Source organism: Mangifera indica, unplaced genomic scaffold, assembly GCF_011075055.1.
Source record: "Mangifera indica cultivar Alphonso unplaced genomic scaffold, CATAS_Mindica_2.1 Un_0003, whole genome shotgun sequence".
Lineage (NCBI taxonomy): Eukaryota > Viridiplantae > Streptophyta > Magnoliopsida > Sapindales > Anacardiaceae > Mangifera > Mangifera indica.
Window position 1 is genome coordinate 246,081 of NW_025401095.1, and position 141,351 is coordinate 387,431.

At 32.6% G+C, this 141,351-nt stretch overlaps 15 protein-coding genes, 2 long non-coding RNA genes and 3 pseudogenes across 28 annotated transcripts in view; 8 read left to right on the forward strand and 12 right to left on the reverse strand.

Annotated features, from left to right (window-relative positions):
- Positions 1–3,147: 3,147 nt before the first annotated feature.
- On the reverse strand, positions 3,148–7,742 carry LOC123205315 (histidinol dehydrogenase, chloroplastic-like). Its single transcript, XM_044622259.1, has 14 exons — positions 7,489–7,742; positions 7,266–7,387; positions 7,127–7,179; positions 6,922–6,994; positions 6,693–6,794; positions 6,520–6,621; positions 6,327–6,398; positions 6,162–6,224; positions 5,995–6,036; positions 5,593–5,652; positions 5,349–5,459; positions 4,544–4,714; positions 3,986–4,076; positions 3,148–3,597 (listed from the first exon to the last, which is right to left on the reverse strand). The coding sequence occupies exons 1-14, from the start codon at positions 7,601–7,603 to the stop codon at positions 3,314–3,316; spliced, it is 1,461 nt and encodes a 486-aa protein (XP_044478194.1). The 5' UTR covers positions 7,604–7,742; the 3' UTR covers positions 3,148–3,313.
- Positions 7,743–22,298: 14,556 nt separating this feature from the next.
- Positions 22,299–23,942, forward strand: LOC123205336 (WAT1-related protein At2g39510-like). Its single transcript, XM_044622288.1, has 7 exons — positions 22,299–22,480; positions 22,560–22,622; positions 22,717–22,833; positions 22,906–23,149; positions 23,230–23,394; positions 23,487–23,635; positions 23,720–23,942. The coding sequence occupies exons 1-7, from the start codon at positions 22,299–22,301 to the stop codon at positions 23,940–23,942; spliced, it is 1,143 nt and encodes a 380-aa protein (XP_044478223.1).
- A 3,162-nt stretch (positions 23,943–27,104) lies between these two features.
- On the reverse strand, positions 27,105–32,282 carry LOC123205337 (annotated as a pseudogene).
- Positions 32,283–34,838: 2,556 nt separating this feature from the next.
- Positions 34,839–36,459, forward strand: LOC123205338 (WAT1-related protein At5g13670-like). Its single transcript, XM_044622289.1, has 6 exons — positions 34,839–35,020; positions 35,252–35,368; positions 35,438–35,681; positions 35,778–35,942; positions 36,035–36,183; positions 36,264–36,459. The coding sequence occupies exons 1-6, from the start codon at positions 34,839–34,841 to the stop codon at positions 36,457–36,459; spliced, it is 1,053 nt and encodes a 350-aa protein (XP_044478224.1).
- A 1,591-nt stretch (positions 36,460–38,050) lies between these two features.
- Positions 38,051–40,127, reverse strand: LOC123205339 (histidinol dehydrogenase, chloroplastic-like). The gene is made up of 6 exons (XM_044622290.1): positions 40,090–40,127; positions 39,917–39,957; positions 39,518–39,546; positions 39,272–39,385; positions 38,176–38,331; positions 38,051–38,059 (listed from the first exon to the last, which is right to left on the reverse strand). The coding sequence occupies exons 1-6, from the start codon at positions 40,125–40,127 to the stop codon at positions 38,051–38,053; spliced, it is 387 nt and encodes a 128-aa protein (XP_044478225.1).
- A 2,930-nt stretch (positions 40,128–43,057) lies between these two features.
- LOC123205340 lies at positions 43,058–45,191 on the forward strand (annotated as a pseudogene).
- A 5,486-nt stretch (positions 45,192–50,677) lies between these two features.
- LOC123205300 lies at positions 50,678–52,497 on the reverse strand. 2 transcript variants are annotated; one of them, XR_006499833.1, is made up of 3 exons: positions 52,280–52,497; positions 51,405–51,563; positions 50,678–50,989 (listed from the first exon to the last, which is right to left on the reverse strand). It is a non-coding gene; the product is annotated as an uncharacterized LOC123205300 (long non-coding RNA). The 2 variants fall into 2 exon arrangements; XR_006499834.1 differs by having other exon boundaries at positions 50,678–51,302.
- A 3,592-nt stretch (positions 52,498–56,089) lies between these two features.
- Positions 56,090–56,951, forward strand: LOC123205298 (WAT1-related protein At2g39510-like). Its single transcript, XM_044622227.1, has 4 exons — positions 56,090–56,172; positions 56,253–56,417; positions 56,510–56,658; positions 56,741–56,951. Exons 1-4 carry the CDS (start codon positions 56,110–56,112, stop codon positions 56,943–56,945), a joined length of 582 nt encoding a protein of 193 aa, XP_044478162.1. The 5' UTR covers positions 56,090–56,109; the 3' UTR covers positions 56,946–56,951.
- A 1,595-nt stretch (positions 56,952–58,546) lies between these two features.
- On the reverse strand, positions 58,547–61,661 carry LOC123205341 (histidinol dehydrogenase, chloroplastic-like). Its single transcript, XM_044622292.1, has 7 exons — positions 61,593–61,661; positions 61,044–61,154; positions 60,263–60,355; positions 60,142–60,146; positions 59,660–59,748; positions 59,013–59,259; positions 58,547–58,658 (listed from the first exon to the last, which is right to left on the reverse strand). The coding sequence occupies exons 1-7, from the start codon at positions 61,659–61,661 to the stop codon at positions 58,547–58,549; spliced, it is 726 nt and encodes a 241-aa protein (XP_044478227.1).
- LOC123205297 (histidinol dehydrogenase, chloroplastic-like) lies at positions 58,822–64,019 on the reverse strand. 5 transcript variants are annotated; one of them, XM_044622226.1, is made up of 16 exons: positions 63,968–64,019; positions 63,766–63,820; positions 63,543–63,664; positions 63,404–63,456; positions 63,199–63,271; positions 62,968–63,069; positions 62,795–62,896; positions 62,602–62,673; positions 62,437–62,499; positions 62,270–62,311; positions 61,869–62,010; positions 61,244–61,779; positions 61,044–61,154; positions 60,249–60,419; positions 59,660–59,748; positions 58,822–59,259 (listed from the first exon to the last, which is right to left on the reverse strand). In XM_044622226.1, the coding sequence occupies exons 3-11, from the start codon at positions 63,633–63,635 to the stop codon at positions 61,924–61,926; spliced, it is 687 nt and encodes a 228-aa protein (XP_044478161.1). In that variant the 5' UTR covers positions 63,636–63,664; positions 63,766–63,820; positions 63,968–64,019; the 3' UTR covers positions 58,822–59,259; positions 59,660–59,748; positions 60,249–60,419; positions 61,044–61,154; positions 61,244–61,779; positions 61,869–61,923. The 5 variants fall into 5 exon arrangements, with proteins under 5 accessions (XP_044478161.1, XP_044478159.1, XP_044478156.1 ...); XM_044622224.1 differs by having other exon boundaries at positions 61,869–61,919; positions 63,766–64,003; XM_044622221.1 differs by having other exon boundaries at positions 63,766–64,003.
- A 2,513-nt stretch (positions 64,020–66,532) lies between these two features.
- On the forward strand, positions 66,533–68,153 carry LOC123205342 (WAT1-related protein At5g13670-like). The gene is made up of 6 exons (XM_044622293.1): positions 66,533–66,714; positions 66,946–67,062; positions 67,132–67,375; positions 67,472–67,636; positions 67,729–67,877; positions 67,958–68,153. Exons 1-6 carry the CDS (start codon positions 66,533–66,535, stop codon positions 68,151–68,153), a joined length of 1,053 nt encoding a protein of 350 aa, XP_044478228.1.
- Positions 68,154–69,744: 1,591 nt separating this feature from the next.
- LOC123205343 (histidinol dehydrogenase, chloroplastic-like) lies at positions 69,745–71,846 on the reverse strand. Its single transcript, XM_044622295.1, has 6 exons — positions 71,809–71,846; positions 71,636–71,676; positions 71,237–71,265; positions 70,991–71,104; positions 69,870–70,025; positions 69,745–69,753 (listed from the first exon to the last, which is right to left on the reverse strand). The coding sequence occupies exons 1-6, from the start codon at positions 71,844–71,846 to the stop codon at positions 69,745–69,747; spliced, it is 387 nt and encodes a 128-aa protein (XP_044478230.1).
- Positions 71,847–74,786: 2,940 nt separating this feature from the next.
- LOC123205344 lies at positions 74,787–76,919 on the forward strand (annotated as a pseudogene).
- A 5,486-nt stretch (positions 76,920–82,405) lies between these two features.
- LOC123205301 lies at positions 82,406–84,225 on the reverse strand. Of its 2 annotated transcripts, none has more exons than XR_006499835.1 (3): positions 84,008–84,225; positions 83,133–83,291; positions 82,406–82,717 (listed from the first exon to the last, which is right to left on the reverse strand). It is a non-coding gene; the product is annotated as an uncharacterized LOC123205301 (long non-coding RNA). The 2 variants fall into 2 exon arrangements; XR_006499836.1 differs by having other exon boundaries at positions 82,406–83,030.
- A 2,881-nt stretch (positions 84,226–87,106) lies between these two features.
- On the forward strand, positions 87,107–88,382 carry LOC123205296 (WAT1-related protein At2g39510-like). Its single transcript, XM_044622220.1, has 5 exons — positions 87,107–87,210; positions 87,282–87,525; positions 87,606–87,770; positions 87,863–88,011; positions 88,094–88,382. Exons 1-5 carry the CDS (start codon positions 87,128–87,130, stop codon positions 88,299–88,301), a joined length of 849 nt encoding a protein of 282 aa, XP_044478155.1. The 5' UTR covers positions 87,107–87,127; the 3' UTR covers positions 88,302–88,382.
- Positions 88,383–89,808: 1,426 nt separating this feature from the next.
- LOC123205299 (histidinol dehydrogenase, chloroplastic-like) lies at positions 89,809–91,603 on the reverse strand. 2 transcript variants are annotated; one of them, XM_044622229.1, is made up of 4 exons: positions 91,361–91,603; positions 90,769–90,859; positions 90,169–90,267; positions 89,809–90,078 (listed from the first exon to the last, which is right to left on the reverse strand). In XM_044622229.1, the coding sequence occupies exons 2-4, from the start codon at positions 90,839–90,841 to the stop codon at positions 89,984–89,986; spliced, it is 267 nt and encodes an 88-aa protein (XP_044478164.1). In that variant the 5' UTR covers positions 90,842–90,859; positions 91,361–91,603; the 3' UTR covers positions 89,809–89,983. The 2 variants fall into 2 exon arrangements, with proteins under 2 accessions (XP_044478164.1, XP_044478163.1); XM_044622228.1 differs by having other exon boundaries at positions 89,809–90,267; positions 91,361–91,598.
- A 4,941-nt stretch (positions 91,604–96,544) lies between these two features.
- LOC123205345 (WAT1-related protein At2g39510-like) lies at positions 96,545–98,122 on the forward strand. The gene is made up of 5 exons (XM_044622296.1): positions 96,545–96,660; positions 97,086–97,329; positions 97,410–97,574; positions 97,667–97,815; positions 97,900–98,122. The coding sequence occupies exons 1-5, from the start codon at positions 96,545–96,547 to the stop codon at positions 98,120–98,122; spliced, it is 897 nt and encodes a 298-aa protein (XP_044478231.1).
- Positions 98,123–101,441: 3,319 nt separating this feature from the next.
- On the reverse strand, positions 101,442–106,083 carry LOC123205295 (histidinol dehydrogenase, chloroplastic-like). The gene is made up of 15 exons (XM_044622219.1): positions 105,973–106,083; positions 105,771–105,825; positions 105,564–105,685; positions 105,425–105,477; positions 105,220–105,292; positions 104,989–105,090; positions 104,816–104,917; positions 104,623–104,694; positions 104,458–104,520; positions 104,291–104,332; positions 103,890–103,949; positions 103,646–103,756; positions 102,839–103,009; positions 102,281–102,371; positions 101,442–101,890 (listed from the first exon to the last, which is right to left on the reverse strand). The coding sequence occupies exons 1-15, from the start codon at positions 106,066–106,068 to the stop codon at positions 101,607–101,609; spliced, it is 1,497 nt and encodes a 498-aa protein (XP_044478154.1). The 5' UTR covers positions 106,069–106,083; the 3' UTR covers positions 101,442–101,606.
- Positions 106,084–129,952: 23,869 nt separating this feature from the next.
- On the reverse strand, positions 129,953–137,496 carry LOC123205321 (probable 3-hydroxyisobutyrate dehydrogenase, mitochondrial). 5 transcript variants are annotated; one of them, XM_044622269.1, is made up of 11 exons: positions 137,289–137,495; positions 135,685–135,773; positions 135,212–135,326; positions 134,517–134,667; positions 133,747–133,829; positions 132,985–133,080; positions 132,197–132,339; positions 131,605–131,689; positions 131,233–131,312; positions 130,790–130,837; positions 129,953–130,233 (listed from the first exon to the last, which is right to left on the reverse strand). In XM_044622269.1, the coding sequence occupies exons 1-11, from the start codon at positions 137,400–137,402 to the stop codon at positions 130,146–130,148; spliced, it is 1,092 nt and encodes a 363-aa protein (XP_044478204.1). In that variant the 5' UTR covers positions 137,403–137,495; the 3' UTR covers positions 129,953–130,145. The 5 variants fall into 5 exon arrangements, with proteins under 5 accessions (XP_044478204.1, XP_044478206.1, XP_044478205.1 ...); XM_044622271.1 differs by lacking the exon at positions 135,685–135,773 and having other exon boundaries at positions 135,212–135,307; positions 137,289–137,496; XM_044622270.1 differs by lacking the exon at positions 130,790–130,837 and having other exon boundaries at positions 137,289–137,494.
- Positions 137,497–139,718: 2,222 nt separating this feature from the next.
- LOC123205282 (LRR receptor-like serine/threonine-protein kinase GHR1) overlaps positions 139,719–141,351 on the reverse strand; it is a 4,250-nt gene continuing 2,617 nt past the window's right edge. Inside the window, exons 2-3 of the mRNA XM_044622206.1 lie at positions 141,136–141,351; positions 139,719–140,477 (exon numbers count right to left, since the gene is read on the reverse strand). The exon at positions 141,136–141,351 is cut by the window's right edge and continues 1,326 nt beyond it. Of these exons, the coding sequence (XP_044478141.1) occupies positions 139,894–140,477; positions 141,136–141,351 (800 nt within the window). The 3' untranslated portion in view covers positions 139,719–139,893. The remainder of the gene's footprint in view (positions 140,478–141,135) is intronic.

The following is a 141,351-nucleotide window of genomic DNA, read 5'->3' on the forward strand; positions in this document are numbered from 1 at the left end:
AAAACAAATCAAACCATTGATGAACAGTATCAGGTATACAGACGTAGAACAAAAATCAAAATCGAACGGACAGGCAACATATAATTGGGCAACCATAGATGACAATGTGTTAAGCAAGATTTTATATCACTGCCAAACTCTTAAGGTCATGGTGAACTTAAGAATAATCAAAATCAATTTGACTGCATTTTTAAAAACTGAATATAACACAATAAATTAGGAATATAAATGCTATATTAAAAATTATTGGGGTTAATATATTTTCAAATATACGAACATGAATATGATAATGTTCGAAACAAGATAAGGGAAAAATATTCACTTACTTTTATTAAGTTTTAAAAGAAATAATATTTACACTTCTTGTTTTACAACCTTATTTATACCCTGCACTTCAATTGAATGATCATTCTTGGGTCAGTTCACTGTAATCTGGAAAATGGAGTGAAAAGGTTCATTAATGGGGTTTCCTAAATAGTCAAAGTCGCTGTACAAAATGCCGAGATTGATTATTCAGATTGAGCTATCATTGTTAATGAGCTATCAGATTGGCTATTATATTTGTAATGACCGTTTAATTAATGAGCTATCATTATTAATAGCAATGACTATTATATTAGCAAATGACCGTTCAATTAATGAGCTATTATTATTAATAGCAATGACAATTAATATAAAATATATTAGCAATGATCGTTCAATTGAAGTAGAGACTATAAATAAGGTTGTAAAACTCCAACCCTATTTTAATTTTATCTCGCCGTCAATAGAATAATAATAATAATATGTATACTTATTTTATATTCATTTTTTTTTTTTAAGCTTTTATAAATATCATGTTAATTTTATCTCGCCGTCAATAGAATAATAATAATAATAATAATAATAATATGTATATTTATTTTATATTCATATTATTTTTTTTAAGCTTTTATAAATATCATGTTAATATATTGATGATACTGGTAACAAAACCTATTTATTTCTATTGGATCCGGGTCTACCCATGACGGGTCGACCTAACCCAATTTGATTAACTGTCAAAAGGCAGTTATTAGCGGTTGTTGATGGTTATTATTGGCTGTTAGACTTTTATATAAAGTTCTAACTGCCTTCCAAAGTAGAAGTGATGAGAAGATGAGAAATGATGAAAGAATGCCATTTTTACAGATAACTCTTCTCTTCTGCCAAAACCAATGCACAGTAAATTAGTCTCCCAAATGAAAATTAGTACGTGGATAAATGGCGTCGTGGAAACAAACTAACGTCAACACCTCACGTAGAATTCGAAGACTCTTCATCCAAAACAGAAACGGGTACGTGAAACTTGTATTTACAATTTTCACAGAATTCGGATCCTGACATGTTTAATTATTTTCTAACAATTTCAAATTAAGAAAAACATAAATATCCACATGCAAAAATATTATTAATTAATTAATTAATTAATTTGATGTGGGAGTGAAAAGCTTTCTCAGATGCGTCAACATGAATGTGCAATTTTGCTATGTAAAATTAATAGTGATGCAAAAATCTATTTTCAAATTGAGAATACAATATAAAATATAAAATACTATTTTAAAATGAGCGACAATATAATAAAATATGTTTGAGGTATTAAGAAATTAATTAAAATTTCAAAATACATGACATTCAAGGATGTTAATTGAAGAGATTTCTCAAGGAGAAGTGTTGATGATATATTTAATAAAATTATTTATTAGATAATATTTTATAAAAAATTTATTTATTTATTAAATCATATTTAATAATTAATATTTTCAACTCACTAATATCTCTGTCTTTCCAAATGCAAAACTCAAGTTCTAATCCTCTCACACTATTGGGTTTAACCCTATTGTTCAGTTTGACATAGCAATTGAGTCATGCTAAAACCGTTGTAATCAAATTATGTATAGTATTATATATCAAAAATTAAATTTTTTGTATTGCATCTCGAATATCGTATTGTATTATATAATAAATTCTAATTTACATATCATCATTTTTAAAAAAAATATTAAACACCCTTAAAAATTTAAAATTTATCATATATATCCCTACGACAACTTTATTTTTTCTATAAAAAAATATATCGATTCATATCAATAATATTTATCATATCATAAGATATATATTATATCATATGATATATTCATTGTATCATATTAATTTAACACATATTATATTATGAGCAATACTATGTGTACCCACTTTAGGTACACAAATGTATACACACTCATATGTGTCATCATATGATTGGTTATTGTTTTATTTTTAATTCAAAATCATCCAATCACATGATGACATATATAAATGTGTACACATTTGTGTACCCAAAGTGGGAACACATAGTTTTATTGTTATATTATATATCATTTTTTTATTTATAACATATCATATTATAAGATATGTAATATATATTATAAGATACTGTAATATATATCATAAGATACTGATATCATGGTTTAACCAATTTAACCGATTCAACTTATTATCAAATTATGATGAATAAATTTTGCTTAAAAATTTATAAAAAATAAAATCAATCAAAATACCCACACCTATAGAGATTAGAACTTTTTTTTTTTTTAAAGAATAACAATTATTCATTTGATTTCAATGAAATGATTAAAATAAAAAAAGTCTCAATCCCATAATACAAAAAAAAAACATAATTTTATAAATTATCGTCTATATAACACATTTCAATAGATATGAGGTACTTTTTTTTCTTTTTATTTTATTCTTGAACTTATTTTTTCTTATAAACTTTTGGAAATTTATCCAATCTAATAAAAAATAATCATATTACTCAAAAACAATTAAAATTTAAAAAATTCAAAAGTCAAACTCAATCAAACCCGATTTTGACCCGTTCATCCAATCAAACCCGATCAAGTCAATAACAAAATCATTTTTTTATATTAATCGGATCAGATTTGAAATCGATTCTTGATTCAACCGATTGAACCGACTAGTCTAATCCAATTTTCAAATCATTGGTTAAAGCCTTTAACCCAATCCGATTTAATCGGTGTGGATTTTAATGCAATGTTTCAAACAGATAAATCTTAAAAAGTAATTTTTTTATGTTTCTTAAAACATTCATAGATAAAAGTAGCTAGAAAATCATGCAAATAAGAGTGGGCTAAATCGGCTCTAAAAGATTTTATTGATCAGACATTGAGATTTTGAGATCTATATCATGTTACAATGTACAAAATTCCAAACATAAATTTTGCATACAAGTGACAAAACATGAGAGGCTGTTTTGGAAAAAAATCAGAAAACAGACACAAACAAAAGGAGCCTAACTTACACTGGCAACTTGCCTGGCTTCAATGTCTTGTAATCTAAGAGTTACCGCTCTCTTGTGGGCTTCCAAGCCTTCCACTTCTGCCATGGTTGCAACGTATGGACCAAGCTTTTTCAGACCTTCCTCTGTCAAGGATTGTACTGTCATGTACTTAAGGAAGGAATCAAGAGACACCCCACCATACATTCGTGCATATCCATAAGTTGGAAGTACATGGTTTGTCCCGCTTGCATAATCTCCCACACTTTCAGGTGTCCATGGCCCTAAGAACACAGAACCTGCAATAACAATCAAATACAGTTTCAATCCATCTTGCCTTGAGACAAAATGGTCATCAAACTAAGCATTTCTTGTTAACCCCTCAAGTAATCACAAATTTAGTTAAGCTAGATATGTATTTAATTGTCAACCTATTTCGGGTACTTTTCCCATCAATGGTGTACTTTCGCTTTAATTGGCCTTTATGGTAACCAATCACAAAGCAATACGAAGTTTACCTATGGATCAACCAGAATAAAACATACCAAGAATTCAATTTATTTACTAAATTGATAGGCTATGACTTGCACCTCTAAAGCCAGGGGATATCAAAATACACAAACATAAAGAAAATTATCAAGGTAGAACACTTCAGAGAACAAGAAGAGAAACATTCTAGAATAATACCTGCATTCTCAATGAAGCATTCCCATTGTTCGGCATCTTTAACATTAACTATCAGATGCTCAGGTGCATACATATTTGAAAAAGAGACTGCCTAAATCAACCAATAATGAAATTAGTTTCACAAAGCAATAGTCAAGACTTCTAATACAATGAAATGTAAACTTGAAGACAAAAAGTAATACAAGAGACATGCATATATACCAAAAAGATGAAGAAAAAATAAAATCGATATCACATCTTTCATTTAAATTCTGAAAGTCATTATGATTTCAAGATTTTCCAAGCACAAATTTAAAACAGTTTTTATTATTGTAACTAAGGCTTCCATCACAGATCCTCAAAAACACTGCATGAGTATAACTGAAAAGCCCAAAAATTTGTGGACTTGCTAAGAAATTAAAATTGGAGAGGCTAGCTAGAGTGAAAATCTGGAAAGGTAAATATTAGGTGCATGACCTGTAATCATATCATAGAAGTTAAAAGTACTAACAAAACAGTAAAAATAAATTCATTCAGGTTTGGAATTAAGAAAGCCAAGAAAGAAATAAGAGAGTTAACCTCCATCATATCACGAGCAAACACTGTGTAACTGTGGCTGAGAGCTTTTGAAGCAAACTCTCCTCTTGGAAGGTCTTGACACTGCTTTCTGATTTCCTCTTCGATAGCTTTTAGATCAACTGCATCCCCAGCAATTACAAGAACAACTTGACTGTCTGGCCCATGCTCAGCCTAATCACAAATTGAAGGCAGTAGGTTTGATTAAGCAGAAAAAACTAGCATGAATCGTACCAAATTCATTCATTCATTCACGTGAAAGAAATTGATTTTCTGTTTCAGGACATCAAATGTAAACAAAGCAAGAAATATACTGAGTTCAAATAATGACAAAAGATTGTTTGAGATTGGCCTCTGATGCAAGATGTACTTTAACAGGAAACTTATCAGTTAATCCAGACACTCTATTACTTGATAATTGAAAAAAAAAATCATAACTATGGGTTATTGAAGTGGTTCATTTCTGCTCATACTGATACATAAGATCTAAAATCGAACACATACTTGGTAAATGTCCAAACAAAGGACAACTCATCCAATTAAAATTTCATATAACTCAAATAATACCATGTTAACAATTAACAGAATAATAGAAGCAAAACTATAGTCACGTGGTAAAGTTCAACCTCTCAATATACAACAGGAATATCTAAAATCACAAAAAGTAGTTTTTGTCACACCCCACCCAAAAGGAAACAGGATATGAATGAAAAATCCCAGTTGTGGGCAACTTTATATTTAAAGTAGGAATACCAACTTCAAAAAACATAATTCTTTATTTTGGATGTTACAATTTGCAATCAACTACCTGAGAAAGCAAATCTGCAGCTATATGAACAGGATTAGCATATTTGTCTGCAATGACTAAAACTTCTGAAGGACCAGCAGGCATGTCAATTGAAATCATTGCTTCACTGTTCTGTTGAGCAGATGCAAACATGAATAAACCAAATCAAAATGACCAGAGAGACAAATCTGCACATTTATCTCTCATTTTACCTTTATAAGAATGGAAAATAAGCTAATCTTAAGTCAAGGAAAAGAATACATACTTGGAGAATCATTTTTGCTGCTGTGACATACTGATTTCCAGGCCCAAAAATCTTCTCAACCTGCAAATTGATGAAGAGGAACATTTTTTGTATCAAAAATAACACAATTTTCAATAACTATTTTTTTTAAATCTGTATTTGAACTACAAAAACTTAAAGCAGTGAATTTTATGTTAAACATCTCTTTAACAAAGAAATTCATACATTCAGAATAATGAAAATGCAAAAAACATGGATTGTATTATCTATCAATGTCTTGCATTCATAAACTATCAATCAATTCACCTAAAAAACACAAGTATACTCAAATTGAGATAAATATTTTAAGCAACTGACAAAAGAAATGAGAATACATATCAGAATTAAATTACACAAAGAAATAAATTTTCAGAAAATTCATACCTTTGGGCAAGATTGTGTCCCCCAAGCCATAGCAGATATGGCCTGTTAAGCAAAAATTGTTAAATTATATAAAGCATATATTTTAAACCTAAATAGGAAGCTGACATTGAAAAGAAAATACTCCTTACTACACAACGACATATGAGGATTGCTTTATGCATACAAACCTGTGCTCCTCCAGCTTTAAGGATGTGAGTCACACCAGCTTTCTTGGCACAGTATAGTACCTCCTGCAATAAAACATTGAATAGCTCACAGTAAGTGATCTCTCCATAGAAATCTAACAGGAAAAAGAGCAATCTTTCCAAATCATTATTCAACCAGTGAAATACCTTACAAATGCTGCCATCCTGACTTGGTGGAGTCGCCAGAACAATAGTTTTACACCCAGCAATTTGAGCAGGCTGGCAAACATAATAAGTCCAATGTTAATTAAATCCAGCCAACTTCAACGAACAATTAAAGTTGATAATGTAGTCAGTAAACTAGGACAATTAATTCATACTATACACTAGAATAACTTACCACTGAAAGCATCAAAGCAGTTGATGGTAAAACAGCAGTTCCTCCTGGTACATAAAGACCAACGGAACCAATGCTCCTTGCCACCCTTTTGCATTTAACACCCTGACAAATTTGGAATACTTCAACGTTCATGTATAAAGCAGAAAAAGAAGCAGGCAATAATGTTGACTTACTTTCATATTCTCCACACTTTGCTCAGCTGATTTCTGAGCAAGATGAAAAGCATATATGTTGTCGTATGCCACATCAAATGCTTCTTGAATAGCAGGGTCAAGCTATAAGACAACAGTGGTTTGGGTAAGAGTAGTACTAAAAGTTTTTTTTAAAAAAATCATAGTTAAGATATCAACAAGAAGCTTAAAATAACTATTTCTCTTGAATAAACACAATTAAATAGAGTACCTTTGGGTCAGGAAGCTCAGAGACATTTTCAACAATTTTGTCAAGTTTCACTTTGTCAAACCTCTCAGTGTAACTGCAATAAGAATATATAAGCAGAGATTCCTAATTATAACAATACAGATCTAATTCCACAAGCCTTCAGGAAAAACAACTCAAAACAAGGAATAAAACAGAAGATTATGAAAGGAATAAAAGAAGCACTGACTCTTTCACTGAAGCGTCTCCTCTATTCCGAACATCAGAAACAATCGGTTGGACCTAATACAAAATAAATATATCATTTTTCAAATACTTGATGCACAGACTCTTTAGAAAAGGCCTTGAGAAACAAAATGAAAACTAACCGTGCTGAAAATAGACAAGAAATCAATACGAGGTCGAGCCTTCAAATTTTCCACGTCGGCATTAGTAAGCTCTGACAATCTATAAGACTTCATCGAACACCTTATTCTAGTACAATTTAACCCTGTGGCAACAATACAGAGCAACAACAATATTGATTGGAGTTCATAGTGAAGCAGTTCACAATTGGTTCACACAAAAGCACTTCCGAATAAAATGAAGTACCTGAAGGAGAGAATAGTGAGTTTCTACGCGCAACGAAGAATGGAAGACGAGATTTCCGCAAAGGTTTAAGAAAAATGGTGGTGCGGTTAAAGCAGAGAAGCTGAGTGTCCATCATCAGTCACAGTCAACCTTCAACTCAAATTATTTAAATAATTAAATGATTTTTTATCTTATTATGCGAGAAGAGGAAGACGAAGCTTACGCTCTCAACTGACGGCTCTGATTTTGAAGGGGAGGGAAAAGGAAGAAGAAGACTTTGTTTTGTTTTTAGCTGTATGTCAAATACACAACAGCACATTTTTAAGTACCCCACGGCCCATCTGTTTCAATAATGGGCCCGGATGTGGTATTCTGTCTCATGTAAAAGATGTCAGTGAGTTTTTTAGACTGTAGGAGTGGTCCATGGGAGGGGTTGGGTCGCGTTGCTATTTGGTGTGGTCCGTCACCGCTTACCTAGCCAACGAATCCTAGTACGACCCGAATAATTACGGGTTGTACTAGTATGGATCGTGCTATTCTATGAAAGGTTAGGTCAGTTTGATTATTTCACACCTCCATGTGTGATGGCTTTTAAAAATTAAAGAGATTATAATAGAAAAAATTATCTTATTAGATCCCTTCTATTATTTTTATTATAGTTATAATTTTATCCATAATAAAAATTAGTAAAGAGGACATTATAGAAGTTATTTTTACAGGATAAATCTTTTTTATTATTATTATAAAAATCATATTTCTTTGTATGAAAATTCAGTATGAAAAATTAGAACTTTAGTTTGTTCCTCCTAAAATAAAAAGAGAGAGTTTGGTTTGGATAATATTTTATTATCAAAATAGAAAGATTACCTTGAAGATAAAGTACTTAGAAGATTGTTGAGTATAAATGATTATTATGTTTGATAAATTTTGATAGGTATAAATAATTATTGTGTTTGGTTAAAGATAATAAAAGATTACTAATAAATTATTTTACATAAATGTCATTAAATATAATTATTTTTAAATATTTTTATATTATTTGTCATATTAATTAAAAATAAATTTATTTTTGTCTCAAAAAATTAATAAATAATAATATAATTATAATAAAATCAAGATTACGTTACCTACCACATCAGCATTGGTAATAGAAAACTACTATAATTTTTTATTACTAACAAACCAAATAAGGAAATAAAAGATAGATTATCAAGATAATCTTCAAAAACTATAACCAAACGACCCCGAAGAGGTTTCTCATATAAAAACAAAGTTGGGGATAGGGATAGAGATAGGAATAAATAAAATCCCGATAATTGTTGACAGGAATTATCCTCAACCTACACCCTTTCTTGCCCATTTTTTCCAAGTTTTGTCTTTTCTTCTACATATTTCTTAAATTCTTATATATCAAAATTACTTTTAAAGATATCTTAATATCTAACAAGTATTTCATTTTTTTTTTAATGGGGATAAGAAAGAAAAAATATAACGAATTTTTGCGATAGAGAAGATAGAATAAAGATAAATAAAGGTTTTCTCTATAGGAACAAAAATTAAGATATTCGATGTTTATCCACTCTGATGTTATCTCGATTATTTCCCTCATTTATTATAATTATATTTGAATTTTTAATTTAAATTTATAGGCACATTTATTATATATATAATTATATTTGAAGAGGTTTTCTCATTTCTTCAAAAGATTATATGTTTGTCCTTTCATTTTTTGTTCAATGTTATTTCATCCTTTTGCAACATCTAAGTTGTTCAGTTGCGAGCCGTTGAAATTTTTTATGAGCAAAATATTTTGTGTAAAAACAATTTATACTAATGAATACAAATAGATCGAGGTATATATTAAATTAAAAATAAAATAAATAACCAAATTATTTAATCATAACATAACATATCAATTTATTTATCTATTATTTATACATATATTATTACTCTTTATTTTTGTTAATGATATTTATTAATTTGTTATCTTTTGTAACATTTTTTATATATGTAAAACTTTCAAATAAATTATTATATTTTAGTGAAAAAAATGTTATTTAATATCTTCAATTTTAATGAACAATAATGTATTAATGGTAACATAGGATTAGATTTAATCAAGACTGAAGCCGGATGATGCTAAATCAAAATTGAATCTAAAAGTTTAACTCAAGATAGGCAAACTAAAGCTTACACCTGACTAAAAGATAGTTTAAGTTAAAATTCACTTTAAGCTGACTCAAATATTTAAATTGATTCAAATTTTATTTGTTTATAAAAAATGAGGCCAAAGGACTATTTTTCACTTAAGTTTTAATACAAAGACAAATAAACACCTATAGAATTTCAAAAACCTAAATACTTACAATAAAATTTCTGTTAAAAATCTCAATTAAAATTAGAAGTAAAATCGTTAAAAAATTTAAAAAATTAAAGTTTTATCACATTTTATTTTTTAGATTTAAAAAACTCACAATTCTTCCACCCGAAGTCTTCAAGTTTTGAAAAGTTACTATTTCACCCCTAAATCCCTAGGTTTTCTTTCTCCTTTCACCAGTGACTATCTCCGATGACGATGACCTCTAAAAACTCAATAGAAGAGCCAGAGCCATCTTCGACAAAGTTTCTTTGTCTCTGTTGATAAAGAGACAAAAAGGTGTCGTCTCTTTGTCGACATCCAAGAAAAGACAGAGATCTCGTTATGCCAGCTATAGACATTCAACCTCCTCTTCAACAGTATACAATGCATCATTAGAAAAATCTATAAGGTCTTCTCCATTGGATTCCTCTTTTAATTCACCATTATCATTGCCACTTCTTTCTCCTTCTCGTTCTACTTCAATGGGAGTACATATAACAAAAATTGGAATACATTCCTCAAAGTATTTAAACATGTCAATAAGAGTCTTGATATCTTCATCATTTTTTATTTGTATTGGGTAGTCTATCTCAATACCTTTTGGTTTTATGCATAACTAAATATTGTTTCAGATCGAATCGATACCACACTTTTCACTTAACAATTGAAAAAATCCTTCAAGTGTTGTTTCACATCAAATTTTAACCACTTTTTATGATCTTCTCTATATTTTGTTATAATTTGATCACTTTAAATCCATTCTCCATCAAAATAAATAGCAACATAACTTGTCATTTAAATAATTAATCCTATAATAATCAATATTGGTAAAAAAAAATTCAATAGAAAAATCCACATCAATATCCTATAAAATTCATATTGAAATGCCCATTAAATTTTGACATATTTTTTTAACACCCACATACATTATTTGTTATTAAAATGCTCTTTATATTTTTAAATATTTTATTTAAACCCTTATATATTGCAACTATGAAAATGCCCCTATATTTTTCTGTAATTCCTTTTATGACACAATTATATGTAAGTATGTAAAATATAGGAACTTTATATTGGCATACAATCAAAATGCCCCCTAAATTTTGTTGATCTCTTTAACACCTTCATATTTTATCTATTTTTAAATGACCCCTATATTTTTTAACATTTCATTTAACACCCTTATTCATTATCCTATATCGATATACCTTTATAGTTTCTTAGCATCGCATGTAACATCCTCATACATTGTCTAATAGCACCATGCCCCCTACATTTTTCTATCATTTCATTTAACCTCCTCATAAATTATTGAATATCAAAATACCCGTATATTTTCCTAATATTTATTTTATGACACAATTCTATGTAAGTATATAAAATATACAAACTTGATTTAACATATAAATTAAATTTTTGGTTAAAATTTGTATAAATATATAGTCATTATGAACCTTTTTTTTTTTACTCAAACTCAAAAACAGGAATTTTTTTCCTTCCAAACAAACCCACAATGTTAAATATTGAGTGAAACTAAAAATTTGAATGGTGTAAAAAAGGTATGAGGGTGAAGATTTATGTAAAAGTGATAAAAGATATTTTTAATATTTTAAAATAAAAATTGGGTATTTTTGCTTATGCCCTTGAGAGGGGCATTTAATTTAACATCCCTAAAATGAATAATACTTTAGTAATGATATATTAATTAATGCTATTTTAGAAATAAATAGGATTTGCTTAGACATCTATGTAACTCTGGAACTCTAAATGAGGTTCAATAAGATTAAAAAAAACGCTTAATATTATTATCTTTTAAGTAAGGTCTAATATTTTTAATGCCAAAACAAAATAGCATAAGAATAAAAAGACTTTCAAAAAGCAAAAGACAATTTATTTAGATCGAGAGAAATAGAGGTTCTTGGCCAAACAAAAAAATATTCAATAAGGAAGATCAATTGAACTAGTTATCAGTTCAAATTTGAGCAATGTTCTGATTCCCTGTCTCTACCTAAGGCCACAATTGAGTTGAGGCAATCACAAGTTATTTGCAACTCAGCATGTGTCAAGTTAGGCTTAGTTGATTATTGTCAAACTGAGCTCAAATTTATGTTAAGATTTTTCTCTTATGTGAGAGAATGTTTTATGTTACCCACTTATGACCTTTTAGTTAAATGTGAATAGAAGTTATTTTACTCGTTTCATCAAGTTTAATAAAGACCTATAAATATCCATTCAGATGAGAATTAATGCAATTGAAAAACCATATTAAAATAGAGAGAAATAGAGCAGAACAACCACTTTTTTGTTTTTTTTATACTCTGGTAGTTTTTGTAAATTTGAGTTTCCAAAATTGTTCACTGTTAGATTGAGTTTAAATTTTATGAAGGTGTTCATGACAAAAGGTTCTACATTCTAAATAGCGGAGACTTGATTTTCAAATGTCTAGATCCAAATCTGGACATGCAAACAAAAACCCTATTTTGGTCATTTCTTTTCATTAAACTTGTGTTAATTGATTCTTTATAGCTAAAAATAGTTATTCTTGATGTATTATTAATTATATACCTCTAATTTTACTAAGAAAAACTCTGTTTGTACCCATTATTATTATTGATAGTAGAAGATTTATCTAGAGTAAGTCCTATAGTTTTTCCTCTCCACATTGGAGAGGTTTTTCATGTTAAAAATCTGATACCCATTGATTTATTTAATTTTGCTCCATTTGCTTTGTTTGTGGGTTTTTTAATAGGTTTGCACAGAAGATTGGAAAGTATGTTTTATCCGACGCTATTATTTTATTCTATTTGATTATTAAGCTATCAGATTTTATTACTCAACGGTTTACTATTCTCAATTCGATGAGCTTGAGAGCTTATTGTTTGAATAGTATAATATCAATAAACTCTTAAAAATTTAAATTTTTTTATTTACACACTTAACATTTTTCAAACCCAAACACAAATGGACGCACATTTGTGAAGGTATGAAAAACTTCTCACCACCCTCTTAGAAACTAATATTTGGAGAATATCTTCCAAATGAAGCTCAAAATCTTCCAACATTTTACACTGAAAGAAAGATCCTTGAAGGGTGAAGTTAAACCTCATCCTTGCCGGAATAATAATGGCGAAAAACACAGGAGAAGTCCTCAGATTCATGGCCGTCTTCACAAAGTTCTGTGTATCTACACAAAGAAAAACTGTCATTAGTACAAGAAAGTATAAAATATGAAAGAGTTCCATCAAGAAGTAAAAATGGTTAAAACAGTAGGCTGTCTCAGGCTCTCTGCAAAATATAAGGCAGTCGCATATACTGGAAACTGACATTCAAAGTTTGCCACTACGCGTTGTCGCAATTGATTTTACATGGAATTTATCAGCTAGGCAAAGAATCACAGACGATACAAACAATGAAACAAATCTAGAAATATTTAGGCAACATGTCAAGGTTATCATATTTTTTCTTTTTTCAAGTACAGTCTGCCCCTTCGGTTCTCCACATACTAGTTAAATCAGTATCTTGTCTGCTATTCAAATTAGCTTCATCCATCAACTAAGAGAAATGAAATTATTAGATTTTATGTTTTTGTTTAGTTTGAAATGACCCACCAAATGTTGACGCTTCTATAAGCACAAACTATTTAGAATAGCACAAATTAGGGGTGTAATCAAGCCAAGTTGAAGTTGAATAATCCTTGACTTGAATTTGGCTCAATTACTTTAAAACAAAACTCAAACTCAAGCTCGCCGAATTGAGAAAGTCTTGACTCTAGACAGAAACGGCTGATCCGAGCAGCGGTTGAAAAGTTACATTTAAATTCCATAATTTTCAAAAAATTATATATGAACTTCATAGTTTATCTATTTATCAATTACTCAAATCTTCAAATCAGGATATAAGATTCTAGGAGTGAAAAAGCAAGATCTAAAACTTTTAAAGGTTATTTATATTTTACTCAAGTCAAACCATGAGCTTACGAGCTCACTAAACCTACCAATAGCAAGCTTGAGCTCGGCTCGACAATAATTGAGTTGAACCTAGCTAATTTACACCCCTAGTATACATGCACCAGTATTCCAACACTTGTTTGCTTGTGATGTAGCTTTTCCATACCATTTTCATTGTTCAAGAAAATGCAATTCAGAATTAAATAGGTACATACATCTCTTGAGCTTTGGATGTTAATGGACATTCACGGCCAATATCTTTTGCTGATGCAGCAGCAAGGTTTAAGTCCTTGGCCTGCATCAAACAGAAAAGTAGATTTAATTATTCTCATGATTGCGCCACAATATTAAAATCTAAAGACTAAAGAAGAGAAAATTAATGAGTGATATGAGCAATCTAGTTCAGTATGGGGTAAAGGATGCACTAAACAGAGGCTATATGTTAATTGCAGAAAACAATCTGTTAACAGAGACATTGTTCAAACTCAAGATACAATTGCTATCCGATAGTAATAAATCAAGCAACATGGTGAAGTATTTATTATGAACAAACATTATTTAAGAAAAAATAAAGCGTGCCTGAGTACCATTAACTTAGTTGCAAATCCACCACCATAATTCCTTGACGAGGGCACCCCTTCCATCACTCCCGGAACTGGATTATAAGTATCACTGCCATTATAAGGATGTTGATAAAATTAGTAAACCTTTAAACAGATACTTCCTCCAAATATATGCTAGTTTTTTATACAAAAAAATGACTCCATTTGCCTTCAATATCATTGTACGCAGCTCTTGGCATACTAGTTCATGTGTTTTGTGTAAATAAGATGTCATATATCATTGCTTTGCCATGTTAACAGAAAAAATGGCTTCTTGTTATCACTGGAAAATGAAGCAAGAGTACCATTTACATGAATTACTAACCAACTGACAAGGAAACACTGACCAATTAGGCTTCCCTGAACATGATTAATAAAAATGTGACAAGCATTGACCAGTATTATACGGGGTTTAACAATGTTCATGATATTTTAAGACAATTACTGCAATCAATCTTTTAAGATTTCAAAACTTTGCAGGAAGAGTTCTTCATATTATATTTTTTTCAGCCAGAACTTGAATTGTTTCAGCTTTCCAGGGCTAGCAGTTGTATCGTTGCTTCAATTAGGAGAACAAAGTTACCAGATCTCAACAACAAACGATAACATGGAGAAGCCCAGTTTACCTACTCCAACAGCGAGCACTAGAAGAATTAAATATCTTTGTCAATGTACTGGCCATTATTCCAAGTGACTGGCCAAGAGCAAGGGCTTCTGATACCCCAAGCATGCTCACGACCATTGCCAAATTGTTGCAAAGCTTGGCTGCCTAATAAAAAAGTCATGTCAAAGATGATAGTTGCTTAAAAATAAATACAGATTGAAGAAGCAAAAATTTCTGCAAAAATCCTCATTACTATATTATGCATTCTTCTTATATAGACAAGACAAGCATCTGTGATTGTTGAATTAAACTGAATTTTCTATAAAAACTTTTGGTTTTTTTTTAATTCAAAGTTCAATATTCATAGCATAAGTTCATGCTCATATATGATTCATGTACAAGTTCAAGTTCATGTTCATACACAAGTTCAATGTTAGTAGCACAAGTTCAATGTTAGGGTGTTAATGACTAATGTACAAGTTTAATGTTAGGTTCATGTATTTAAGATTTTAAAAGTCATCCTTGTACCTATAAATACTCTAGTTGTTTTGTATTTGTAGTGAAAAATAAAAAATATAAGTCTTTCTTTTATATAAAGTTACCTCTCTTCTCCAACAAAGTGGTATCAGAGCTATGGCGAGCTCCGGCGTGACATCATTTGGATAGGTTCCGTTGCCACGTCTTGCAAAGAACAACTATGATAAATGGAGTATACAAATGAAGGCCTTGCTCGGTGCACAAGACGTGTGGGAAGTAGTTGAAATCGGCTATGAAGAGACGGAAGTAACAGGTACTATGACAGCAAATCAATTGAGGACATTGAAAGAAACTCGTATGAAAGATAAAACTGCTCTTTACCTCCTTTTTCAAGTAGTTGATGAATCTGGTTTTGAGAAGATCGCCGGCGTGACAAGATCAAAGGAGGCATGGGACATTTTAGAAAAGGTGTACAAAGGTGCCGACCGAGTAAAACAAGTTCGATTACAAACTCTACGCGACGAGCTTGAGGCGATGAAAATGAAGGAGTCCAAAGGCGTGTCCGACTACATAATGAGGGTGCAAACTGTTGTCAATCAACTTAAAAGAAATGGCGAGACTCTAACCGATGCAAAAGTGGTAGAGAAAATACTACGATCTATGACCGATGATTTTGAGAATGTAGTATGCGCAATCGAAGAGTCAAAAGACTTAGAGGGGATGACCATCGACTATCTCACAAGTTCTTTAGAGGCTCACGAGCAAAGGAAAAAGAAAAAAAAAGCAAGAATTGTTAGAAGAAGCGCTGCAAGCGAAAACCATGCTAAAAGAAGAGAAACCAAGCAATGTTGATAGAGGTAGAGGTCGTAGTTTCAATCGCGGTAGAGGTCGTGGTCATGGACAAAGTGAAAACGAAGAAAGAAACTTCAATAATTCACGTGGTGGAAGATGCGGTCGTGGAAGAGGCGACCGATTAAGTAAGTATAATGTTAAATGTTACAATTGTGGCAAATATGGTAACTATGCAAATGAGTGCTGGTCCGGAAAAAAGGTAGAGGAAAATGCTAATTTTGTTGCTAAGGAAGAAACTGAAAATAATAATGTTGTTTTGTTGGCGAGTAAGGAGAACGGTCTCGAAAAGGAGAAGGTGTGGTATCTTGATACGGGTGCAAGCAACCACATGTGTGGATACAAGCATTTGTTCACTAAATTGGAGGAGATTTCAAATGGTCATGTCTCTTTTGGTGATGCTTCCAGAGTGCATGTAAAAGGGCAAGGTAATATTTTGACTAAATTGAAAGATGGGACACAAAAGTTTATTTCAAATGTTTATTATGTCTGAGAAATGAAGACTAATATTTTGAGTTTGAGACAACTGTTGGAATGGGGTCACACGGTGTCCATGAAAAATCGATCTCTTTGTTTGCGAGACAAAAATAATCGGATAATAGCCCAAGTTGAGATGAACGAAAATCAGATGTTTAAATTGGATTTGGTAAACATTCAAGCACAGTGTTTGAAGGCTTGCGTAGAAGACAAAATTTGGTTGTGGCATTTGAGGTTTGGACATGTTAATTTTGGAAGCCTAAAAGAAATGGCTAACAAGAACATGGTGTATGGACTGTCATCGATTGATTTTCTCAACAAATGTTGCGAAGGGTGTGTGATTGGCAAACATCCGAGGAGTAGCTTTCCAAAAATGGCAAACTATCTAGCAAAGAAGCCTCTTGAATTAGTGCATACCAATATTTGTGGGTTGATCATGCCGAGCTCAATTGGTGGGAACAGGTATTTCAAAACTTTTATTGATGATTTTTCACGCAAAACTTGGGTTCATTTCATAAAAGAAAAATCGGAAGCTTTTGTAATTTTTAAGAAGTTTAAAATTTTTGTTGAGAAATAAAGTGTTTATTACATCAAGGTTTTGAGATCAGATCGAGGCGGTGAATTTATTTTGACCGCATTTAATCTTTTTTGTGAAGAACATGGTATTCGACGCACTTGACAGCATCATATTTGCCACAACAAAATGGAGTCACGGACCGCAAGAATCGGACTATTCTCGACATGGTCTGAAGCATGCTCAAGAGTAAAAACATGCCAAAAGAGTTTTGGGCAGAGGCAGTGAATTGTGTCGTCTATTTGTTAAATCGTTGCAAAACATCGAGCTTGGAATATATAACTCCACAAAAGGCATGGAGTGGTTTAAAACCAATGGTGGCACATTTAAAAGTATTTGGCAGTGTGGCGTATGCACACATACCGGATCAAAAGCGCATGAAGTTAGATGACAAGAGCTTGCAGTTGATTTTTGTTAGGTATGATGAGAAATCTAAAGCTTATAAACTCTTTGATCCTATTAACAAAAGGATGCATATTAGTCGTGATGTGCAGGTAAATGAAGAAGCCATATGGGATTGGAATTCAATGTTAGAAATCATACATGAGAAGGGAAAAGATAAGATACTCAGATCGATGAATATATCAAAGCTGACATCCAGCAACCATGAGGAGGCACCAACGATTGTGACATCCGAGTTGATTTCTTCGGATGACGAGGTAAGAACCCAAAAAACTAGGAGTATTTGTGACTTGTATGAGGCGACAAGTGAGTTACACCTAGTGTGTCTCTTTGCTCAAGGCGAAAATATCTCTTTTGAAGAAGCAATTGTAGATGGCAAATGGCGAGTTGCTATGAATGATGAGATGCATGCAATTGAAAAAAATGGCACATAGGAGTCACTTCTCTTCTTGAAGGTCATAAGGCTATTGGTGTCAAGTGGGTGTACAAGAAGAAAATGAATCCACAAGGCGAAATCGAGAAATACAAAGCTAGATTGGTCGCAAAAGGTTACAAGCAACAAGTCGGCATCGATTATGAAGAGGTGTTTGCACCGGTGGCTCGAATGGAGACTATTCGACTTTTGATTTCTTTTGCGGCTCAATTTAAATGGTGCATTTATCAAATGGATGTCAAGTCAATCTTTCTTAACGGGATTTTGGAAGAAGAAGTATACATTGAGCAACCCCTCGGGTATGAGAAAAAAGGTAATGAAGATAAAGTTTTAAAATTAAAGAAGGTTTTATATGGCTTGAAGCAAGCCCCTAGGGCTTGGAACACCCGGATTGACCAGTATTTTAAGTCGCATGGTTTTGTGCAATGCCCGTATGAACATGCACTGTATGTGAAGGTTAAAAATGGAGACATGCTAATTGTGGCTTTGTACGTTGATGATTTAATTTTGATGAGCAATAATGGAGAAATGATTTATGACTTCAAAAGGGCCATGAAGAGTGAATTTGAAATGATTGATTTGGGACTTATGTCCTATTTTCTGGGTCTTGAAATAAAGCAGGTTAGTAATGGCATTTTTGTTTCACAAGAAGTCTATGCTAAGGAATTTTGAAACGTTTCAGAATGGTAGATTGCAAGCCGATCAATACACCGGTTGACTGTGGCGTAAAGTTATCTCGTCATGACAAAGGGAAGGTGATTGATGCAACATTGTACAAAAGCCTAGTTGGAAGCTTGAGATATTTGATATGCACAAGGTCGGATATTTTGTATGGAGTCGGCCTTGTGAGTCAGTACATAGAGGAGCCAAGATCGATACATTGGAAGGCTATCAAACGGATTCTCCGTTACATTCAAGGTACTCTATCACTTGGGTTGTTTTATAGTTCATCCGCTGACAAATTAGCAATTTTTGGTTATTCAGATAGTGATTGGGGCGGAGACGCAGATGATAGAAAGAGCACCTCGGGGTTTGTATTCTACATGGGCGATACGGCTTTCACGTGGCTTTCAAAGAAACAACCAATAGTATCGCTTTCAACATGTGAAACAGAGTATGTGGCTGCGACAAGCTGTGTGTGTCATGCAATTTGGCTAAGGAGGTTGCTTGGAGAAATAAATTTTCCACAAGGGGCAGCTATCGAAATTTATTTGGATAGCAAGTCGGCAATCGAATTGGCTAAAAATCCAGTACATCATGAGAGAAGCAAACATATCGACGTGCGATTTCATTTCATTCGAGAGCATATAAAGGAGAAAAGTATCGAATTGGTTTATGTGAAGAGTGAAGATCAAGTGGCCGACATTTTTACAAAGCCATTGCCTGTCAAGTTGTTTGAAAAATTTAAGAATCTTCTTGGCATGAAGGATGGAGACAGAATTAAGTTTAAGGGGGGTGTTGAATTAAACTGAATTTTCTATAAAAACTTTTGGTTTTTTTTTTTATTCAAAGTTCAATATTCATAGCATAAGTTCATGTTCATATATGATTCATGTACAAGTTTAAGTTCATGTTCATACACAAGTTCAATGTTAGTAGCATAAATTCAATGTTAGGGTGTTAATGACTAATGTACAAGCTCAATGTTAGGTTCATGTATTTAGGAGTTTAAAAGTTATCCTTGTACCTATAAATACTCTAGTTGTTTTGTATTTGTAATGAAAAATAAAAAATATAACTTTTTCCTTTATATAAAGTTACCTCTCTTCTCCAACAGTGATGGCCAGTGCTCAAGGAACCCAATAAATAGTTTTTTAGTACATATTGCTTTTCCATATTGCACAATCTGCATTATCTCAAGCAATAATACACAATTACCAACCCAAAAGATGAATAAGTATCCATTAGCATTAGCAGGATTAGAACATAGATCAAGGTTTTAGTTAGATCCGAAACTAGAAGATCTAAGAACCTTAAGATGCAAACAAATAAATTAATTAAAACAATAGTTTACAAAGAGGTGGACCAGCAATCCACTAAATAGAAGACAAAACAAGAAGAAAATGATTCCATAGTGTTGGACTCATTTGACTTTGATGATGTCTAGCTTGTTACAAGTAGTACGAATATCTTCAATCAATTACAAGTTCTGTTTCAATCAATCAAAGCTGCTTCCCCTATTTGATATTTTTTATTCACTGCCTACAATAAGTTCTATGCCATGACTGAAAAAATAATATAGAAAAGGTAAGAAAAAAAAATATATATATATATATATGCCTACAGGCCTGTGTTTAGCCAAAATTTGTACTATACTGGAATGAAATACACTGCTGCAACATTCACTGTTGCCATGAGCAATCTTCTTCCAGCCATGGCATTTATAATGGCTTGGATTTTCAGGTAATTGACTATTCTCAATCCTTGTGAATGTTTGCGATGATTTCTCAATCCTTGTGAATGTTTTTGCGGGCTTGAGATTGTTAAACTTAGGAAGCTCCATAGCCAGGCAAAGATAGCGGGAACCCTAGTGGCAGTTGGGGGAGGAATTATAATGACATTTGTAAAAGGAACTCTCCTGGACTTGCCATGGACGAATGGAAGAAGCATAATTTTTAAGGAATCAGCAACTGATGTAGAACATACAGATCTAATGAAGGGTGCTGTAATAATCATAGTTAGTTTGTTTTGCCGGTCTTGTTTCAACATTTTGCAAGTAAGAAAATGTTCCAATCTACATACTTTTCATAGTCGATTTCAGCTAAAAATAAATTCCAATCTGCGCAGGCACATATATTAAGATCCTACCCTTCAGTGCTGGGTCTGGCAGCTTTGGTATGCATGTTAAGTTCCGTGGAAAGCATCATACTAGCCTTCCCAGTTGAAAGAGGAAACACAAAAATCTGGTCAATCTTCAACCCAGATGCCAAACTTTTAGCCGTGATTTATGGTGTAAGAATAAACACTCAACTCCTCAACAAAATCAAATATCAAAATATTTTACTTAATTATCATTGCTATTATAATTTTATGACATATGCAGCGAATAATGTCCTGCTCAACCTATATCATAATGGCCTGGGTAATAAAGAAAAATGGACCAGTTTTTGTAAGTTCTTTTAATCCTCTGGGCATGGTTCTCGTCGCAATTTTCAGCTCATTTTTTAGAAAAAATTAAGTTAAAAGAAAATTAAGGGGAAAAAAAAAGTAAAAACAAAAAAAAACAAACCCATGGTTTAGAACTAAAATCATAATTGATGGGATAGGCGACATATAATAGGGCAACGAAAGATGAAGATGTGCCAAGTTTGATTATGCAGTTAATGTCTAATAAAGAGGCTGTAGATTGTGTCAGGGATTTGGATGAGGCTCAAGAAAAATCGGAGAAGTCAATTGAAGAGGCTTTGTCAAGGAGAAGTCATGTGTAGTTATTATGTTTACATGAACCTTGAGAAGCAATGAGAGATTAGAGATTCATCCTAGAAGGTTCTTCAACCCATATATTAGCTTTACTTTTGAATGACAAAACTCTATAGACCATTTGGATGCTTTCAGTCTGGTCATCTTTTAATAGTTTTGAAAACATGCCAGTTATATCAACTACTTTCTTCTTCAATTAGGAAGGTCTTGGATAATTGATTATTTTTCTTTTGTTAATTTGTAAAGAGAAAGAAATTTTGGCATGTGGGAAAATTTTGTTTACTTTTGAATCAACAACATCAATGCCCACCAGCTTCTTGCTTTTGAAAATTTAGACTACCTGGCTACCTAACACGAAAAAGAGGCCATAAAAGAGGACAGTTTGAAGTTTGAAATTGGCTGAAGGGGCCAGTCACCAATCTAATCTACAGTCGCTCAATTCAACATCAATGCCCAACAGGTCGCCTTCTCCGCTTCAAATTCGATTTTGCTGACGGGATTAGTGTTTTGACTTATTTTTTGGCTGCTGAAGATGCGACCATGGTGGAAAATAGAAATTTGTGAAAAAATTTGTAATAATACGTGACATCAGACAATTGTCGTGTGAACACAATTTTTCTACTCTATAAATGAACACCCCAAACCACTATAATATCATTGTAGCAAAACTGAAAGATTTATATAGAGATGAATTTTTTCAAGAAATCACTGCCATACTTGGCTATGATTTTTCAGCAATTTAACCTTGCATCCATGGCGATCATTGTAAAGCATGCTCTGGACAATGGTCTGAGCCCACATGTTCTGGTGGCACTCCGTATGGTCGTTGCTGCAATTCTCGTTTCTCCTTTTGCTATTGTCATGGAAAGGTATCTCTATCTCTAATTTTCTCTCTGAATGAATTCTCATAAAATTTTACAATGTTATTCATATATATTATTTTCCAAGGAACACCCGGCCGATGATGACGCTCTCCACCTTTTCTAAGATCGTATTGCTCAGTTTGTTCGAGTAAGAATTTTACTCACCCACCTACATCATTTTCTTTTACCATAATCAATAACACAGGAGACAGAGTAATATTCAAATATATATATGTTTACAGACCGGTGCTTAGCCAAAATTTCTCCTATACTGGGATGAAATATACTACTGCAACATTTAATGTTTCCATGAGCAATATTCTTCCTGCCATGACATTTATAATGGCTTGGATTTTCAGGTAAATCACTATTCTCAATCCTTGTTAATGTTTGTGATGATTTCTCAATCCTTGCTTTAACTCTTTTTGCAGGCTTGAAATTGTGAAACTTAGGAAGCTACATGGCCAGGCAAAGATAGTGGGAACCCTAGTGGCTGTTGGGGGAGGAATTATAATGACATTTGTAAAGGGAACTCTCCTGGATTTGCCATGGACGAATGGAAGAACCATAATTTTCAAGAAATCGGCAACTGATGTAGAACATACAGATCTAATGAAGGGTGGCGGACTAATCGTAGTTGGTTTGTTTTGCTGGTCTTGTTTCACCTTTTTGCAAGTAAGAAAATGTTCCAATCTACATATTTTCCATGGTCGATTTCAGCTAAAAATAAATTAAAATAATTCCAATCTGCGCAGGAACATATAGTAAGATCCTACCCATCAGTGCTCAGTCTGGCAGCTTTGGTATGCATTTTAGGCTCCGTGGAAGGCATCATACTGGCCTTCCTAGTTGAAAGAGGAAACACGAAAATCTGGTCAATCTTCAACCCAGATGCTAAACTTTTAGCCGTGATTTATGGTGTAAGAATAAGCATTCAACTCCTCAACAAAAAGAAAATATCATAATATTTTACTTAATTACCATTGCTATTCTAATATTATGATATATCCAGGGATTGATGTCCTGCTCAACCTATCTCATACTGGGCTGGTTAATGAAGAAAAGAGGACCAGTTTTTGTAACGTCTTTTAATCCTCTGGCCATGGTTCTCGTCACAATTTTCAACTCAATTTTTCTAGCTGAGAGACTCTTCCTAGGAAGGTATGCATCATATATGCAAAATCAAATTGAAGAGATCAAATGTGAAAACCAAATTAATCAACTTTTTATTGTTACTGTGATTAGGGTTCTTGGAGCAGCTGTGATTATCATTGGACTGTGCATGGTGTTATGGGGTAAAAGCAAAGACCAACGTCATTCAAATTCACAAAACATTCAAGACGAGGAGCCCGTGGCCGCTGCTGCACAAAACGGTCTACAAATGGCTGTAATCAATGGTGATATAGAGAGTCCAAGCCAGTCTAATGTGACTGTTGATGAGGGAACCCGTGGCTCATGTATGACGTAGTAAAGATTTCTAATAACAAATTAACCCCTTATAAATTTATAATATAAAATAAAACCCTTTCGTAAGGGGCTTTTCTCATAGTTACATGTGAACTTATTTATTGCAAATCTCATCAATAATTTTTTTTTAATGATTTATTTTATAGAGATAAATTAAAAATTGAAAGGTATGTTGATGAAGACGGTGAAATTTCCCCATAGTGAAATTTTCCCATGGTGAAATTTTCCCAAAAAAAAAAATCAAATAAACTTAGATTTGTCAAGAAAAAATAAATAAATTAAAGGGCAAGTAAGGAATAACAAAAGTAAAACAAAAAAAACCGTTGATGAACAGTATCAGGTATACAAACGTAGAACACAAATCAAAATCGACCAGACAGGCTACATATAATTGAGCAACCAAAGATGAAGATGTGTTAAGCAAGGTTTTAAGAACCGAATCAAATTATAAATTGTTTTGAAATCTAATTGAGATCAAACCGATCAAGTCATTTTGACCAATCAATCCAACCGAATTTTCAGTTTTATGTTTTTGAAAATGATTTAGTTAGCTCATTAATGAAGGTATACATTGATTTCATGTTCATATACACAATATCACATCCATAACAAAATAGTATTTTATATTTTATGTTGTATTCTCAATTTGAAAATAGATTTTTGCATCACTATTAATTTTACATTAGCAAAATTGCACATTCATGTTGACGCATCTGAGAAAGCTTTTCACTCCCACATCAAATTAATTGATTAATTAATTAATTAATAATATTTTTGCATGTGGATATTTATGTTTTTCTTAATTTGAAACAAATAGGTTTTGTTACCAGTATCATCAATATATTAACATGATATTTATAAAAGCTTAAAAAAATATATATGAATATAAAATAAGTATACATGTTATTATTATCTTACAATCTTGGAATCTATAGATGGAACGGTCTTGACAATATATGGAACCTTAATAATTCTAGAAGGTCTCTAGTCATTTGGACCGCGTGACCTTGTGGAATAATCTACTCAAATTTCTATTATAAATATCATGTTAATATATTTATTCTTTGTCATAAAATTAACTGTCATAGTCAAAATTGATAAATGACAATGACCTTCAATTTATTATTTTAATCTGATTTTGCCGTTTCTGGACCCAATTAAAACTTAAGAAAAATCAAATGACTAAATTAAAGGACCAACCCTGTTGTTCAAAATTGAGGACTAGTTAACTGCATGCACTAACTACATTCAGACTTCTGGCCACTGGTAATGCTGAATATTTGTTGTATTTTATTTAATTATTAACTATTTTGAAAATGGTATTTTCAGTATTAAAAAAGGAGAATTAATTAAATCACCTATATTTCATGAGTAATAAAAAAGTTACCCATAATTTTATGACATAAACCAAAATACCTAGATTTTAAAATATTTAAACGAAAATGTCCTAAATATCTAATAAAATATCAAAACTATCATTTCTTTATTCTATATAAATCATATTTTTTTTGTTTATTTATTTACATATATAATTTTATTAATTATTAGAAAGAGATTTCCAAAGAGAGAAAAAAGTTTGTGATTGTAATTTCCAGCAAGAAAAAAAAGTTCATAATATTTAAGTATTTATACATACTATAACTTTAATTGTTATTACTTTTTATTAATAATACAATTATATATGGTGTTTTATATAATAAATTAGAGTTGTGTAAAAATTAAAATGATAAAAAATTATAGGGGCTATTTATAATTATAATAGCAAGGGGTGAATTGATATTTTTCAATAAAAGGTGTTAGATTTATTAAATAATATTTGGAGGTAAAATGATATTTGATGATATAGGGGTGAAGTGATATTATAAAAAATTAGTATCAAATTAATCAAAGTATATTAATAGTTACAATATGTAATAAAATTATAGAATAAGTGTAATTATGCAATAAAAATAAAATCATAAAACTCAAACTTAATAATATAACACAAATATTTAAATAGTATTTTTAGTTATATTATTTATGTTGATTATATATTTTATTATAGAATTAATTAAAATAATGAGATATATTTCAATTAGATACAGAGAAAAATAAATAAAAAGAGGTAACAACGTAATAAAATATGTTAAAAGTATTAAAAAATTAATTAAAATTTCAGAATGCACCACATTTGGGGATGTTAATTGAAGAGGAGAAGTGTTGATGATATATTTATTAAAATTATTTATTAGATAATATTTTATAAAAAAATATTTATTTATTAAATAATATTTAATAATTAATATTTTCAACTCACTAATATCTTTATTTTCTTTAAAAAAAATATATATCGATCTATATCAATAATATTTATCATCTCATAAGATACATATTATATCATACGATATATTCATCGTATCATATTAATTCAATACACCTTATATTATATATCATTTTTTTTATTTATATCATATCGTATAATAAGATATGTAATATATATCATAGGATACTGATATCATGGTTCAACCAGTTCAACTTATTATCAAATTATAATGAATAGATTTTGCTAAAAAATTTATAAAAAATAAAATCAATCAAGATACTCATACCTAAGAGATTAAAACATATCTTTTTTAAAGAGTAACAATTATTCATTTAATTTCAATGAAATAATTAAAATAAAAAAAGTCTCAATCACATAATACAAGAAAAAAACATAATTTTGTAAATTATCATCTAGAGAACACATTTTAATAGATATGAGATATTTTTTTATTTTTTTATTTTTGAACTTATTTTTCTTTACAAACCTTTAGAAATTTATCCAATTAATAAAAAAATACTCATATTACTCAAAAATAATTAAAATTTAAAAAAATTCAAAAGTCAAATTCAATCAAACCTAATTTTCACCTGTTCATCCGGTCAAACCCGATTGAGTCAATAACAAAATCGGTTTTTTATATTAACCGGATCAGATTTAAAACCGATTCATGATTCAATTGATTGAACTGAATGGTCCAATCCAATTTTCAAATCATTGGTTAAAGCCTTTAACCCAATCTGATTTAATGGGTGTGTTTTTAATGCATTAGTTCAAACAGATAAATCTTAAAAAGTAATTTTTTTATGTTTTTTAAAACATTCATAGATAAAAGTAGCTAGAAAATGATGCAAATAAGAGTGGGCCAAATCGGCTCTAAAAGATTGATCGGACATTGAGATTTTGAGATCTATACCATGTTACAACATACAAAATTCCGAACATAAATTTTGCATACAAGTGAGAAAACATGAGAGGCTGTTTTGCGAAAAATAAGAAAACAGACACAAACAAAAGGAGCCTAACTTATATTGGCAACTTGCCTGGCTTCAATGTCTTGTAATCTAAGAGTTACCGCTCTTTTGTGGGCTTCCAAGCCTTCCACTTCCGCCATGGTTGCAACGTATGGACCAAGCTTTTTCAGACCTTCCTCTGTCAAGGATTGTACTGTCATGCACTTAAGGAAGGAATCAAGAGACACCCCACCATACATTCGTGCATATCCGTATGTTGGAAATATATGGTTTGTCCCGCTTGCATAATCTCCCACACTTTCAGGTGTCCATGGCCCCAAGAACACAGAACCTGCAATAACAATCAAATACAGTTTCAATCCATCTTGCCTTGAGACAAAATGGTCATCAAACTAAGCATTTCTTGTCAACCCCTAGAATAATCACAAATTTAGTTAAGCTTTAGATATGTATTTAATTGTCAACCTATTTCAGGTATTTTCCCCATCAACGGTGTACTTTCGCTTTTATTGGCCTTTACGGTAACCAATCACAAAGCAATACGAAGTTTACCGATGGGATCAACCAGAATAAAACATACCAAGAATTCAATTTATTTACTAAAACGATAGACTATGACTTGCACCTCTAAAGCTAGCGGATATACACAAACATAAAGAAAATTATCAAGGTAGAACACTTCAGAGAACAAGAAGAGAAACATTCTAGAACAATACCTGCATTCTCAATGAAGCATTCCCACTGTTCAGCATCTTTAACATTAACTATCAGATGCTCAGGTGAATACATATATTTGAAAAAGACACTGCCCAAATCAACCAATAATGAAATTAGTTTCACAAAGCAATGGTCAAGACTTCTAATACAATGAAATGCAAACTTGAAGACAAAAAGTAATACAAGAGACATGCATATATACCAAAAAGATGAAGAAAAAATAAAATCAATAAAACATCTTTCATTAAAATTCTGAAAGTCATTATGATTTCAAGATTTTCCAAGCGCAAATTTAAAACAGTTTTTCTTATTGTAACTAAGGCTTCCATCACAAATCCTCAAAAACACTGCATGAGTATAACTGAAAAGCCCAAAAAAGTATGGACTTGCTAAGAAATTAAAATTGGAGAGGCTAGGTAGAGTGAAAATCCGGAAAGGTAAATATTAGGTGCATCAAATGTATACCTAAACCAGTACTCACTCAACCTGTAATCATATCATAGAAGTTAAAAGTACTAACAAAACAGTCAAAATAAATTCATTCAGGTTTGGAATTAAGAAAGCCAAGAAAGAAATAAGAGAGTTAACCTCCATCATATCACGAGCAAACACTGTGTAACTGTGGCTAAGAGCTTTTGAAGCAAACTCTCCTCTTGGAAGGTCTTGACACTGCTTTCTGATTTCCTCTTCGTTAGCTTTTAGATCAACTCAATCCCCAGCAATTACAAGAACAACTTGACTGCCTGGCCCATGCTCAGCCTAATCACCGATTGAAGGCATTAGGTTTGATTAAGCAGAAAAAACTAGCACGAATCATACCAAATTCATCCATTCATGTGAAAGAAATAGATTTTCTGGTTCAGGACATCAAATATAAACAAGCATGAAATATAATGAGTTCAAATAATGACAAAAGATTGTTTGAGATTGGCCTCCAATGCAAGATGTACTTTAACAGAAAACTTATCAGTTTATCCAGACACTCTATTACTTAATAATTGAAAAAAAAAAAATTATAACTATGGATTTTTGAAGTGGTTCATTTCTGCTCATACTGAATCATAAGATCTAAAATCGAACACATACTTGGTAAATGTCCAAACAAAGGACAACTCATCCAATTAAAATTTCATATAACTCATAAATAATACTATGTTAACAATTAACAGAATAATAGAAGCAAAACTATAGTAAAGTTCAACCTCTCAACATACAACAGGTACATCTAAAATCACAAAAAGTAGTTTTTGTCACACCCCACCCAAAAGGAAACAGGATATGAGTGAAAAATCCCAGTTGTGTGCAACTTTATATTTAAAGTAGGAATACTAACTTCAAAAAATATAATTCTTTATTTTGGATGTTACAATTTGCAATCAACTACCTGAGAGAGCATATCTGCAGCTATATGAACAGGACTAGCATATTTGTCTGCAATGACTAAAACTTCTGAAGGACCAGCAGGCATGTCAATTGAAATCATTGCTTCACTGTTCTGTTGAGCAGATACAAACATGAATAAACCAAATCAAAATGACCAGAGAAACAAGTCTGCACGTTTATCTCTTATTTTAAGATGGATACCTGGATGGTCTGCCGACAACAAAGCCTTCACTGGGCTACTTCATCAGCTCTTACAATCTCCCCTGTATACCATTCTCAGTTACAACACAACATGCAATGGAACAGGAAAAGTAATACAAACATAGAAGATAATGAAAATATGTATTGTATTGAATATTTTCCCATGAAGTTTACAAATTAATTCTCTAATACAATGACTATTTCCATTTACTGCTACTGCTAATCAATTACAATTCTGGCAACCATTTAATCTCCAGAAAGTTACACCAAAAACTCAGTTGAATCCCCACAGTGCATGCTCAGCATCCGAGAGAACCACTCTCTCCCCACTTTTCCTTAGTTGTTTCACCTGCCTCCCTTTCTCAACTCTTTCCACAGCTACTTCTTTCTCTCCTTCCCCTGTTTTGCCACGTTTCATATTTTTAGTGGCTGGTTTTGCATTAGGATAGCAGCCCCCCGATTTTGCATTTGAGTAATAGCCTTCTGATCCCTTTCTCCAACTGTTACAATTTCTCCCTTTTATACCCTCTCTTTTCCTGTGGGAAATATATATATGAGTCCTAACATTTTACCTTTACAAGAATGGAAAATAAGCTAATCTTAAGTCAAGGAAAAGAATACATACTTGGAGAATCATTTTTGCTGCTGTGACATACTGATTTCCAGGCCCAAAAATCTTCTCAACCTGCAAATTGATGAAGAGGAACATTTTTTGTGTCAAAAGTAACACAATTTTCAATAATTATTTTTTTAAATCTGTATTTGAACTACAAAAACTTAAAGCAGTGAATTTTATGTTAAACATCTCTTTAACAAAGAAATTCATACATTCAGAATAATGAAAATGTAAAAAACATGGATTGCATTATCTATCAATGTCTTGCATTTATAAACTATCAATCAATTCATCTAAAAAACACAATTATACTCAAACTGAGATAAATATTTTAAGCAACTGACAAAAGAAATGAGAATACATATCAGAATTAAATTACACCAAGACATAAATTTTCAGAAAATTGATACCTTTGGGCAAGATTCTGTCCCCCAAGCCATAGCAGATATGGTCTGTTAAGCAAAAATTGTTAAATTATATAAAGCTTATATTTTAAACCTAAATAGGAAGCTAACATTGAAAAGAAAATACTCCTTAGTACACAACCACATATCAGGATTGCTTTACGCATACAAACCTGTGCTCCTCCAGCTTTAAGGATGTGAGTCACACCAGCTTTCTTGGCACAATACAGTACCTCCTGCAATAAAACATTGAATAGCTCACAGTAAGTGATCTCTCCATAGAAATCTAACGGGAAAGAGAGCAATCTTTCCAAATCATTATTCAACCAGTGAAATTCCTTACATATGCTGCCATCCTGACTTGGTGGAGTCGCCAGAACAATAGTTTTACACCCAGTAATTTGAGCAGGCTGGCAAACATAATAAGTTCAATGTTAATTAAATCCAGCCAACTTCAACAAACAATTAAAGTTGATAATGTAGTCGGTAAACTAGGACAATTAATTCATACTATACACTAGAATAACTTACTACTGAAAGCATCAAAGCAGTTGATGGTAAAACAGCAGTTCCTCCTCGTACATAAAGACCAACAGAACCAATGCTCCTCGCCACCCTTTTGCATTTAACACCCCGACAAATTTGGAATACTTCAACATTCATGTATAAAGCAGAAAAAGAAGCAGGCAATAGTGTTGACTTACTTTCATATTCTCCACACTTTGCTCAGCTGATTTCTGAGCAAGATGAAAAGCATATATGTTGTCGTATGCCACATCAAATGCTTCTTGAATAGCAGGGTCAAGCTGTAAGACAACAGTGGTTTGGATAAGAGAAGTACTAAATGTTTAAAAAAAAAAAAAATCATAGTTAAGATATCAACAAGAAGCTTAAAATAACTATTTCTCTTGAATATACACAATTAAATAGAGTACCTTTGGGTCAGGAAGCTCAGAGACATTTTCAACAATTTTGTCAAGTTTCACTTTATCAAACCTCTCAGTGTAACTGCAATAAGAATATACAAGCAGAGATTCCTAATTATAACAATACAGATCTAATTCCACAAGCCTTCAGGAAAAACAACTCAAAACAACGAATAAAACAGAAGATTATGAAAGGAATAAAAGAAGCACTGACTCTTTCACTGAAGCGTCTCCTCTATTCCGAACATCAGAAACAATCGGTTGGCCCTAAAACAAAATAAATGTATCATTTTTCAAATACTTGATGCCCAGACTCTTTAGAAAAGGCCTTGAAAAACAAAATGAAAACTAACCGTGCTGAAAATAGACAAGAAATCAATACGAGGTCGAGTCTTCAAGTTTTCCACCTCGGCATTAGTAAGCTCTGACAATCTATAAGACTTCATCGAACACCTTGTTCTAGTACAATTTAACCCTGTGACAACAATACAGAGCAACAACAATATCAATTGGAGTTCATAATGAAGTAGTTCACAATTGCTTCACACAAGAGCACTTCCGAATAAAATGAAGTACCTGAGGGAGAGAATAGTGAGTTTCTACGCGCAACGAAGAATGGAAGACGAGATTTCTGCAAAGGTTTAAGAAAAACGGTGGTGCGGTTAAAGCAGAGAAGCTGAGTGTCCATCATCAGTCACAGTCAACCTTCAACTCAAATTATTTAAATAATTAAATGATTTTTTATTTTATTATGAGAGAAGAGGAAGACGAAGCTTACGCTCTCAACTGACGGCTCTGATTTTGAAGGGGAGGGAAAAGGACGAAGACGACTTTGCTTTGTTTTTAGCTGTATGTTAAACACACAACAGGACATTTTTAAGTACCCAACGGCCCATATGTTTCAATAATGGGCCTGGACATGGTCTTCGGTCTCATGTAAAAGATGGGAGGGGTTGGGTCGTGTTGTTATTAGGCGTGGTTCATCCGGTTTGGGGGCTGTGTCGGACAAGACCCATCAAATTGCAGGTCATGTCAGCCTATTGGAATAACAACTTTTTTTTTTTTCTGTTGGTCAACCCATAAATCCTAATATGGCTCACCTAGTTTGTAAGCCTAACACAGCCCGTATAATTACGGGTTGTACTAGTATGGATCGCGCCATTCTATGAAAGGTCAGGTTGGCCTATTTCCTTAACACCTCTATGTAAAATAACTTCGAAATTAAAGATATTATATTAAAAATATTAGAAAAATTATCTTATTAGATCCCTTTTATTATAATTATAATTTTATCCCTAATAAAAATTAGTAAAGAGGACATTATAAAAATTATTTTTACAAAATAAATCTTTTTTTATTATTATTATAAAAATTTGATTTCTTATAGACAATTCAACCTAAAAAAAAAAGATTTTGGTTTGTTCCTCCTTAAACGAGAAGAGTATTCTCCTATAAATATGGAGATGAGGAGAGGGATAAAAATAGCTAAAATCCTCACAATTAGAGATGAAAATTATCTCCAACTCGTCCCCTTTTTAACCTATCCTCTCTCTAGTTTGTTATCTTTCCTATATATCTTCTAAATTTTTATATATTAAATTTATTTTCAAAATTTTTAAATTATTATAAATATTTTTTTATATTTAATAAATATTTTATTATTTTTTTAATAAAGTTGGAAAGGAAAAAGCGTGAGAAATTTTTCTCGTTAGGATGGAAAGGAAAAGAGAAGAAAAATTTTTCTTGTAGATTGGGACAAGAATTCCTTATTGTCCTCGTATCAAGAACAGGGTAGAGACAAGGGAAGATTTCTTTTATAAAAACAGAAATTCATCCTGGAAGCTTCTTCAACCCATATATTAGCTTTACCTTTGAATGACATAACTCTGTACATCATTTCCATGTTTTCAGTCTTGTCATCTATTATGTAAAAGCTTCGTAGGGTGCACGTGGTCTAGTTTATTATGGTTTCAGAGTTTTTTCAAAATCAAACTAAAAAAACTATTTGAAAAAATTTTAAACTAAACTAAATTATTTTAAATTTTAAACTAATCTAAACCAAATTTAAAAGATAAGATTTGGTCCTAGGATGTAATTCAAAAAAACCAAACTTATTTAAATATTATATATATAAATAAAATTGAATTATATTTTAACCGCCAAAAGACTTGTTCCCACTAAAGGTGTTCATGGGTTAAGCCAGGCTACATAGGGGTTGGCGGCAACTCCTAACATTTAGTACATGCCAACGCCTTATATTTAAGGTGGCGTCACGTCAACCCCTTCAATTTTTTATTAAGGAGTTGGCACCCACCCCTAATAACGCGAACCCCTAGCCAACCCCCAAATTTGGTGGCCAACCCCTCTTCCAAAACAACCTTCCCAAGCCAAAATTAATTTTCTGACTTTTTTTTCATTTTTAAAATAGCAACAATTGGCTAATTAATAATATTATTAAAATTATAATATTTAACAATATTTTGATTTACTTAATTGAATTCTGATATAATTAAATTGAATTTATTTACGTGGAATTCAAATTAAATTAATTTTGATATGATACAATATATTTATGTTTCTGTTTTATAAGAAAACATCACCTGTTGTCTTGTCATTATTTCACCTCTGCAAATCCAACAAATTTCATCGGTCGATTGCTCACTGAATTTTTTTCGTGTAAATCTGTGCTAACTCTAGATCTCTCTTTTATGGTATGTTTAAAATAAATATGCTAAAGATGAAATTTTACTTCACATGAATTCTATTGCAAAAATCATTACATTATCTCTCCTCTGCAAGTCAAGTTATTCCTTGCAAGCTTTTAAAACTTTTAAAATTATTCCCTACAAGCTCACGTGAATATCTAATTCATTTTTGTCTTGATTTTTGGGATATATATATTAGTGTATTCTTTACATATTCAACACCAAGTACTTCAATACATACTCTTCATAGGTGGTTTCTTGGATTATATTTTCATATGTTGTTTTAATATGAGATTGATGCTAACTAAAATTTCGACAGATAAGATCAACTGAGTTTACAATTTTTGTACATTTAATCTAAAAAATTTAAACTCAACAATTTTAAATTCATTTGATTTTATCTAACACATATATATAAATCTTGTTTCAAATGCTGATACTAAATATCTATATATATTCTCTCTTTATAGTACATTAAAAGCAAGTAATACTGTAAAGTTTGTTTTGGTTTCTCAAAGTTGAAAATAAGGGTAATTTAGACATTCTACCATATAAAGTGATAAAAATGTTTAGAGTGTAAAAAATATTATATAAATGTATACATGGGTCCAAATGAGAGTAAAAGTTTCAATTTCCTCATAAACGAACTGTAGAAAGATTTATACAGAGATGAATTTTTTCAAGAAATCACTGCCATACTTGGCAATGATTTTTCTGCAATTTAACCTGGCATCCTTGGCGATCATTGTAAAGCATGCTCTGGACAATGGTCTGAGCCCACGTGTTCTGGTGGCACTCCGGATGATAGTTGCTGCCACTTTCATTTCTCCTTTTGCCATTGTCATAGAAAGGTATCTCTAACTCTACTTTCTCTCTGTGTGAATTCTAATCAAATTTTACAGTGTTATTCATATATATTATTTTCCAAGGAACACCCGGCCCACGATGACATTCTCCACTTTTTCTAAGATCGTATTGCTTAGTTTGATCGAGTAAGAATTTCACTCACCCACTTACATTATTTTCTTTTACCATACGCAACAACACCAGAGACTAATATGCAATTATATATATGTCTACAGTCCTGTGTTTGGCCAAAATTTGTACTATACTGGGATGAAAAACACTACTGCAACATTTACTGTTGCCATGAACAATATTCTTCCTGCCATGGCAGTTATAATGGCTTGGATTTTTAGGTAATTGACTATTCTCAATCCTTGTGAATGTTTGTGATGATTTCTCAATCCTTGTGAATGTTTTGGCAGGCTTGAGATTGTTAAACTTAGGAAGCTGCATAGCCAGGCAAAGATACTGGGAACCCTTGTGGCAGTCGGGGGAGCAATGATAATGACATTTGTAAAAGGAACTCTCCTGGACTTGCCATGGACGAATGGAAGAACCATAATTTTTATGAAATCTGCAATTGATGTACAACATACAGATCTAATGAAGGGTGCTGTACTGATCGTAGTTGGTTTGTTTTGCTGGTCTTGTTTCATCATTTTGCAAGTAAGAAAATATTCCAATCTGCATATTTTTCAGTCAGTTTCAGCTAAAAATAAATAAATTGAATTAGTATAATTCCAATCTGCACTATTTTTGCAGGCACATATATTAAGATCCTACCCATCAGTGCTCAGTTTGGCGGCTTTGGTATGCATATTAAGCTTCATGGAAGGCATCATACTAGCCTTCCTAGTTGAACGAGGAAACACAAAAATCTGGTCCATATTCAACCCAGATGCCAAACTTTTAGCTGTAATTTTTGGTGTAAGAATAAACACTGAGCTCCTCAAGAATATCAAAATATCATAAAATTTTACTTAATTACCAGTGATGTTCTACTTTCGTGATATATCCAGGGAATGGTGTCTTGCTCAAACTATCTCATAATGGGCTGGTTAACGAAGAAAGGAGGACCAGTTTTTGTAACTTCTTTTAATCCTCTGGGGTTGGTTCTCGTCGCAATTTTCAGCTCATTTTTTCTAGCTGAGAGACTCTTCCTAGGAAGGTATGCATCATATGCAAAATCAAATTGAAGAGAAAATGTGAAAACAAACTTAATCAACTTTTTGCTGTTACTGTGATTAGGGTTCTTGGAGCAGTTGTGATTATCATTGGACTGTACATGGTGTTATGGGGTAAAAGCAAAGACCAACGTCGTTCAAATTCACAAAACATTCAATACGATGATGCCGCCGCCGCCGCTCCACAAAATCATCGACAAACGGCTGTAATCAATGGTGATATAGAGACTCCAAGCCAGTCCAATGTGATTGTTAATTAGTGAACCCGTGGCTCATGCATGAAATATTTCTTTGTATGAAAGTAAAATACAGCCCCTTAGTTAGGGGCTTTTCTCATAGATACATGTAAACTTATTTATTGCAAATCTCATCAACAATTTTTTTTTTAATGATTTATTTTATAAAGATAAAGAAAAAATTGAAAGGTATGTTGATGAAGATAGTGAAATTTTCCGAAAAAAAAAAAAAATCAAATAAACATAGATTTGTCAAGAAAAAATAAAGAAATTAAAAGGAAATTAAGAAAGAAAAAAAAAAAAACATGGTTGATGACAAAACTCTGTAGACCATAAGGATGCTTTCAGTCTAGTCATTTATTATATAGAAACTCCTATAGAATCTTATGTAGGATTGATGTTTTTAGAAGAAAAGTTTTTGAATGAGTAGTATTATGGGTATAATTTTATATATAAATAACGATATATAATCATATGTTTAGACAGTTAAAAATAAAAAATAATATACTACTTAATCATATAATAATATATCGTTGTTTATATATAAAAATTATGTATATTGTATTATCCTTTTTGAATTGATTGGTCTAATATGGTTAGTCACATTAGTAAAATTATTAAATTTTTATATATATTAAATAATTTGTTAAATGATATTTTTAATAAATATTTTTATTAAAAATATACATCGTATCGTAGGATATGTATCATATCATACGATACATCTACTATATCTTATTAATTCAATACATCTTATATTATATATTTTTTCTATTTATATTATATACTTTTCCCATCAATGGTGTGTTTTCGCTTTTATCGGCCTTAATGGTAACCAATTATAAGGCATTATGAAGTTTACCTATGGGATCAAGCAGAATAAAACATACCAAGAATTCAACTTAGTTACTAGAACAATTTACTAAATCTAACCACAGTTATTCAAGGTAATTTTTTGTATTCGAAATAAAACCCATTAACAGAGACTTAGAACAAAATATATCAATATTAAAAGATAAGAACCTTCAGACATTATGACTTGCACCTCTAAAGCTAGGGGATATCAAAATATACAACCATAAAGAAAATTATCAAGGTAGAACACTTCAGAGAACAAGAAGAAAAACATTCTAGAATAATACCTGCATTCTCAATGAAGCATTCCCATTTTTCAGCATCTTTGACATTAACTATCAGATGCTCAGGAACACACGTTAAAAAAAGAGACTGCCTAAATAAACCAATGATGAAATTATTTTCACAAAGCAATACTCAGGACTTCTAATACAATGATATGTAAACTTGAACACAAAAAGTAATACAAGAGACATGCATATATACCAAAAAGATGAAGAAAAAATAAAATCGATATCACATTTTCATAAAAATTCTGAAAGTCATTATCATTTCATGATTTTCCAAGCACAAATTTCAAACAGTTTATATTATAGTAACTAAGGCTTCCATCATAGATCCTCAAAAACACTGCATGAGTATAACTGAAAAGCCCAAAAATGTGCGGACTGGTTAAGAAATCAAAATTGGAGAGGCTAGCTAGAGTGAAAATCTAGAAAGGTAAATATTAGGTGCATGAATTGTATACCTAAACCACTACTCACTTTACCTGTCATCATATCATAGAAGTTAAAAGTACTAACAAAACAGTAAAAATAAATTCATCTAGGTTTGGAATTAAGAAAGCCGAGAAAGAAATAAGAGGGTTAACCTCCATCATATCACGAGCAACACGGTGTAACTGTGGCTACGAGCTTTTGAAGCAAACTCTCCTCTTGGAGGGTCTTGACACTGCTTTCTGATTTCCTCCTCGATAGCTCTTAGATCAATTCCATCCCCGCCAATAACAAGAACAACTTGACTGTCCGGCTCATGCCCAGCCTATTCACAAATTGAAGGCATTAAGTTTGATTAAGCAGAAAAAAACTAGTATGAATCGTACAAATTCATTCATTCACGTGAAAAGAAATGGGTTTTCTGTTTCAGGACATCAAATGTACACAAGCATGAAATCTGCTGAGTTCAAATAATGACATAAGATTGTTTGAGATTGGCCTCCAATGCAAGAAATAGATCAACAGGAAACTTATCCATTGATTCAGACTCTCGTTTACTTAATAATTGAAAAAAAAAAAAAAACCACAACTATGGATTACTGAAGTGGTTCATTTCTGCTCGTACTGACACATAAGATCTAAAATCAAATATATGCTTGGTATATGTCCAAACAATGGACAGCTTAACCAATTATAATTTTATACAACTCATAAATCATGTTAACAATTAAGATAATCATAGAAGCAATATCAATAGGTACATCTAAAATCATGTCGAAACAATGAACGACAATGGTGGTCTAGACGAAGCTGAATTCGTTTGGAAAACGAAGATCCAGACAAAGAGCTTCGACTTCTCATTTGGATTTCGTCTAGATGCTATCAAATTCAAACAATGTCGATCGCAAGGAAAGTGTTGGAGGAAGAGACGATGCCTGGAGGGAGAGACATCGGCCGTCGTTCACTAAAAATTTGCTAGCAAAATTTAAAACCCTAGATAGGGGGAAAAATGTCACTTTTCAAAACTTAATTTTAGGGAGAAATTATTAGTTTTTTAAATTAAGGGGGTAAAATGATATAAACTTTTATTTTTTTAAATATTATTGTTAAAATTATGATTTTACCCTTAATTTTAACAAATTTTAGTGCATAGGTGAGTATTTAAGTTTTTCAAAGATAGAGGGTAGGAATTTGAAGGGGGGGGGGGGGTGTTGGGGGCATAAGTCTTTTGGCCTTTTGGGTGTTACAATTTGCAATCAAGTAACTAACTGAGAAAGCAAATCTGCAGCTATGTGAACAGGGCTAGCATATTTGTCTGCAGTGACTAAAACTTCTGAAGGAGCAACAGGCATGTCAATTGAAATCATTGCTCCACTGCTCTGTTAAGCAGATAGAAACCTAAATAAAACAAGTCAAAATGACCAAAGAAAAATTCTGCATATTTATCTCTGCTTTTACCTTCACAAGAATGGAAAATAAGCTAATTTTAAGTAAAGGAAAAGAATACATACTTGGAGAATCATTTTTGCTGGGTGACATACTGATTTCCAGGCCCAAAAATCTTCTCAACCTGCAAATTGATGAAGAGGAACATTTTTGTATTAAAAGTAACACAATTTTCAATAATTATTACTTTTTTAAATCTGTATTTGAACAACGAAAACCTTAAAGCAGTTAATTTTTACGTTAAACATCTCTTTAACAAGCATTCAGAATATTGAAAAAGCATAAAACATGGATTGTGTTTATCTATGAATGTCTTGCATTTATAAACTATCAATCAACTCATCTAAAAGACAAGATTACGCTCAAATTCAGATAAGTATTTTAAGCAACTGACAAAAGAAATGAGAATACTTAATTATCAGAATTAAATTCCACCAAGAAATAAATTTACAGAAAATTCATACCATTGGGCAAGTTCTGTCCCCAAAGCCATAGCAGATATGGCCTGTTAAGCAAAAATTGTTAAATTATATAAAGCAGATATTTCAAACCTAAATAGAAAGCTAACATTGAAAAGAAATTACTCCTGAGTCCTGAGTACACAAACACATATGAGGATTGCTTTACGCATTCAAACCTGTCCTCCTCCAGCTTTCTTGGCACGATACAGTACATCCTAGAATAAAAATTGTTTTTTGCAGTGTGTTAAATACACAACAGAACATTTCAAGTATCCCCTGCCTTCCAACCAAGCCCATAAAGCTGCTGAATATATTCAATACACGACGTTGATGGAGATCTCTCATCCATTTTGAGAATCTTAATACACATAAAAAAAAACAAGCTGTAGATAGGTAGATTTTATTTATTTTAGGCTAATTAAAAGGAAAGGCAAAAGTCCACAGCACATACAAAATTAACCTCCAGTATTCTCATAGAAAGGAAAGGTTAATTATATTTATAGTAGCATCATCACATGGCTTTAGCAATAAACTTAATTCTGGTACAAGGGTAGTGCCAGCCAAGTTTCCAAATTGACTGATAACAAACAGACGTAATATCTCCTAACATAGATCAACTGCTTTCTTATTCAATTATTTTTCTTTTGTTTACTTTTGTAAAGGGGGAGAAAATTAGGTCAGTGGGCATCTGACCCCCCCAGCCTAGAGGATGGCCAGATTACTTTGTGCTTTTGTTGCTTTTTATGGCTGAATCACTATTTCCCGCCCCAATTTGGATGATACGTTTTTATATTGTTTTCTGTTGCTTTATGATTTTATGTTATATCCAAACCAAGCTGATTCAATTTCAAAAACCAGCTTGACTTGATTATGCTCAGCTTGAATTTGTTTAATTTGAGTTCGAGTAGAATCTAAGTTAAAATATTCAGTTCGTTTGTAAAATCGAATTGAACTCAAGCCAAAAAATGTTTGATTTGAGTTTGACTCAAATTCATAATTCAAAATTTATGGCTTAACTCAGTTCAAGTACATGATTCAGATCAACTCAAATTCATAGTTCGAACTAGTGGTTAGAATTCATGGCTTAGTTTGGCTCGAATTGGTGAAATTGTATATTATTTGGGTAAAACAACATTATTTAATCAATAAGTCACAAACTCAAGTCACAAATTTGAGTCACGAATTCAAACCATCGATTTAAGTCAAACCAAACCATGAATTTGAAGCATTGAGTTTAGTTATAAATTTGAATCGAAATTGAGTCAATCCGAACTAAATCATTTATTATTTGAGTCGAACTTGAGTCACTCTTAATTTTGGCTCACTTGAGCCACACCATTTTTTATTTGAACTAAACTCAAGTCAAAGAATATTCAAGTTTAACCCGATTCACATATACCCTATTTATAATGAAACAATTACCACTTTGAAAAGTCTACTTTTTCACTCATATTTTAAATTTGTTATAAAAAAAATTTGTTAAATTTTTTATTAAGTTGATGAAAATACCAAGCTAAATAACAGTTTCCCACGAAAATTTATGTACTCAACATTTTTACCCAGCATATTTGGGTGAAGTTCAAAATCACTTATATACATTTTCATCATTTTTTACAAATATATTAGTTGTCATGTTTGTGGGTTATGAAAAAGAAACCCATATTACTTAGATACAACAAAAATGTATGTACCCAATTTTAAATACTCTTAATTGAATATATATATATATATATATAAAATATGATTTAGTGATTTTAAAGATTAGATAACATTTATTTATATAATAACGTATTATATGAGTATCAATATTGACTTGACAACCAATATTTTGTATTTATGTAACTATAGAGCATATGATTTTGAAATTAGAATCAATTGATTCTATAAAATTGAAATCAGAACTTGCCTAGAATAGGTTGATTCCAAGTAGGAATTAAAGCCTATTATTCCAATTTCAAATTGATATTTTTTCTCATCTTACATGCATATGTCTAATGTGACTTATTAGTCATAACTATTATGGACAACGAGTTCAATCTTTAAAATCCACCATCAATGTATAATAAAATTAATTTAGAAAAAAAAAAAGCAGAGTTATTGTTTTTCAAAGTCAACAATTAAGATAGGTGTCAAGAAATGAAAATTCGCTTTCTTTTTTTTTTTATGGAAATATTCATTAATTATATTTAGTGAATAAAACTGGAACCACTTACCTGAATTTAGATGAATTTTATAGAAAATCTTTGTAAAACACTAACTATTTTGTGATCAACAGCCAGTCGTCTCTTTTGAAAGGTTCAAGAGCCATTTTACATTTTTAAGATTAAAGATAAGGTAATCTTGGTATTATGCTAAACTTTATGATATAAATATTTAATTAATTTTGTATAAGCAAGGTGTTTTGATGGTAAAAATTTCTGTATCTTTTTTTTTTTTAAAGGAAAATGGAGAAGTTAATGTATCAGCTTTTGGATTTCCCACAATTTGTGATAAAATAATATTTTGACCTTAATAGTTTTCTAAATTTTGTTCGATTATAAACCAAAAAAAATTTAATCGCAAAAGTGTATAGTTATAATTTTTTTTAGAAATAATAAAATTCATATCAAAATAATTCCCTCACACACAACTGAAACACTGAAAATTGAGTACTAAACAGCTTAAGTTTTATCTCTTTTTGAAACAAAACTAAAATTATCTTTAAACATTTCATCCCTAACACGTTAAACTTTGGTAAACAAAATCAAAATTTCATCTTATGAAATAATTAATTCAAATAAAAGTGAAATGGTTCTTAAATATTTCTCCTCTAAAGTTGGGTGTTAATTTCCTTAAAATAATCATTTTGCAACAAAACTTAAAATGTCATTAATTATTTGGTCCGTAGATTAATTTTTATTGTAGTTTGAAAGAAAAAGGGTCTCTTAGTAAGAGACTATATTTCCCATTTAAAGGGGTGGGTGCAGGCAACTTCTTATCTCCACCCAAGCAGTAACAGACAGAAGCTGATATATATATGACCAAGACGTGCCTCAATATTAAGTGTCATCAGTGTGAACATGGAGACACCTGTATTCTTTTCCTTTCTCTATATATAAACTTTCACTACCATAAGGATTAAAGCCGTGCAAGTTACCTGCGGAAATGATGAAGGTAACTTTTATCTTCTTATGTCCAGTGAATTCTTGCCTATCATATTCTGTAGTTCATGTTTCTCAGCTTAGAGTACTTGATATATATCTTCTCTTGCAGAAAAGGGCATCTAGCTTGAGGAAGAAAGTAGATTCTCTCTATTTGAAGGTATGCACAAATATTTATAAAGGGGGAAAAAGAAAAGACACCATATCTTGAGTTTCTATGTAATTTATGAACGAACCAGAGAGATAATAAAGACAATGCACAATCAATTTATGTTGGTTCATTAGTCAAAATATTATTTCAATATCTAATATTTGCTAATGAATTGGTAATAAAAAAGAATAATATGTTTATATATCTGAATTTTTATTCTTAAGAGAAACTCTATTAAAATTCATATTCCTTGAATAAATTCTAAAGTGATTTTTCAAGGTTAAGTTCAAATAGCTTCTAGACTCAAGAACGCTGCCCTTTGTCCCTCTTGACCACTGATCAGACAGCAGAATCTGTATGCATCATCTTTATAGATGAAGTGGTCACAAATTTCAATAATTTATATGACGAATATGATGTTTTCTTAATTTTCATGTAGGGAGCAGAATATTTCCCAGAAGAGATACTATTACAAAAGGTGAAGGTATGCCTATAAATATACCAAATTTCATTCTTACTTTGTTAGTCAATCAAAATGCAAGTGAGTTTGCCGATATTATATCTCTTTCTTCTAGCTGTTGAACTGAAATTTCGAATAGCATATTAGTTTTCGTTGTACTTTTCTTTATCCATTTTTCTTTTCCAACTGATCTATTTCTCATTCACCATTTTCTGTTTTCTTTTTGTAAGAGAAAGAAAACCAAAGCAATCACAAGGCGATTCTTCTGAAGCTAAGGTATACAGCTTTCTCAAAATTCCTTTGAATTTATGCATCCTGACTATAGTCACTGCTAAAGATTCATAGTTAAAATATAAAGAAAGATATCTATCTTGAAGTCGTAACAATATATTCCCTCGTGGAACAGGGTAAGCATTGAATGGGCCATGATATCATCCACGTTAGGTTTGTTAATATTATTCAACAAAACTAAAAGGAAAATAAGAATGGAAACTTTCGCTCTCTTTTTTTTTACAACCTAGATGATGAGATCAATGTCTTATCGTCTACGTGAACGATTTCACAGTCCATTTCAACGTTTATCTTGCGTCACCTTGTGTCCATAGAAAATTTCCAGGATGTCTTTCACTTCAATAAAATAGAAATTATAATCTTGTAAATTATTGAGTGAGAAGTGAGAAGGAAAAAAAATTGTTGATAATTGTAACATATAATTTTAGGAGGTTGATGAACATGATACCAGTAAAAATGAACAGGAAGAAGAGCAACAGGAGCCTTCAAGACTACATCTTACTTGTGGGTTTCATTTGGTTAAAGGGAAATGGGTCATGGAATGGAAGATTACATTGTGGCAGAAACTAGGCAAATGAATGGCCATGAGCTAGGACTATATGCAATTTTCGACGGCCATTTGAGATGCAGTGTTGCAGAATACTTGCAATCTCATCTCTTTTATAAGTGAGGTACGAAAAAGGGTATTGCCTTCAGGAAAATTCTATTTTACTCAAAAGAAATCTGATTGTCTTTGCTTTGCTTAGCCTGATTTTTGGACCTGTCCTAAAAAAGGATTTCAAGAGAGCATACAAAGCCACAGACTATGAGATATTGGATAAAGTAGTCGAATCACGAGGCAGGTCAACTGCAGTTACAACAATACTAATTGACAGAGAGAAGCTAATTATGGCGAATGTAGGTGACTCTCGAGCAATTTTAAGTAAAAATTGTGAAGCAAAACCTATAACAGTAGATCATGAACCCCAAAAAGAGAAAGAACTTGTTGAGAGCAGAGGTGGATTTGTGTCTAAAGCGCCCAGTAAACAATGCATACTGTAACAACCAATTCATAACATGACGGTAGAAGACGACTTCCATGAACTAACAAGGGTAATGAAATCAGGGAATGTTCCACGTGTGGATGGGTAATTGGCAATGACAAGAGCTTTCGGACACAGGAAACTGAAGGATCACATTACTTCAGAGCCGGACGTGAGGATTGAGATGACAGACATGGATATTGTTGAAGAGTGATCCAAAATTACATATTACCGTTGTTTGAACTGGTCTTTAGGATTTTATTTATCATCTGCTAATATTTCTTTAGTTTGTTATGTAGCTGAATGGGGTTCAGGTTATGTGAGATTTTTGTTATTTATGTGTCTAGTATTTCTCCATGTAGTTGAGTCCAAGTTGTTCTCTATAAGCCTATTTAAAGGCTTTCTCTAAAGTCAATAAATCATCAAAAATACATTTTCAAAAATAATTCTATCCTTACAATTATGCTTGTTCTTTTTACTATTATATCAAATTTATTTTGCCCCTTTTCCCAACAAATTTGGTATCAGAGCAGGTTTAGATTCAATTGGAAAACTTAATAGTATTGAGAGAAAGATAGAAACACCATGGCTTCAAATGGAAATTCACTGAGCATTTCACAGCCTACCATTCCCATTTTTAGAGGAGAGAGTTATGAGTTCTGGAGTAGCAAAATGACTCTATTTAAGTCTCAAGACCTTTGAGACTTAGTAGAGAATGGGTTTGGTGATCTAGATGAAGAGAATCTATTTAAGGAGAATAGAAGGAGGGACTTAAAGGCACTGTTCTTCATCCAACAAGGAGTTCACAAGACTGTTTTCTCAAGAATTGCAGCAGTTACCACTTCAAAGCAAGCATGGACAATTTTGCAAACTGAGTTTCAAGGCTCATCGAAGGTAATAGTTGTGAAACTCCAAACTCTTAGACATGAGTTTGAAACTTTAATCATGAAAGGAAATGAATCAATCCAAGATTTTTTTTTTCTAGAGTTATTGCAATTATTAGTCAAATGAGGTCATACGGAGACCAAATAATTGATCAAACTATTGTTGCGAAGGTTATGAGGAGTTTAACTCCTTAGTTTGATCATGTTGTAGCTGCAATTGAGGAATCTAAGGATTTGTCCATTTTTTCCTTTGATGAGCTAATGGGTTCTTTGCAAGCTCATGAGGCAAGGCTAAACAGATCACAAGGGAAGAGTGAAGAAAAGACATTTCAAGTGAAGGGGGAGGAAAACAAAAAGGATATGTCCACTAGTAGAGGACATGGAAGAGGCGACTTTCGTGGTAGAGGACGAGGCAGAGGTCATTTTCAAGGGCAAGAAAGGCGATCCATGGGAGAGCAAAATGGAACAAGAATGTTATCCAATGCTTTAATTGCGAAAAGTTTTGGGCATGTGAAGGTAGCTGTTGGAATCAAGCAAATTATGTGGAAGAAGAAAATCAAGAAAGTAAGTTCTTTATGGCTCATTTTCATACTAACAAAGTTCCAAGTGATGTTTGGCTTGTTGATAGTGGGTGCTCGAATCATATGATTGGCAATAGATCATTGTTTTAAGATCTTGATGAGTCACAGAAGCTACAAGTTAGACTTAGAGATAACAAGTTGATGCAAGTTGAAGGGAAGGGCACAGTTGCAGTGGAGACAAGCTATGGTAAAGTAAAATTACTTGTTGATGTTTTCTTTGTTCCTCACTTTGCACATAGTTTGTTGAGTGTAGGACAATTAATGGCTGATGGATATGCAATTTTGTTTAACAATGGGGAGTGTATTATTAAAAATAAATTCGGGCACCCTATGGTGAATTTACCTATGACTAATAAAAAAATGTTTCCACTCAAAATTTCTAATATGGAAAATCAAGCTCTTGTTGTTAGCAAAAAGATCGAGTCGAAATCATGGCATTTATGATATGGGCATCTTAATATCAAAGGCTTGAAGTTATTGAGTCAAAAAGGTATGGTTCATGACCTACCTCAAATTGGTTCACTTGATTTATGTAAAGGATGTATTTATGGAAAACAAGCAAGAAAATCATTTCCTAGTGGGCAATCATGGAGAGCCTCTAAATGTCTTGAGTTGATATACGCTGATTTGTGTGGACCTATGAAAACTATATCACTTGGTGGGAGTAAGTATTTTTTGCTCTTTATTGATGATTATAGTCGAATGAATTGGGTGTATTTTCTAACCAACAAGTCAGAGGCTTTTAAGAATTTCAGAAAATTCAAGGCTTTTGTGGAAAAGCAAAGTGGTGCTTGTATAAAGACGCTACACACAAATCATGGTGGAAAATTTTTATCTATCAAATTCAATCTTTTTTGTAAAGAAAATGGCATTCATAGAGAGATGACTGCATCCCAGAGCAAAATGGTGTAATTGAACAAAAGAATCACACGGTTGTAGAAATGGTTAGAAGATTACTACAAGTTATAGGACTACTGAATCTTTTTTAGGCCGAAGCAATAGCAACATCAGTTTACTTGTTGAATGTTTCTCCAACAAAGGTCATCTTAAATCAAACACCATATGAAGTTTGGAGAGGTACAAAGCCATCAGTAAGCCACTTAAGAGTTTTTGGTTGTATTTCTTACATTTTGGTAAACTCTCAAGTGCATCATAAACTTGAAGAGAATTCTAAAAAATGTATTTTTGTTGGTATTGTACTCAATCAAAAGCATATTGGTTATATAACCCTCTTAGTGCAAAATAATTATAAGCAGAAATGTAATTTTCAATGAAAATGCAAGTTGGGATTGGAATAGCGACAATGAAGCTACTTAAGGGTAGATTCCATTTAAAAGTGATATGTCACCTACTAAAGAAGTTGATCCAATTCCTATTAATTCTCCAGCTTCAAACTCTTCTCTTGTAGCTTCAAAAGACAGTAGCTCATCTTCTTTAGAAGAATCCTTTAATGAAACTCCACCAAAAAAGGTTAGATCCTTATAAGAGATTTATGAGTCTTGTCAATTTGCTTTTTCTATTTCAGATCCTATAACATTTGAAGAAGCAACAACAAAACAATAATGGCAAAATGCAATGAAAGAAAAGTTAATGGCAATTCAAAAGAATGAAACATGAGAGCTGGTGGATCTACCTAAAGGCAAGAATGCAACTAGCCTCAATTGGGTGTTCAAAAGCAAATACCATACCAATGGAACCTTACAAAAACACAAAGCTTGGTTCGTTGCTAAAGGTTACTTGTAGGAATAAGGTATTAATTATGAAGAAACTTTCTCTCCAGTTGCTAGATTTGAAACTGTGAGAATTATTTTAGCTTTGGCTGCACAATTACATTAGTCTATTTATCAATTCAATGTCAAGTTTACATTTTTAAATGGAGACTTGGAAGAAGATGTTTATTAATCAACCCAAAGGGTTTGTGGTGGAAGGCAAGGAAGGGAAGGTGTACAAGCTAAGGAAGGTACTTTACGGGCTAAAACAAGCTCCACGTGCATGGTATAGCAAGATTTATAGTTACTTTTGTCAAAATGGATTCACAAGAAGTGAAAATGAACCTACCCTTTATTTGAAGATGCAAGGTGGAGATGATTTTATTATAGTCAACCTTTATATTGATGATATTATATATATTGGCTCTTCTGATTTTCTCATATCTGAATTCAAGTCTAATATGATAAAGAAATTTGAGATGTCAGACATGGGATTATAACATTATTTTCTTGGTCTTGAGGTGAAGCAAGGACTTGATGGGATTTCTACCTCACAAAGGAAATATGCAATTGATCTTCTTAAGAGATTTAATTTGTTCAATTGCAAACCAGCTACTACATCAATGAATATGAACGAGAAGCTACAACTTGAAGATGGTACAGAGGAGGCTAATGCAAAAAGTTTCAAAAGCTAGTAGGAGGTTTAATTTATTTAACTCATACTAGTCCAAATATTGCATTTTCTATTGGCATAATTTCCAGGTTTATGCAAAATCCCATAAAACATCATTTTGGAGCAGCAAAAAGGATTCTAGGATATATTGTTGGAACTACGAATTATGGTATTTGGTATACACAGGTTTCCAACTTTAGCATGTATGGTTTTACGAATAACGATTAGGCAAGTTCGTTGGATGATAGAAAAGGTACTTTAGCAAATGTCTTCAATCTTGGGTCAGGAGCAATCACATGGAGTTCACGGAAGCAAGATACAACAGCATTGTCTTCTTCAGAAGCAGAGTATGTTACAACTTTAGCAACCTGTCAAGTGGTCTGGCTTAGAAGAATTCTTGCAGATCTTCATCAAAAGTAAGAAGCTGCAATTGACATTTTTTGTGACAACAAGGCAACAATTGTGATGACCAAAAATCCAGCTTTCTATAAGAGAATGAAGCATATTGACATTCGCTTCCATTTCATTAAAGATTTGGTTACAAAGAATGAAATAATATTGAAGCACTGCAGCACACATGAACAAGTGTCAGATGTACTCACAAAGTCACTTTCAAGGGAGAAGGTTATTTACTTCAAATCACTTCTTGGTGTTCGTAATTTTGAATCAAGGGGGAGTGTTGAAGAGTGATCCAGAATTACATGTTAACGTTGTTTGAACTAATCTTTAGGATTTTATTTATCATATACTAGTATTTCTTTAGTTTGTTATGTAGCTGAATGTGGTCCAAATTATGTGAGATTTTTGTTATTTACTAGTCTAGTATTTCTCCATGTAGTTGAGTCCAAGTTGTTGTCTATAAGCCTATTTAAAGGCTTTCTCTGAAGTCAATAAATTATCTGAAATACATTTTCACAAATAACTCTGTTCCTACAATTATCCCTGTTCTCTTTACTGTTATATCAAATTTGTTTTGTCCCCTTTTCCAACAGATACTGGGCTCATGATTTTAGCTAGTGATGGCCTTTGGAAGGTATGTTTTGATTATAATGTTGTCAAATCGTTGACTACAAATAATTGAGCAAAAGAAGATGAAGATGATGTTAAGTTTGATTATGCAAGTGATGTCCAACCAAAAGGTTGCGAATTGCATCAGGAAGTTGGATGATGCTTAAGAAAAATTAGAGAAGTTAATTGAAGAGGCTTTGTCAAGGAGAAGTGTTGATGATATCTCATGTATAGTTGTCATGTTTATATGAACCTTGAAAAGCTATGAAAGATTAGAAATTCAACCCAAAAGCTTCTTCAACCTATGTATACACTTATGAATGACAAAACTTTATAGAGTATTTGGATGCTTTCAGTCTAGTCATCTATTATATAACAACTCCTATAAAATTTTATGCAAGATTGATGTTTTTAGAGTTAGACTAGGTTAAAAGGCAATTTTTAGGTTGACTAGTTTAATCGATAACATTAGTATAAAATTATTAAAATTTTATATATAATAAATATTTATTTATCAGATAATATTTAACAACTCAATGGTATCTATGGCCTATGCCATGATAAATGTAAAACCCAAATTGTCATTTCATTTTTGATAATTCGTTTTACCCATTAGGGAACCATTATCCCTATTGATATCAAATTTATAAAGTGGTTAAATCATTCTGAAACTCAAATCCAGCTGCTTTAGAGTTTAAAACAGTGGTTAAAACAGATAAATCTTAAAAAGTGATTTTTGGATGTTTTTTAAAATATTAATAGATGAAAGTGGCTATAAAATCTTGTGAATAAGAGTAAGATGCCGAACTGTCAAGAACATAGGGAAAATTCTACCAAGGCTAGGCTAACTAAACTCGTCTCTAAAAGATTGTATTGATCAGGCATTGAGATTTTGAGATCTATATCATGTTACAACAAACAAAGTTCCAACAGTAATAGCAATAACACAAATTTTGCAAAGTGAGAGAACATGACAGGCTGTTTTCGAAAAAAAAAAATCAGAAAACAAATACAAACGAAAGGAGCCTAACTTATATTTGCAACTTGCCTGGCTCCAATGTCTTGCAATCTAAGAGTTAACGCTCTCTTGTGGGCTTCCAAGCCTTCCACTTCCGCCATCGTTGCAACATATGGACCAAACTTTTTCAGACCTTCCACTATCAAGGATTGTCATATACCAAAAAGAAGAAGAAAAAATAAAATCAATATCACATCTTTCATACAAATTCTGAAAATCATTATCGTTTCAAGATTTTCCAAGCACAAATTTGAAACACTTTATATTATAGTAACTGAGGCTTCTGTCACGGATCCTCAAAAACACTGCATGAGTGTAACTGAAAAGCCCAAAAATTGTGGACTTGTTGCAAGAAATTAAAATTGGAGAGGCTAGCCAGAGTGAAAATCTGGAAAGGTAAATATTAGGTGCATGACATTTATGCTATTGTACCTAGCCACAACTCACTTAACCTGCAATCAACTCATAGGAGTTAAAAGTACTAACAAAACAGTAAAAATAAATTCATTCAGGATTGGAAATAAGAAAGCGGAGAAAGAAATAAAAGGGATAACCTCCATCATATCACGAGCAAACACTGTGTAACTGTGGCTAAGGGATTTTGAAGCAAACTCTCCTCTTGGAAGGTCTTCACACTGCTTACTGATTTCTGCTTCAACAGCTTTTAGATCAAGCAATGACAAGAACGACTTGACTGTCTGGCCATGCTCAGCCTAATCGCAAATTCAAGGCATTAAATTTGATTAAGCTGAAAATTAGTATGAATCGTACCAAATTCATTCATTCACATAATAGAAATGGATTTTCTGTTTAAAGATATCAAATGTAAACAAGCATGTAATATACTGAATTCAAATAATGGCAAATGATTGTTTAAGATTGGCATCCGATGCAAGATACAGTTTAACAGGAAACTTATCCGATGATTCAGGCAATCTGTTACTTAATAATTGAAAAAAATCTTAACTGTGGATTATTGAAGTGGTTCATTTCTGCTCAAATTGACACATAAGATCTAAGATCCAATATATACTTGGTAAATGTCCAAACAATGGACAGTTCATCCAATTATAATTTCATATAACTCATAAATAATCTTATGTTAACAATTAAGACAATCATAGAAGCAAAACCATGGTCACAGGGTAAAGTTCAACCTCTCAATATACAACAGGTACATCTAAAATGACAAAAGGGAGTTTTTGTCACATCCCACCCAGAAGGTTGTGTGCAGCTTCCTATGTAAAGTACGAAAACCAACTTCAAAAAAATATAATTCTCTATTTGGGTGTTACAATTTGCAGTCAAGTATTTTGAACAAGATAACACTCCAATTCAGATGACTATATTAAGCAACTGGCAAAAGAAATGAGAATATTTAATTGTGAGAATTAAATTCCACCAAGCAATAAGTTCAGAAAATTCATACCTTCCGCCAACATTCTGTGCCCCAAGCCCGTCCGAGTAGTAACTAAAATGTGAAACAGTGAATGGGCGCGGCGGCCTACCTTCCAACCAAGCCCATGAAGCTGCTGAATATATTCGATTTTGGAGTCTAAATGAATACAAGTAAATAAAAACAAGATGAAGACGGGGATTCTATTTATTTATCTTAGCCTAATTAAAAGGAAAGGCACATACAGAAACAATTACCCTCCAATCTCATAAAAAGGTCAATTATATTTATAGTAGCATCATCACATGGCTTTAGCTATCAACTTAGTTATTGCCCAAGTTTCGAAATTGATTGATAACAAACATGCTATCTCTTAACATTACTCAACTGCTTTCTTATTCAATTAGGAAAGTCATGGATAATTATTTTTCCTTTGTAAAAAAGAAAACAAAAAAAAGTCAAAAAGCGAGATTGAGTAGGTGGAAACTGGGCAGGGCTCGTGTGTGCACGGTTTGTAAAGAGGGAGAAAATTCTGCTTTTGCTGCTTTTTATGGATAAATCATTATTTCCCACTCCTATTTTAATAATACGATTTTATATTGCTTTCTATAGCTTTGTAATTGTAAAGGTGGTTTCAAATTGAGTTAGACTGACCTGATTCAGTTTCAAAAGCTAATTTGATTTGATTAAATTCAGTTTAAATTTATTTAATTTGAATTCAAACTAAATTTAAGTTAAAAAATTCAGTTTGTTTTGTGAAATCGAATTGAAGTCACACTAAAAGATTTATAATTCGAATTTATAATTTAACTCAATTCAAGTTCTTGGTTCAAATCAGCTCAAATTCATAGTTTGAACTAATGGTTCAAATTCATGATTAAGTTTGGTTCGAATCGATATTTTTTATATTATTTAAGTAAAAGACATCATTTTATTAATGAATCATGAATTTAAACCACAAATCTGATTTATGAATTTGAACCATCAATTTAAGCCAAACCGAATCATGAATTTGAAGCATTGAATTGAGTTATAAATTCAAATTAAATTTGAGTCAAACCAAACTAAATCATTTTTTATTTAAATCAAATTTAACCCACTCTTAACTTTGACTCAATGAATTTGAACTAAACTATTTTTCATTCGAACTAAACTCAAGTCAAATAATGTTGAAACTCAGCCAAATTCATATCCATCCATGTTTATTATGAAATCTTTACCACTTCAAAAAATCTATTTTTTTTTTCTCATATTTAAAATTTATTATAAAAAATTTTGTTAAATTTTGTATAAAGTTGATGAAAATATGAAGCTAAATAATAGTTTCCCACGAAAATTTAAGTACATAACATTTTACCCAGCATGTTCGGGTGGAGTTCAAAATCACCCAAACACATTTTCAGCATTTTTCCAACCAAACTTGAGTTACTCTTAATTTTGGTTTAACGAAATTATATATACTCAATTTTGAATACTCTTAATTAAATATAAATATAATTTAATTTAATGATTTTAAAATAAGGTTAAAATAACATTCATTCATATGATAACATATTACTTAAATATCTAAAATTAAATACATATAACTTTACTCTATATAATAAATTATGAACTTATATGATAAATATAGACCAAATGACCAGAGAGCATATGATTTTGAAATCAGAATCAATTAATTCCATAAAATTGAACCAGAACCTCCCTAAGATGGGTCAATTTTAGGTAAAAATCGGAACCTAGGATTCCAATTTCAATCTGACTTTTTTTTTCACCTTACATGCATTTGTCCAATGTGACTTATTAGTCTCAACTATTATTTATGGATAACAAGTTCAATCTTTAAAATCCACCATCAATATATAATAAAAATTAGCCTGGAGTTATTGTTTTTCAGAGTCAATAATTAAGATAGAGGGTCAAGAAATGGAATTTCCCTTTCTTTTATTATGGAAATATTCATTAATTATATTTAGTTAACCAATCAGTTTCAAACAAGCTTGCTATATTGTCACCAATTTCATGTGTAAATTAATTGAATATGATTTACAAATAATATATAATATTTAATTTTCTCATCAAAATTATAATATATGGTCATAAATATGTCTCTATATTTTTTGAAGTTCAAACAAGGAGATAGTATCCCTGCACTGCACATAATCTTTTAAGATTCAAGAAGCATGTTTGACCCCTGTTGTTAAAATTTTAATTTATTCATGAAGATCCCATGTTTTTTTTTTTTAATTAAATGATAAAATCATGATAGTTTATGTTTAAGAATATGAAAGATTTTCTAAGTGCTGCCAATATTCTTCTATCATTAGGTTTAGAAGTAAACTATTTCAATTGGATTATGAATTTGAACCATTGATTTAAATTATAAATTTAAATCGAACTCAAATTGAACCGAACAACTAAACTTTTATTTGAGTTAAACTTGAGTCACCCATAATTTTGATTTGATGAATTTGTGCAAAATTGTATAGTATTATATAAACCCGGTTTTGTTAGATTAAACCATTTTTTTTCAGTTTAATAGGTATTTTTTTATACCGAATTTTAAATCAATCAATATTTATATATAAATCGGATCAAAGTGTGAACTAGTTCATAGCATAACCAAACAAACCAACCAATCCGGTTCAGTTTTAACAACATTAACCTGAAGAATATGCAACTTTGATTTCACAATTTGACGTGGCTCTTTATATTTGTTAATAAAATCATAATGTTCCTATTTACAAAATGACAAATTTCATAGCAAATTTAGCTGCATTGCCTGTAATAATTGTGAAGACAGTCTTCGAAATTCAAATGATACAACTGAGAATTTCTTATCTGGGTAATTGGCAGAATTATGTCAAACTTGGAAAGACTTTCAGATTTACCTAAAACTAGCAGATTCAACCTCATTTCCGATCATCTTGAAGCCAATTTTCAAAACTCTCAGTGGCAATAATGTTTTGGGTACATGTTTGCACTGTTGCCCATCACCTTTTCTACTATATAAATGAACACCGCAAACTATTAACATATCCATGGAGCTAGCATAAACTGTAGAAAGATTTATGTAGAGATGAATTTTTTCAAGAAATCACTGCCATACTTGGGTATGATTTTCCAGCAATTTAACCTTGCATCCATGGGGATCATTGTGAAGTATGCTCTGGACAATGGACTGAGCCCACATGTTCTGGTGGCACTTCGGATGGTAGTAGCTGCCATTTTCATTTCTCCTTTGTCCATTGTCATTGAAAGGTATCTCTATTTCTAACTCTCTCTCTCTATGGATTCTATACAAATTTTACAATGTTACTCATATATATTATTTTCCAAGGAACACCCAACCCACAATGACATTCTCTACGTTTTTTAAGATCGTATTGCTTAGTTTGTTCGAGTAAGAATTTTACTCATCCACCTACATCATTTTCTTTTACCATAATCAATAACACAAGAGATTGAGTAATATTCAATTATATATATGTTTACAGGCCAGCGCTTAGCCAAAATTTCTCCTGTACTGGGATGAAATATACTACTGCAACATTTAATGTTTCCATGAGCAATATTCTTCCAGCCATGACATTTATAATGGCTTGGATTTTCAGGTAAATCACTATTCTCAATCCTTGTGAATGTTTGTGATGATTTCCCATTCCTTGCTTCAACTCTTTTGCAGGCTTGAAATTGTGAAACTTAGGAAGCTACATGGCCAGGCAAAGATATTGGGAACCCTAGTGGCCATTGGGGGAGGAATTATAATGACATTTGTAAAGGGAACTCTCTTGGATTTGCCATGGAAGAATGAAAGAACCATAATTTTCAAGAAATCGGCAACTGATGTAGAACATACAGATCTAATGAAGGGTGCCGGACTAATCGTAGTTGGTTTGTTTTGCTGGTCTTGTTTCATCATTTTGCAAGTAAGAAAATGTTCCAATCTACATATTTTCCATGGTCGATTTCAGCTAAAAATAAATTAAAATAATTCCAATCTGCGCAGGCACATATATTAAGATCCTACCCTTCAGTGCTCAGTCTCGCAGCTTTGGTATGCATTTTAGGCTCCATCGAAGGCATCATACTGGCCTTCCTAGTCGAAAGAGGAAACACGAAAATCTGGTCAATCTTCAACCCAGATGCTAAACTTTTAGCCGTGATTTATGGTGTAAGAATAAACACTCAACTCCTCAACAAAAACAAAATATCATAATATTTTACTTAATTACCAATGCTATTCTAATATTATGATATATCCAGGGAATGATGTCCTGCTCAACCTATCTCATAATGGGCTGGTTAATAAAGAAAAGAGGACCAGTTTTTGTAACTTCTTTTAATCCTCTGAGCATGGTTCTCGTCACAATTTTCAGCTCATTTTTTCTAGCTGAGAGACTCTTCCTAGGAAGGTTTGCATCATATATGCAAAATCAAATTGAAGAGAAAATGTGAAAACAAAATTAATCAACTTTTTTCTGTTACTGTGATTAGGGTTCTTGGAGCAGTTGTGATTATCATTGGACTGTACATGGTGTTGTGGGGTAAAAGCAAAGACCAACTTTGTTCAAATTCACAAAACAGTCAAGACGACGCAGCCGCCGCCGCCGCTGCTGCTACCCAAAATGGTCGACAAACGGTTGTAATCAATGATGATATAGAGACTCTAAGCCAGTCCAATATGATTGTTAATGAGTGAACCCGTGGCTCATGTAACCCCTTGTAAAACTCAGAAATTTCGTTAGGGGCTTTTGTCATAGATACATGTAAACTTATTTATTGCAAATCTCATCAACAATTTTTTAAAGACTCGGTAATATGAATCCACCCAAGGTTGTTCAAATTAATCCCATCACATATAAAATTAATTAATTGAATTATATTTTAAAGACCAAAAGACTTGTTTCCACCCAAAGTTTGATATAAATCAAAGTTTCACCCGTTAATTTTTTAAAACTCAAAGTCTCATTTATGAACCAACTTATGTTAAATTTCTTAGTTAACTATAAGGATAAAGTTGTCATTTCAACAATAATATTAAAAAATTATATAATTTTTTATATTTTCCTTCAAGATTTTATAAACTAACAACTTTACTCCTACCTAAAATTTTATGGTTTTAAAAAGTAATCCCCTCCATCCAAAACCTAGAGTTTTTTCTTCTTCTCTCTCAGGCCACCATCTTCGACACCGACAACTTACCGCTTCTTTCTCTATCGCTAAGGAATAAAGACCGACGAACCAAGATGATGAACAATGACGAAGAATGAAGGCAACAAATCAAAGAGAAATCTTTGTCTCTATTGATTCAACTTTAGGAGAAAATGAATCAAATGACAAAAGCTTTGTCTGAAGCCAATTCTTGTCATCTGGCATCAACTCGACGAAGACAAAGATTCATCTTGGTTTGTTGGTCTTTGTTCATTAGTGACACAAAAAGAAAAGGGAAGTTGTTAATACCGAAGATGGTGATTGAAAAGGAAAGTAAACAAAAAAAACTCTAGGTTTAAGGAGAAAAAAATCACTTTTCAAAATTAGAAAACTTTATACAATGATAAAATTATTAGTTTTAAAACTAAGAGACAAAATATAATAAATTATATCTTTTTTTAATATTATTATTGAAATTATGACTTTACTCTTATATATAATTGAGAAATTTAATAGAAGTTAACTCATAAGTGGAAAATTGGGTTTTTGAAAATTGAAGGCTCATAAGTGAAAAGTTAGGTTTTTGAAAATTGAAGGATAAGACTTGGAAATGACATTAAACCTTGGGTGGGAACAAGTCTTTTGGCCTATTTTAAACAATTGAATTATAGTTTTAAAAATATAATATAAATATGTAAAATAAATATAAAATATATATACAATATACATGTAAAAAAATAAAATAAATATGAAAAAATAAGGTATACTCCTAATTAGTTATTAAAAATTTTTGTTAAGTATAGTTATATAAATGTATATTAAAAAAACACTGTTTATAATTTGATTCAGTTTAAAAATCATTCAAATCGCAATCTAAATAAAAACTTGTTTTAAAAAAAATTATCAATTCAAACCAAATCAAAATATAATTTTTAAATAATTTGTTCTAGTATTATGATTTGAATTAAATTATGCATACTCCTAACCTATGTAAGATTGATGTTTTCAAAGGGCAATTTTTAGGGTGACGGGTTTAATATGGTCTAACTGGTAACATTGGTAAAATTGTTAAAATTTCATATATATTAAATATATTTATTAGATAATATTTAATAAATATTTATGTAATAAGTAATTAATATTTTCAATTCAGCGGTACTTCGCCTTATCCCCAAGTTCGAGTACTTTCATTTTAGCCCCATTGATCGGATTGACATAGCAGTTGAATCGTACTAAAACCTTTAACCCGAATTGATTTGACCTGTTTGGATTTTAAAACAATGGATCAATTCAAACATATAAACCTTAAAGAGTAATTTTAACCATGTTTTTTAAAATATTAACAGTTAAAAGTAGCTATAAAATCATGTGAGTAGGAGTAAGATACCAAACTGTCAAGACCGGAGGGAAAGTTCTTTCAAGGCTAGGCTAACTAAACTCGACTCTGAAAGATTTTATTGATCAGGCATTGATATTTTGAGATCTATATCATTTTACAACAAACAAAATTCCAACACTAATTTCTCATACAAGTGAGAAAATATGAGAGACTGTTTTGCAAACAATCAGAAAACAGACACAAACAAAAGGAGACTAACTTATATTCGCAACTTGCCTGGCTTCAATGTCTTGTAATCTAAGAGTTACCGCTCTCTTGTGGGCTTCCAAGCCTTCTACTTCCGCCATGGTTGCAACATATGGACCAAGCTTTTTCAGACCTTCCTCTGTCAAGGATTGTACTGTCATGTACTTAAGGAAGGAATCAAGAGACACCCCACCATACATTCGTGCATATCCGTATGTTGGAAATACATGGTTTGTCCCGCTTGCATAATCTCCCACACTTTCAGGTGTCCATGGCCCTAAGAACACAGAACGTGCAATAACAATCAAATACAGTTTCAATCCATCTTGCCTTGAGACAAAATGGTCATCAAACTAAGCATTTCTTGTCAACCCCTAGAATAATCACAAATTTAGTTAAGCTTTAGATATGTATTTAATTGTCAACCTATTTCAGGTATTTTTCCCATCAACGGTGTACTTTCGCTTTTATTGGCCTTTACGGTAACCAATCACAAAGCAATACGAAGTTTACCTATGGGATCAACCAGAATAAAACATACCAAGAATTCAATTTATTTACTAAAACGATAGACTATGACTTGCACCTCTAAAGCTAGCGGATATACACAAACATAAAGAAAATTATCAAGGTAGAACACTTCAGAGAACAAGAAGAGAAACATTCTAGAACAATACCTGCATTCTCAATGAAGCATTCCCACTGTTCAGTATCTTTAACATTAACTATCAGATGCTCAGGTGAATACATATATTTGAAAAAGACACTGCCCAAATCAACCAATAATGAAATTAGTTTCACAAAGCAATAGTCAAGACTTCTAATACAATGAAATGTAAACTTGAAGACAAAAAGTAATACAAGAGACATGCATATATACCAAAAAGATGAAGAAAAAATAAAATCGATAAAACATCTTTCATTAAAATTCTGAAAGTCATTATGATTTCAAGATTTTCCAAGCGCAAATTTAAAACAGTTTTTATTATTGTAACTAAGGCTTCCATCACAAATCCTCAAAAACACTGCATGAGTATAACTGAAAAGCCCAAAAAAGTATGGACTTGCTAAGAAATTAAAATTGGAGAGGCTAGGTAGAGTGAAAATCCGGAAAGGTAAATATTAGGTGCATCAAATGTATACCTAAACCAGTACTCACTCAACCTGTAATCATATCATAGAAGTTAAAAGTACTAACAAAACAGTCAAAATAAATTCATTCAGGTTCGGAATTAAGAAAGCCAAGAAAGAAATAAGAGAGTTAACCTCCATCATATCACGAGCAAACACTGTGTAACTGTGGCTAAGAGCTTTTGAAGCAAACTCTCCTCTTGGAAGGTCTTGACACTGCTTTCTGATTTCCTCTTCGATAGCTTTTAGATCAACTCAATCCCCAGCAATTACAAGAACAACTTGACTGTCTGGTCCATGCTCAGCCTAATCACCGATTGAAGGCATTAGGTTTGATTAAGCAGAAAAAACTAGCACGAATCATACCAAATTCATCCATTCATGTGAAAGAAATGGATTTTCTGGTTCAGGACATCAAATATAAACAAGCATGAAATATAATGAGTTCAAATAATGACAAAAGATTGTTTGAGATTGGCCTCCAATGCAAGATGTACTTTAACAGAAAACTTATCAGTTTATCCAGACACTCTATTACTTAATAATTGAAAAAAAAAAATTATAACTATGGATTTTTGAAGTGGTTCATTTCTGCTCATACTGAATCATAAGATCTAAAATCGAACACATACTTGGTAAATGTCCAAACAAAGGACAACTCATCCAATTAAAATTTCATATAACTCATAAATAATACTATGTTAACAATTAACAGAATAATAGAAGCAAAACTATAGTAAAGTTCAACCTCTCAACATACAACAGGTACATCTAAAATCACAAAAAGTAGTTTTTGTCACACCCCACCCAAAAGGAAACAGGATATGAGTGAAAAATCCCAGTTGTGTGCAACTTTATATTTAAAGTAGGAATACTAACTTCAAAAAATATAATTCTTTATTTTGGATGTTACAATTTGCAATCAACTACCTGAGAGAGCATATCTGCAGCTATATGAACAGGACTAGCATATTTGTCTGCAATGACTAAAACTTCTGAAGGACCAGCAGGCATGTCAATTGAAATCATTGCTTCACTGTTCTGTTGAGCAGATACAAACATGAATAAACCAAATCAAAATGACCAGAGAAACAAGTCTGCACGTTTATCTTTTATTTTATGATGGATACCTGGATGGTCTGCCGACAACAAAGCCTTCACTGGGCTACTTCATCAGCTCTTACAATCTCCCCTGTATACCATTCTCAGTTACAACACAACATGCAATGGAACAGGAAAAGTAATACAAACATAGAAGATAATGAAAATATGTATTGTATTGAATATTTTCCCATGAAGTTTACAAATTAATTCTCCAATACAATGACTATTTCCATTTACTGCTACTGCTAATCAATTACAATTCTGGCAACCATTTAATCTCCAGAAAGTTACACCAAAAACTCAGTTGAATCCCCACAGTGCATGCTCAGCATCCGAGAGAACCACTCTCTCCCCACTTTTCCTTAGTTGTTTCACCTGCCTCCCTTTCTCAACTCTTTCCACAGCTACTTCTTTCTCTCCTTCCCCTGTTTTGCCACATTTCATATTTTTAGTGGCTGGTTTTGCATTAGGATAGCAGCCCCCCAATTTTGCATTTGAGTAATAGCCTTCTGATCCCTTTCTCCAACTGTTACAATTTCTCCCTTTTATACCCTCTCTTTTCCTGTGGGAAATATATATATGAGTCCTAACATTTTACCTTTACAAGAATGGAAAATAAGCTAATCTTAAGTCAAGGAAAAGAATACATACTTGGAAAATCATTTTTGCTGCTGTGACATACTGATTTCCAGGCCCAAAAATCTTCTCAACCGGCAAATTGATGAAGAGGAACATTTTTTGTGTCAAAAGTAACACAATTTTCAATAATTATTTTTTTAAATCTGTATTTGAACTACAAAAACTTAAAGCAGTGAATTTTATGTTAAACATCTCTTTAACAAAGAAATTCATACATTCAGAATAATGAAAATGTAAAAAACATGGATTGCATTATCTATCAATGTCTTGCATTTATAAACTATCAATCAATTCATCTAAAAAACAGAATTATACTCAAACTGAGATAAATATTTTAAGCAACTGACAAAAGAAATGAGAATACATATCAGAATTAAATTACACCAAGACATAAATTTTCAGAAAATTGATACCTTTGGGCAAGATTCTGTCCCCCAAGCCATAGCAGATATGGCCTGTTAAGCAAAAATTGTTAAATTATATAAAGCTTATATTTTAAACCTAAATAGGAAGCTAACATTGAAAAGAAAATACTCCTTAGTACACAACCACATATCAGGATTGCTTTACGCATACAAACCTGTGCTCCTCCAGCTTTAAGGATGTGAGTCACACCAGCTTTCTTGGCACAATACAGTACCTCCTGCAATAAAACATTGAATAGCTCACAGTAAGTGATCTCTCCATAGAAATCTAACGGGAAAGAGAGCAATCTTTCCAAATCATTATTCAACCAGTGAAATTCCTTACATATGCTGCCATCCTGACTTGGTGGAGTCGCCAGAACAATAGTTTTACACCCAGTAATTTGAGCAGGCTGGCAAACATAATAAGTTCAATGTTAATTAAATCCAGCCAACTTCAACAAACAATTAAAGTTGATAATGTAGTCGGTAAACTAGGACAATTAATTCATACTATACACTAGAATAACTTACTACTGAAAGCATCAAAGCAGTTGATGGTAAAACAGCAGTTCCTCCTGGCACATAAAGACCAACAGAACCAATGCTCCTCGCCACCCTTTTGCATTTAACACCCTGACAAATTTGGAATACTTCAACATTCATGTATAAAGCAGAAAAAGAAGCAGGCAATAGTGTTGACTTACTTTCATATTCTCCACACTTTGCTCAGCTGATTTCTGAGCAAGATGAAAAGCATATATGTTGTCGTATGCCACATCAAATGCTTCTTGAATAGCAGGGTCAAGCTGTAAGACAACAGTGGTTTGGATAAGAGAAGTACTAAATGTTTAAAAAAAAATAAAATCATAGGTAAGATATCAACAAGAAGCTTAAAATAACTATTTCTCTTGAATATACACAATTAAATAGAGTACCTTTGGGTCAGGAAGCTCAGAGACATTTTCAACAATTTTGTCAAGTTTCACTTTATCAAACCTCTCAGTGTAACTGCAATAAGAATATACAAGCAGAGATTCCTAATTATAACAATACAGATCTAATTCCACAAGCCTTCAGGAAAAACAACTCAAAACAACGAATAAAACAGAAGATTATGAAAGGAATAAAAGAAGCACTGACTTTTTCACTGAAGCGTCTCCTCTATTCCGAACATCAGAAACAATCGGTTGGCCCTAAAACAAAATAAATGTATCATTTTTCAAATACTTGATGCCCAGACTCTTTAGAAAAGGCCTTGAAAAACAAAATGAAAACTAACCGTGCTGAAAATAGACAAGAAATCAATACGAGGTCGAGTCTTCAAGTTTTCCACCTCGGCATTAGTAAGCTCTGACAATCTATAAGACTTCATCGAACACCTTGTTCTAGTACAATTTAACCCTGTGACAACAATACAGAGCAACAACAATATCAATTGGAGTTCATAATGAAGTAGTTCACAATTGCTTCACACAAGAGCACTTCCGAATAAAATGAAGTACCTGAGGGAGAGAATAGTGAGTTTCTACGCGCAACGAAGAATGGAAGACGAGATTTCTGCAAAGGTTTAAGAAAAACGGTGGTGCGGTTAAAGCAGAGAAGCTGAGTGTCCATCATCAGTCACAGTCAACCTTCAACTCAAATTATTTAAATAATTAAATGATTTTTTATTTTATTATGAGAGAAGAGGAAGACGAAGCTTACGCTCTCAACTGACGGCTCTGATTTTGAAGGGGAGGGAAAAGGACGAAGACGACTTTGCTTTGTTTTTAGCTGTATGTTAAACACACAACAGGACATTTTTAAGTACCCAACGGCCCATATGTTTCAATAATGGGCCTGGACATGGTCTTCGGTCTCATGTAAAAGATGGGAGGGGTTGGGTCGTGTTGTTATTAGGCGTGGTTCATCGGGTTTGGGGGCTGTGTCGGACAAGACCCATCAAATTGCAGGTCATGTCAGCCTATTGGAATAATAACTTTTTTTTTTTTTCTGTTGGTCAACCCATAAATCCTAATATGGCTCACCTAGTTTGTAAGCCTAATACAGCCCGTATAATTACGGGTTGTACTAGTATGGATCGCGCCATTCTATGAAAGGTCAGGTTGGCCTAATTCCTTAACACCACAATGTAAAATAACTTTTAAAAATTAGAGATATTATATTGAAAATATTAGAAAAATTATCTTATTAGATCCCTTTTATTATAATTATAATTTTATCCCTAATAAAAATTAGTAAAGAGGACATTATAAAAATTATTTTTACAAAATAAATCTTTTTTTATTATTATTATAAAAATCTGATTTCTTATAGACAATTCAACCTAAAAAAAAAGATTTTGGTTTGTTCCTCCTTAAACGAGAAGAGTATTCTCCTATAAATATGGAGATGAGGAGAGGGATAAAAATAGCTAAAATCCTCACAATTAGAGATGAAAATTATCTCCAACTCGTCCCCTTTTTAACCTATCCTCTCTCTAGTTTGTTATCTTTCCTATATATCTTCTAAATTTTTATATATAAAATTTATTTTTAAAATTTTTAAATTATTATAAATATTTTTTTATATTTAATAAATATTTTATTATTTTTTTAATAAAGTTGGAAAGGAAAAAGCGTGAGAAATTTTTCTCGTTATGATGGAAAGGAAAAGAGAAGAAAAATTTTTCTTGTAGATTGGGACAAGAATTCCTTATTGTCCTCGTATCAAGAACAGGGTAGAGACAAGGGAAGATTTCTTTTATAAAAACAGAAATTCATCCTGGAAGCTTCTTCAACCCATATATTAGCTTTACCTTTGAATGACATAACTCTGTACATCATTTCCATGTTTTCAGTCTTGTCATCTATTATGTAAAAGCTTCGTAGGGTGCACGTGGTCTAGTTTATTATGGTTTCAGAGTTTTTTCAAAATCAAACTAAAAAAACTATTTGAAAAAATTTTAAACTAAACTAAATTATTTTAAATTTTAAACTAATCTAAACCAAATTTAAAAGATAAGATTTGGTCCTAGGATGTAATTCAAAAAAACCAAACTTATTTAAATATTATATATATAAATAAAATTGAATTATATTTTAACCGCCAAAAGACTTGTTCCCACTAAAGGTGTTCATGGGTTAAGCCAGGCTACATAGGGGTTGGCGGCAACTCCTAACATTTAGTACATGCCAACGCCTTATATTTAAGGTGGCGTCACGTCAACCCCTTCAATTTTTTATTAAGGAGTTGGCACCCACCCCTAATAACGCGAACCCCTAGCCAACCCCCAAATTTGGTGGCCAACCCCTCTTCCAAAACAACCTTCCCAAGCCAAAATTAATTTTCTGACTTTTTTTTCATTTTTAAAATAGCAACAATTGGCTAATTAATAATATTATTAAAATTATAATATTTAACAATATTTTGATTTACTTAATTGAATTCTGATATAATTAAATTACGTGGAATTCATCAATATATTTATGTTTCTGTTTTATAAGAAAACATCACCTGTTGTCTTGTCATTATTTCACCTCTGCAAATCCAACAAATTTCATCGGTCGATTGCTCACTGAATTTTTTTCGTGTAAATCTGTGCTAACTCTAGATCTCTCTTTTATGGTATGTTTAAAATAAATATGCTAAAGATGAAATTTTACTTCACATGAATTCTATTGCAAAAATCATTACATTATCTCTCCTCTGCAAGTCAAGTTATTCCTTGCAAGCTTTTAAAACTTTTAAAATTATTCCCTACAAGCTCACGTGAATATCTAATTCATTTTTGTCTTGATTTTTGGGATATATATATTAGTGTATTCTTTACATATTCAACACCAAGTACTTCAATACATACTCTTCATAGGTGGTTTCTTGGATTATATTTTCATATGTTGTTTTAATATGAGATTGATGCTAACTAAAATTTCGACAGATAAGATCAACTGAGTTTACAATTTTTGTACATTTAATCTAAAAAATTTAAACTCAACAATTTTAAATTCATTTGATTTTATCTAACACATATATATAAATCTTGTTTCAAATGCTGATACTAAATATCTATATATATTCTCTCTCTATAGTACATTAAAAGCAAGTAATACTGTAAAGTTTGTTTTGGTTTCTCAAAGTTGAAAATAAGGGTAATTTAGACATTCTACCATATAAAGTGATAAAAATGTTTAGAGTGTAAAAAATATTATATAAATGTATACATGGGTCCAAATGAGAGTAAAAGTTTCAATTTCCTCATAAACGAACTGTAGAAAGATTTATACAGAGATGAATTTTTTCAAGAAATCACTGCCATACTTGGCAATGATTTTTCTGCAATTTAACCTGGCATCCTTGGCGATCATTGTAAAGCATGCTCTGGACAATGGTCTGAGCCCACGTGTTCTGGTGGCACTCCGGATGATAGTTGCTGCCACTTTCATTTCTCCTTTTGCCATTGTCATAGAAAGGTATCTCTAACTCTACTTTCTCTCTGTGTGAATTCTAATCAAATTTTACAGTGTTATTCATATATATTATTTTCCAAGGAACACCCGGCCCACGATGACATTCTCCACTTTTTCTAAGATCGTATTGCTTAGTTTGATCGAGTAAGAATTTCACTCACCCACTTACATTATTTTCTTTTACCATACGCAACAACACCAGAGACTAATATGCAATTATATATATGTCTACAGTCCTGTGTTTGGCCAAAATTTGTACTATACTGGGATGAAAAACACTACTGCAACATTTACTGTTGCCATGAACAATATTCTTCCTGCCATGGCAGTTATAATGGCTTGGATTTTTAGGTAATTGACTATTCTCAATCCTTGTGAATGTTTGTGATGATTTCTCAATCCTTGTGAATGTTTTGGCAGGCTTGAGATTGTTAAACTTAGGAAGCTGCATAGCCAGGCAAAGATACTGGGAACCCTTGTGGCAGTCGGGGGAGCAATGATAATGACATTTGTAAAAGGAACTCTCCTGGACTTGCCATGGACGAATGGAAGAACCATAATTTTTATGAAATCTGCAATTGATGTACAACATACAGATCTAATGAAGGGTGCTGTACTGATCGTAGTTGGTTTGTTTTGCTGGTCTTGTTTCATCATTTTGCAAGTAAGAAAATATTCCAATCTGCATATTTTTCAGTCAGTTTCAGCTAAAAATAAATAAATTGAATTAGTATAATTCCAATCTGCACTATTTTTGCAGGCACATATATTAAGATCCTACCCATCAGTGCTCAGTTTGGCGGCTTTGGTATGCATATTAAGCTTCATGGAAGGCATCATACTAGCCTTCCTAGTTGAACGAGGAAACACAAAAATCTGGTCCATATTCAACCCAGATGCCAAACTTTTAGCTGTAATTTTTGGTGTAAGAATAAACACTGAGCTCCTCAAGAATATCAAAATATCATAAAATTTTACTTAATTACCAGTGATGTTCTACTTTCGTGATATATCCAGGGAATGGTGTCTTGCTCAAACTATCTCATAATGGGCTGGTTAACGAAGAAAGGAGGACCAGTTTTTGTAACTTCTTTTAATCCTCTGGGGTTGGTTCTCGTCGCAATTTTCAGCTCATTTTTTCTAGCTGAGAGACTCTTCCTAGGAAGGTATGCATCATATGCAAAATCAAATTGAAGAGAAAATGTGAAAACAAACTTAATCAACTTTTTGCTGTTACTGTGATTAGGGTTCTTGGAGCAGTTGTGATTATCATTGGACTGTACATGGTGTTATGGGGTAAAAGCAAAGACCAACGTCGTTCAAATTCACAAAACATTCAATACGATGATGCCGCCGCCGCCGCTCCACAAAATCATCGACAAACGGCTGTAATCAATGGTGATATAGAGACTCCAAGCCAGTCCAATGTGATTGTTAATTAGTGAACCCGTGGCTCATGCATGAAATATTTCTTTGTATGAAAGTAAAATACAGCCCCTTAGTTAGGGGCTTTTCTCATAGATACATGTAAACTTATTTATTGCAAATCTCATCAACAATTTTTTTTTTAATGATTTATTTTATAAAGATAAAGAAAAAATTGAAAGGTATGTTGATGAAGATAGTGAAATTTTCCGAAAAAAAAAAAAAATCAAATAAACATAGATTTGTCAAGAAAAAATAAAGAAATTAAAAGGAAATTAAGAAAGAAAAAAAAAAAACCATGGTTGATGACAAAACTCTGTAGACCATAAGGATGCTTTCAGTCTAGTCATTTATTATATAGAAACTCCTATAGAATCTTATGTAGGATTGATGTTTTTAGAAGAAAAGTTTTTGAATGAGTAGTATTATGGGTATAATTTTATATATAAATAACGATATATAATCATATGTTTAGATAGTTAAAAATAAAAAATAATATACTACTTAATCATATAATAATATATCGTTGTTTATATATAAAAATTATGTATATTGTATTATCCTTTTTGAATTGATTGGTCTAATATGGTTAGTCACATTAGTAAAATTATTAAATTTTTATATATATTAAATAATTTGTTAAATGATATTTTTAATAAATATTTTTATTAAAAATATACATCGTATCGTAGGATATGTATCATATCATACGATACATCTACTATATCTTATTAATTCAATACATCTTATATTATATATTTTTTCTATTTATATTATATACTTTTCCCATCAATGGTGTGTTTTCGCTTTTATCGGCCTTAATGGTAACCAATTACAAGGCATTATGAAGTTTACCTATGGGATCAAGCAGAATAAAACATACCAAGAATTCAACTTAGTTACTAGAACAATTTACTAAATCTAACCACAGTTATTCAAGGTAATTTTTTGTATTCGAAATAAAACCCATTAACAGAGACTTAGAACAAAATATATCAATATTAAAAGATAAGAACCTTCAGACATTATGACTTGCACCTCTAAAGCTAGGGGATATCAAAATATACAACCATAAAGAAAATTATCAAGGTAGAACACTTCAGAGAACAAGAAGAAAAACATTCTAGAATAATAGCTGCATTCTCAATGAAGCATTCCCATTTTTCAGCATCTTTGACATTAACTATCAGATGCTCAGGAACACACGTTAAAAAAAGAGACTGCCTAAATAAACCAATGATGAAATTATTTTCACAAAGCAATACTCAGGACTTCTAATACAATGATATGTAAACTTGAACACAAAAAGTAATACAAGAGACATGCATATATACCAAAAAGATGAAGAAAAAATAAAATCGATATCACATTTTCATAAAAATTCTGAAAGTCATTATCATTTCATGATTTTCCAAGCACAAATTTCAAACAGTTTATATTATAGTAACTAAGGCTTCCATCATAGATCCTCAAAAACACTGCATGAGTATAACTGAAAAGCCCAAAAATGTGTGGACTGGTTAAGAAATTAAAATTGGAGAGGCTAGCTAGAGTGAAAATCTAGAAAGGTAAATATTAGGTGCATGAATTGTATACCTAAACCACTACTCACTTTACCTGTCATCATATCATAGAAGTTAAAAGTACTAACAAAACAGTAAAAATAAATTCATCTAGGTTTGGAATTAAGAAAGCCGAGAAACAAATAAGAGGGTTAACCTCCATCATATCACGAGCAACACGGTGTAACTGTGGCTACGAGCTTTTGAAGCAAACTCTCCTCTTGGAGGGTCTTGACACTGCTTTCCGATTTCCTCTTCGATAGCTCTTAGATCAATTCCATCCCCGCCAATAACAAGAACAACTTGACTGTCCGGCTCATGCTCAGCCTATTCACAAATTGAAGGCATTAAGTTTGATTAAGCAGAAAAAAACTAGTATGAATCGTACAAATTCATTCATTCACGTGAAAAGAAATGGGTTTTCTGTTTCAGGACATCAAATGTACACAAGCATGAAATCTGCTGAGTTCAAATAATGACATAAGATTGTTTGAGATTGGCCTCCAATGCAAGATATAGATCAACAGGAAACTTATCCATTGATTCAGACTCTCGTTTACTTAATAATTGAAAAAAAAAAAAAACCACAACTATGGATTACTGAAGTGGTTCATTTCTGCTCATACTGACACATAAGATCTAAAATCAAATATATGCTTGGTATATGTCCAAACAATGGACAGCTTAACCAATTATAATTTTATACAACTCATAAATCATGTTAACAATTAAGATAATCATAGAAGCAATATCAATAGGTACATCTAAAATCATGTCCAAACAATGAACGACAATGGTGGTCTAGACGAAGCTGAATTCGTTTGGAAAACGAAGATCCAGACAAAGAGCTTCGACTTCTCATTTGGATTTCGTCTAGATGCTATCAAATTCAAACAATGTCGATCACAAGGAAAGTGTTGGAGGAAGAGACGACGCCTGGAGGGAGAGACATCGGCCGTCGTTCACTAAAAAATTGCTAGCAAAATTTAAAACCCTAGATAGGGGGAAAAATGTCACTTTTCAAAACTTAATTTTAGGGAGAAATTATTAGTTTTTCAAATTAAGGGGGTAAAATGATATAAACTTTTATTTTTTTAAATATTATTGTTAAAATTATGATTTTACCCTTAATTTTAACAAATTTTAGTGCATAGGTGAGTATTTAAGTTTTTCAAAGATAGAGGGTAGGAATTTGAAATTTCACTATACTTTGAGGGGGGGGGGGGGGGGGGGGGGTGTTGGGGGCATAAGTCTTTTGGCCTTTTGGGTGTTACAATTTGCAATCAAGTAACTAACTGAGAAAGCAAATCTGCAGCTATGTGAACAGGGCTAGCATATTTGTCTGCAGTGACTAAAACTTCTGAAGGAGCAACAGGCATGTCAATTGAAATCATTGCTCCACTGTTCTATTGAGCAGATAGAAACCTAAATAAAACAAGTCAAAATGACCAAAGAAAAATTCTGCATATTTATCTCTGCTTTTACCTTCACAAGAATGGAAAATAAGCTAATTTTAAGTAAAGGAAAAGAATACATACTTGGAGAATCATTTTTGCTGTGTGACATACTGATTTCCAGGCCCAAAAATCTTCTCAACCTGCAAATTGATGAAGAGGAACATTTTTGTATTAAAAGTAACACAATTTTCAATAATTATTACTTTTTTAAATCTGTATTTGAACAACGAAAACCTTAAAGCAGTTAATTTTTACGTTAAACATCTCTTTAACAAGCATTCAGAATATTGAAAAAGCATAAAACATGGATTGTGTTTATCTATGAATGTCTTGCATTTATAAACTATCAATCAACTCATCTAAAAGACAAGATTACGCTCAAATTCAGATAAGTATTTTAAGCAACTGACAAAAGAAATGAGAATACTTAATTATCAGAATTAAATTCCACCAAGAAATAAATTTACAGAAAATTCATACCATTGGGCAAGTTCTGTCCCCAAAGCCATAGCAGATATGGCCTGTTAAGCAAAAATTGTTAAATTATATAAAGCAGATATTTCAAACCTAAATAGAAAGCTAACATTGAAAAGAAATTACTCCTGAGTCCTGAGTACACAAACACATATGAGGATTGCTTTACGCATTCAAACCTGTCCTCCTCCAGCTTTCTTGGCACGATACAGTACATCCTAGAATAAAAATTGTTTTTTGCAGTGTGTTAAATACACAACAGAACATTTCAAGTATCCCCTGCCTTCCAACCAAGCCCATAAAGCTGCTGAATATATTCAATACACGACGTTGATGGAGATCTCTCATCCATTTTGAGAATCTTAATACACATAAAAAAAAACAAGCTGTAGATAGGTAGATTTTATTTATTTTAGGCTAATTAAAAGGAAAGGCAAAAGTCCACAGCACATACAAAATTAACCTCCAGTATTCTCATAGAAAGGAAAGGTTAATTATATTTATAGTAGCATCATCACATGGCTTTAGCAATAAACTTAATTCTGGTACAAGGGTAGTGCCAGCCAAGTTTCCAAATTGACTGATAACAAACAGACGTAATATCTCCTAACATAGATCAACTGCTTTCTTATTCAATTATTTTTCTTTTGTTTACTTTTGTAAAGGGGGAGAAAATTAGGTCAGTGGGCATCTGACCCCCCCAGCCTAGAGGATGGCCAGATTACTTTGTGCTTTTGTTGCTTTTTATGGCTGAATCACTATTTCCCGCCCCAATTTGGATGATACGTTTTTATATTGTTTTCTGTTGCTTTATGATTTTATGTTATATCCAAACCAAGCTGATTCAATTTCAAAAACCAGCTTGACTTGATTATGCTCAGCTTGAATTTGTTTAATTTGAGTTCGAGTAGAATCTAAGTTAAAATATTCAGTTCGTTTGTAAAATCGAATTGAACTCAAGCCAAAAAATGTTTGATTTGAGTTTGACTCAAATTCATAATTCAAAATTTATGGCTTAACTCAGTTCAAGTACATGATTCAGATCAACTCAAATTCATAGTTCGAACTAGTGGTTAGAATTCATGGCTTAGTTTGGCTCGAATTGGTGAAATTGTATATTATTTGGGTAAAACAACATTATTTAATCAATAAGTCACAAACTCAAGTCACAAATTTGAGTCACGAATTCAAACCATCGATTTAAGTCAAACCAAACCATGAATTTGAAGCATTGAGTTTAGTTATAAATTTGAATCGAAATTGAGTCAATCCGAACTAAATCATTTATTATTTGAGTCGAACTTGAGTCACTCTTAATTTTGGCTCACTTGAGCCACACCATTTTTTATTTGAACTAAACTCAAGTCAAAGAATATTCAAGCTTAACCTGATTCACATATACCCTATTTATAATGAAACAATTACCACTTTGAAAAGTCTACTTTTTCACTCATATTTTAAATTTGTTATAAAAAAAATTTGTTAAATTTTTTATTAAGTTGATGAAAATACCAAGCTAAATAACAGTTTCCCACGAAAATTTATGTACTCAACATTTTTACCCAGCATATTTGGGTGAAGTTCAAAATCACTTATATACATTTTCATCATTTTTTACAAATATATTAGTTGTCATGTTTGTGGGTTATGAAAAAGAAACCCATATTACTTAGATACAACAAAAATGTATGTACCCAATTTTAAATACTCTTAATTGAATATATATATATATATATATAATATGATTTAATGATTTTAAAGACTAGATAACATTTATTTATATAATAACGTATTATATGAGTATCAATATTGACTTGACAACCAATATTTTGTATTTATGTAACTATAGAGCATATGATTTTGAAATTAGAATCGATTGATTCTATAAAATTGAAATCAGAACTTACCTAGAATAGGTTGATTCCAAGTAGGAATTAAAGCCTATTATTCCAATTTCAAATTGATATTTTTTCTCATCTCACATGCATGTGTCTAATGTGACTTATTAGTCATAACTATTATGGACAACGAGTTCAATCTTTAAAATCCACCATCAATGTATAATAAAATTAATTTAGAAAAAAAAAAAAGCAGAGTTATTGTTTTTCAAAGTCAACAATTAAGATAGGTGTCACGAAATGAAAATTCGCTTTCTTTTTTTTTTTAATGGAAATATTCATTAATTATATTTAGTGAATAAAACTGGAACCACTTACCTGAATTTAGATGAATTTTATAGAAAATCTTTGTAAAACACTAACTATTTTGTGATCAACAGCCAGTCGTCTCTTTTGAAAGGTTCAAGAGCCATTTTACATTTTCAAGATTAAAGATAAGGTAATCTTGGTATTATGCTAAACTTTATGATATAAATATTTAATTAATTTTGTATAAGCAAGGTGTTTTGATGGTAAAAATTTCTGTATCTTTTTTTTTTTTAAAGGAAAATGGAGAAGTTAATGTATCAGCTTTTGGATTTCCCACAATTTGTGATAAAATAATATTTTGACCTTAATAGTTTTCTAAATTTTGTTCGATTATAAACCAAAAAAAATTTAATCGCAAAAGTGTATAGTTATAATTTTTTTTAGAAATAATAAAATTCATATCAAAATAATTCCCTCACACACAACTGAAACACTGAAAATTGAGCACTAAACAGCTTAAGTTTTATCTCTTAAAATATCATTTTGAAACAAAACTAAAATTATCTTTAAACATTTCATCCCTAACACGTTAAACTTTGGTAAACAAAATCAAAATTTCATCTTATGAAATAATTAATTCAAATAAAAGTGAAATGGTTCTTAAATATTTCTCCTCTAAAGTTGGGTGTTAATTTCCTTAAAATAACCATTTTGCAACAAAACTTAAAATGTCATTAATTATTTGGTCCGTAGATTAATTTTTATTGTAGTTTGAAAGAAAAAGGGTCTCTTAGTAAGAGACTATATTTCCCATTTAAAGGGGTGGGTGCAGGCAACTTCTTATCTCCACCCAAGCAGTAACAGACAGAAGCTGATATATATATGACCAAGACGTGCCTCAATATTAAGTGTCATCAGTGTGAACATGGAGACACCTGTATTCTTTTCCTCTCTCTATATATAAACTTTCACTACCATAAGGATTAAAGCCGTGCAAGTTACCTGCGGAAATGATGAAGGTAACTTTTATCTTCTTATGTCCAGTGAATTCTTGCCTATCATATTCTGTAGTTCATGTTTCTCAGCTTAGAGTACTTGATATATATCTTCTCTTGCAGAAAAGGGCATCTAGCTTGAGGAAGAAAGTAGATTCTCTCTATTTGAAGGTATGCACAAACATTTATAAAGGGGGGAAAAAAAAGACACCATATCTTGAGTTTCTATGTAATTTATGAACGAACCAGAGAGATAATAAAGACAATGCACAATCAATTTATGTTGGTTCATTAGTCAAAATATTATTTCAATATCTAATATTTGCTAATGAATTGGTAATAAAAAAGAATAATATGTTTATATATCTGAATTTTTATTCTTAAGAGAAACTCTATTAAAATTCATATTCCTTGAATAAATTCTAAAGTGATTTTTCAAGGTTAAGTTCAAATAGCTTCTAGACTCAAGAACGCTGCCCTTTGTCCCTCTTGACCACTGATCAGACAGCAGAATCTGTATGCATCATCTTTATAGATGAAGTGGTCACAAATTTCAATAATTTATATGACGAATATGATGTTTTCTTAATTTTCATGTAGGGAGCAGAATATTTCCCAGAAGAGATACTATTACAAAAGGTGAAGGTATGCCTATAAATATACCAAATTTCATTCTTACTTTGTTAGTCAATCAAAATGCAAGTGAGTTTGCCGATATTATATCTCTTTCTTCTAGCTGTTGAACTGAAATTTCGAATAGCATATTAGTTTTCGTTGTACTTTTCTTTATCCATTTTTCTTTTCCAACTGATCTATTTCTCATTCACCATTTTCTGTTTTCTTTTTGTAAGAGAAAGAAAACCAAAGCAATCACAAGGCGATTCTTCTGAAGCTAAGGTATACAGCTTTCTCAAAATTCCTTTGAATTTATGCATCCTGACTATAGTCACTGCTAAAGATTCATAGTTAAAATATAAAGAAAGATATCTATCTTGAAGTCGTAACAATATATTCCCTCGTGGAACAGGGTAAGCATTGAATGGGCCATGATATCATCCACGTTAGGTTTGTTAATATTATTCAACAAAACTAAAAGGAAAATAAGAATGGAAACTTTCGCTCTCTTTTTTTTTACAACCTAGATGATGAGATCAATGTCTTATCGTCTACGTGAACGATTTCACAGTCCATTTCAACGTTTATCTTGCGTCACCTTGTGTCCATAGAAAATTTCCAGGATGTCTTTCACTTCAATAAAATAGAAATTATAATCTTGTAAATTATTGAGTGAGAAGTGAGAAGGAAAAAAAATTGTTGATAATTGTAACATATAATTTTAGGAGGTTGATGAACATGATACCAGTAAAAATGAACAGGAAGAAGAGCAACAGGAGCCTTCAAGACTACATCTTACTTGTGGGTTTCATTTGGTTAAAGGGAAATGGGTCATGGAATGGAAGATTACATTGTGGCAGAAACTAGGCAAATGAATGGCCATGAGCTAGGACTATATGCAATTTTCGACGGCCATTTGAGATGCAGTGTTGCAGAATACTTGCAATCTCATCTCTTTTATAAGTGAGGTACGAAAAAGGGTATTGCCTTCAGGAAAATTCTATTTTACTCAAAAGAAATCTGATTGTCTTTGCTTTGCTTAGCCTGATTTTTGGACCTGTCCTAAAAAAGGATTTCAAGAGAGCATACAAAGCCACAGACTATGAGATATTGGATAAAGTAGTCGAATCACGAGGCAGGTCAACTGCAGTTACAACAATACTAATTGACAGAGAGAAGCTAATTATGGCGAATGTAGGTGACTCTCGAGCAATTTTAAGTAAAAATTGTGAAGCAAAACCTATAACAGTAGATCATGAACCCCAAAAAGAGAAAGAACTTGTTGAGAGCAGAGGTGGATTTGTGTCTAAAGCGCCCAGTAAACAATGCATACTGTAACAACCAATTCATAACATGACGGTAGAAGACGACTTCCATGAACTAACAAGGGTAATGAAATCAGGGAATGTTCCACGTGTGGATGGGTAATTGGCAATGACAAGAGCTTTCGGACACAGGAAACTGAAGGATCACATTACTTCAGAGCCGGACGTGAGGATTGAGATGACAGACATGGATATTGTTGAAGAGTGATCCAAAATTACATATTACCGTTGTTTGAACTGGTCTTTAGGATTTTATTTATCATCTGCTAATATTTCTTTAGTTTGTTATGTAGCTGAATGGGGTTCAGGTTATGTGAGATTTTTGTTATTTATGTGTCTAGTATTTCTCCATGTAGTTGAGTCCAAGTTGTTCTCTATAAGCCTATTTAAAGGCTTTCTCTAAAGTCAATAAATCATCAAAAATACATTTTCAAAAATAATTCTATCCTTACAATTATGCTTGTTCTTTTTACTATTATATCAAATTTATTTTGCCCCTTTTCCCAACAAATTTGGTATCAGAGCAGGTTTAGATTCAATTGGAAAACTTAATAGTATTGAGAGAAAGATAGAAACACCATGGCTTCAAATGGAAATTCACTGAGCATTTCACAGCCTACCATTCCCATTTTTAGAGGAGAGAGTTATGAGTTCTGGAGTAGCAAAATGACTCTATTTAAGTCTCAAGACCTTTGAGACTTAGTAGAGAATGGGTTTGGTGATCTAGATGAAGAGAATCTATTTAAGGAGAATAGAAGGAGGGACTTAAAGGCACTGTTCTTCATCCAACAAGGAGTTCACAAGACTGTTTTCTCAAGAATTGCAGCAGTTACCACTTCAAAGCAAGCATGGACAATTTTGCAAACTGAGTTTCAAGGCTCATCGAAGGTAATAGTTGTGAAACTCCAAACTCTTAGACATGAGTTTGAAACTTTAATCATGAAAGGAAATGAATCAATCCAAGATTTTTTTTTTCTAGAGTTATTGCAATTATTAGTCAAATGAGGTCATACGGAGACCAAATAATTGATCAAACTATTGTTGCGAAGGTTATGAGGAGTTTAACTCCTTAGTTTGATCATGTTGTAGCTGCAATTGAGGAATCTAAGGATTTGTCCATTTTTTCCTTTGATGAGCTAATGGGTTCTTTGCAAGCTCATGAGGCAAGGCTAAACAGATCACAAGGGAAGAGTGAAGAAAAGACATTTCAAGTGAAGGGGGAGGAAAACAAAAAGGATATGTCCACTAGTAGAGGACATGGAAGAGGCGACTTTCGTGGTAGAGGACGAGGCAGAGGTCATTTTCAAGGGCAAGAAAGGCGATCCATGGGAGAGCAAAATGGAACAAGAATGTTATCCAATGCTTTAATTGCGAAAAGTTTTGGGCATGTGAAGGTAGCTGTTGGAATCAAGCAAATTATGTGGAAGAAGAAAATCAAGAAAGTAAGTTCTTTATGGCTCATTTTCATACTAACAAAGTTCCAAGTGATGTTTGGCTTGTTGATAGTGGGTGCTCGAATCATATGATTGGCAATAGATCATTGTTTTAAGATCTTGATGAGTCACAGAAGCTACAAGTTAGACTTAGAGATAACAAGTTGATGCAAGTTGAAGGGAAGGGCACAGTTGCAGTGGAGACAAGCTATGGTAAAGTAAAATTACTTGTTGATGTTTTCTTTGTTCCTCACTTTGCACATAGTTTGTTGAGTGTAGGACAATTAATGGCTGATGGATATGCAATTTTGTTTAACAATGGGGAGTGTATTATTAAAAATAAATTCGGGCACCCTATGGTGAATTTACCTATGACTAATAAAAAAATGTTTCCACTCAAAATTTCTAATATGGAAAATCAAGCTCTTGTTGTTAGCAAAAAGATCGAGTCGAAATCATGGCATTTATGATATGGGCATCTTAATATCAAAGGCTTGAAGTTATTGAGTCAAAAAGGTATGGTTCATGACCTACCTCAAATTGGTTCACTTGATTTATGTAAAGGATGTATTTATGGAAAACAAGCAAGAAAATCATTTCCTAGTGGGCAATCATGGAGAGCCTCTAAATGTCTTGAGTTGATATACGCTGATTTGTGTGGACCTATGAAAACTATATCACTTGGTGGGAGTAAGTATTTTTTGCTCTTTATTGATGATTGTAGTCGAATGAATTGGGTGTATTTTCTAACCAACAAGTCAGAGGCTTTTAAGAATTTCAGAAAATTCAAGGCTTTTGTGGAAAAGCAAAGTGGTGCTTGTATAAAGACGCTACACACAAATCATGGTGGAAAATTTTTATCTATCAAATTCAATCTTTTTTGTAAAGAAAATGGCATTCATAGAGAGATGACTGCATCCCAGAGCAAAATGGTGTAATTGAACAAAAGAATCACACGGTTGTAGAAATGGTTAGAAGATTACTACAAGTTATAGGACTACTGAATCTTTTTTAGGCCGAAGCAATAGCAACATCAGTTTACTTGTTGAATGTTTCTCCAACAAAGGTCATCTTAAATCAAACACCATATGAAGTTTGGAGAGGTACAAAGCCATCAGTAAGCCACTTAAGAGTTTTTGGTTGTATTTCTTACATTTTGGTAAACTCTCAAGTGCATCATAAACTTGAAGAGAATTCTAAAAAATGTATTTTTGTTGGTATTGTACTCAATCAAAAGCATATTGGTTATATAACCCTCTTAGTGCAAAATAATTATAAGCAGAAATGTAATTTTCAATGAAAATGCAAGTTGGGATTGGAATAGCGACAATGAAGCTACTTAAGGGTAGATTCCATTTAAAAGTGATATGTCACCTACTAAAGAAGTTGATCCAATTCCTATTAATTCTCCAGCTTCAAACTCTTCTCTTGTAGCTTCAAAAGACAGTAGCTCATCTTCTTTAGAAGAATCCTTTAATGAAACTCCACCAAAAAAGGTTAGATCCTTATAAGAGATTTATGAGTCTTGTCAATTTGCTTTTTCTATTTCAGATCCTATAACATTTGAAGAAGCAACAACAAAACAATAATGGCAAAATGCAATGAAAGAAAAGTTAATGGCAATTCAAAAGAATGAAACATGAGAGCTGGTGGATCTACCTAAAGGCAAGAATGCAACTAGCCTCAATTGGGTGTTCAAAAGCAAATACCATACCAATGGAACCTTACAAAAACACAAAGCTTGGTTCGTTGCTAAAGGTTACTTGTAGGAATAAGGTATTAATTATGAAGAAACTTTCTCTCCAGTTGCTAGATTTGAAACTGTGAGAATTATTTTAGCTTTGGCTGCACAATTACATTAGTCTATTTATCAATTCAATGTCAAGTTTACATTTTTAAATGGAGACTTGGAAGAAGATGTTTATTAATCAACCCAAAGGGTTTGTGGTGGAAGGCAAGGAAGGGAAGGTGTACAAGCTAAGGAAGGTACTTTACGGGCTAAAACAAGCTCCACGTGCATGGTATAGCAAGATTTATAGTTACTTTTGTCAAAATGGATTCACAAGAAGTGAAAATGAACCTACCCTTTATTTGAAGATGCAAGGTGGAGATGATTTTATTATAGTCAACCTTTATATTGATGATATTATATATATTGGCTCTTCTGATTTTCTCATATCTGAATTCAAGTCTAATATGATAAAGAAATTTGAGATGTCAGACATGGGATTATAACATTATTTTCTTGGTCTTGAGGTGAAGCAAGGACTTGATGGGATTTCTACCTCACAAAGGAAATATGCAATTGATCTTCTTAAGAGATTTAATTTGTTCAATTGCAAACCAGCTACTACATCAATGAATATGAACGAGAAGCTACAACTTGAAGATGGTACAGAGGAGGCTAATGCAAAAAGTTTCAAAAGCTAGTAGGAGGTTTAATTTATTTAACTCATACTAGTCCAAATATTGCATTTTCTATTGGCATAATTTCCAGGTTTATGCAAAATCCCATAAAACATCATTTTGGAGCAGCAAAAAGGATTCTAGGATATATTGTTGGAACTACGAATTATGGTATTTGGTATACACAGGTTTCCAACTTTAGCATGTATGGTTTTACGAATAACGATTAGGCAAGTTCGTTGGATGATAGAAAAGGTACTTTAGCAAATGTCTTCAATCTTGGGTCAGGAGCAATCACATGGAGTTCACGGAAGCAAGATACAACAGCATTGTCTTCTTCAGAAGCAGAGTATGTTACAACTTTAGCAACCTGTCAAGTGGTCTGGCTTAGAAGAATTCTTGCAGATCTTCATCAAAAGTAAGAAGCTGCAATTGACATTTTTTGTGACAACAAGGCAACAATTGTGATGACCAAAAATCCAGCTTTCTATAAGAGAATGAAGCATATTGACATTCGCTTCCATTTCATTAAAGATTTGGTTACAAAGAATGAAATAATATTGAAGCACTGCAGCACACATGAACAAGTGTCAGATGTACTCACAAAGTCACTTTCAAGGGAGAAGGTTATTTACTTCAAATCACTTCTTGGTGTTCGTAATTTTGAATCAAGGGGGAGTGTTGAAGAGTGATCCAGAATTACATGTTAACGTTGTTTGAACTAATCTTTAGGATTTTATTTATCATATACTAGTATTTCTTTAGTTTGTTATGTAGCTGAATGTGGTCCAAATTATGTGAGATTTTTGTTATTTACTAGTCTAGTATTTCTCCATGTAGTTGAGTCCAAGTTGTTGTCTATAAGCCTATTTAAAGGCTTTCTCTGAAGTCAATAAATTATCTGAAATACATTTTCACAAATAACTCTGTTCCTACAATTATCCCTGTTCTCTTTACTGTTATATCAAATTTGTTTTGTCCCCTTTTCCAACAGATACTGGGCTCATGATTTTAGCTAGTGATGGCCTTTGGAAGGTATGTTTTGATTATAATGTTGTCAAATCGTTGACTACAAATAATTGAGCAAAAGAAGATGAAGATGATGTTAAGTTTGATTATGCAAGTGATGTCCAACCAAAAGGTTGCGAATTGCATCAGGAAGTTGGATGATGCTTAAGAAAAATTAGAGAAGTTAATTGAAGAGGCTTTGTCAAGGAGAAGTGTTGATGATATCTCATGTATAGTTGTCATGTTTATATGAACCTTGAAAAGCTATGAAAGATTAGAAATTCAACCCAAAAGCTTCTTCAACCTATGTATACACTTATGAATGACAAAACTTTATAGAGTATTTGGATGTTTTCAGTCTAGTCATCTATTATATAACAACTCCTATAAAATTTTATGCAAGATTGATGTTTTTAGAGTTAGACTAGGTTAAAAGGCAATTTTTAGGTTGACTAGTTTAATCGATAACATTAGTATAAAATTATTAAAATTTTATATATAATAAATATTTATTTATCAGATAATATTTAACAACTCAATGGTATCTATGGCCTATGCCATGATAAATGTAAAACCCAAATTGTCATTTCATTTTTGATAATTCGTTTTACCCATTAGGGAACCATTATCCCTATTGATATCAAATTTATAAAGTGGTTAAATCATTCTGAAACTCAAATCCAGCTGCTTTAGAGTTTAAAACAGTGGTTAAAACAGATAAATCTTAAAAAGTGATTTTTGGATGTTTTTTAAAATATTAATAGATGAAAGTGGCTATAAAATCTTGTGAATAAGAGTAAGATGCCGAACTGTCAAGAACATAGGGAAAATTCTACCAAGGCTAGGCTAACTAAACTCGTCTCTAAAAGATTGTATTGATCAGGCATTGAGATTTTGAGATCTATATCATGTTACAACAAACAAAGTTCCAACAGTAATAGCAATAACACAAATTTTGCAAAGTGAGAGAACATGACAGGCTGTTTTCGAAAAAAAAAAATCAGAAAACAAATACAAACGAAAGGAGCCTAACTTATATTTGCAACTTGCCTGGCTCCAATGTCTTGCAATCTAAGAGTTAACGCTCTCTTGTGGGCTTCCAAGCCTTCCACTTCCGCCATCGTTGCAACATATGGACCAAACTTTTTCAGACCTTCCACTATCAAGGATTGTCATATACCAAAAAGAAGAAGAAAAAATAAAATCAATATCACATCTTTCATACAAATTCTGAAAATCATTATCGTTTCAAGATTTTCCAAGCACAAATTTGAAACACTTTATATTATAGTAACTGAGGCTTCTGTCACGGATCCTCAAAAACACTGCATGAGTGTAACTGAAAAGCCCAAAAATTGTGGACTTGTTGCAAGAAATTAAAATTGGAGAGGCTAGCCAGAGTGAAAATCTGGAAAGGTAAATATTAGGTGCATGACATTTATGCTATTGTACCTAGCCACAACTCACTTAACCTGCAATCAACTCATAGGAGTTAAAAGTACTAACAAAACAGTAAAAATAAATTCATTCAGGATTGGAAATAAGAAAGCGGAGAAAGAAATAAAAGGGATAACCTCCATCATATCACGAGCAAACACTGTGTAACTGTGGCTAAGGGATTTTGAAGCAAACTCTCCTCTTGGAAGGTCTTCACACTGCTTACTGATTTCTGCTTCAACAGCTTTTAGATCAAGCAATGACAAGAACGACTTGACTGTCTGGCCATGCTCAGCCTAATCGCAAATTCAAGGCATTAAATTTGATTAAGCTGAAAATTAGTATGAATCGTACCAAATTCATTCATTCACATAATAGAAATGGATTTTCTGTTTAAAGATATCAAATGTAAACAAGCATGTAATATACTGAATTCAAATAATGGCAAATGATTGTTTAAGATTGGCATCCGATGCAAGATACAGTTTAACAGGAAACTTATCCGATGATTCAGGCAATCTGTTACTTAATAATTGAAAAAAATCTTAACTGTGGATTATTGAAGTGGTTCATTTCTGCTCAAATTGACACATAAGATCTAAGATCCAATATATACTTGGTAAATGTCCAAACAATGGACAGTTCATCCAATTATAATTTCATATAACTCATAAATAATCTTATGTTAACAATTAAGACAATCATAGAAGCAAAACCATGGTCACAGGGTAAAGTTCAACCTCTCAATATACAACAGGTACATCTAAAATGACAAAAGGGAGTTTTTGTCACATCCCACCCAGAAGGTTGTGTGCAGCTTCCTATGTAAAGTACGAAAACCAACTTCAAAAAAATATAATTCTCTATTTGGGTGTTACAATTTGCAGTCAAGTATTTTGAACAAGATAACACTCCAATTCAGATGACTATATTAAGCAACTGGCAAAAGAAATGAGAATATTTAATTGTGAGAATTAAATTCCACCAAGCAATAAGTTCAGAAAATTCATACCTTCCGCCAACATTCTGTGCCCCAAGCCCGTCCGAGTAGTAACTAAAATGTGAAACAGTGAATGGGCGCGGCGGCCTACCTTCCAACCAAGCCCATGAAGCTGCTGAATATATTCGATTTTGGAGTCTAAATGAATACAAGTAAATAAAAACAAGATGAAGACGGGGATTCTATTTATTTATCTTAGCCTAATTAAAAGGAAAGGCACATACAGAAACAATTACCCTCCAATCTCATAAAAAGGTCAATTATATTTATAGTAGCATCATCACATGGCTTTAGCTATCAACTTAGTTATTGCCCAAGTTTCGAAATTGATTGATAACAAACATGCTATCTCTTAACATTACTCAACTGCTTTCTTATTCAATTAGGAAAGTCATGGATAATTATTTTTCCTTTGTAAAAAAGAAAACAAAAAAAAGTCAAAAAGCGAGATTGAGTAGGTGGAAACTGGGCAGGGCTCGTGTGTGTACGGTCTGTGAAGAGGGAGAAAATTCTGCTTTTGCTGCTTTTTATGGATAAATCATTATTTCCCACTCCTATTTTAATAATACGATTTTATATTGCTTTCTATAGCTTTGTAATGGTGAAGGTGGTTTCAAATTGAGTTAGACCTCGTTCAGTTTCAAAAGCTAATTTGATTGGATTAACCCACTCTTAACTTTGGTTTAATGAACTTGAACTAAACTATTTTTCATTCGAACTAAACTCAAGTCAAATAATGTTGAAACTCAGCCAAATTCATATCCACCCATGTTTATAATGAAATCTTTACCACTTCAAAAAATCTATTTTTTTTTCTCATATTTAAAATTTATTATAAAAAAATTTGTTAAATTTTGTATAAAGTTGATGAAAATATGAAGCTAAATAATAGTTTCCCACGAAAATTTAAGTACTTAACATTTTACCCAGCATGTTCGGGTGGAGTTCAAAATCACCCAAACACATTTTCAGCATTTTTCCAACCAAACTTGAGTTACTCTTAATTTTGGTTCAACGAAATTATATATACTCAATTTTGAATACTCTTAATTAAATATAAATATAATATAATTTGATGATTTTAAAATAAGGTTAAAATAACATTCGTTCATATGATAACATATTATTTAAATATCTAATAAGTATCTAAAATTAAATACATATAACTTTACTCTATATAATAAATTATGAACTTATATGATAAATATAGACCAAATGACCACTATTTTGGATTTATGTAACCAGAGAGCATATGATTTTGAAATCAGAATCAATTAATTCCATAAAATTGAACCAGAACCTCCCTAAGATGGGTCAATTTTAGGTAAAAATCGGAACCTAGGATTCCAATTTCAATCTGATTTTTTTTTTCACCTTACATGCATTTGTCCAATGTGACTTATTAGTCTCAACTATTATTTATGGATAACAAGTTCAATCTTTAAAATCCACCATCAATATATAATAAAAATTAGCCTGGAGTTATTGTTTTTCAGAGTCAATAATTAAGATAGAGGGTCAAGAAATGGAATTTCCCTTTCTTTTATTATGGAAATATTCATTAATTATATTTAGTTAACCAATCAGTTTCAAACAAGCTTGCTATATTGTCACCAATTTCATGTGTAAATTAATTGAATATGATTTACAAATAATATATAATATTTAATTTTCTCATCAAAATTATAATATATGGTCATAAATATGTCTCTATATTTTTTGAAGTTCAAACAAGGAGATAGTATCCCTGCACTGCACATAATCTTTTAAGATTCAAGAAGCATGTTTGACCCCTGTTGTTAAAATTTTAATTTATTCATGAAGATCCCATGTTTTTTTTTTTTAATTAAATGATAAAATCATGATAGTTTATGTTTAAGAATATGAAAGATTTTCTAAGTGCTGCCAATATTCTTCTATCATTAGGTTTAGAAGTAAACTATTTCAATTGGATTATGAATTTGAACCATTGATTTAAATTATAAATTTAAATCGAACTCAAATTGAACCGAACAACTAAACTTTTATTTGAGTTAAACTTGAGTCACCCATAATTTTGATTTGATGAATTTGTGCAAAATTGTATAGTATTATATAAACCCGGTTTTGTTAGATTAAACCATTTTTTTTCAGTTTAATAGGTATTTTTTTATACCGAATTTTAAATCAATCAATATTTATATATAAATCGGATCAAAGTGTGAACTAGTTCATAGCATAACCAAACAAACCAACCAATCCGGTTCAGTTTTAACAACATTAACCTGAAGAATATGCAACTTTGATTTCACAATTTGACGTGGCTCTTTATATTTGTTAATAAAATCATAATGTTCCTATTTACAAAATGACAAATTTCATAGCAAATTTAGCTGCATTGCCTGTAATAATTGTGAAGACAGTCTTCGAAATTCAAATGATACAACTGAGAATTTCTTATCTGGGTAATTGGCAGAATTATGTCAAACTTGGAAAGACTTTCAGATTTACCTAAAACTAGCAGATTCAACCTCATTTCCGATCATCTTGAAGCCAATTTTCAAAACTCTCAGTGGCAATAATGTTTTGGGTACATGTTTGCACTGTTGCCCATCACCTTTTCTACTATATAAATGAACACCGCAAACTATTAACATATCCATGGAGCTAGCATAAACTGTAGAAAGATTTATGTAGAGATGAATTTTTTCAAGAAATCACTGCCATACTTGGGTATGATTTTCCAGCAATTTAACCTTGCATCCATGGGGATCATTGTGAAGTATGCTCTGGACAATGGACTGAGCCCACATGTTCTGGTGGCACTTCGGATGGTAGTAGCTGCCATTTTCATTTCTCCTTTGTCCATTGTCATAGAAAGGTATCTCTATTTCTAACTCTCTCTCTCTCTATGGATTCTATACAGATTTTACAATGTTACTCATATATATTATTTTCCAAGGAACACCCAGCCCACAATGACATTCTCCACGTTTTTTAAGATCATATTGCTTAGTTTGTTCGAGTAAGAATTTTACTCATCCACCTACGTCATTTTCTTTTACCATAATCAATAATACAAGAGATTGAGTAATATTTAATTATATATATGTCTACAGGCCAGCCCTTAGCCAAAATTTCTCCTGTACTGGGATGAAATATACTACTGCAACATTTAATGTTTCCATGAGCAATATTCTTCCAGCCATGACATTTATAATGGCTTGGATTTTCAGGTAAATCACTATTCTCAATCCTTGTGAATGTTTGTGATGATTTCTCATTCCTTGCTTTAACTCTTTCGCAGGCTTGAAATTGTGAAACTTAGGAAGCTACATGGCCAGGCAAAGATATTGGGAACCCTAGTGGCCATTGGGGGAGGAATTATAATGACATTTGTAAAGGGAACTCTCTTGGATTTGCCATGGAAGAATGGAAGAACCATAATTTTCAAGAAATCAGCAACTGATGTAGAACATACAGATCTAATGAAGGGTGCCGGACTAATCGTAGTTGGTTTGTTTTGCTGGTCTTGTTTCATCATTTTGCAAGTAAGAAAATGTTCCAATCTACATATTTTCCATGGTCGATTTCAGCTAAAAATAAATTAAAATAATTCCAATCTGCGCAGGCACATATATTAAGATCCTACCCTTCAGTGCTCAGTCTCGCAGCTTTGGTATGCATTTTAGGCTCCATCGAAGGCATCATACTGGTCTTCCTAGTCGAAAGAGGAAACACGAAAATCTGGTCAATCTTCAACCCAGATGCTAAACTTTTAGCCGTGATTTATGGTGTAAGAATAAACACTCAACTCCTCAACAAAAACAAAATATCATAATATTTTACTTAATTACCATTGCTATTCTAATATTATGATATATCCAGGGAATGATGTCCTGCTCAACCTATCTCATAATGGGCTGGTTAATAGAGAAAAGAGGACCAGTTTTTGTAACTTCTTTTAATCCTCTGAGCATGGTTATCGTCACAATTTTCAGCTCATTTTTTCTAGCTGAGAGACTCTTCCTAGGAAGGTTTGCATCATATATGCAAAATCAAATTGAAGAGAAAATGTGAAAACAAAATTAATCAACTTTTTTCTGTCACTGTGATTAGGGTTCTTGGAGCAGTTGTGATTATCATTGGACTGTACATGGTGTTGTGGGGTAAAAGCAAAGACCAACTTTGTTCAAATTCACAAAACAGTCAAGACGATGCAGCCGCCGCCGCCGCCGCTGCTGCTACCCAAAATGGTCGACAAACGGTTGTAATCAATGATGATATAGAGACTCTAAGCCAGTCCAATATGATTGTTAATGAGTGAACCCGTGGCTCATGTAACCCCTTGTAAAACTCAGAAATTTCGTTAGGGGCTTTTATCATAGATACATGTAAACTTATTTATTGCAAATCTCATCAATAATTTTTTAAAGACTCGGTAATATGAATCCACCCAAGGTTGTTCAAATTAATCCCATCACATATAAAATTAATTAATTGAATTATATTTTAAAGACCAAAAGACTTGTTTCCACCCAAAGTTTGACATAAATCAAGTTTCACCCGTTAATTTTTTAAAACTCAAAGTCTCATTTATGAACCAATTTATGTTAAATTTCTTAGTTAACTATAAGGATGAAGTTGTTATTTCAACAATAATATTAAAAAGTTATATAATTTTTTATATTTTCTTTCAAGATTTTATAAACTAACAACTTTACTACTGTCTAAAATTTTATGGTTTTAAAAAGTAATCCCCTCCATCCAAAACCTAGAGTTTTTTCCTCTTCCCTCTCACACCACCATCTTCGACACCGGCAACTTACCGCTTCTTTCTCTATCGCTAAGGAATAAAGACCGACGAACCAAGATGATGAACAATGACGAAGAATGAAGGCAACAAATCAAAGAGAAATCTTTGTCTCTATTGATTCAACTTTAGGAGAAAATGAATCAAACGACAAAAGCTTTGTCTGAAGCCAATTCTTGTCATCTGGCATCAACTCGACGAAGACAAAGACAAAGATTCATCTTGGTTTGTTGGTCTTTGTTCATTAGTGGCACAGAAAGAAAAGGGAAGTTGTTAATGCCGAAGATGGTGGTTGAAAAGGAAAGTAAACAAAAAAAACTCTAGGTTTAAGGAGAAAAAAATCACTTTTCAAAATTAGAAAACTTTCAACAATGATAAAATTATTAGTTTTAAAACTAAGGGACAAAATATAATAAATTATATCTTTTTTTAATATTATTATTGAAATTATGACTTTACTCTTATATATAATTGAGAAATTTAATAGAAGTTAACTCATAAGTGGAAAATTGGGTTTTTGAAAATTGAAGGCTCATAAGTGAAAAATTAGGTTTTTGAAAATTGAAGGATAAGGCTTGGAAATTACATGAAACCTTGGGTGGGAACAAGTCTTTTGGCCTATTTTAAATAACTGAATTATAGTTTTAAAAATATAATATAAATATGTAAAATAAATATAAAATATATATACAATATACATGTAAAAAAATAAAATAAATATGAAAAAATAAAGTATACTCCTAATTAGTTATTAAAAATTTTTGTCAAGTATAGTTATATAAATGTATATTAAAAAAACACTGTTTATGATTTGATTCAATTTAAAAATCATTCAAATCGCAATCTAAATAAAAACTTGTTTTAAAAAAAATTATCATTTCAAACCAAATCAAAATATAATTTTTAAATAATTTGTTCTAGTATTATGATCTGAATTAAATTATGCATAATCCTAACCTATGTAAGATTGATGTTTTCAAAGGGCAATTTTTAGGGAAAGTTCTTTCAAGGCTAGGCCAACTAAACTCGACTCTAAAAGATTTTATTGATCAGGCATTGATATTTTGAGATCGATATCATTTTACAACAAACAAAATTCCAACACTAATAGCAATAACACAAATGTCTCATACAAGTGAGAAAACATGAGAGACTGTTCTGCAAAAAATCAGAAAACAGACACAAACAAAAGGAGACTAACTTATATTGGTAACTTGCCTGGCTTCAATGTCTTTTAATCTAAGAGTTGCCGCTCTCTTGTGGGCTTCCAAGCCTTCTACTTCCGCCATGGCTGCAACATATGGACCAAGCTTTTTCAGACCTTCCTCTGTCAAGGATTGTACTGTCATGAACTTGAGGAAGGAATCAAGAGACAACCCACCATACATATGTGCGTATCCATATGTTGGAAGTACATGGTTTGTCCCACTTGCATAATCTCTCACACTTTCAGGTGTCCATGGCCCTAAGAACACTGAACCTGTAATAACAATCAAATACAGTTTCAATCCATCTTGCCTTGAGACAAAATGGTCGTCAAACTAAGCATTTCTTGTTAACCCCTCCAATAATCAGAAATTTAATTAAGCTTCAGATGTGTATTTAATTGTCAACCTATTCCGGGTACTTTCCCCATCAACGGTGTGTTTTCGCTTTTATTGGCCTTTATGGTGATCAATCACCAAGCATTATAAAGTTTACCTATGGGATCAACAAGAATAAAACATACCAGGAATTCAACTTAGTTACTAAAACAATTTACAAAATCTAACCACAGTTGTTCAAGTTAACTTTTTGTATTTGTAATAAAACCCACTAACAGAGACTTAGAACAGAATATATCAATATTGAAAGATAAGGACCGCTAGAAACTATGATTTGCACCCCTAAAGCTAAGGGATATCAAAATACACAAATATAAAGAGAATTATCAAACTAGAACACTTCATAGAACAAGAAAAGAAACATTCTAGAATAATACCTGCATTCTCAACGAAGCATTCCCATTTTTCAGCATCTTTGACATTGACTATCAGATGCTCAGGTGCATACATGTTTGAAAAAGAGACTACCTAAATCAACCAATGATGAAATTTGTTTCACAAAGCAAAACTCAAGACTTCTAATACAATGAAATGTAAACTTGAACAACAAAAAGTAATACAAGAGACGTGCATAGATATACCCAAAAGATGAAGAAAAAATAAAATCGATATCACATCTTTCATAAAAAATCTGGATATCATTATCGTTTCAAGATTTTCCAAGCACAAATTTCAAACAGTTTATATTATAGTAACTAAGGCTTCTGTCACGGATCCTCAAAAACACAGCATTAGTGTAGCTGAAAAGCCCAAAAATGTGTGGACTTGTTGCAAGAAATCAAAATTGGAGAGGCTAGCCAGAGTGAAAATCTGGAAAAGTAAATATTAGGTGCATGAAATGTATACCTAAACCAGCAGTCACTTAACCTGTAATCATATCATAGAACTTAAAAGTACTACCAAAATAGTAAAAATAAATTCATTCAGGATTGGAATTAAGAAAGCGGAGAAAGAAATAAGAGGTTTAACCTCCACTAATCACGAGCAAACACTGTGTAACTGTGGCTAAGAGCTTTTGAAGCAAACTCTCCTCTTGGAAGCTGAGTGTCCGTCATCAGTCACAGTCAACCTTCAAATCAAATTATTTAAATATATATATATATTTTTTAAATTTGCTTATGAGAGAAAAGGAAGACGAAGCTTAGGCCCTCGCCTGACGGCTCCGATTAGAGGGGAGGGAAAACGAAGAAGACTCTGTTTTGCTTTTTCCTGTGTGTTAAATACACAACAAGGGATGTTAAGTACCCCACGGCCCGTCGGAATGGGCGGCCTACCTTCCAAGCAAGCCCATAAAGTTGCTGAATATATTCAATACACGACTTTGATGGAGATCTCATATCGGTTTTGGAATCTTAATTGAGATGTGCATAATTTAGTTTGATATGATTTGAAAATCTTTTTAGATCAAATTGAAAAAATGATTTAAAAATTTTTTAAATTAAATCAAACCATTATAAGTTTCATGTCAAACCAAACCAAACAAAATTAAAAAAATATGATTTAATCTGATTTGGATTATGATTTAAACCACAATTATTAGTATATTACGATATGATACATGTAATACCCTCAGATATATTTCAGGGGTATTTATGTCTTTTAATCCTGTTTTGAGATATTTCTTATTTTAAATATATATATATATGTATATATATATATATAGAAATACACAAAAAGAAAAAGAAAAAGAGATAAAGATGTATATAAAGAGGAAAAAAAAGACAAAATAAAGAAACTTCAAGACTTTTCCCTCATCTTTCTGTCCATCCCAGCAACTACCATTCTCCATGCTAATTGCTTTTGTTTTGTGAAGATAAAGGAAGAACTTGAGAGGGTTTTGGAAGACAAAATAAGAAAAGGAAACAAAGAAGCACTTTGGAAGCTTGGTAACCAAAAGATCTCTTCCTTTTCCCTTTACCTATGTTTATATATGTATTGGATGCATGTTATATGAATATGTTAGTATATTTTGGTGTTGATTTAAGTGATTTTGGTGATAAAGGAAGCAAAACAAGGAAAATGAAGTCAACTTGCAAAAAATTGGCTTGAAATAAGGTAAGGGGTATCATCATTGATATGTTGCATGTTTTAGGCTTTTTGTTCCTTGGATCTATGTTATAAATGATGATTTTGAAGTTGAAAAATATTATTTTGCCATTTGGGGTGTCTATGTGTGTGATTTTGTTGATGGCAGAGAGTTAAACAATATTTATAGTTTTGTCACTGCATTCGTCCCATGTTTTGCTTATCTTATATTATGAATCTCAAGTGCTATTTTAGCTTGTTAGAAAGCTCTTTGAATCTTCTTTTCAATGATATATATCTTGTATGAATTAGAAATCATTTGGACTGATAAATATTGTATGAACTACAAGGACTGTTTTACCAAATAAACAGAAGAGACAATTTTTGCCACTAATTTCATCTCACGTTTTGACTGTCTTATCTAATGAGTTATGAGTGCTATTATATCTTGTTGAAAAGATATTTGAATACTCTTTTCATGGATATATAACTTGTATGAATTGGGGATCATTTGGATTATTAAATATTATATGAACCACAAGGACTGTTTTATCAAATAAACAGAGAAGACAGTTTTTGCCACTGATTTCATCCCACGTTTGACTGTCTTATCTACTGCATTATGAGTGTTATTATAGCTTGTTGGAAAGATCTTTGAATCCTCTTTTCAACGATATATAGCTTGTATGAATTAGAAACCGTTTGGGCTGTTAAATTGTATGAAAAAGAAGGTTGCCCTGCCAAATGACTATTCTGTGAACAATATTTCGCAGTTTTTGGAAAGAAAGAAAAGAAAAGAAAAGAAAAGAAAGGAAAGAAAGGAGAGAAAAAGAAAAGAAGAAGAAAAGGAATTTGGGGCTTAAGATTCAAGGGTCGTCTCAAGAGTATAGTCTGGTGAGTTATGAATAGATTTAGATGGAAGCAAGATTAGTAAAATATAAGACACGCATGCATGCTATGAACTATGAGGAGGCACTTTACACTACACTGCCCGTAGTAGGGCACGTCCATAGTAGGACATAGACCCACAGTAGGATCCGCTCGCAGTAGAGCATGCTCGTAATAAAGCTCAAATCAGATTCAGAAATAGTGTAGTGAGAAAAAGGAAGAGAGCTCGAGCTTAAAAAAGTGTCAAATCCTTATGGTTAGCTTCTAGAAAGTATTAAATAGACACCATATGGGACAAAGTATGACCCAAATAGTAAAGAATGAACTAGATTACCTCTTCATTCTCTTATAGATGTTATGATGTGAGGTTGAGTCCCGAGAGTGAGTTAGAACAAGAAAAGAGATAGTTTACTTGATTTTTCCCCTTACTGAGTATTCTTATCTCTCACTTCATTTTCTTTCATGATTGCAGGTATAAGTGATCGAGGTAGCTACGAGACAGGATCAAGTTAGCGTAGGTAGAATTGGCTGGAGCAGGTTATCTCTGGTTTATATTACATGCATACAGTGGCATGTTTTATCGACTTTTGACCTTTTTGAGATGATTGTATAGTCGTATATGATTACTCCCTATTTTCAGACGCTTTCAGATGAATTTTCATATGAGTATATACATTTTTTGTTCGATTCCAGATTTTTAGTTTTCTTGGAATACTTTGTAAACACTTTTAGTAATGCGTTTATTTTAAAGTATTTTAAAAAGAAAAAAATAGATGCTCCGAATATTAATTCGTAACATTTCTCCTTCGGTGGGTAGTACTTCTAGAGAGGGGTGTTACAATACATGGTATTTATTGTATCATATTATATGATATAATACAGATGAAAAATGATATAAATCATAAAATATATCGAATTAATACAATATAATATATATTATCAATACGAATTGATACTTTTTTCAGAGAAAATAATAGTGTATTAGGGGCGTATATGAAAAAAATTTTAAATGTTAAAGGTATTTGTGATATTTTTCAAAATGATGATATGTCAATTATGATATTTTATTATTTTATTAATATTTTAATTTTTAGAAAGCAAATCATAAGATATGGTAAATTAGGTTTTTGATATACAATAGGATACATGATTTGACTACCATAGTTTGAATTTTTTAAAATAATTTATTTATTTATATAATTTAATAAAATTAGCTGAATTATAGTTTTTTTAAAACATTAAAATTGTCCAAACCGCAATCCAAACTGAAAATAAAAAAAACAGTTTAAAAAATTTTAACCCAAACCAAACCATATTGCAAATCAAACCAAACTAATTCATAATTTTTAGTGATTTGATTTGATTTTACGGTTTGAACTAAATTATGTACACCCCTAAATCTTAATGAACACAAGTAAATAAAAACAAGATGAAGATACAGAGCTTTTATTTATTTTAGCCTAATTAAAAGGAAAGGCACGTACAGAATTAACCTCCAATATTCTCATAGAAAGATTAATTATAGTTATAGTAGCATCATCACATGGCTTTAGCTATCAACTTAATTCATAGTGGCAGCCAAGTTTCCAAACTGATTGGTGACGAACATACGTAATATCTCCCAGCTGCCTTCTTATTCAATTAATAAGGGAAGGTCATGGATATTTTGTTTACTTTTGCAAAGAGGCACTGGCCCGCTTTCCATCGCTTTATAATTTTATGAGAGATTAGAAATTCATCCTAGAAGATTCTTCAGCCCATATATTAGCTTTACTTTTGAAAGACAAAACTCTATAGACCATTTGGATGTTTAATCTGGTCATCTGTTATATAGCAATTCCTATAAAATTTTATGTAGGATTAATGCTTTTAGACTTAGATTAGATTAAAGGACAATTTTTAGGTTGATTGGATTAACCAATGATATCAGTATAAAATTATTAAAATTTTATATATAATAAATGTTTATTTATAAGATAATATTTAACAACTTGATGCCATGATAAATGCAAAACCCAGAAGCACAGATGGTGTGTTTCTGCATTTCTGAAATGTTTTTATTTTTAATTAGTATGATACGTTTTGGGATATTTTAAAAATTTGAAAAACAAGTGAAATATGTTTTAGGGAAAAAAAATTAAAAATTGATTTCATATATCACTTTCCTTCAAAATTTTAAGTTATAATTCTGACTTTGTCTCCTCTTTTCTCTAATATCTAAAGTTTCTTTCCTCTTTATCGTGTTAAAACTTATTTTCTCTCTATCTTCAGCTTCTTCAACTATCGCAAATGCTTTAAAAATTTGCTTCAACATATTTGATATACATGGTTGTTGGTTGATAGATGAAGTCGGTTGATTGCACACCTCATTGTAACTAAAAAATTGTTGTATTTTATTATTTTTTTGAAAAATATATACTATATTTTCTTATAAAATTTGGTATTTATAAAAGAATAAAACCTTTATATTTTTTCTATTTATAAGTTTTTTACTATTCAATTTCTTATATTTCTAAGAAAATATATTTTAATATTTCCGTTCCTACGTTTCCATATTTTCGCATTTGCGTTTCCAACCTTCCTAAGCATATGCTTATGGTGGGGTGTAATTTCTTGAGCATTTACAGCACAAGAGAATTCCTAGGTATATGCCTATGGTGGAGTGTAATTTCTTGAGCATTTACAGCTCGAGAAAAAGGGTAGACAGTTAATGCAAAATTTCAACAATTAGAGGCCAGAAAAAGGACAATCTCTAGTGCAGACGCGACACAAAATACTGATTTCACAACGTATCAGATGGCATAATGAACATCAAACTCAATAAAAAATGTGAATAAAGCCAAGAGCAAGACGCCCAATGAATGATTTTCTTCCTTAGTTTAAAAGGGACAAACTGGGGTAGGCCCCTTGAAGATTCCTTCAGCCAAGGAAACGTCAGTAACAGGAAACGTGTGGCACGTCCCTTTTAATTGGTTCTAGAAAGTAGAAGGATATTGATAAAAGAGACAAAGCCATAGATTTTTTTTTTTTTTAATGTTTAAGTTAAGCCCCTCTTTATTTACCCTACGATGTGTCTAGGCAGTCAAATTTTGACTAATAAGTGACATCAGACAACACCTCCTTCTACTCTATAAATTAAAACCCCAAGCCATATGTACAAAGCTTTGTATAGAGATGAATTTTTTCAAGAAATCATTGCCATACTTGGCTATGATTTTTCAACAATTTAACCTTGCATGCATGGCGATCATTGTAAAGCATGCTCTGGACAATGGTCTGAGCCCACATGTTCTGGTCGCACTTCGTATGGTCGTTGCTGCAATTCTCGTTTCTCCTTTTGCTATTGTCATGGAAAGGTATCTCTATCTCTAATTTTCTCTCTGAATGAATTCTCATGAAATTATACAATGTTATTCATATATATTATTTTCCAAGGAACACCCGGCCGATGATGACGCTCTCCACCTTTTCTAAGATCGTATTGCTCAGTTTGTTCGAGTAAGAATTTTACTCACCCACCTACATCATTTTCTTTTACCATAATCAATAACACAAGAGATAGAGCAATATTCAAATATATATATGTTTACAGACCGGTGCTTAGCCAAAATTTCTCCTATACTGGGATGAAATATACTACTGCAACATTTAATGTTTCCATGAGCAATATTCTTCCTGCCATGACATTTATAATGGCTTGGATTTTCAGGTAAATCACTATTCTCAATCCTTGTTAATGTTTGTGATGATTTCTCAATCCTTGCTTTAACTCTTTTTGCAGGCTTGAAATTGTGAAACTTAGGAAGCTACATGGCCAGGCAAAGATAGTGGGAACCCTAGTGGCTGTTGGGGGAGGAATTATAATGACATTTGTAAAGGGAACTCTCCTGGATTTGCCATGGACGAATGGAAGAACCATAATTTTCAAGAAATCGGCAACTGATGTAGAACATACAGATCTAATGAAGGGTGGCGGACTAATCGTAGTTGGTTTGTTTTGCTGGTCTTGTTTCATCATTTTGCAAGTAAGAAAATGTTCCAATCTACATATTTTCCATGGTCGATTTCAGCTAAAAATAAATTAAAATAATTCCAATCTGCGCAGGCACATATATTAAGATCCTACCCTTCAGTGCTCAGTCTCGCAGCTTTGGTTTGCATTTTAGGCTCCATCGAAGGCATCATACTGGCCTTCCTAGTTGAAAGAGGAAACACGAAAATCTGGTCAATCTTCAATCCAGATGCTAAACTTTTAGCCGTAATTTATGGTGTAAGAATAAACACTCAACTCCTCAACAAAAACAAAATATCATAATATTTTACTTAATTACCATTGCTATTCTAATATTATGATATATCCAGGGAATGATGTCCTGCTCAACCTATCTCATACTGGGCTGGTTAATGAAGAAAAGAGGACCAGTTTTTGTCACGTCTTTTAATCCTCTGGGCATGGTTCTCGTCACAATTTTCAGCTCATTTTTTCTAGCTGAGAGACTCTTCCTAGGAAGGTATGCATCATATATGCAAAATCAAATTGAAGAGATCAAATGTGAAAACAAAATTAATCAACCTTTTATTTTTACTGTGATTAGGGTTCTTGGAGCAGCTGTGATTATCATTGGACTGTGCATGGTGTTATGGGGTAAAAGCAAAGACCAACGTCATTCAAATTCACAAAACATTCAAGACAACGACGCCGTGGCCGCTGCTGCACAAAACGGTCTACAAACGGCTGTAATCAATGGTGATATAGAGAGTCCATGCCAGTCTAATGTGACTGTTGATGAGGGAACCCGTGCCTCATGTATGACGTAGTAAAGATTTCTAATAACAAATTAACCCCTTATAAATTTATAATGTAAAATAAAACCCTTTCGCTAAGGGGCTTTTCTCATAGTTACATGCGAACTTATTTATTGCAAATCTCATCAACAATTTTTTTTAATGATTTATTTTATAGAGATAAATTAAAAATTGAAAGGTATGTTGATGAAGACGGTGAAATTTTCCCATAGTGAAATTTTCCCAAAAAAAAAAATCAAATAAACATAGATTTGTCAAGAAAAAATTAATAAATTAAAGGGCAAGTAAGGAATAACAAAAGTAAAACAAAAAAAACCGTTGATGAACAGTATCAGGTATACAAACGTAGAACACAAATCAAAATCAACCGGACAGGCTACATATAATTGAGCAACCAAAGATGAAGATGTGTTAAGCAAGGTTTTAAGAACCGAATCAGATTATAAATTGTTTTGAAATCCAATTGAGATCAAACCAATCAAGTCATTTTGACCGATCAATCCAATTAGATTTTCAATTTTATATTTTTTTAAATAATTTAGTTAACTTATTAATGAAGGTATAAATTGATTCATGTTCATATACACAATATCACATAGATAACAAAATAGTATTTTATATTTTATATTGTATTCTCAATTTGAAAATAGATTTTTGAATCACTATTAATTTTACATTAGCAAAATTGCAATACATTAGTAAAATTAATTTTGTCAATTTTACAGCAATCTAACGGCCATTGTCAATTTTGAAGTCAAAATTGATAATGTCCGTTAGATTGCTGTAAAATTAATTTTGTCAATTTTACAGCAATGTAGCGGCCATTGTCAATTTTGACTTCAAAATTGACAATGGCCGTTAGAAATTTTACAGCAATCTAACGGCCATTATCAATTTTGACTTCAAAATTGACAGTGATTTGCTGAGAAAATTCATTTTTATATAAATGAAAAAGGTATTGATATTTTACTGGTTTTGGGCGTTCATTTATAGAGTAGAAAAATTGAGAGTTGAGGTGAGAAGGGAAGGCATGGATTTTGATTATAATGATGTTTTGGTGTGGGTTACTGAATATAATAAAATATTATTTTATTTTTAAATTAAAATATTAAATTATATAATAATACAGCTAAGCATATTGGAAACCTTGGAAACCAACTACTCTGCCGTATATATTCAGTAAACCCACACCAAAACATCATTATAATCAAAATCCATGCCTTCCCTTCTCACCTCAACTCTCTGTCAATTTTGTATAATCAATTTATTTCATATATGTTTGATTTTATTTATTTATTTTTAATATTTATAATGGAGGGAGACATATCTTTTATTAAAATTCAACCAAACATTCCTTTTCAGTAATTAAATTTTGGCCAAAATAAATAGCAATGACAAGCCTATTCTATTATATTTATGAATTTTGACGCATCAAAACCCTAATTAGGAAAAAGATTGTAAGATAAGATCTCTTTGGAATTTTGTACAGCGACTTTGACTACTATATTGGCAATGACAATTAATATAAAATATAAAATATATCAGCACTAATCGTTCAATTGAAGTAGAGAGTATAAATTAGGTTGTAAAACTCCAACCCTATTTTAATTTTATCTCGCCGTCAATAGAATGATAATAATAATAATAATAATAATATGTATACTTATTTTATATTCATATTATTTTTTTTAAGCTTTTATAAATATCATGTTAATATATTGATGATACTGGTAACAAAACCTATTTATTTCAAATTAAGAAAAACATAAATATCCACATGCAAAAATATTATTAATTAATTAATTAATTAATTAATTTGATGTGGGAGTGAAAAGGTTTCTCAGATGCGTCAACATGAATTGCAATTTTGCTAATGTAAAATTAATAGTGATTCAAAAATCTATTTTCAAATTGAGAATACAATATAAAATATAAAATACTATTTTGAAATGGATGACAACGTAATAAAATATGTTCAAAGTATTAAGAAATTAATTAAAATTTCAGAATACATGACATTCAGGGATGTTAATTGAAGAGGCTTTCTCAAGGAGGAGTGTTGATGATATATTTATTAAAATTATTTATTAGATAATATTTTATAAAAAATTATTTATTTATTAAATCATATTTAATAATTAATATTTTCAACTCACTAGTATCTCTGTCTTTCCAAATGCAAAACTCAAGTTCTAATCCTCTCACACTATTGGGTTTAACCCTATTGTTCGGTTTGACAAAGCAATTGAATCATGCTAAAACCATTGTAATCAAATTATGTATAGTATTATATATCAAAAATTAATTTTTTTGTATTGCATCTCGAATATCGTATTGTATTATATAATAAATTCTAATTTACATATCATCATTTTTAAAAAAAATATTAAACACTCTTAAAAATTTAAAATTTATCATATATATCCTTACTACCTCTTTATTTTCTCTAAAAAAAATATATCGATTCATATTAATAATATTTATCATATCATAAAACACATATTATATCATACGATATATTCATTGTATCATATTAATTTAACACACATTATATTATATATCATTTTTTTATTTATATCATATCATATCATAAGATATGTAATATATATTATAAGATACTGTAATATATATCATAGGATACTGATATCATGGTTCAACCAATTTAACCGATTCAACTTATTAGCAAATTATGATGAATAAATTTTGCTTAAAAATTTATAAAAAATAAAATCAATCAAGATATCCACACCTATAGAGATTAGAACATATTTTTTTTAAAGAGTAACAATTATTCATTTGATTTCAATGAAATGATTAAAATTAAAAAAAATCTTAACCCCATAATATAAAAAAAAAACATAATTTTGTAAATTATCGTCTATAAAACACATTTCAATAAATATGAGATACTTTTTTTTCTTTTTATTTTATTTTTAAACTTATTTTTCCTTATAAACCTTTAGAAATTTATCCAATCTAATAAAAAATAATCATATTACTCAAAAATAATTAAAATTTAAAAAATTCAAAAGTCAAATTCAATCAAACCCGATTTTGACCCGTTCATCCAGTCAAACCCGATCAAGTCAATAACAAAATCAATTTTTTATATTAACCAGATCAGATTTGAAATCGATTCTTGATTCAACCGATTGAACTGACTAGTCTAATCCAATTTTCAAATCATTGGTTAAAGCCTTTAACCCAATCCGATTTAATCGGTGTGGATTTTAATGCAATGGTTCAAACAGATAAATCTTAGAAAGTAATTTTTTTATGTTTCTTAAAACATTCATAGATAAAAGTAGCTAGAAAATCATGCAAATAAGAGTGGGCTAAATCGGCTCTAAAAGATTTTATTGATCAGGCATTGAGATTTTGAGATCTATATCATGTTACAATATACAAAATTCCAAACATAAATTTTGCATACAAGTGACAAAACATGAGAGGCTGTTTTGGAAAAAATCAGAAAACAGACACAAACAGAAGGAGCCTAACTTATATTGGCAACTTGCCTGGCTTCAATGTCTTGTAATCTAAGAGTTACCGCTCTCTTGTGGGCTTCCAAGCCTTCCACTTCTGCCATGGTTGCAACGTATGGACCAAGCTTTTTCAGACCTTCCTCTGTCAAGGATTGTACTGTCATGTACTTAAGGAAGGAATCAAGAGACACCCCACCATACATTCGTGCATATCCGTATGTTGGAAGTACATGGTTTGTCCCGCTTGCATAATCTCCCACACTTTCAGGTGTCCATGGCCCTAAGAACACAGAACCTGCAATAACAATCAAATACAGTTTCAATCCATCTTGCCTTGAGACGAAATGGTCATCAAACTAAGCATTTCTTGTTAACCCCTCCAATAATCACAAATTTAGTTAAGCTTTAGATATGTATTTAATTGTCAACCTATTTCGGGTACTTTTCCCATTAATGGTGTACTTTCGCTTTAATTGGCCTTTATGGTAACCAATCACAAAGCAATACGAAGTTTACCTATGGATCAACCAGAATAAAACATACCAAGAATTCAATTTATTTACTAAATCGATAGGCTATGACTTGCACCTCTAAAGCCAGGGGATATCAAAATACACAAACATAAAGAAAATTATCAAGGTAGAACACTTCAGAGAACAAGAAGAGAAACATTCTAGAATAATACCTGCATTCTCAATGAAGCATTCCCATTGTTCAGCATCTTTAACATTAACTATCAGATGCTCAGGTGCATACATATTTGAAAAAGAGACTGCCTAAATCAACCAATAATGAAATTAGTTTCACAAAGCAATAGTCAAGACTTCTAATACAATGAAATGTAAACTTGAAGACAAAAAGTAATACGAGAGACATGCATATATACCAAAAAGATGAAGAAAAAATAAAATCGATATCACATCTTTCATTTAAATTCTGAAAGTCATTATGATTTCAAGATTTTCCAAGCACAAATTTAAAACAGTTTTTATTATTGTAACTAAGGCTTCCATCACAGATCCTCAAAAACACTGCATGAGTATAACTGAAAAGCCCAAAAATGTGTGGACTTGCTAAGAAATTAAAATTGGAGAGGCTAGCTAGAGTGAAAATCTGGAAAGGTAAATATTAGGTGCATGACCTGTAATCATATCATAGAAGTTAAAAGTACTAACAAAACAGTAAAAATAAATTCATTCAGGTTTGGAATTAAGAAAGCCAAGAAAGAAATAAGAGAGTTAACCTCCATCATATCACGAGCAAACACTGTGTAACTGTGGCTGAGAGCTTTTGAAGCAAACTCTCCTCTTGGAAGGTCTTGACACTGCTTTCTGATTTCCTCTTCGATAGCTTTTAGATCAACTCCATCCCCAGCAATTACAAGAACAACTTGACTGTCTGGCCCATGCTCAGCCTAATCACAGATTGAAGGCAGTAGGTTTGATTAAGCAGAAAAAACTAGCATGAATCGTACCAAATTCATTCATTCATTCACGTGAAAGAAATGGATTTTCTGTTTCAGGACATCAAATGTAAACAAAGCAAGAAATATACAGAGTTCAAATAATGACAAAAGATTGTTTGAGATTGGCCTCTGACGCAAGATGTACTTTAACAGGAAACTTATCAGTTAATCCAGACACTCTATTACTTGATAATTGAAAAAAAAAATCATAACTATGGGTTATTGAAGTGGTTCATTTCTGCTCATACTGATACATAAGATCTAAAATCGAACACATACTTGGTAAATGTCCAAACAAAGGACAACTCATCCAATTAAAATTTCATATAACTCATAAATAATACCATGTTAACAATTAACAGAATAATAGAAGCAAAACTATAGTCACGTGGTAAAGTTCAACCTCTCAATATACAACAGGAATATCTAAAATCACAAAAAGTAGTTTTTGTCACACCCCACCCAAAAGGAAACAGGTAATGAATGAAAAATCCCAGTTGTGGGCAACTTTCTATTTAAAGTAGGAATACCAACTTCAAAAAATATAATTCTTTATTTTGGATGCTACAATTTGCAATCAACTACCTGAGAAAGCAAATCTGCAGCTATATGAACAGGATTAGCATATTTGTCTGCAATGACTAAAACTTCTGAAGGACCAGCAGGCATGTCAATTGAAATCATTGCTTCACTGTTCTGTTGAGCAGATACAAACATGAATAAACCAAATCAAAATGACCAGAGAAACAAATCTGCACATTTATCTCTGATTTTACCTTTACAAGAATGGAAAATAAGCTAATCTTAAGTCAAGGAAAAGAATACATACTTGGAGAATCATTTTTGCTGCTGTGACATACTGATTTCCAGGCCCAAAAATTTTCTCAACCTGCAAATTGATGAAGAGGAACATTTTTGTATCAAAAGTAACACAATTTTCAATAATTATTTTTTTTTAAATCTGTATTTGAACTACAAAAACTTAAAGCAGTGAATTTTATGATAAACATCCCTTTAACAAAGAAATTCATACATTCAGAATAATGAAAATGCCAAAAACATGGATTGTGTTATCTATCAATGTCTTGCATTTATAAACTATCAATCAATTCATCTAAAAACACAATTATACTCAAACTGAGATAAATATTTTAAGCAACAGACAAAAGAAATGAGAATACATATCAGAATTAAATTACACCAAGAAATAAATTTTCAGAAAATTCATACCTTTGGGCAAGATTCTGTCCCCCAAGCCATAGCAGATATGGCCTGTTAAGCAAAAATTGTTAAATTATATAAAGCATATATTTTAAACCTAAATAGGAAGCTAACATTGAAAAGAAAATACTCCTTAGTACACAACCACATATGAGGATTGTTTTACGCATACAAACCTGTGCTCCTCCAGCTTTAAGGATGTGAGTCACACCAGCTTTCTTGGCACAATACAGTACCTCCTGCAATAAAACATTGAATAGCTCACAGTAAGTGATCTCTCCGTAGAAATCTAACAGGAAAGAGAACAATCTTTCCAAATCATTATTCAACCAGTGAAATACCTTACATATGCTGCCATCCTGACTTGGTGGAGTCGCCAGAACAATAGTTTTACACCCAGCAATTTGAGCAGGCTGGCAAACATAATAAGTTCAATGTTAATTAAATCCAGCCACCGTCAACAAACAATTAAAGTTGATAATGTAATCAGTAAACTAGGACAATTAATTCATACTATACACTAGAATAACTTACCACTGAGAGCATCAAAGCAGTTGATGGTAAAACAGCAGTTCCTCCTGGTACATAAAGACCAACAGAACCAATGCTCCTTGCCACCCTTTTGCATTTAACACCCTGACAAATTTGGAATACTTCAACGTTCATGTATAAAGCAGAAAAAGAAGCAGGCAATAGTGTTGACTTACTTTCATATTCTCCACACTTTGCTCAGCTGATTTCTGAGCAAGATGAAAAGCATAAATGTTGTTGTATGCCACATCAAATGCTTCTTGAATAGCAGGGTCAAGCTGTAAGAGGACAGTTGTTTGGATAAGAGAAGTACTAAAAGTTTAAAAAATAAAAAAATCACAGTTAAGACATCAACAAGAAGCTTAAAATAACTATTTCTCTTGAATAAACACAATTAAATAGAGTACCTTTGGGTCAGGAAGCTCAGAGACATTTTCAACAATTTTGTCAAGTTTCACTTTATCAAACCTCTCAGTGTAACTGCAATAAGAATATACAGGCAGAGATTCCTAATTATAACAATACAGATCTAATTCCACAAGCCTTCAGGAAAAACAACTCAAAACAAGGAATAAAACAGAAGATTATGAAAGGAATAAAAGAAGCACCGACTCTTTCACTGAAGCGTCTCCCCTATTTCGAACATCAGAAACAATCGGTTGGACCTAATACAAAATAAATATATCATTTTTCAAATACGTGATGCACAGACTCTTTAGAAAAGGCCTTGAGAAACAAAATGAAAACTAACCGTGCTGAAAATAGACAAGAAATCAATACGAGGTCGAGCCTTCAGGTTTACCACCTCGGCATTAGAAAGCTCTGACAATCTATAAGACTTCATCGAACACCATATTCTAGTACAATTTAACCCTGTGACAACAGTATCAATTGGAGTTCATAATGAAGCAGTTCACAATTGCTTCACACAAAAGCACTTCCGAATAAAATGAAGTACCTGAAGGAGAGAATAGTGAGTTTCTACGCGCAACGAAGAATGGAAGACGAGGTTTCTGCAAAGGTTTGAGAAAAACGGTGGTGCGGTTAAAGCAGAGAAGCTGAGTGTCCATCATCAGTCACAGTCAACCTTCAACTCAAATTATTTAAATAATTAAATGATTTTTTATTTTATTATGAGAGAGGAGGAAGACGAAGCTTACGCTCTCGACTGACGGCTGTGACTTTGAAGGGGAGGAAAAAGGAAGAAGAAGACTTTGTTTTGTTTTTTGCTGTATGTCAAATACACAACAGCACATTTTTAAGTACCCCACGGCCCATCTGTTTCAATAATGGGCCCGGATGTGGTCTTCTGTCTCATGTAAAAGATGGCAGTGAGTTTTTTAGACAGTAGGAGGTGTCCATGGGAGGGGTTGGGTCGAGTTGCTATTTGGTGTGGTCCGTCTGGCTTACGGATTGTGCCGGGACAGAGCCGTCAAATTGCAGGACATAATAGCCCATTACAATGGTAACCATATGCATTTTTGTTAGTTAACCCAGATCCCATCACGGCTTACCTAGCCAACGAACCCTAGTACGACCCGAATAATTACGGGTTGTACTAGTATGGATCGTGCTATCCTATGAAAGGTTAGGTCGGTTTGATTATTTCACACCTCTATGTGCGATGGTTTTTAAAAATTAAAGATATTATATTAGAAAAAATTATCCCATTAAATCCTTTATATTATTTTTATTATAGTTATAATTTTATCCATAATAAAAATTAGTAAAGAGCACATTATAGAAGTTATTTTTACAGAATAAATCTTTTTTATTATTATTATAAAAATCATATTTCTTTGTATGAAAATTCAGTATGAAAAATTAGAACTTTAGTTCGTTCCTCCTAAAATAAAAAGAGGGAGTTTGGTTTGGATAATATTTTACTATCAAAATAGAAAGATTATCTTAAAGATAGAGTACTTAAAAGATTGATGGGTATAAATGATTACTATGTTTGATAAATTTTGATCGGTATAAATAATTATTGTGTTTAGTTAAAGATAATAAAAGATTACTAGTAAATTATTTTACTTAAATGTCATTAAATATAATTATTTTTAAATATTTTTTATATTATTTGTCATATTAATTAAAAATCAATTTATTTTTGTCTCAAAAAATTAATAAATAATAATATAATTATAATAAAATCAAGATTACGTTGTAATTTTTAAATACTTAAAGTGAAGGTAGTAATCACATTACCACCTATATTACCTACCACATCAGCATTGGTAATAGAATACTAGTATAATTTTTTATTACTAACAAACCAAATAAAGGAATAAAAGATAAATTATCAAGATAATCTTCAAAAACTATAACCAAACGACCCCAAAGAGGTTTCTCATATAAAAACAAAGTTGGGGATAGGGATAGGGATAGGAATAACTAAAATCCCGATAATTGTCGACAGGAATTATCCTCGACCTACACCCTTTATTGTCCATCCTTTTCAAAGTTTTGTCCTCTCCCTTACATATTTCCTAAACTCTTATATATCAAAATTACTTTTAAAAATGTCTTAATATCTAACAAGTATTTCATTATTTTTTTTTAATAGGGATAAAAAGAAAAAAATATGAGGAATTTTTGCAATAAAAAGGATAGAACAAAGACAAATAAAGGTTTTCGCTATAGGAACAAAGATTAAAATATTTAATTTTTATCCACTCTAATGTTATCTCTATTATTTCTCTCATTTATTATAATTATATTTGAATTTTTAATTTAAATTTATAGGCACATTTATTATATTTATAATTATATTTGAAGTGGTTTTCTCATTTCTTCAAAAGATTATATGTTTGTCTTTTCATTTTTTGTTTAATGTTATTTCATCCTTTCCCAACATCTAAGTTGTTCGGTTGCGAGCCGTTGAAATTTTTATGAGCAAAATATTTTGTGTAAAAACAGTTTATACTAATGAATAGAAATAGATTGAGGTATATATTAAATTAAAAATAAAATAAATAATTAAATTATTTAATCATAATATAACATATCAATTTATTTATCTATTATTTATACATATGTTATTACTCTTTATTTTTGTTAATGATATTTATTAATTTGTTAACTTTTGTAACATTTTTTATATAGGTAAAACTTTCAAATAAATTATTATATTTTAGTAAAAAAAATGTTATTTAATATCTTCAATTTTAATGAACAATATATTAATGATAACATAGGATTAGATTTAATCAAGATTGAAGCCGAATAATGTCTAAAGGTTTAACTCAAGATAGGCAAACTAAAGCTTACACTTGACGAAAAGATAGTGTAAGTTAAAATTCACTTTAAGTTGACTCAAATATTTGAATTGATTCAAACTCCATTTGTTTATAAAAAATAAGGTCAAAGGACTATTTTTCACTTAAGTTTTAATACAAAGACAAATATACACCTGTAGAATTTCAAAAACTTAAATATTTATAATAAAATTTCTGTTAAAAATCTCAATTAAAATTAGAGGTAAAATCATTAAAAAATTAAAATTTTATCACATTTTACTTCTCAGATTTAAAAATTTCACAATTCTTTCACCCAAAGTCTCCAAGTTTTGAAAAGTGACTATTTCACCCCTAAATCCCTAGGTTTTCTTTCTCCTTTCACCAGTGACTATCTCCGATGACGACGACCTCTAAAAACGTGACAGAAGAGTCGAAGCTGTCTTCAACAGAGTTTCTTTGTCTCCGTTGATGAAGAGACAAAAAGGCGTCATCTCTTCGTCGACATCCAAGAAAAGACAGAGATCTCGCTATGCCACTTGTGGACATTCAACCTACTCTTCAACTGTATACAATGCATCATTAGAAAAATCTATAAGGTCTTCTCCATCAGATTCCTCTTTCAATTCACCATCATCGTTGTCACTTCTTTCTCCTTCTCGTTTTACTTCAGTGGGGGTACATATAACAAAATTTGGAATATATTTCTCAAAGTATTTAAACATGTCAATAAGACCCTTGACATCTTCATCATTTTTATTTGTATAGGGTAGTCTAGCTTGATACCTTTTGGTTTTATGCATAACTAAATATTGTTTTGGATCGGATCGATATCACACTTTTCACTTAATAATTGAATAAATCTCTCAAGTGTTGTTCCACATTGAATTTTAACCATTTTTTATGATCTTCTCTATATTTTGTTATAATTTGATCACTTTGAATCCATTCTCCATCAAAATGAATAGCAACATAACATGTCATTTTAATAATCAATCTTATAATAATCAATATTGGTAAAAAAAACATTCAATAGAAAAATCCACATTAACACCCTATAAAATGCATATTGAAATGCCCCTTAAATTTTATTTTATTTAACACCCACATACATTATTTGATATTAAATGTTTTTTATATTTTCTAACATTTTATTTAAACCCCTTATATATTGCAACTATGAAAAGGCCCTTATATTTTTCTGTAAATCATTTTATGACACAATTATATGTAAGTATGTAAAATATAGGAACTTTATATTGGCATTATATCGAAATACCCCCTAAATTTTGTTGTATCTCTTTAACACCTTCATATTTTATCTATTTTTAAAATGACCCTTATATTTTTTTAATATTTCATTTAACACTCTCATTGTAACATCCCTCCCTAGAAGTACTACCCATCGAAGGAGAAATGTTACGAATTAATATTCATAGCGTCTATTTTTTTTCTTTTTTTAAAAATGCTTTAAAATAAACGTCTCATTAAAAGTGTTTAGGAAGTATTCCAAGAAAACTGAAAATCTGGAAGCGAACAAAAGATGTATATACTCATATAAAGACTCATCTGAAAGTATCTGAAAATAGGAAGTAATCATATGCAACTGTACCATAATCTCAAAAAATCAAAAATCGATAAGAACATGCTACTGTATGCATGTAATATAAACCAGAGATAACCTGCTCCAGCCGGATCTACCTACGCTGACCTAACCCTGCCTCGCAGTTACCTCAATCACCTGTGCCTGCAATCAGGAAAGAAAAGGGAGTGAGTGATAAGAACACTCAGTAAGGGAAAAAAATTAAGTAAACTATCTTTTTTTCCTGTTCTAACTCACTTTTGGGACTCAACCTCACATCCTAACCTCTATAAGAGATTGAGGGGGTAATTTAGTTCACTTTTTACTATTTGGGTCATACTTTGTCTCATATGGTATCTATTTAATACTTTCTGGAAGCTAACTATAGAGATTTGACACTTTTCTAAGCTCAAGCTCTTTTTTCTTTCACTACACTATTTTTGAATCTGAATTGAGCTCTACTGCGAGCGGACCCTACTAGGGGTCTATGTCCTACTACGGACGTGTCCTACTGCAGATGTGCCCTACTGCGGGCGGTGTAGTGTAAAGTACCCCCTCATAGTTTATAGCATGCATACGGGTCTTATATCTTACTAATTTTGCTTCCATTTAAATTTATTCATAACGCACCAGACATTACTCTTGGGACGACCCCTAAGTCTTGAGCCCCAAATTCTTTTTCTTGTTTTTCTTTGTTTTTCTTTTCTTCTTTTCTTTCCTTTCCTTTCCTTTCCCTTCCTTTCTTTCCTTTCTTCTTCCTTTTCTTTCTTTCTTTCTTTCTTTCTTTCCTTCTTTCTTTCTTGCCCAGAATTATGAAACACTGTTCACAGAACAGTCATTTAACAGGGCAGCCTTTTTTTCATACAATTTAACATCCCAAACGGTTTCTAATTCATACAAGCTATATATCGTTGAAAAGAGGATTCAAAGATCTTTCCAACGAGCTATAATAGCACTCATAATTCAATAGATAAGGCAGTCAAAACGTGAGCTAAACTCAGTGATAAAATTACGAAATACTGTTCACAGAACAGACATTTAGCAGGGCAGCATTCTTTTCATATAATTTAACAGCTCAAATGGTTTCTAATTCATACAAACTATATATCGTTGAAAAGAGGATTCAAAGATCTTTCCAACAAGCTATAATAGCACTCATAATTCATTCAATCAGGCAGTCAAAACAGCAGATAAATTCAGTGGCAAAAACTGCCTCCCCTGTTTATTTGATAAAGCAGTCCTTTCGGTTTATATAATCTTTAACAGTCCAAATGATCTGTAATTCATACAAGCTATATATCATTGGAAAGAGAATTCAAAGAGATTTCCAACAAGATATAATAGCATTCATAATTCATCAAATAAGGCAGCCAAAACATGGGACGAACTCAGTAGCAAAAACTATAAATATGCTACAACTTTCTGCCATGAACAAAATCACATACATAGACATCTCAAATGGTAAAACAACATTCCTCAACATCAAAATCAACATTTATAACATAGATCTAAGGAACCAAAAGCCTAAAACGTGTCACATATCAAGGAGGGTACCCCTTACCTTGTTTCAAGCCAAATCTTTGTAAGTTGGCTTCCCCCTCTTTGTTTTGCTTCCTTTATCACCAAGACAACTTTAAATCAATACCAAAACACACTAACATATTCACATAACATGCATATAAACATAGATGAAAGGGAAAGGAAGGAGATCTTTGGTTACCAAAGCTTCGAAGGGGCTTCTCTTTTTTTCCTTTTTATTTTATCTTCCAATATCTCTTCAATTTCTTCCTTTGGCTTCACAAAACAAAAGAAAAGAACATGAAAGGAGGCTGGCTGCTGGAGCTTACGGGAGAAGAAGATGATAGAAAAATAATGGGATGAGATGCTTTGTTGACTTTACTCTCCCTTTATCTAAACTTTATCTCCCTTTTTCTCTTTCTTTTTTTTTTTTTTGTTTTCTGTTTGTATTTATTTACATATGTATATTTATATAAATGCACCCATACATAACATATATATATATTTAAAAAAATTGAAAGTATCTCAAAATAGGGTTAAAAGACATAATTACCCCTGGAACATACCTGAGGGTATTACAACTCTTCCCCCCTCACAAGAATTCCGTCCTCGGAATTCACAAAAACAACTCTAGATACTTATCCTTCATGGTTTGCTCCATTTCTCAGGTAGCCTCCTCTAACTTCTGGCTTCTCCACAAGACTTTTACTAGAGGAATTTGTCGGTTCCTTAGTTGTTTAATTCTTCTGTCCAGTATCTGAATCTGTTTTTCTTCATAACTAAGGTCTTCTGATAACTTAATATCTTCTGTATTCACAACCTGGGAATGATCACCAAGACATTTTCTTAACGATGAGACATGAAATACATCATGAATCCAGTCCATACTCGCTGGTAAGGCTAATCTGTAAGCCACTTTACCAACTCTCTCAAGTATCTCATATGGACCAATAAATCTGGGAGCTAGTTTTCCCTTCTTTCTGAATCTTATCAAATGCTTAAATGGAGCAACCTTTACAAATACAAATTCACCTACATTGAATTCCAAGTCTCGGCGTCGATGATCTGCATAGCTTTTCTGTCGATCCTGAGCTTGTTTTATTCTCTGTCTGATCAGTTGGATATCATCAATCATTTTCTAGGTCAATTCGGGCCCAAGAGATTGGGATAACACATCTCTCTCTCCTATCCCATCCTAGTGAAGAGGAGAACGACACCTCCTACCATATAATGTCTTATAAGGTGCCATCTGAATAGTCGTCTGGTAGTTATTATTGTAAGCAAACTCCACTAAGGGCAACATTTCTACCCACGTAGCTTTATGATCTAGGTAACAAGCTCTCAACATGTCTTCTAAAATCTTATTAACCCTCTCTGTCTGACCATCTGTCTGAGGTGATAAGTTGTACTAAATGTCAAATTAGTACCCAAGGATCTTTGGAGACTCTTCCAGAAAGCTGATGCAAATCTTGTATCACGATCAGATACAATGGTCTTGGGTACACCATGTAATCTAATAATCTCCCTAACATATAATCTCCCCAACTGATCTGTGATAGTAGTATCTTTGATGGACAGGAAATGAGCTGACTTAGTCAATCTATCAACAATCACCTAGATAGCATTACATCTATTCTGAGCTCTAGGGAGTCCACTAATGAAGTCCATGAAGATATGCTCCCATTTCCATTCTAGAATAGGCAGAGGCTAAAGTAACCCTGCAGGTCTCTGGTGTTCGACCTTAATTTGCTGACAGGTGAGACATCTTGTAACAAACTCACTTATATCTTTTTTCATACCTGACCACCAAAAATGCCTTTTTTAGTCCTGATACATCTTTACACCCCCAGGGTGGGCAGTGTAAAGAGAACTATGAGCTTCTGTAAGAATTCTTTGTCTCAATTCAGTTATCTGAGGAACATACACTCGATCTCTAAATTTGAGAATTCCATTCGATACTTGAAAATCTACCTCGAGACCCTCTTCCACTTTCTGAATTTACTGTTGACACCACTCATCTCTTGTCTGAGCCTCTCGAATCTCATTTATGAGAGTAGGCTGAATCTCTAATCTGGCAAAGGCTCTAATCACGAGCTCAATCTGCTCTCGGTCTATCTCTCTCTGAATTTCTCTCTGGACCGTCAATTGTGATATCATCACGTTTCTACTGAGGGCATCTATAACCACATTAGCCTTGCCTGGATGGTATTTAATATCACAGTCATAGTCTTTTACTGGCTCGAGTCATCGCCTCTGCCTCATATTTAATTCCTTCTGAGTGAAGAAATATTTGAGGCTCTTATGATCAGTATAAATATTACATTTTATCCCATACAAATAGTGTCTCCAAATTTTCAAAGCAAAAACCACCTCTGCTAACTCCAAATCATGAGTGGGGTATCGAGTTTCAAATTCTTTCAATTGTCTTGAGGCATATGCTATCACCTTACCTCGTTGCATCAACACTGCTCCTAAACCACCGTGTAAGGCATCCGTGTATAAATCATACTCAACTCCCTCCTCTGGAAGTGATAACACTGGAGCAGTAGTCAATCTTCTTTTCAATTCTTGGAAGCTTATCTCACAGGCATCTGACCACTGAAATGGCATTGCTTTCTTCGTGAGGGTTGTAAGAGGTCTAGCTAATCTGGCAAATCCTTCCACAAACCTTCGATAATACCTTGCCAAACCCAGAAAACTACGAACCTCTTTGACTGTCTTTGGTCTCTGCCATTCAACTATTGCCTCAATCTTATTGGGATCCACTGATATACCCTTTGCTGAAATCACATGCCCTAAAAAGGTAACTCTATCTAGCCAAAATTCACATTTTGAGAATTTGACATACAGTTGTTTCTCTCTCAATCTCTGGAGGGTAAACTTCAAGTGTTATTCATGCTCCTCTCGACTGTAAGAATATACTAAGATATCATCAATGAATACCACAATAAATTTATCCAAGCAGTCATGAAATACCCTGTTCCTCAAATCCATAAATACTGCAGGGGCATTTGTCAATCCGAATGGCATCACTACAAACTCAAAATGGCCATACCTCGTTCGAAAAGTTGTCTTGGGTATATCCTTCTCTGTCACTCTCACCTGGTGATAACCAGATCTCAAATCTATCTTGGAGAAGACCACGGATCTCTTCAACTGATCAAATAAATCATCAATCCTGGGTAACGGGTACTTGTTCTTAACTGTGGATTTATTTAGTTCTCTGCAATCAATGCACATTCTCATAGACCTGTCTTTCTTTTTCACAAATAAGATGAAGCTCTCCAAGGTGAATGGCTCGGTCTAATAAAACCATGATCTAATAACTCTTGAAGCTGCTTTTTCAATTCTTGTAACTCAACAGGCGCCATTCGCTAGGGTGCTCTTAAAATAGATATTGTGTCAGGTGCCAACTCTATGCTAAACTCAATCTCTCTCTCGGGAGCTAATCCCGGTAGCTCACTTGGAAACACATTTGGAAACTCACGTACCACTGGTGTTTCCTCAATAGTTAGACTTGACTCAACCTTGCTTACTAGATGAGCCAAATATCTTGTACACCCCTTTTTCAACATTTTACTAGCTTTTAACATACTGATCATCAAACTCCGGATATGACCCTCGTCAAACTCAAATTGATCTCCAGAGTCTAGGTCAAATCTCACTTTCTTCTTTTTACAATCAATCTCAGCTTCATATCTCCCCAAAAAGTCCATCCCTAAAATCATGTCAAAATCTAGCATTTCGAACACAATCAGGTCCACTAGTAACTATCGACCTTGAATCATAATACTTTGTCCTAGTAGCATCATCTCACTAATGACTGACCCCCTATCAGGCAACTCAATCATAATCCTCTGGGCTATTCTAACAGGTTGCAACTTTAACCTCTCAAGCAAACTCTTGGCTATAAAACAATGAGTAGCTCCACAATCAATTAAAACATAAATAGGAGTATCAAGATAGAGAATCTGACCCGTGACTGTTGATGGGTTAGCCTCTGCTGGGCCCTGGGTGATCATATAAACTCTGGTTATAGCCCCTCCTATAGGCTACTACTGCTCTACTCTCACTGGGAAACGAGCAATATGTCCAGGCTAACGACATCTGAAACAAACTGTCTGACCTGTCAAACACTCTCCTCTATGGTGCTTCCCATATTTCTGGCAAGCTAGTATCTCAGGTCCTTTTTGTTTCTTTCCACTCTTCTAGTTCTTTTTCATGCCTCTGAACTGGAGAGGTCGTTTACCTTTCCTGTCTTGCTCTGGAGTAGGGTCTCTCTGTACTGAAGCTGAACCACTACTTACCGGGGGAGTTGGCATGGTAGAAGGAGGTGTAACCTTTTACCCTGTGGTCTGACCAAACCTCCTCCTAACAAAAACCTCTGCCCTCAAAGCTCTATCAAGGGCCTCTGCATAAGTTCTAGGTGGCTACGCCCCGGTCATAACATCTCGAGCTATCTCTAGATCCAGCCCGTACACAAACTTCTACATACGCCCCATTTCTATGCTAGCTATCTCGGGGGCATACTGAGACAATTGATTAAACTTTGTGGAATATTCTTTCACTAAGTCTGTCTCTTGCATTAGATCAATAAACTCCTGGGCCCTGATACAAGTAACATCGGTACCCCTGTACTCTGCCTCAAATCGGTGCCTAAACTCTGACCATGTCATCTCTGAAACATTGACCATCTCTCTGACTATGTTCCACCAGATTCTTGCCCCTGACTTGAAAAGGTAAGTGGCATATCTCACTTTTTCTTGGTCAGTCATGTCAAACAAGGCCATGGCACTCTCTACTGATTCCAACCACTCTTCAGCTGCTATTGGGTCCCTTGCACCATCAAATTTTTAAGGTTGGTGCATACTAGGAAGGTTGAAAATAGGATGCAACTGAGTCCTCATTGGGGCTGCTGTAGATGCTGAAGTAACCTCCCTCATATCATGTCCCTGGATTGGCGGCGTATGAGCTATCTCTATTCCCTGTGTAGGAGCACCTTTGTACTCTCTCATCATCTCTCTAAAAATCTCTCGCACATCGTGTGCATTGGGTGTCCCCTGGGGTACCTGAGGGGCTGCTTCTTCACTCTGGCTCCCCTGAGAGGGATCTACTGGTGTTTGACTCATAAGTCCTGAAAATGAACACATTAGTTTCATAAAACTCAGCAGGTATAAATGAAAACTTAACTTACAGTGATCGGCTGCGAGGATGGTCAGTGTGGCTGGAGGGTATTCCATCTTTGTATTACTTTGATTACTCCATTTTGTTTTAGAAAACATCTTTTGGGTTCCAAAATCGTGCTCTGATACCAACTTGTAACATCCCTCCCTAGAAGTACTACCCATCGAAGGAGAAATGTTACGAATTAATATTCATAGCGTCTATTTTTTTCGTTTTTTAAATGCTTTAAAATAAACGTCTCATTAAAAGTGTTTAGGAAGTATTCCAAGAAAACTGAAAATCTGGAAGCGAACAAAAGATGCATATACTCATATAAAGACTCATCTGAAAGTATCTGAAAACAAAAAGTAATCATATGCAATTGTACCATAATCTCAAAAAGTTAAAAATCGATAAGAACATGCTACTGTATGCATGTGATATAAACCAGAGATAACCTGCTCCAGTCGGATCTACCTACGCTGACCTAACCCTGCCTCGTAGCTACCTCGATCACCTGTACCTGCAATCAGGAAAGAAAAGGAAGTGAGTGATAAGAACACTCAGTAAGGGGAAAAAATTAAGTAAACTATCATTTTTTCCTGTTCTAACTTACTTTTGGGACTCAACCTCACATCCTAACCTCTGTAAGAGATTGAGGGGGTAATTTAGTTCATTTTTTACTATTTGGATCATACTTTGTCCCATCTGGTGTCTATTTAATACTTTCTGGAAGCTAACTATAGGGATTTGACACTTTTCTAAGCTCAAGCTCTTTTTTTTTTCACTACACTATTTCTGAAACTGAATTGAGCTCTACTACGAGCGTGCTCTACTGCGAGCGGACCTTACTAGGGGTCTATGTCCTACTGCGGACGTGCCCTACTGCGGGCGGTGTAGTGTAAAGTACCCCCTCATAGTTTATAGCATGCATACGGGTCTTGTATCTTACTAATTTTGCTTCCATTTAAATTTATTCTTAACGCTCCTGTAATACCCTCAGGTATGTTCCAGGGGTATTTATGTCTTTTGATTCTATTTAGAGATATTTCTCATTTTAAGTACATATATTTGTTTTACATGTATATGAGTGTTCATATATATATATACACCTAAAGAAAAAGAAAAAAAAAAACAAAAGAAAAGGAAAAAAGACAAAGAGAAAAAGAGAAAGAGATAAGGCTTTATAGAGAAGACTTTTCATCATTTTCGTCCATATTCCAGCAGCCACCATTCTTCATGTTTTCCTTTGTTTTCTTGAAGAAAAAGGAAGGATTTGAAGGAGTTGGAAGATAAGAAAAAAAAAAAAAAAAGCACCTTGGAAGCTTTGGTAACCAAAGATCTCCTTCCTTTCCCTTTCATCTATGTTTATATGCATGTTATGTGAATGTGTTAGTGTGTTTTGGTATTGATTTAAAGTGATCTTGGTGATAAAGGAAACAAAACAAGGAGAAGGAAGCCAACTTACAAAGATTTGGCTTGAAACAAGGTAAGGGATATCATCCTTGATATGTGACATGTTTTAAGTTTTTGGTTCCTTAGATCTAGGTTATAAATGTTGATTTTGATGTTGAGGAATATTGTTTTGCCATTTGGGATGTCTATGTATGTGATTTTGTTTATGGCAGAAAGTTGCATAATATTTACAGTTCTTGCCACTGAGTTCGTCCCATGTTTTGGCTGTCTTATCTGATGAATTATGAGTGTTATTATATCTTGTTGGAAATCTCTTTGAATCCTCTTTCCAATGATATATATCTTGTATGAATTAGAGATCATTTGGACTGTTAAAGATTGTATAAACCGAAAGGACTGTTTTACTAAATAAACAGAGGAGACAGTTTTGTCACTGAGTTTATCTCACGTTTTGACTGCTTTATATATGGAATTATAAGTGCTATTATATCTCGTTGGAAATCTGTTTGAATCCTCTTTCCAATGCTATATAGCTTGTATGAATTAGGGATCATGTGAATTGTTAAATATTGCATGAAACACAAGGACTGTTTTATCAAATAAACAGGGGAGGCAGTTTTTGCCACTGAATTTATCTGCTGTTTTGACTGCCTAATTGAATGAATTATGAGTGCTATTATAGCTTGTTAGAAAGCTATTTGAATCTTCTTTTCAACGATTTATAGCTTGTATGAATTAGGAACTGTTTGGACTATGAAATTGTATGAAAAAGAAGTTTGCCCTGTCAAATGATTAGGGCTGTGAACAGTATTTCACAGTTTGGAAAGGAAAAAAGAAAGAAAAGAAAGAAAAGAAAGGAAAGGAAAAGAAAAGAAAGGAAAGGAAAGGAAAGGAAAAAAAAAAGAAAGAAGAGAAAATGAAAAGAAATAAAAGTAAGAAAAGGTTGGGACTCAAGATTCAAGGGTCGTCCTAAGAGTAATGTCTGATGAGTTATGAATAAATTTAGATGGAAGTGAAATTAGTAAGATATAAGACTCGCATGCATGCTATAAACTATAAGGGGGCACTTTACACTACACCGCCCGTAGTAGGGCACGTCTGCAATAGGACACATCCGTAGTAGGACATAGACCCCTAGTAGGGTCCGCTCGCAGTAGAGCATGCTCACAACAGAGCTCAATTCAGATTCAAAAATAGTGTAGTGAAAGAAAAAAAGAGCTTGAGCTTAGAAAAGTGTCAAATCTCTATAGTTAGCTTCCATAAAGTATTAAATAGACACTAAATGGGACAAAGTATGACCCAAATAGTAAAGAGTGAATTAAATTACCCCCTCAATCTCTTATAGAAGTTAGGATGTGAGGTTGAGTCCCAAAAATGAGTTAGAATAGGAAAAAATGATAGTTTACTTAATTTTTCCCCTTACTGAGTGTTCTTATCACTCACTCCCTTTTCTTTCCTGATTGCAGGTACAGGTGATCGAGGTAGTTGCGAGGTAGGGTTAGGTCAGCGTAGGTAGATCCGACTGGAGCAGGTTATCTCTGGTTCCTATTACATGCATACAGTGGCATGTTCTTATCGACTTTTGACGTTGTGATATTATGGTACGGTTACATATGATTACTCCCTGTTTTCAGATACTTTATATGAGTATATACATCTTTTGTTCGCTTCCAGATTTTTAGTTTTCTTGAAATACTTCCTAAACACTTTTAATGATGTGTTTATTTTAAAGTATTTTTAAAAGGGAAAAAAAAAATAGACGCTATGAATATTAATTCGTAACATTTCTCCTTCGATGGGTAGTACTTTTAGGGAGGGATTTTACAAGTTGGTATCAGAGCATGATTTTGGAACCCAAAAGATGTTTTCTAAAACAAAATGGAGTAAGCAAAGTAATACAGAGATGGAATATCCTCCAGTCACGCTGACCACCCTCGCAGCCGATCACTGTAAGTTAAGTTTTCATTTATACCTGCTGAGTTTTATGAAACTAATGTGTTCATTTTCAGGACCTATGAGTCAAACTCCAGTAGATCCCTCTCAAAGGAGCCAAAGTGTAGGAACAGCCCCTCAGGTACCCCAAGGGGCACTCAGTGCACATGATGTGCGAGAGATTTTTAGGGAGATGATGAGAGAGCACAGAGGTGCTCCTACACAGGGAAGTGAGACAACACATACGCCACCAACTCAGGGACATGATGTAAGAGAGGTTACTTCAGCATCTACAGTAGCCCCAGTGAGGACTCAGTTGCATCCTATTTTCAACCTCCCTAGTATGCACCAACCTAAAAAATTTGATAGTGCAAGGGACCCAATAGCGGCTGAAGAGTGGTTGGAATCAGTAGAGAGTGTCATAGCCTTGTTTGACATGACTAACCAAGAAAGAGTGAGATATGCCATTTACCTTTTCAAGTCAGGGGCAAGAATCTGGTGGAACATAGTTAGAGAGACGGTCAATGTCTCAGAGATGACATGGTCGGAGTTCAAAAGCAGATTTGAGGCAGAGTACAGGGTCGCCGATGTTACTTGTATCAGGGCCCAGGAGTTTATCAATCTAGTGCAAGGGACAGACTCTGTAAAAGAATATTCCACAAAGTTTAATCAATTGTCCCAATATGCCCCCGAGATAGCTAGCACAGAAATGGGGCGTATGCAGAAGTTTGTGTACGGACTAGATCCAGAAATAGCTTGAGATATTATGACCAGGGCACAGCCACCTAGAACTTATGCAGAGGCCCTTGATAGAGCTTTGAGGGTAGAGGTTTTTGTTAGGAGGAGGTTTGGTCAGACCACAAGGCAAAAGGTTACACCTCCCTCTACCATGCCAACTCCCCCAGTGAGTAGTGGTTCAGCTTTAGTACAGAGAGGCCCTCCTCCAGAGCGAGACAGGAAAGGTAAACGACCTCTCCAATTCAGAGGCATGAAAAAAAACTGGAAGAGTGGAAAGAAACAAAGAGGACCTGAGATACCAGCTTGCCAGAAATGTAGGAAGCACCATAGAGGAGAGTGTTTGACAGGTCAGGCAGTTTGTTTCAGATGTCGTCAGCCTGGACATATTGCTCGTTTCTGTACAGCTGCCCTAGTGAGAGTAGAGCAGTAGTAGTCTATAGAAGGGGCTACAGCCAGAGTTTATACGATCACCCAGGGCCTAGCAGAGGCTAACCCATCAGCAGTCACGGGTCAGATTCTCTATCTTGATACTCCTATTTATGTTTTAATTGATTGTGGGGCTACTCATTGTTTTATAGCCAAAGGTTTGCTTGAGAGATTAAAGTTGCAACCTGTTAGAATAGCCCAGAGGATTATGATTGAATTGCCTGATGAGGGGTCAATCATTAGTGAGATGATGCTACTAGGACAAAGTATTATGATTCAGGGTCGACAGTTACTAGTGGACCTGATTGTGTTCGAAATGCCAGATTTTGACATGATTTTAGGGATGGACTTTTTGGAAAGATACGGAACTGAAATTGATTATAAAAAGAAGAAAGTGAGATTTAACTTAGACTCTGGAGATCAATTCGAGTTCGGTAAGGGTCATATCCAGAGTTTGATGATCAGTATGTTAAAAGCTAGTAAAATGTTGAAAAAGGGGTGTACAGGATATTTGGCTCATATAGTGAGCAAGGTTGAGTCAGGCCCAACTATTGAGGAAACACCAGTGGTACGTGAGTTTCCCGATGTGTTTCCAAGTGAACTACTGAGATTAGCTCTCGAGAGAGAGATTGAGTTTAGTATAGAGTTGGCACCTGGCACAGCACCTATTTCCAGAGCACCCTATCGAATGGCCCCTGCCGAGTTATAAGAATTGAAAAAGCAGTTTCAAGAGTTATTAGATCATGGTTTTATCAGACCGAGTCATTCCCCTTGGGGAGCTCCCATCCTATTTGTGAAAAATAAAGACGGGTCTATGAGAATGTGCATTGATTACAGAGAGCTAAATAAAGTCACAGTTAAGAATAAGTACCCGTTACCCAGGATTGATGATTTATTTGATCAGTTGAAGGGATCTGTGGTCTTCTCCAAGATAGATTTGAGATCTGGTTATCACCAGGTGAGAGTGACAGAGAAGGATATACCCAAGACAGCTTTTCGAACAAGGTATGGCCATTTTGAGTTTGAAGTGATGTTATTTGGATTGACAAATGCCCCTGCAGTATTTATGGATTTGATGAACAGGGTATTTCACGACTGCCTAGATAAATTTATTGTGGTATTCATTGATGATATCTTAGTATATTCTTGCAGTCGAGAGGAGCATGAAAAACACTTGAGGTTTACCCTCCAGAGATTGAAAGAGAAACAACTGTATGCCAAATTCTCAAAATGTGAATTTTGGCTAGATAGAGTTACCTTTTTGAGGCATGTGATTTCAGCAGAGGGTATATCAGTGGATCCCAGTAAGATCGAGGCAATAGTTGAATGGCAGAGACCAAAGACAGTCAAAGAGGTTCGTAGTTTCCTAGGTTTGGCAAGGTATTATCGGAGGTTTGTGGAAGGATTTGTCAAATTAGCTAGACCTCTTACAACTCTCACAAAGAAAACAATGCCATTTCAGTGGTCAGATGCCTGTGAGACAAGCTTCCAAGAATTGAAAAGAATATTGACTACTGCTCTAGTGTTATCACTTCCAGAGGAAGGAGTTGAGTATGATTTATACACGGATGCCTCACATGGTGGTTTAGGAGCAGTGTTGATGCAGCGAGGCAAGGTGATAGCATATGCCTCAAGACAATTGAAAGAATTTGAAACTCGATACCCCACTCATGATTTGGAGTTAGCAGCGGTGGTTTTTGCTTTGAAAATTTGGAGACACTACTTGTATGGGGTAAAATGTAATATTTATACTGATCATAAGAGCCTCAGATATTTCTTCACTCAGAAGGAATTAAATATAAGACAGAGGCAATGGCTCGAGCTAGTAAAAGACTATGATTGTGATATTAAATACCATCCAGGCAAGGCTAATGTGGTTGCAGACGCCCTTAGTAGAAACGTGATGATATCACAATTGACGGTCCAAAGAGAAATTTAGAGAGAGATGAACCGAGAGCAGATTGAGCTCATGATTGGAGCCTTCGCTAGGTTAGAGATTCAACCCACTCTCATAGATGAAATTCGAGAGGCTCAGACACAAGATGAATGGTGTCATCAGAAAATTCAGAAAGTAGAAGAGGGTCTCGAGGTAGATTTTCAAGTATTGAATGAAATTCTCAAATTTAGAAATCGAGTGTATGTTCCCCAGATAACTGAATTGAGACAGAGAATTCTTATAGAAGCTCATAGTTCTCTTTACACTGCCCACCCTGGGGGTGTAAAGATGTATCAGGACTTAAAAAGGCATTTTTGGTGGTCAGGCATGAAAAAGGATATAGGTGAGTTTGTTACTAGATGTCTCACCTGTCAGCAAATTAAGGCCGAACACCAGAGACTTGCAGGGTTACTTCAGTCTCTGCCTATTCCAGAATGGAAATGGGAGCATATCTCCATGGACTTCATTAGTGGACTCCCTAGAGCTCAGAATGGATGTAATGCTATCTGGGTGATTGTTGATAGATTGACTAAGTCAGCTCATTTCTTATCCATCAAAGATACTACTACCACAGATCAGTTGGGGAGATTATATGTTAGGGAGATTATTAGATTACATGGTGTACCCAAGACCATTGTATCTGATCGTGATACAAGATTTGTCTCAGCTTTCTAGAAGAGTCTCCAAAGATCCTTGGGTACTAATTTGACATTTAGTACAGCTTATCATCCTCAGACAGATGGTCAGACAGAGAGGGTTAATCAAATTTTGAAAGACATGTTAAGAGCTTGTTACTTAGATCATAAAGCTACGTGGGTAGAAATGTTGCCCTTAATGGAGTTTGCTTACAATAATAGCTACCAGGCGACTATTCAGATAGCACCTTATGAGGTATTATATGGTAGGAGGTGTCATTCTCCTCTTCACTGGGATGAGATAGGAGAGAGAGATGTGTTATCCCGATCCCTTGGGCCCGAATTGACCCAGAAAATGATTGATGATGTCCAACTGATCAGGCAGAGAATAAAACAGGCTCAAGATCGACAGAAAAGCTATGCAGATCATCGACGTCGAGACTTGGAATTCAATGTAGGTGAATTTGTATTTGTAAAGGTTGCTCCATTCAAGCATTTGATGAGATTCGGAAAGAATGGAAAGCTAGCTCCCAGATTTATTGGTCAATATGAGATACTTGAGAGAGTTGGTAAAGTGGCTTACAGATTAGCCTTACCAGCGAGCATGGATCGGATTCATGATGTATTTCATGTCTCATCGTTAAGAAAATGTCTTGGTGATCATTCCCAGGTTGTGAATACAGAAGTTATTAAGTTATCAGAAGACCTTAGTTATGAAGAAAAACCGATTCAGATACTTGACAGAAGAATTAAACAACTAAGGAACCGACAGATTCCTCTGGTAAAAGTCTTGTGGAGAAGCCAGAAGTTAGAGGAGACTACTTGGGAAATGGAGCAAACCATGAAGGATAAGTATCCAGAGTTGTTTTTGTGAATTCCGAGGACAGAATTCTTGTGAGGGGGGAAGAGTTGTAATACCCTCAGGTATGTTCCAGGGGTATTTACGTCTTTTGATTCTATTTAGAGATATTTCTCATTTTAAGTACATATATTTGTTTTACATGTATATGAGTGTTCATATATATATATATATATATATACCTAAAGAAAAAGAAAAAAAAAAAAAGAAAAGGAAAAAGACAAAGAGAAAGAGATAAGGCTTTATAGAGAAGACTTTTCATCATTTTCGTCCATATTCCAGCAGCCACCATTCTTCATGTTTTTCTTTGCTTTCTTGAAGAAAAAAGAAGGATTTGAAGGAGTTGGAAGATAAGAAAAGAAAAAAAAAAAAGAGAAGCACCTTGGAAGCTTTGGTAACCAAAGATCTCCTTGCTTTCCCTTTCATTTATGTTTATATGCATATTATGTGAATGTGTTAGTGTGTTTTGGTATTGATTTAAAGTGATCTTGGTGATAAAGGAAACAAAACAAGGAGAAGGAAGCCAACTTAGAAAGATTTGGCTTGAAACAAGGTAAGGGATATCATCCTTGATATGTGACATGTTTTAAGCTTTTGGTTCCTTAGATCTAGGTTATAAATGTTGATTTTGATGTTGAGGAATATTGTTTTGCCATTTGGGATGTCTATGTATGTGATTTTGTTTATGGCAGAAAGTTGCATAATATTTACAGTTTTTGCCACTGAGGTCGTCCCATGTTTTGGCTGCCTTATCTGATGAATTATGAGTTTTATTATATCTTGTTGGAAAGCTCTTTGAATCCTCTTTCCAATGATATATAGCTTGTATGAATTAGAGATCATTTGGATTGTTAAAGATTGTATAAACCGAAAGGACTGTTTTACTAAATAAACAGAGGAGGCAGTTTTGTCACTGCGTTTATCTCACGTTTTGACTGCCTTATATATGGAATTATGAGTGTTATTATATCTTGTTGGAAATCTCTTTGAATCCTCTTTCCAATTATATATAGCTTGTATGAATTAGAGATCATTTGGACTGTTAAAGATTGTATAAACCGAAAGGACTGTTTTACTAAATAAACAGAGGAGGCAGTTTTGTCACTGAGTTTATCTCACATTTTGACTGCCTTATATATGGAATTATGAGTGCTATTATATCTCGTTGGAAAGCTCTTTGAATCCTCTTTCCAATGATATATAGCTTGTATGAATTGGGGATAATGTGAATTGTTAAATAGTGCATGAAACACAAGGACTGCTTTATCAAATAAACAGGGGAGGCAGTTTTTGCCACTGAATTTATCTGCTGTTTTGACTGCCTGATTGAATGAATTATGAGTGCTATTATAGCTTGTTAGAAAGCTATTTGAATCCTCTTTTCAACGATATATAGCTTGTATGAATTAGGAACCGTTTGGACTGTGAAATTGTATGAAAAAGAAGGCTGCCCTGTCAAATGAACAGGGCTGTAAACAGTATTTCACAGTTTGGAAAGGAAAAAAGAGAGAAAAGAAAGGAAAGAAAGGAAAGGAAAAGAAAAGAAAGGAAAGGAAGGAAAGGAAAAGAAAAGAAAGGAAAGGAAAGGAATGGAAAGGAAAGGAAAAAAAAAGAAAGAAGAGAAAAAGAAAAGAAATAAAAGTAAGAAAAGGTTGGGACTCAAGATTCAAGGGCCGTCCCAAGAGTAATGTCTGATGAGTTATGAATAAATTTAGATGGAAGCGAAATTAGTAAGATATAAGACTCGCATGCATGCTATAAACTATGAGGGGGCACTTTACACTACACCGCCCGTAGTAGGGCACGTCCGCAGTAGGACACGTCCGTAGTAGGACATAGACCCCTAGTAAGGTCCGCTCGCAGTAGAGCATGCTCACAGCAGAGCTCAATTCAGATTCAAAAATAGTGTAGTGAAAGAAAAAAAGAGCTTGAGCTTAGAAAAGTGTCAAATCCCTATAGTTAGCTTCCAAAAAGTATTAAATAGACACTAGATGGGACAAAGTATGACCCAAATAGTAAAGAGTGAATTAAATTACCCCCTCAATCTCTTATAGAGGTTAGGATGTGAGGTTGAGTCCCAAAAGTGAGTTAGAACAGGAAAAAAGGATAGTTTACTTAATTTTTCCCCTTACTGAGTGTTCTTATCACTCACTCCCTTTTCTTTCCTGATTGCAGGTACAAGTGATCGAGGTAGCTGCGAGGCAGGGTCAGGTCAGCGTAGGTAGATCCGACTGGAGCAGGTTATCTCTGGTTTCTATTACATGCATACAGTGACATGTTCTTATCGACTTTTGACGTTGTGATATTATGGTACGGTTACATATGATTACTCCCTGTTTTCAGATACTTTATATGAGTTTATACATATTTTGTTCGCATTCAGATTTTTAGTTTTCTTGAAATACTTCCTAAACACTTTTAATGATGCGTTTATTTTAAAGTATTTTTAAAAAGGAAAAAAAAATAGATGCTATGAATATTAATTCGTAATATTTCTCCTTCGATGGGTAGTACTTTTAGGGAGGGATGTTACAGCACCAAACATTACTCTTGGGACAACCCCTAAATCTTGAGCCCCAAATTCTTTTTCTTGTTTTTCTTTCTTTTTCTTTTCTTCTTTTCTTTCCTTTCCTTTCCTTTCCTTTCCCTTCCTTTCTTTCCTTTCTTCTTCCTTTTCTTTCTTTCTTTCTTTCTTTCTTTCTTGCCCAGAATTATGAAACACTGTTCACAGAACAGTCATTTAACAGGGCAGCCTTTTTTTCATACAATTTAACATCCCAAACGGTTTCTAATTCATACAAGCTATATATCGTTGAAAAGAGGATTCAAAGATCTTTCCAACGAGCTATAATAGCACTCATAATTCAATAGATAAGGCAGTCAAAACGTGAGCTAAACTCAGTGATAAAATTACGAAATACTGTTCACAGAACAGACATTTAGCAGGGCAGCATTCTTTTCATATAATTTAACAGCCCAAATGGTTTCTAATTCATACAAACTATATATCGTTGAAAAGAGGATTCAAAGATCTTTCCAACAAGCTATAATAGCACTCATAATTCATTCAATCAGGCAGTCAAAACAGCAGATAAATTCAGTGGCAAAAACTGCCTCCCCTATTTATTTGATAAAGCAGTCTTTCGGTTTATACAATCTTTAACAGTCCAAATGATCTGTAATTCATACAAGCTATATATCATTGGAAAGAGGATTCAAAGAGTTTTCCAACAAGATATAATAGCACTCATAATTCATCAAATAAGGCAGCCAAAACATGGGACGAACTCAATGGCAAAAACTGTAAATATTCTGCAACTTTCTGCCATGAACAAAATCACATACATAGACATCCCAAATGGCAAAACAACATTTCTCAACATCAAAATCAACATTTATAACATAGATCTAAGGAACCAAAAGCCTAAAACGTGTCACATATCAAGGAGGATACCCCTTACCTTGTTTCAAGCCAAATCTTTGTAAGTTGGCTTCCCCCTCTTTGTTTTGCTTCCTTTATCATCAAGATTTATCACCAAGACAACTTTAAATCAATACCAAAACACACTAACATATTCACATAACATGCATATAAACATAGATGAAAGGGAAAGGAAGGAGATCTTTGGTTACCAAAGCTTCCAAGGGGCTTCTCTTTTTTTTCTTTTTATTTTATCTTCCAATATCTCTTCAATTTCTTCCTTTGGCTTCACAAAACAAAAGAAAAGAACATGAAAGGAGGCTGGCTGCTGGAGCTTACGGGAGAAGAAGATGATAGAAAAATAATGGGATGAGATGCTTTGTTGACTTTACTCTCCCTTTATCTAAACTTTATCTCCCTTTTTCTCTTTCTTCTTTTTTTTTTTTGTTTTCTTTTTGTATTTATTTACATATGTATATTTATATAAATGCACCCATACATAACATATATATATATTTAAAAAAATTAAAAGTATCTCAAAATAAGGTTAAAAGACATAATTACCCCTGAAACATACCTGAAGGTATTACACTAATTCATTGTCTTATATCGATATACCTTTATATTTTCTTAGCATCGCATGTAACATCCTCATACATTGTCTAATAGCACCATGCCCCCTATATTTTTCTATCATTTTATTTAACCTCCTCATAGATTGTTGAATATCAAAATACCCGTATATTTTCTTAATATTTATTTTATGACACAATTTTATATAAGTATATAAAATATACAAACTTGATTTAACATATAAATTAAGTTTTCGATTAAAATTTGTATAAATACATAGTCATTATGAACTGATTTTTTTCGACTCAAACTCAAAAACAGAAATTTTCTTCCTTCCAAACAAACCCACAATGTTAAATATTAAGTGAAACTGAAAATTTGAATAGTGTGAAGAAGGTATAAGGGTAATAATTTATATAAAAGTGATAAAAGGTATTTTTAACATTTTAAAATAAAAATTAGGTAATTTTGCTTATGCCCTTGAGAAGAGGCATTTAATTTAACATCCCTAAAATGAATAATACATTAGTAATGATAAATCAATTAATGCTATTTTAGAAATAAATAGGATTTGCTTAGGCATCTATGTAATTCTGGAACTCTAAATGAGGTTCAATAAGATTAAAAAAAAGCTTAATATTATTATCTTTTAAGTAAGGTCTAATATTTTTAATGCCAAAACAAAACAGCATAAGAATAAAAAGACTTTCAAAAAGCAAAATACAATTGATTTAGATTGAGAGAAATAGAGGTTCTCGGCCAAACAAAAAAATATTCAATAAGGAAGATCAATTGAACTAGTTATCGATTCAAATTTGAGCAATGTTCTGATTCCCTATCTCTACCTAAGGCCACAATAGAGTTGAGGCAATCACAAATTATTCGCAACTCAACATGTGTTAAATTAGGCTTAGTTGATTATTGTCAAACTAAGCTCAAATTTATGTTAAGATTTCCCTCTTATGTGAGAGAATGTCTCAAGTTATTTTAATCATTTTATCAAGTTTAATGAAGACTTACAAATACCCATTCAGATCAGAATTAATGCAGTTGAAAAACCATATTAAAATAGAGAGAAAAAAAGAGGAGAAGAGCCACTTTTCTGTTTTTGTTTATACTTTGGTAGTTTCCGTAAATTTGAGTTTCCAAAATCGTTCACTATTAGATTGAGTTGAAATTTTGTGAAGGTGTTCATAACAAAAGGTTTTACATTCTAAATGGCAGAGACTTGATTTTCAAATGTCTAGATCCAAACTTGGACATGTGAACAAAAACCCTACTCTGGTGATTTCTTTTCATTAAACTTGTGTTATTTGATTCTTTATAACTAAAAATAGTTACTCTTGATGTATTATTAATTATATATCTCTAATTTTACTAAGAAAAACTTTGTCTATATCCATTATTATTATTGATAATAGAAGATTTATCTAGAATAAGTCCTGTGGTTTTTCCTCTCCACATTGGAGAGGTTTTTCATGTTAAAAATCTGATACCCATTGATTTATTTAATTTTGCTCCATTTGCTTTGTTTGTGGGTTTTCTAATAGGTTTGCACAGAAGATTTGAAAAGTATGTTTTATCCTAAACCATTATTTTATTCTGTTTGATTATTAAGCTATCAGATTTTATTACTCAACAGTTTACTATTCTCAATCCGATGAGCTTGAGAGCTTATTGCTTGAATAGTATAATATCAATAAACTCCTAAAAATTTAAAATTTTATATTTACGCCCTTAACATTTTTCAAACCCAAACACACATGGACGCACATTTGTGAAAGGATGAAAAACTTCTCACCACCCTCTTAGAAACTAATATTTGGAGAATATCTTCCAAATGAAGCTCAAAATCTTCGAACATTTTACTCTGAAAGAAAGATCCTTGAAGGGTGAAGTTAAACCTCATCCTTGCCGGAATAATAATGGCGAAAAACACCGGAGAAGTCCTCAGATTCATGGCCGTCTTCACAAAGTTTTGTGTATCTACACAAAGCAAAACTGTCATTAGTACAAGAAAGTATAAAATATGAAAGAGTTCCATCAAGCAGTTAAAATGGTTAAAACAGTAGGCTGTCTCAGGCTCTGCAAAAATATAAGGCAGTTGCATATACTGGAAACTGACATTCAAGGTTTGCCACTACGCGTTGTCGCAATTGGTTTTACATGGAATTTATCAGCTAGGCAAAGAATCACAGACGATACAAACAATGAAACAAATCTAGAAATATTCGGGCAACATGTCAAGGTTATCATATTTTTTCTTTTTTCAAGTACAGTCTGCCCCTTCGGTTCTCCACATACTAGTTAAATCAGTATCTTGTCTGCTATTCAAATTTGCTTCATCCATCAACTAAGAGAAATGAAATTATTAGATTTTATGTTTTTGTTTAGTTTGAAATGACCCACCAAATGCTGCCGCTTCTCTAAGCGCAAACTACTTAGAATAACACAAATTAGAGGTGTAATCAAGCCAAGTTAAGTAGTACTTGACTTGAATTTGGCTCAATTACATTAAGACATAACTCGAACTCAAGCTTACCGAATTGGGAAAGTCTTGACTCTAGACAGAAACGGCTGATCCGAGCAGCTGTCGAAAAGTTACATTTAAATTCCATAATTTATAAAAAATTATATATAAACTTCATAGTTTATATATTTATCAATTACCCACATCTTCAAATCAGGATATAAGATTTTATGAATGTAAGTGCAAGATCTAAAACTTTTAAAGGTTATTTATACTTTACTCGAGTCAAGCCATGAGCTTACGAGCTCACTAAGCCTACCAATAGCAAACTCGAGCTCAGCTCGACAATAATTGAGTTGAACCTAGCTCATTTGCACCCCTAGTATATACGTACCAGTATTCCAACACTTGTTTGCTTGTGATATAGCTTTTCCATACCATGTTCATTGCTCAAGAAAATGCAATTCAGAATTAAATAGGTTCTAGATGTTTACTCTATCAAAAAAAGTACATACATCTCTTGAGCTTTGGATGTTAATGGACATTCACGGCCAATATCTTTTGCTGATGCAGCAGCAAGGTTTAAGTCCTTGGCCTGCATCAAACAGAAAAGTAGATTTAATTATTCTCATGATTGCGCCACAATATTAAAATCTAAAGACTAAAGAAGAGAAAATTAATGAGTGATATGAGCAATCTAGTTCAGTATGGGGTAAAGGATGCACTAAACAGAGGCTATATGTTAATTGCAGAAAACAATCTGTTAACAGAGACATTGTTCAAACTCAAGATACAATTGCTATCCGATAGTAATAAATCAAGCAACAAGGTGAAGTATTTATTATGAACAAACATTATTTAAGAAAAAATAAAGCGTGCCTGAGTACCATTAACTTAGCTGCAAATCCACCACCATAATTCCTTGACGAGGGCACCCCTTCCATCACTCCTGGAACTGGATTATAAGCATCACTGCCATTATAAGGATGTTGATAAGATTAGTAAACCTTTAAACAGATACTTCCCCCAAATATGCTAGCTTTTTATACTAGAAGAATGACTCCATTTGCCTTCGATATCAGTGTATGCAGCTCTTGGCATACTAGTTCATGTGTTTTGTGTAAATAAGATGTCATATATCATTGTTTTGCCATGTTAACAGAAAAAATGGCCTCTTGTTATCACTGGAAAATGAAGCAAGAGTACCATGTACATGAATTACGAACCGACAATGAAACACTGACCAATTAGGCTTCCTTGAACATGATTAATAAAAATGTGACAAGCATGGACCAGTATTACACGGGGTGTAACAATGTTCATGATATTTTAAGACAATTACTTCATATTATATTCTTTTCAGCCAGAACTTGAATTGTTTCAGCTTTCCAGGGCTAGCAGTTGTATCATTGCTTCAATTAGAAGAACAAAGTTACCAGATCTCAACAACAAAGGATAAATTGGAGAAGCCCAGTTTACCTACTCCAACAGCGAGCACTAGAAGAATTAAATATCTTTGTCAATGTACTGGCCGTTATTCCAAGTGACTGGCCAAGAGAAAGGGCTTCTGATACCCCAAGCATGCTCACGGCCATTGCCAAATTGTTGCAAAGCTTGGCTGCCTAACAACAAAATCATGTCAAAGATGATAGTTGCCTAAAAATAAATACAGATTGAAGAAGCAAAAATTTCTGCAAAAATCCTCATTACGATATTATGCACTCTTCTTATATAGACAAGACAGGCATCTGTGATGGCCAGTGCTCAAGGAACCCAACAAATAGTTTTTTAGTATATATTGCTTTTCCATATTGCACAATCCGCATTATCTCAAGCAATAATACACAATTACCAACCCAAAAGATGAATAAGTATCCATTAGCTTTAGCAGGATTAGAACATAGATCAAGGTTTGAGTTAGATCTGAACCTAGAGGATCTAAGAACCTTAAGATGCGAACAAATAAATTAATTAAAACAATAATAGAGGTGGACCAGCAATCCACTAAATAGAAGACAAAACAAGAAGAAAATGATTCGATAGTGTTGGACTCTTTTGACTTTGATGATGTCTGGCTTGTTACAAGTAGTACGAATATCTTCAATCAATTACAAGTTCTGTTTCAATCAATCAAAGCTGCTTCCCTATTTGATATTTTTTATTCACTGCCAACAATAAGTTCTATGCCATGACAGAAAAAATAATATAGAAAAAGAATATAAAAGCAACACTTAAGGATTTAACTTCAAGTATTAAAAGGAACTTACTGAGCCATTCCCTGCTCCACCACAGTAAATTGTGTTTTTGCCCATTGCAAGGAATATAGGTTTGGCAGCTAAATAGGCATACTCAGAGCCACCGACCTGAATGACATGGAATATTTGCTTCAAAAGTCATATATCACCAACTGCCTACCTATATACCTAACAGAACTTTCATAGCTCCGTAACATACATTTGCACACCTATGCAAACATCCATAATGTGAACTTCTTCAATGTGCTATAACCAAAATCTGATGCTAAATTGGAAACTCTATAGCAACAGTAGCTAAATTGCATAAAGGATTCCTATCTCTAAAAGAAAAAGTTACAACTAGTAAAATGATACATTAGAGTTAAGATACAAATTTAGTGTTGGATAAACCCAAACCCAATTGCTTCAGTAGCACACAAGCACCATAAAAGATATAAAACTGTATTAAAGGGATTCAGCTTTTCTAATTGCATCAGCTTGCTAGATCAAACTCTTCCAGACTTAACCATGTACCCTATTATAAGTTACTGTAGCCTATAAGAGATTCTCCACAAATAAAAGCAACATATATTTATCATTCACATGTCATTCCCAGTCATAGAACAATCACATCAAAGAGAATATAAAACAAGGAAGTTACTCTTCAAAATAATAGAAGCAACCACAGACAGTTTCAAAAAAAGCAAAAGGTAAAAGTTTATATCAAAGGACCCATAACCAGACCAAAGGAATTTTTTTTTTTCCTTTAGGGGATTGTTGAGAGGTGGCTCATACCATGAAAGTAAGTGTACCAGCTTCAGCAGCAAGAACACCTCCAGAGACAGGAGCATCCAACATGAAAGGGTTCTCCCATAAATCTATATGTAGGGATTCATTACATTTCCAAAGAAGAAGATAAAATTGTTACATCCTCCACAAGTAAGAAAGAAAAGTAAAATTGTTTAAAGACTTGCTCTACAAGCAGCTGGTTCAGATCAAAGACTGGCTCCCTATTTGCCTTGTTCGTAATAATGGTGATAATGACTCTATTAGTAATATTATGTAAAAGTACAATCAGTTTTTTATTCTTATACTTAAAAAAAATGATTCAATTACAACAAGGATGCCGACTTTCCACTAACCACATCACTAACTCAAATTCACTGAATTCAGTCAATGAAAATACACAACCACCCAAGAATGAAAATTTCTTGTTTACTTGAAGCACCGTTGGTTCTTTATGCAAAATTCTGCTAAACAAACCTATTCTTATTCAGTTCATGTATTAAATATAAGAGCATAATGTCAACAATCAAAAGCTGGATGTCAACTGTTAATATCCCTCTCAACTCGATCATGAATTTAGCATATATGACAAATAATATTATGCTATCAAACTGCACATAGTAGCTACCCATGTATAGATGAATTAACTTACAAATTAACTTGACAGTGATAACAAAAAGCATGGACTGTAAAAATGTAATGTCAGAGTAAACAGGAACAATTAGAGGCTAAAACTCTGGTAAAAGCACAGTTCAATTGCTAAATTCACTCATCAGTACCTTTCTTATCTTTTAAAGTACAATTAGATACTGAAGCAGAAATTTTTCTTGAAGTTTGGGGATCAATAGTAGACGAGTCTATCAATAGTCGTGGTCTTAGGAAATTCCCTCCCTTAAGCAAGCCATTTGGTCCATTGTAAACATCCAATACCTTCACAGATGAGATCAAAATTTCATACTAAACGCATAATCAGCAAGCCCAATTTTTTATACTCGAAAATGAGGATAAGACAATGTAAATATCTTTCAACGTTTGAGAGTGACAAGGAAGAGGGATTACTGTGATGGACAGAAGGAGAACTACATAGCACATTACATGCTAGGAAAACATGATCTTTTAGGCCACAAATTGTAGCCAACATGAGTTCAAGGGCCATAAAGTGTTCAACAATTACTTCCTAAGAAACATAAACTGAACTCTATGTTAAGTTCAACAAAATGCACTTTTTCTATACTTCCATCTCATGCCAACATGATTCTTACATAAGGGGAGACATAAATTATGACAAACTTTGACATTAAACAAGCGTAATTCACATTAATACCCAAAAAGTTGTGTAACATAATGATAAGGACAAAGCAACAGCCTTACCATATAAGTACATTATGCAATGGCACACAGTGGAAAAGCATGCAATAGACAGCATAGATCTTCTGTGTTAAGAAGAAAAGCCAACTGGTATTATATTACTCACATGAGATGATGAAGGCAACATTGTAATTACAACATCACTTGCTTCTGCAACTTCAGAAGGTGTTTCTTTTGTAAGAGCGCCCATGTCAAAGAATGTCTTCATGACATTACAGTTTCTGAATTGAAGTCAGACTTGCCAATTCGATTCAAAATAAAGATATTTATGCTATATCTTGTATGATCAAACAGATCAAATTTATAGTAGAAACAAATAAGACTCTTTTCTGAAAGACATGATGTTCTCTTTAAATATACATATTAAACATTTGAATTCATATAGCAAAAATATATCTTCAGTAAGATATTGAAACAAGTCAACTTAAATACCTCTAATTAAAAATAGTATATATGCATAGATAGCCAACATATTATTTTCTAAAAGATCATAAAACTAATAAAAAATTCTTTGGATAGTAGAATTTCAAGGAAACCAAAGTGCCATAACTGCAAGAAAAAAGGGTTTAATTGCATTACATGTCATGAACAGTCAGTTTGTACCCAGCCTTCATTAGATTTTGTGCCATTCTGAATCCCATATTTCCCAGCCCTATAAATCCAATACTCTGTAACATGTCCAAAAATAGAAAAAAAAATATAACAAATGCAGGGGAAAAAAGGAACTATGCAAAAATAATAAGAAAAAATGGCAAGGGTTTTTGCTAATCAACCTTGAAAGAACACATAAGAATGAGATGAACAGCATTATTTCAATAGAGACTCAAGCCAATATATGCATCGAGCTACAAACAAATGAATGTATAATATGGCACATCTTCCTTCTCGAATACTTGTAATAACATGCATGATACAGCCATAAAAAAGCGAATCCACACACACAGACACATACACATAGGGTTAAGGGTTTAGGGCAGCTTGAATTGTTAACATGTGTATTTCTTAATTTTTTTTGGAAGAAAAAAAATGCCTACTGCAAAAGGACTAATCAGTTATTTCTTTCAGCATCTCAAACATGTCAATATTAGCATAATGGTACATAAATCTAACTCCTTGTTCAAACAACTCAGTTTAAACACAAATCATAAACAATTTAGGTTGATGATGTTTGCATAGATTTGGAGACAATTTTAACGAATGACACCTTTTCCAATTCTAGATTGCACTCTATATCCAAATATTCACTCACATCACATAGATGTTAAAATCAAAACAAAAATGTAATTACTTCACATCCAAAAATTCCAAAAAAAAAAAAGCATATATTTGTATTGTATTTGAACTCTTAACGTGAATATACAATGAGACATGATAATCATTAAAAAAAAAACTATCAGTCAATCAACTGCTGACTTATCAGATTGTTTAGTACAGCAGAATCTTATTTCAATATTTCAACTTACATATCCCTATATTATATAGGCTACATAAACACATAATCTGACCATCTTACAAATACGAACTCAAGACTTCACTTATAGACCTTAACACAACAAAACCCAGTTCAACATTATTCTTAATACATTCCATATTCATTCCCATAAGTTATTTTTCTAATATAACTCATATAAGATGTAAACAAATAGAAATGCCGATATCCTAAATGCAACTCACAGTGTCATTGTATCACAAGCTACATCATATCCTTTTTAGAAAAATCTATGACAATAACATTGATTGAATCATTAATTACAAGAAAAGGAACAAGATCCATCATATTAATATGCACTTGAAAATATAAACAAAATACAAATTATAGAAGGAAATTACTCTGGTGACACATGTTTTAGTAAGCATACAACTAATGATAGTAAATGTAAGTAACATAGTAATCAAGAGAAATTATTTCCAAACTCTCCATTATTTGAGCACGAAACATACTTCAAACATAACAAAGAAAAAAAATTAATCTCCTCATGACATATTAAAGCATGAGCATAAGTGTTAAAAATAAATAGATTTAAAAAAATACTTAAAAACTGAAGCAAACCCATCAGAAAAATGATAGCCCAGATGAGAATCTACAGTGAAGATGACGATCAAGTGTGATTCTAAAGTTTAAACGAAGCACAGCTTATGGTTTAAGAATTAAAATGCTTTAAAGCTAAGAAGAAAATTTTAACCTCAAACTGGGATGAAGAGAATCTACGGATTGGAGAGGATTGAAAAGGAGGAAATATTAACGGAGACTTGAAGTTGAACGAGGAAACTAGAGCTCTAAATCTAGTCATTGCCATGTGGGTTGATTGATCGCTCTCTCCTTCTCTTTGGTTTATTGGACACTGTACGTCATAAATGAAGAGACACACAGGCCATATTTACAGTGGAATTTTTTTTTTTTTTTTTATGGATAGGCTAAAAGACTTGTTTCCAGCCAAGGTTTTATGTAAATCAAAGGTACCCACTAACTTTCAAAAACTCAAAGTTCTACCCATGAGTCAAATTATGTTAAAACTCTCAATTAAATATAATAGTAAAACTATTATTTTAATAATATTATTAAAAATATATAATTTTTTACATTCTTCTAAGTTTTAAAAACTAACAATTTTAACACTACTAAAGTTTTTCAATTTTAAAAAATCATATTTCCCCCCCCCCCCCTCAAACCTAGGTTTTTTTTTATCTCTCCAACTAGTATCTTCGTCTTAAATAACTATTGAATCCACCATAAACCTTTACCATCAAAGTCATTTCACCTTTCCGACCACATAACTCATTGTCCAAACCATTTTTGTCTAGATTTGATGAATCTAGATGAATCATCTTGATGTGTCATCATTTAGAACAAAGATCTCAAAAGATGGAAGATGGTTGAATCATCTTCCATCTTTGTTCCCAACTTCGTTTCATCAGCCATCGTCCATCTTCGTCACCCATCAACGAAACCATAGTGATGGAAGATAGATAGTTGACAAGAAATCAGGGAGAAAGAGAGAGGCATCGATGCAAAGAAGAGAGGTTGTCAGAGAGAAGGAAAGCGCTGATTGACACGTTCAACAAAGATCGACTAGTGACCAAAATTTCAGAGCTACAACCCCTAAGGTAGGGGTGAAAAAATGTTCAAAAAATTATATATATAATACTGTTTAAATAAAAAATTAAAATTATGTATATAAACAAAATTTATTAATTTATTTATAAAACTAAAATGATCAAAATTATTTAATCATAAATTAACACATAAATATATTTTTAATATAAATATTCCACTTCACCATTAGATGATCAAACACTGTAATTACTTATATTTATTTATTCATTTGTTCATTTATTTATCTAGTAAGTACAAATTCGGATTTGGTTAGACTTTCATAATTTGGTGTGGACTTAAGCTTAAAATCCACTCAATTTAAAATCTTTTATTGCATTAAAAAATTAGTTTATCAGCAATTATTTTTCTTTTTTTTTTTTTTTGATAATTTGAATGAATAAAATTTAATCACAAACTAACTATTTTGAATTCAAAAGGTTCAGTCCATTCAAATCCACCCCCAAGAATACATGCTAAAAACTGAGATGTATTCTGTACTGCATGGCCTACAATTGCTTCTAGTGGAAATACAAGATGACATTCAAATGGGGACTGGCTTTCTCAAAGATATCATAAAGAATTTACACCCAACTTATCTCAAACGCAAACTTCAATTATTTTGTCCTTTGGATGGCCAGTAATTTTACTGTCATCATTGACATTATTTCTTTAAAATGGCCAGTCTCGAGAACCAAATACCAAGTCCCCTAATAAAATGCCAGCAGCTTTGCCTTTTTGTGAATTGTCACAATCCATGTCTTGGGTTGCAAACCAACCGGAGTCACCTACAACCTACAAGGTTGAGCCTCAAAATGTTGAGTTTGAGCTTAATATTTACACGATTGAGATAAACTCAAGTCCAATGCCACTCAACTCACTTCGAGTACAGCCCAATCCATGCCCGCACAATGAATTAGTATGAGATTCCACTTCTATATTTTATAGGGTTTGAAACTTGTAAACAGATACATTTAGGAAAAGTAAGCTTGCATGAACGACGAAACTCAAAACAAAAGATTTCTTCTTATTGTTTTGGAGTAAGAGCTCTAATCATGCTCCTAGACGATTGACAGATAGAAGACAGGTCTAGTCATTGCTTTTGTAACTAGTTGTTGATCATAACCCACTAGTGTCATACATGCGAATCAGATAAAGATAAGCCTCACTTATACCATCACACTTGCATGAAACTCAAAAACAAAGACATACAGGTTTGATCCTCAATCAAACAATTTCTGCTTTGTTGACATCAATCATCTCTTTAGGTTGAACAATAAATGTTTTTCAACTCTAAACAGTAATGGGTTCAAAACTTGATAGTTTTAGAAGAAGCACAGTTAATATCTCAGAACTTTGCTGCAAATGTATATGTTTAAATGAGGATTCTTCTTTTGGTGGGTATAAATGGTGGCCTGGAAATCATATAAAAGAAAACACAGGCAAACGAATTTTCAGGATTCTAGTTTGCAGCTATCAACGGAAGCTGAAGCACTAGCAGAGTGATCATAACTCATGGTAATGGCAGTCATCTGAAAATTTTGTATCCATTCAAACTAAGATCCATTTTTACAACAAATTGTTGTTAATAAAATTGGCTAATCACACTAAATGCCAAAATCACGTTAAAAAAGGGAGCTAATGAGCTATTAAATTCCCACAAAATTCAGATCCAGATAAACCAAATACGATGTAAGTTATATGGACGATAGATCTTCATAAATGGTCTTTATACCTGGTCTCTCAGATACAGATCGTATACATCGAAGAGCTATTCCAAGGACCTCCTTCATTCCCTTTTCAGCTGCTGGATTCCCCATCTCCGACACCAATGCAGCGTCAAAGCATTCCGAGCCATGACCTTTTGAAACCTTCAACCGCACCCAATCAGTAAGATCAACCCCTCCTCCCTCACCAGAAATCACATCACCAGCACATCTACCAGTCAGAAGTTCCAACAATATCACTCCAAAGGCATATACATCTGACTTAAAGGAGGGGTGTGGTTTTTTGGAAGCAGCCAACTCTGGTGCTCGATAACCCAAGACCCCGGCATCAAGAATCTGTTCAATGGTGCCAGCTTGGGTCATGAGACGATGGAGGCAATAATCAGCAACACGTGCATTAAGATCAGCTCCATCTAATAGTACATTTGTTGCTTTCAGGTTGCCATGAGGAACAGCACGGTCAAAGTGGAGATAGTTCAGGCCACGTGCAACATCAACTGCTATTTTGAGTCTCTGAGCCCATGTCAATGGTGGGCCTTTTCTTCCCGGTCGATCTGAGAAAAGGATTTATCATCAGTGAACATCAATTTTGGCCAATATACAAGTCATGCATGCATAATGCAAAACTAGAAGAAACTATTATAAATGATAGATCATGGTATTCTAACCCCTAATTAGTCACTATTAATAATAATCAGCCTAGACTGACTGCCTCTATAATCTAAGTGAATTGCATCCACCAGAACAGAACACTTAGTTGAGAGGAAAAAGTTATAGTATGAAAATGGCATATGAGGTTAAAGTCATATTCTATTAATACATCTTTGATAAACAATACAACATGCTAAGCTTTGTGGAGACGGCATATTCTAAAAGATAGTTCACATTCGCATCACCATTATTAAGGGCAGCAGAGAAAACAACTCTCTATTTGGTGACAGTACTTCCATGCGTGTCACTGTAGATTAGTTGGTGTATGTATCAAACCATGCCAAAGTTGTAAAAACAGAAGGAATATAAGCCATTAGCAATTGCAAGCAGCATTTCATTTTTATCATTAAACTCTTATCTGCTTTTTTTAAAAATAATTTATTTACCTACAACAATGAATATGTCAAAAGGAAACAACACAGAAATGTTCTCCTAATATAAGGTAGAAAGACCATTTGCATAGTTGGATAAGTTGAGAAATGTAGAGAGGCAAAATGTTACCATAGAGAAAGCTTGCAAGACTCCCAGGTGAGATATAATCTGAAAGAATGAGCTTCTCATGCTGTGTCGGTCCCCAATAGTACCCTCTCAAACCCACAACATTTGGATGTCTGATATTAGCAAATTTTTTAGCCTCCTTAGCAAACTCCTTTCTCTGTTTTGCTACTCCCTCTCTCAACCACTTTACCGTCAAGAACACTCTATTCTCCAATGTTG

Excerpts from the sequence above, each read along its gene's own strand:
- LOC123205315 (XM_044622259.1), bottom strand. The coding sequence starts at position 7,603 with ATGATGGACACTCAGCTTCTCTGCTTTAACCGCACCACCATTTTTCTT. Across the intron at positions 6,995-7,126 it reads GGAGACGCTTCAGTGAAAGA|TTACACTGAGAGGTTTGACA; the intron begins GTCAGTGCTTCT and ends TTCTTATTGCAG. Across the intron at positions 6,795-6,921 it reads CTGAGCTTCCTGACCCAAAG|CTTGACCCTGCTATTCAAGA; the intron begins GTACTCTATTTA and ends GTTGTCTTATAG.
- LOC123205336 (XM_044622288.1), top strand. The coding sequence starts at position 22,299 with ATGAATTTTTTCAAGAAATCACTGCCATACTTGGCTATGATTTTTCAG. Across the intron at positions 22,834-22,905 it reads ATAATGGCTTGGATTTTCAG|GCTTGAAATTGTGAAACTTA; the intron begins GTAAATCACTAT and ends CTCTTTTTGCAG. Across the intron at positions 23,395-23,486 it reads TTTTAGCCGTGATTTATGGT|GGATTGATGTCCTGCTCAAC; the intron begins GTAAGAATAAGC and ends TGATATATCCAG.
- LOC123205338 (XM_044622289.1), top strand. The coding sequence starts at position 34,839 with ATGAATTTTTTCAAGAAATCACTGCCATACTTGGCAATGATTTTTCTG. Across the intron at positions 35,369-35,437 it reads ATAATGGCTTGGATTTTTAG|GCTTGAGATTGTTAAACTTA; the intron begins GTAATTGACTAT and ends ATGTTTTGGCAG. Across the intron at positions 35,943-36,034 it reads TTTTAGCTGTAATTTTTGGT|GGAATGGTGTCTTGCTCAAA; the intron begins GTAAGAATAAAC and ends TGATATATCCAG.
- LOC123205339 (XM_044622290.1), bottom strand. The coding sequence starts at position 40,127 with ATGTACTGTATCGTGCCAAGAAAGCTGGAGGAGGACAG. Across the intron at positions 39,547-39,916 it reads GGGACAGAACTTGCCCAATG|TATGTCACCCAGCAAAAATG; the intron begins GTATGAATTTTC and ends CCTGGAAATCAG. Across the intron at positions 39,386-39,517 it reads CAGCAAAAATGATTCTCCAA|AGCAGTGGAGCAATGATTTC; the intron begins GTATGTATTCTT and ends TCTGCTTAACAG.
- LOC123205298 (XM_044622227.1), top strand. The coding sequence starts at position 56,110 with ATGAAGGGTGCCGGACTAATCGTAGTTGGTTTGTTTTGCTGGTCTTGT. Across the intron at positions 56,173-56,252 it reads CTTGTTTCATCATTTTGCAA|GCACATATATTAAGATCCTA; the intron begins GTAAGAAAATGT and ends CAATCTGCGCAG. Across the intron at positions 56,418-56,509 it reads TTTTAGCCGTGATTTATGGT|GGAATGATGTCCTGCTCAAC; the intron begins GTAAGAATAAAC and ends TGATATATCCAG.
- LOC123205341 (XM_044622292.1), bottom strand. The coding sequence starts at position 61,661 with ATGAAATGTGGCAAAACAGGGGAAGGAGAGAAAGAAGTAGCTGTGGAA. Across the intron at positions 61,155-61,592 it reads GAGTTGAGAAAGGGAGGCAG|AACAGTGAAGCAATGATTTC; the intron begins GTGAAACAACTA and ends TCTGCTCAACAG. Across the intron at positions 58,659-59,012 it reads TTACAAGACATTGAAGCCAG|GTCAAATCAATTCGGGTTAA; the intron begins GCAAGTTGCGAA and ends AAATCCAAACAG.
- LOC123205297 (XM_044622221.1), bottom strand. The coding sequence starts at position 63,880 with ATGATGGACACTCAGCTTCTCTGCTTTAACCGCACCACCGTTTTTCTT. Across the intron at positions 62,500-62,601 it reads AGGATGGCAGCATATGTAAG|GAGGTACTGTATTGTGCCAA; the intron begins GAATTTCACTGG and ends GTTTTATTGCAG. Across the intron at positions 62,312-62,436 it reads TTAAAGCTGGAGGAGCACAG|GCCATATCTGCTATGGCTTG; the intron begins GTTTGTATGCGT and ends TTTGCTTAACAG.
- LOC123205342 (XM_044622293.1), top strand. The coding sequence starts at position 66,533 with ATGAATTTTTTCAAGAAATCACTGCCATACTTGGCAATGATTTTTCTG. Across the intron at positions 67,376-67,471 it reads CTTGTTTCATCATTTTGCAA|GCACATATATTAAGATCCTA; the intron begins GTAAGAAAATAT and ends CTATTTTTGCAG. Across the intron at positions 67,878-67,957 it reads GAGAGACTCTTCCTAGGAAG|GGTTCTTGGAGCAGTTGTGA; the intron begins GTATGCATCATA and ends TACTGTGATTAG.
- LOC123205343 (XM_044622295.1), bottom strand. The coding sequence starts at position 71,846 with ATGTACTGTATCGTGCCAAGAAAGCTGGAGGAGGACAG. Across the intron at positions 71,677-71,808 it reads AGAAAGCTGGAGGAGGACAG|GCCATATCTGCTATGGCTTT; the intron begins GTTTGAATGCGT and ends TTTGCTTAACAG. Across the intron at positions 71,266-71,635 it reads GGGACAGAACTTGCCCAATG|TATGTCACACAGCAAAAATG; the intron begins GTATGAATTTTC and ends CCTGGAAATCAG.
- LOC123205296 (XM_044622220.1), top strand. The coding sequence starts at position 87,128 with ATGAAATATACTACTGCAACATTTAATGTTTCCATGAGCAATATTCTT. Across the intron at positions 87,211-87,281 it reads ATAATGGCTTGGATTTTCAG|GCTTGAAATTGTGAAACTTA; the intron begins GTAAATCACTAT and ends ACTCTTTCGCAG. Across the intron at positions 88,012-88,093 it reads GAGAGACTCTTCCTAGGAAG|GGTTCTTGGAGCAGTTGTGA; the intron begins GTTTGCATCATA and ends CACTGTGATTAG.
- LOC123205299 (XM_044622228.1), bottom strand. The coding sequence starts at position 90,841 with ATGTATGCACCTGAGCATCTGATAGTCAATGTCAAAGATGCTGAAAAA. Across the intron at positions 90,268-90,768 it reads ATGCTTCGTTGAGAATGCAG|GTTCAGTGTTCTTAGGGCCA; the intron begins GTATTATTCTAG and ends TTGTTATTACAG.
- LOC123205345 (XM_044622296.1), top strand. The coding sequence starts at position 96,545 with ATGGCGATCATTGTAAAGCATGCTCTGGACAATGGTCTGAGCCCACAT. Across the intron at positions 96,661-97,085 it reads TTTGCTATTGTCATGGAAAG|GCTTGAAATTGTGAAACTTA; the intron begins GTATCTCTATCT and ends CTCTTTTTGCAG. Across the intron at positions 97,575-97,666 it reads TTTTAGCCGTAATTTATGGT|GGAATGATGTCCTGCTCAAC; the intron begins GTAAGAATAAAC and ends TGATATATCCAG.
- LOC123205295 (XM_044622219.1), bottom strand. The coding sequence starts at position 106,068 with ATGTGCTGTTGTGTATTTGACATACAGCAAAAAACAAAACAAAGTCTT. Across the intron at positions 105,478-105,563 it reads TCTTGTCTATTTTCAGCACG|GTCCAACCGATTGTTTCTGA; the intron begins GTTAGTTTTCAT and ends ATTTTGTATTAG. Across the intron at positions 104,695-104,815 it reads CTGCTTTGATGCTCTCAGTG|CCTGCTCAAATTGCTGGGTG; the intron begins GTAAGTTATTCT and ends TATGTTTGCCAG.
- LOC123205321 (XM_044622269.1), bottom strand. The coding sequence starts at position 137,402 with ATGGCAATGACTAGATTTAGAGCTCTAGTTTCCTCGTTCAACTTCAAG. Across the intron at positions 135,327-135,684 it reads AAACTGACTGTTCATGACAT|AAACTGTAATGTCATGAAGA; the intron begins GTAATGCAATTA and ends ACTTCAATTCAG. Across the intron at positions 130,838-131,232 it reads ACATCCAAAGCTCAAGAGAT|CTGCTCGGATCAGCCGTTTC; the intron begins GTATGTACTTTT and ends ACTTTTCGACAG.